Raw genomic sequence first — 125,373 nt, forward strand, 5'->3', positions numbered from 1 at the left:
TCAACTCGAAAAGTTAGTTCAAAATCGTAAGTCGTTGAATCGTAAGACGGAACGTAAATGTGACTCATAAAATATAAAATTATAAATTATAAAAAATCTGATAACACAAATTTACAAGTTAAAAGTCACAACTCATAACAAAGTTCAATCACAAATCAAAACACAAATTCACAACTCACATATTTAGACGACATAAAATAAAATTAAGTAATAAATAAAGTAATTAAATTACTGCAATGAATAACTAATTACGACATAAAAAATCTGCTACCTTTATTTGTGCATTACACCATATTTCAATCATCCTTCATAGAGTATCCGTTCATTTTGTAGCATAAGTATTTAATTTTTGAAAAACTATGTCCAATGCCATAATAATAAATTAACAATTCAAGTTTTCAGAAGTGAAGAACAGCTTTGTTGTGATTTGTGAACACAAATCACTAAAATAAACAATCACTGAACAGGGAAGGCAAACCAAATTTAAAACTTACCTAAAATCACTAAACAGGATAGACAAAGAGCGCAGTAGACGGCAACAACCAACCATGAACACCGGTAGTCAATGACACAGAGCATTCTAATGCAACACTAAATCAGCAACATTCTAATGCAGTCACAGTTGCAGTTAGGGAGAGCCAGAAAGACAGAGATACACTCTCAGGCGTCGTCGCGACAAGCCTTACGGGTCACGGTAACACAACTTTTCTTCTCCGATTTGGTGATTTCATAATTCAGAGGGAGTTCAGAGCTTAGAGGGAGGGAAAGTAATAGATTAAATGAGGTAAAAACTGAAAAAGACAGTCATAGATTGAGGAAAAATTGCTAGGATAAACAGTTCAAGAAGAATTTGTAGGGACATTTACCTTTTTCACTTCAGATTGGGCTTTAGGGTTTGAATTGGTTGCAATTTGGGCAAAAAAAAACTGCTTCTACAGTTTTCTTGAAACTAAAACGCAACCTTGCTAGAAACTCGCGATTCCAGCGTTTGAACGTGTTTCTTCGGCGATTCAGAATGGAGCTGCTTCCTAGAAGACGAAAAGCATAAATAAGACGGGAGGGAGAAACAAAATTGTAGAATCGTGCGATTCTACAAGTAGAGTTGCGATTTTAACTACTTTGTTTATTATTAAATATATTATAAAATTTATATATTTTTAATTCTTTATATATATATATATATATATATATATATATTAAAGATACTAACCAAACAAAGCTTATAGTATAATCATTTATTATTTGTCGCATGCAGGAAGAAAGAGGAACAACACTTCTTATAACATAGCTGTATAAAGTAATATACGCCATTGAATTGGCGCTAAAACAATCATAATCTCTTGTAGATTCACCTACCGCCTTCCCCTCCTCATTTATATCTTCAACCTACAAACTGAAGTTTTATTAATAAAAAGCTAAAAATTCAGATATAGTTATTTTTAAGTAAAATTAATAATTAAGAATAATTAAATAATTTAATTGATTTAACTAAATTTTTATTTAATAATTTTTAATTATAAATTTCACATCAAGTTAACTGAGTTTCTACCTAATAAAAAACAATTTGAATGTGCATCCTCAATACTAGTAGTGTACTACCAAAATAAAAGGAACTTGAATTAATTGCTCCCAATCTTTTTATGAATTCCTTCCACTCACTTAAAAACACACACAAAACAAAATGGAAGAAAGAAGTGATTCCTATGCCGAAGCCCCAAAATTAAGTCTATCTTGGTCTACGCAACTTTATATTTCTTTCTTGACTATTATAAATGACTTTGCATGCCGCCCTAACGGCTCCGTCAACCGCCGTTTCTACAACCTCTTCGACCGCAAGACCAAACCCAATGCCAACCCCGTTAACGGGGTCACCTCCAAAGACGTCATCGTTGACGCAGCAAAAGACGTTTGGTTCCGCCTATTCACCCCCTCCTCTATGTTGGGAATAATACACAATTTTTTTTTGAGAAAATACCTTTCACAGATAAATAAAATAGATACAATCACAACACAAAAATTTAACGTGAAAAACCTCAATTACTGGAGAAAAAAAAACCTCACAACACTTTCTAATCAAAGAGTATAGAGGAAAAGAAAAGTCAGATACAAGTTTTAAGTGTTTTCGACCGGTGCAAAAAATATGGAGAACTTAGTCTCATATTTATAGCCTAGGCCACCCACTCCATTTGCTATCTTAAGCAATGTGGGACTAATTCAACCAAATCCTAACAATCTCCACCTTGATTGAAATAGTCACACATCTTCAGCTTCCATAGTTAACACCGACAATTCTTTGCTGTCATTGTCTATACCGACAATCATAGTTCAGAGAACTATCATACTCCACCATGAAAGTATACTCACTTGGAATTAGACCACTCCAAGCATTTCGCCTTGGTACAGATCGAAACCTTGCTGAAAATTCATGGTGCAACTTCCAAATTGGCTTTTCCTGGAAGTTCTTCAGCCATCGACATAACTCCGCCACACACCTTGCATCTCAACGCCAACCAATGCCCGTGTGCAATTGTGGACCCGATTGCCACAACTTATCCTTATCCATAGCAGTGCGGCAATACCATGAGGATACTTCTTATCTTCTAGAGAACATCATCTTCCATACCAAAGATCTTCTCCTTCAACGCCTTGTACAAACCTGATTGTATCAACACATCTTTGACTTGTATTTGCCACAAGCCAAAATTAATTCTTCCATCAAATTTCTCTATTTCAAGCTTCACAGCACTTGAATATCCTGACATTGTTGCAACCGTATACTGGAATAGTATAACTCAACTGTAGACCGTGCACTAGGAAGGGTCTCTATGAAAGAGAGGTGGGTCACAATGGACACACTTAAATACCAAGTCTTTCCTTAGCCAGAACATTTCCAAACTGCACTCTCACAGTGTCACACTGCCTTCCAGCAACAACAACAGCAACCAAAGATCAACCTCAAGCCACAGGACAAAATTCTTTTCTGATGTAGAAGGTCAGACTAGGCTGCAATCACAGAGCATACTAAGAATAAATCCCACCGAACCAGGCTCTGATACCACATGTTGGGAATAATACACTATTCTCCTTTGAGAAAATACCTTTCACAGAGAAATAAAATAGACACAATCACAACACAAGAATTTAACGTGAAAAACTCCAATTACTGGAGAAAAAAAAACCACGGCCGTTGTCAAATGACAACCAAAGAATATCACTATGTGAAAATTGTTACAACATATAGACTTCTTTCTCTCTAATACCGGCACCCCAGTACACCCACACTCTCAAAGAAAATATTTAACTACACCTCATAACACTCTCTAATTAAAGAGTATAGAGAAAAAGAAAAGTCAGATACAAGCTTTAAGTGTTTCCGACTGGTGCAAAAAATATAGAGAATTTAGCCTCATATTTATAGCCTAAGCTACCCACTCCATTTGCTATCCTAAGCAATGTGGGACTAATTCAACCAAATCCTAACACTCTACCACCGCTCACGGTGTCACCCTCCCCGTTGTCATCTACTTCCATGGTGGCGGATTTGCATTCCTCTCCCTAGCTTCCGTCGTTTATGTCGCACTCTGCCGAAGATTTTGCCATCAACTCAATGCTATCGTTATCTCTGTCAACTACCGCCTTACGCCGGAGCACCGTTACCCTTGCCAGTACGACGACGGATTCGCCGCGATGAAATTCCTCGAAGAGAATCCCTCGGTGCTGCCGGAAAATGCTGACTTGGCAAAATGCTTCCTCGCCGGCGATAGTGCTGGCGCCAATTTGGCGCACCACGTGGCAATTCGGATTACGCAGTCGTTACTCCGAAAAGTCTAGGTCCTCGGTTTGCTCTCGATCCAGCCGTTCTTCGGAGGCGAGGAGCGGACCAAAGCGGAGATCCAACACGATCGGGTGCTGCTGGTGTCGGTGGCAAGGATTGATTGGATGTGGAAGGTGTTCTTACCAAACGGGTCGGACCACGGGTCATGTAACGTATCGGGTCCAAATTCTTTGGATATTTCAGGGCTTAATTACCCAAATACCCTTGTGTTTGTGGGCGGGTTTGATCCGTTAAAGGATTGGCAAAGAAGATACTATGAGTGGTTAAGGAAATCAGGTAAAGTGGCTCAGCTAATTGAGTATCCAACTATGTTCCATGCCTTTTATGTATTCCCTAATTTGCCTGAATCTTCTCAATTGATCTCACAAGTCAAAGATTTCATCGCCAATAGGGTGTCTAATTCCAAAGAATCATTAGTATCATTATTAAGTTGACTTTCTTCACAATATGCTTAAAGTTTATTAGTTTTCTCTACTAGAGACAATACTTGATACCTGTCATATGGTATTAAAATTAAGACTAGGATTAAAATTAAAGTCTGTAAGTTTGTAGATGAATTATTATCAGTGAATCACGTGATGATGCAAAATTTAATAAATATAAAATTAATACTAGATAATACTTAAATATTAGTTTTGATTTTTTTATATATTTTAATTGACGATAATCAAGTTTGAACTCTGAGTCTTTAAACACTTAAACAAGGTACAATCCGGAGCATGGGCAATTAACATAATATGTGGTAATCAATGCACAAATCAGCCAAAGGTCAAAACCTAACCCCACCTGCCCTATCAACACATTGTGTGGGTGGCGTTGTCCCCTAGTCTCAACCACATCATTCCTTTATTTGCATGTACGAAAAACAATGAATAAATTACCATTCTAATCTTTTTCAAATGTCAAACGAGACAATCTAATTCAATATTCTAATAGATTAATTCGATAAAATTATCTAACAAATTATTCATGTTACATAGTTTTATCGAACATGAACAATTTTTACATATTGACTTAGTTATATTTTTATAGTTAAAAATGATAATTTATTAAAAAATAATAATCTCTTTTTTCAACAAATTTGGATCTCTCGGACCTTATTAACTCCTTTTCATCTATATTATATATACTAGTATATGATTAGTCCATCATTTTATTTTTTAAGCATGTATACTAATAACACAAATGGAATTAATTAAAATAGTTAAAATGACTAAAAGTTTTTGGGTTCAAACCTTAAAAATTGAAAAATATTTAACATTTACTTTTTAAAATGAGGAGTGTTAGGAGACTAGCAATTTTTGTGTTTTGTAATCATCAATAATCTTTTTAATAGTGTGAAATTACATCTAATAATAAGAGATCACTCACTTTTTTTTTTATGGTTAAGTACTAACCACAAAACACAAAAGTTGCTGGCTCTAGACTTTTCCTTCGAAATATAGAGAGTGAATCTGTTACTCTTATTTCAATGGAAAATTTTTTTACAAAAATATAAAGATAAAGGATAATTTTGAAAATCATGCCCTACGAAAAGAGATATAGCGTCTTCTTCATATAAACCAAATTTTTAATTTTAAACTTTTCCAAAATTAAACACAAAATGTTAGACTTTTTAATTTTTTTTGGAAAAGTATAGGTAACAAACAAGATTTTTGAACAATGTGTAAATAATGTGAATTAATAGAGTTAAAAGAGTAAATTTAATCAGTAGCATTAAATTAAGATGTTGTATATTTTCATTTGATTGGTGATTGTTCATGTTGTTCAAAATTTTCATTGTTCCCCTAGGACTCCCCATTTTTTTTATCCCTTTTTTCTTTACCTCTTATATTATTTATTCAAAACTACTGATCAAATTTACTCTATGAATAAGAGTGTTTACTTCATGGAAAATGAAAGAAATTAAAGCCTCACCTTTACAATTCTTCTAACACATAATCTCAGCGTAAACCCAACACAAGTCTTGTATATCACAATTTACCGATCATCTCCTCCACATTTGTTTATATAAACTAATCATAGCAAAACTATATAAAGAAATCTTCACTATATCTAAATTTAACGTCTATTCTATTTTATCATCGTTTTATGATTATCTCAATCACTTTTCATTCACTTTCAACAAACATAGATACATAACTCAAAATATGACAACAGAAGGTGATTCTCAATTACCAAAACTATCCCTTGCTTGGCATACACGGTTCTCCCTTTCTTTGTTCGCTGCTCTAAACGACATTGCATGCCGCCAAGACGGAACCGTTAACCGCCGTTTCACCAAAATTATCGACCGTAAGACCAAACCCAATGCCACTCCCATTAAAGGTGTCATCTCCAAAGACGTCACCGTTGACGTTACAAAAACCGTTTGGTTTCGCCTTTACAGTCCCTCGGCTACTACTGTTGACGGCGACGCCACCCTCCCTGTCCTCGTCTTCTTCCACGGCGGCGGATTCGCGTTCTTCGCCCCATCCTCTTTCAGTTACGACGCAGTTTGCCGTAGATTCGTTAGGCAACTCAATGTCATTGTTGTTTCCATCAATTACCGCCTAACGCCGGAGAACCGCTACCCCAGCCAATACGACGACGGATTCGCCGTCGTGAAATTCCTAGACGAGAACCCCTCAGTCTTGCCGGAAAATGCTGACGTATCAAAATGTTTTGTGGCTGGTGACAGCGCGGGTGCCAATTTGGCACATCACGTGGCAGTTCGGGTTGCACGGTCGGAGCTCCAAAAAATCCGGGTAATCGGGTTAGTATCAATACAACCATTCTTCGGTGGCGAGGAGCGAACCGAGGCAGAAATTCGGCTTGGGGATGGTGCACCGTTGGTGTCTATGCCAAGGACCGATTGGCTATGGAAGGTTTTCTTGCCGGATGGGTCGAATCGAGACCACGAGGCGGTCAATGTGTCGGGTCCCAATGCCATGGATATTTCGGGTTTGAATTACCCGAGTACCCTTGTGTTTGTGGGCGGGTTTGACCCGTTACAAGATTGGCAAAGAAGGTACTTCGATTGGTTAAAGAAATCAGGAAAAGAGGCTCAGTTAATTGAGTATCCAAGCATGTTCCATGCATTTTACTTGTTCCCTAATTTGCCCGAGGCCTTTCAGTTGATCTCACAAGTTAAGGATTTCATCACCAAGGAAGTCTCCAACTCCAAATAATCTGTTGAATTATTATGATTGAGTCATGTAACATTAACAATGCAACAATTAACCAAGTTCTATTTGAATGGTATTTTAAATATGTAAATATATAGAGATAGAAAAACAATAAAAATATGGATTTAAAATAGAAACTAGTCTATGTTTCTGTGTTTTCATAGGATAATACATAAAATTATATAAAATTTTTATTAAAAATTAAACAAAAAGTATATATAATAATTATTATAATAAATATTTTATAACTTAAAAATATTTAAAAAAAAAGTATTTATCTTAACTAATTTAGATTAGTTGAGTGATCTTCTCACTAGTTTGTTTACATACGTATTAGGAGTTTGAATTTCGCTTTGTGTATAGCAATCTATTAACTAACGGTAGACCTGTAACAAATAGAGGATTAATACGCGGTGAGTTAACAAATACCGTAAAAAAAATATTTGTCTTCAATGTAGCACGATTTCTCATTTATAGTAATACTTATAAAAATTTGTCTTTTTTTAAATTTACCGAGGACAATTTTATTTATTAGTATTGTATTCATTTTTGAAGTAAAAATAATATAATCAATATTGTTACGTCTAAAATCTTCACATTTTATGACATAATTTTTAAGTTTCCAAACTTATAGACTTACAATCATTACAAAAACTATTAAATTGATTAATATTTCTTGATAACATTACTGGAATACCATCATTGAGTATTAATTAATGTGAAGGGAAATCAATAATAAATTTTGTTATTCAATATAACATTTGTTCTATTAGAAAATAAATTAGTATCTCTAAATTGGTAAATATATCTTCTTTCAATTTTTTACATTATTTTATCTAACAATATTTGTCATTGAAAAATAACAAATAACCACATTATCCTATAATATGATGTACAAAATAATATTTTATCTTAAAATGAATTATGATTAAAATTTATTTTTTTTTAATTTTCATACTCAAATTTAAATTTGAATTCAGAATTGATTAACAACTCATTCTTTTTTAATTTTAATAACAAAAATAAAATTAATTAGATGTAAAATATTTAACATTTAATAATTTCAATCATTCAAATTTTAATTACTAAAAACTGAATTAAAAATTAATTACAACTCAATAATCAATAATAATAAATATTAATAATAATAATATTAATAATAATAAATAGTAAAAGAAAAAACATTTGATATTTTTTTCAAAAAAAGAAAAGGGGTTAGAAAAAGCCAAAAAGGAACCAATTTTCTTCCACGTAATCTCTATGATTTACACACACACACAGTCTCAACTACTTCCAGTAATGTAGACGAAAAAGGAAGCTTGGTTAGGTGGTTAAATCCAACTATAAATGTTGATTTTCTTTTCACCGTCTTTTACTCTCTTTAGGACTCTGTGTAAAGAACTAAAGTAACGTCTCGTCAAAAGAAATCAGAAAATAATACACAGAATGGCAGCTGAAGGCAACTCCGAAACCCCAAAACTATCACTTGCATGGCACATGCGATTTTCCATCTCTTTGTTCGCAGCTGTAAACGACGTCGCATGCCGCTCTGACGGTACAATCAACCGCCGTCTCCTCAAATTCCTCGACCACAAGACCAAACCCAGTCCCCTCCCAAGTAACGGCGTTACTTCCGAAGACGTCACAGTCGACGCCGCAAAAGACGTCTGGTTCCGACTCTTCACTCCCTCAACCCCCGTCGCAGGCGCTACACTCCCCGTCCTCATCTTCTTCCACGGAGGCGGATTCGCGTTTCTTTCCCCGGCCTCCTTCGGCTACAACGCAGTCTGCCGGAGATTGTGCCGGAGACTCAACGCCATCGTTGTCTCCGTGAACTACCGCCCAACGCCGGAGCACCGCTACCCCTGCCAGTACGATGACGGATTCGCTGCCGTGAAATTCCTCGAAGAGAATCCCTCTGTCCTGCCGAAAAATGCTGATTTGGCAAAATGCTTCCTCGCCGGCGACAGTGCCGGCGCCAATCTCGCACACCACGTGGCAATTCGGATCGCACAGTCGGAGCTTCAGAAAGTCCGGGTCCTCGGGTTGGTATCGATCCAACCGTTCTTCGGCGGCGAGGAGCGGACCGAGGCAGAGATCCGGCTCGGGAACAACGCCCCGCTTGTTTCAGTGGCGAGGACCGATTGGCTGTGGAAGGTGTTCTTACCAAACGGGTCGGATCGGAACCACGGGTCTGCGAACGTGTCGGGTCCAAATGCATTGGACATATCGGGTCTGAATTACCCAAATACCCTTGTGTTTGTGAGCGGGTTTGACCCGTTACAGGATTGGCAAAGAAGATATTATGAGTGGTTAAGGAAATCAGGTAAAGTGGCTCAGCTAATTGAGTATCCAACTATGTTCCATGCCTTTTATTTGTTCCCTAATGTGCCTGAATCTTCCCAATTGATCTCACAAGTCAAGGATTTCATCACCAAGGAAATCTCCAATTCTGAATAATGATCATTGTTATAATACAGATATGAATTTAGTTTTTAAGGTTAATGGTCAAGATAATCACTTCAAGATCACATGTGTCAATTTGGTTATTTAAAGATATAATATGGATTTAAATTGGTCCATTTCTGTGCGTTAGATTATAATGTGTTACAAAATGATTTATATATCAATCTAACTCCCGGATGTATCTTTCATGACCAATTTGAGGCGTATGATCATTTCAGCAACTATTTTGACTATTAACCCTTAGCTTTTATCTTTGTTGATAAATCATGAAATCTTATTAGTTACTATTCTGTAGATTAGTATGGTATTTTCTATCTGTTAGTAAATGTCAATGTTATTTGATCTTATTTGTGAGAAATTCAGTTGATAGAAATTAGTAAATATGTTGTTTTATGGAGCAATGCAGTAGTTACTTTTTTATGCCTTCTGTGAAGTGTGGCTCGATGTTTTTCTTTGTTATCAAATTGAGATTCTGCGTTTGCAAAAGCCGTTGATAACTAAGTTGTGTTGTGTTGTGTGCCAAGCATTAATCTGTAGAGCCGAAAGTTTTGGTGGGTTAATGTCAATTGTCTTTGATCAACAAGTTGGTGACAATAATTGAGTTGGAACTGTTTGATGAAGGACAGCTGCGATTGTCTAGCATTATCAAGGGCCTAGTGATACATATTTATAGTAGCATGTGCTCATTTTATGACCAGATATTGCTTGATAAGGAAATAGAGTAATTTGTCTTATTTAAGATATTAGAATATCTTTGACTCTGCTATTTTTGCTTTGCGGTTCTAGCTACATTTGCAGTTAGTTTCTTGGAAACATGCTATAGTGAGATATGGTTTTACATTTGCCACAGTCAATAAGTAAATAACTAAATATTTAGAGAAGTTTTCACTTTTCAATAAGTAGGTAATGATACGAGATACAACATTACAATGAGTTGAGTAAATTCCCAACGAGTTTGGCTGTATATAAGAAAATAATATTAAATTTTCCCTGTAGAGTTAAAAATTTTACTTTTGAATGCAAAAGTATTAAAATCTCTTCACTATTATCGTTGGGAATTAGACTGATAAACTCCTTTAAGATGTGACTGAATGAAAGGGGAAGCAAAGTTTGTAGTATATGGAGAACCATGGTCCATCTTTCTAGGGCCTACTATGCCTATTTGCTACTATGTTGTTGATGGTTAATGTCCATTTTAGGCACGTCTTATTCCTGCATTTGAAACACAGTTTAGCGGCCAACGACATGTGTGCCAAGTTGACAAATTTTATCTATTAATAACAACTATACATTCTTATAGTTATTATATGTATCTTCCAGTACATATATCTATGTATATTATCTATAGATATAATTTTCTGAACAGAAAAAGATTGTTGTATAAACTGAACTATATCACAGACTAGAGATAGATAGTTAATATATTATCTCACTTTTAATATAATTGTTAAAGACGAAAATTTACATGTAACTACTGTCTTCATGTAAAATTAATAGATAAAAACAATTACATGATTTAACATGTTTGACTAAATTATCATTTAATAATTCTTAACTATTAACTTTAAATAAAACAATTACATGTGAATTTTCAGTGGTATTAAAATTAATTGCATTACGAAAAAACGTTTTCAAGAAACAACAATCTTGAAAAGTACAATATTTTCGCCTTCTTTGGTAAAATAAGTAAATAACAGTAAAAAATCTAAAACATCACTCATCAAGAGAAATCCAATTTGACAGTAACCAGTTTTGCGTTGTCTACAAGGAATTCTTTGGTTACATGAAGCTATGAGAATTACCCTAAAAACATTTACAATTTCTTGAAGACTAGTCCAATCCAAGAATATGAAAAGATGAATGCCTAAATAGAGCTCTTACTTTCCACGGCTTGTTTAAGCTTTCTGCCTAATGCAAATGCCAAAGGAGGAGGAACAGCATTACCAATCTGTCTGTGCTTGTGTATGATGTTACCAGAAAATTGATAGCAATCAGGAAAACCCTGCATTCATAGATAAAGAGAACATTAAGCAGATGATATTTTCACTAATAAATCAACAAAATTAATTTCCATTCTCTTAGGATTCCATTACTTCTCATATCATCGGTTATCATGATAGTTAACCTAACTAAATTTGAAGACTTACTTGTGATCGAGCACATTCGCGAACAGTAAGAATCCTATCCTGGTCTGGATGGAAGCACATTCCAACCTTCCCCATTGGTTGAGGGTCTGTGATAGAAGTTGGGAAGTTTCCTTCCCAATCCAACCTACCAAACAGTCCCTTCCATTGATTATGGCGCTTAGCTGTGTTTGGCAAACACCATGGTATCAAATCAACAACTTGTCCAGTAGACAATTTTACCTGCATTTCATCGTAGATCACAAATTAGACAAACAGAATAAATTAGCAAGTTGTTTTAGGACATTCAATAATTAAACTTCAACCTTTTCATCTGGAAGGTCACGCCAATCAGCACCTGGTCTCTTAGGAATTTTCTGACATCTAATCAAGTTCAACTCATTCATCTCCTTTGATATATGATCAGTCAAGACAGCCATATCCCCGCGAATCTTCTTTTGAAACCATGAGACAGGCTCTTGTTTATACTGTCCAACACAAATACAAGCAACTCATACGTATAGGAGAACTATAAAAGGATATCTAGCAGGCAATGCTACAGTTTTACATACCTCCATGTTTGCTTTAGAGGCTCCATTCGCCACAGCCGGGAGTTCACCAATAGTATCCCGAACAGTTATTGCACGCAATGGTGCACCATTTGCGGTACTGCGGACAGCAGCATACTGAACACCTTCTGATAATGTGATTTTCAACTCGGGTGCAGCAAAGACATGCATTGGCTCTGGCCACTCAGGAAGCACATCATCTGGGGAGGCTGCCCATATAAATGCACGTTTTCTTGACTGTGAAACTCCAAAAGCTCCAGCTTCAAGGATACCAAACCTCACCTTTTGGAAAAGCAAAGCAGCATTAGTAAGTTCTTTGAGACTCTAAAGTGCAATCAATTGGATAAATAAATATGCACTCATGTAAATTTACCTGATAACCCATCTCAAGAAGTGAAGCCAAGGTTAAACGGAATGTCTGCCCCTTATTGAAGGACACAAAATTCCTCACATTCTCTAACAAGAAATACCTTGGCCGGAAATAATCGGCAAAGGATAAGAATGCTAATATCATCTCGCACTGGACTTTGCTCCAAGTACTTTGGTTGAATCTGTTCATACCCGAGAAACCCTGCAAAAATATACAATTCAATTACTACAAGAGTATTATTATCAGTATAAGTGAATTACTGAAACTAAGTTAGCAGCTTTACAGACCTGGCATGGAGGACCCCCATTAATGAAATCAACTTGGCCAGGCATTGGTAAGCTACTCAGTTCTTTCTCATCAAGTTTTGCAGCTAACTCTGTAGCCTCAGTTGTTGAGATACAATCATCTGTGTCCCCACACTTCTCCATAATAGCCCTATATTGCAACACAATTGTAAGTTACTTTAAAATGGTTTCCACTCTGTTGAACCTTGGGGACTGGAATATTTATATTGTAAATCAGATGATAATTACCTAAGAATAACATTGCAATTGTTAACAAACACCAATGCTTCAGGATGATTGGCTCTAAATGCATCCCCAGCAGGTTCTTCATACTCAATGGCCCATTTAGTTAATGTAATCCCTGAAACAATTAAGTGTTAACACACAAGTGCAAGCCATATGTATTTGATAACAAACATGGTTATATTTCTAGCTATAATAATGTAGTAAGAATTACCTGACTGTTGTAACCCCTGCGATAAACCACCACAGCCAGCAAATATGTCCAATGTTGATAAACGTTTTTCATCCAATGTTCCTTCTTTTGCACGCTCTGAAGTGACTTCTCCCTCCTTACACTTTCCTTTTCTCTTCCTAGCTCCAGGATCACCAGAGCTTCCACTTGAATATTTTATTTTGATATGAGCTGGCAACTGCAAAGCAAATAAAAAAGATTGTCAAGTATTGGAAATCATTCAATTCAACCAATTGATGGTTTACAAGAACATAATATACATCCATGAGAATGCCAACAGTAAAATACCTGCTTGAGCGATCCAGTTGCAGGATCATACAAGTGCTCACAGAAAAATACATTTTGTAACACTCCAATGGCACTGCTTTCAGTGATATCATTCTTCCTTCTGAGTTCACATTTTCCCTCTATGGATTCTACTGATATTGTGCAGGTTTCATCACTGTAATATACCTAATTTTATAAATCACAAAATCTAAGTCAATAGAAGAAATTACACACAGAAAGGACATAAATGGAGCTAATACCCAAAAGAATATCACTATATCATTTTAAAAGATTATGTTCACCATTCACCAAACAATGTTTTTCTAATATTTTGAAGAATATTGCAATATGTTTGTGTTTGTGGTGCCTTTTTAGCTTCAAAGTAGCTTTTACCTCTTGAAGATCTGAGCAGTATGCCTTCGCACTTGATATATCTTCTGGTCGGTAAAACCTTCTGACTTTAACCTCTGTGGATTTAATTTCAGCTTGTTTCACGTCCTTTTTAGTAATGATCTCCAGCAGTTGGCACACAACATAAGGTTTAAGCCCTACATTCCTCCCACTTTTGTGAGTTGCCTGCTCTGTCCTTTCATCTAAGTCAAAAGGACTTGCATAAACATAATCACTAACAGAATACTGAGTCCCTCTGAGTACAAAACCAGATTTAGATGAAACTACTTTGAAAGTATCTCTCTCCTTTTCATCTTCATTTAATTTGCAAGAGTGACAAATGCCAGACCCCAGGCCTAAAGAATCAAATGGAATGCTGAAGAAGGCACCTCTTTCAGGCCAATACAAACTTTTGCAATAATATTCAATAGGCAACCCTTTTTTCTTCCTGTCTTCTGCTCTAGCCCTATCATTTTTATCCGCAATAATGTTTTGTTTTCGATGCTGACATCCCCAAGGCCTTTTCCGAATATCTACCGTAGCAGGCTGCATTATATCCGCCAGTTTCAAGTCCCTACACTCATTAGTGAGAAACACCTCTCTCTCATTTGCAGTGTTGCCAAGAACAGTTTCACAACCACGCTGCATTAGCCTTCCATGAAACATTTTTCCTCCATTTCTTGTTTCAAACATATATTCAACAAAATAAATATCCGGAAGTACATCTGATTCATCAACTTCCACTAACACAGATCCTCCTACAGCAACCACTTCCCCATGAATAACAGCCTGTTTATAAAGAAGATATCCAGAACTCATCTTACCCTGAGGATCACCATCCCATCGTATTTCTCTTTCTGAAGAAAATGTTTTGGGCTGTTTTGAAACTGAATGTGACTTTGGGCTTTCCTCCAAACATGTCTCCTGCTCAGGATCTTCATCTTCATTTTCATCCTGCTCCTCAACTTCATCCTCATCCTTTGGCTCAGTTGCTGCTCCCTCTTTTGAATCCTCTGGCAAGTGGTTTGAGTAATACTCTCCCCATATTCTATTGATCAGCTTTGTTGTAGTAGCTTGCATAGCTTTTCTCTTGGACACAATAGAAGCTACTGCAGCTCTAGGATTTAGATTTGGTTCACTTTTAGGTACGATTTTATTCTTCTTTACTAACCATTTAGTATGGTGCCGTGCTTCCATTTTGCTCATTAGTCCAGTCACAAAAGGAGACTTTCTGATCTTATCGTCAGGAAATTCTGCAAACAGTTGCAGAATGATCTGTCCATGGACAACAACATATCTCTCAACAGCAGCTGGATCAGAAGAAATATAGGAGCGATGGTCATGGGCAAACTCGGCAGCTTTCTTTATAACATCTCCAAAGGAAAGTCGGGACACTCGGCTCTGCTCTTTCAGCATAGTGATAATATTGATAGCAAGCCTTGCAGTTTTCAATACTGTGTTATACCAAGGAGCATACTGCTTTGATGGCTTGCCAAGTCTATACCTGAAAGGAATTAGGATCAATTCATTGAGCCTATAAATATTGACAGATACAAAATTAAAATATTTCAATAGGAACTATGACAGATATAATAACAAAATAATTCTATTAAATATGTGCTTAAAATATATGAATGCTTCACTACATGACCAATAGATTTGTGGCAGATAATGTGATTTATTTGCATTAGTTATGCTTGCAAATAATTCAGACTTCAATACACAAGTCAAAAATGGATTTTCTAATTTTATATCACAAACTAATCTCTCAAGTATAAAAACAACAATCAGTATTCAAAGTATGCATCAAGATACAAAAACAAATGGCACCTTATTGAGAAATGCAAAATAAAAAATAATAAAATCAAAATTTTGAAAAGTAATAAAGGTATTTAGTTTAGACAAAGGCAAGTACCAGGCAAGATCAGTCCGGATTAATATGAAAATCATGGATGAGCCAAATTCAATCATCCATTCCTTTATGGCACTCAGATAAATTGGCATTCCATCAACCTGTGCTCCTGAAGTAGTTGAAGATTGGCCATCATCAGTATCCAAATGAAAACCACTACCATCATCTTCAGTCATCAAACCTGATCCGAAGATAGTAACATCAATATCTGAACAAGGTTTCATTGGAAGAAGCTCCAATGAAATCAATCTTGCCTCAGAGTTGTATAAAGACCAGTTGTGCAGCATGCTTCGTGGAAGGTCTTCAGGGTCATACACATCATAGTCATTATCGAAAACTAAAAACTCATCAGTTTCTTGAAGGGAGGTCTTATAATATGCTGGAAGCGGATAGTCATTGGCAATCTCATCTTCATTAATTTTGATGTAGTACTTGTTAGAGGAAGAAGCAAATCTGGAGTTTTTCTTAGCTTTCATGGATTTCCAATCTATTTCTTCCTGCAATAGCCTTGCCAACTTTGCATCTTCATCTTCCTCAGCTTCACAAGTCATTGAATCCGTGTGTTTCTTGTTCTCTGCATCTCCAATTCTTAAACTCCCATTTGAAGGTATTACTTGTGCATGTGCATAGTTTGCTTGTTTCTTACTCTCATCTCTAAGAGCAACAAGAGCAGGAATATCTGCAAACAACCTGTCATTTGCCTTGGATGTAATGTCCAAGCCCACGAGCTGCTTATAAATAAATTCACCCTGACTGATAATAAAGTCTTTTATAGATGCAGTTCCAGAAAAGCACTTGCTACCACTCATCAACCGAGCCATGCCAGCAAGTAACTCATCAAGACTTATATCAGGGTCCCCACCAGAAGACTTTGCAAGTCTTTTGTACACTTCAATGCATGTGCGAGCCTTCTCATAAAAATGATCATAAGTTGTTTTGTAACTAGCAGCTGGCTTCAAGCAGTCATAATCAGCAATTTCAGTAGACAGCCATATCACTGGAGAGCCATCTTCATAACCAGAGATGTCCCATGTTTCAATTCTACCAAAGCCTTCACATCGGACTCCTTTCTCCTTTTTCTTGTCAGTACTTTCTTCAAGGGGCAATATAAGGCCCGAGATATACAAATCATTAACCTCCAGCATCTCCAGAGGCTGTGCATTACCATTTTCATCATGAAGAATAAAGTCAGTAATTCTTCTGTTTGGACGACCATCATCTTGTCCAGCTGTCAAGCCAACAGCCACAATTTCTTCATCTACAGTCTGATCTTTCTTCATTTCAATGAGAGAAGATTTCTCGGATATGGAAAAGGATTTCTCCTTCAAACTTTTACATGCTGCAGCTCGCTTGGGCATTTTGCGGGTACCAGAAGGCTGTTCACTTCTCGCCGATGCTGTCCGCTTCTTCTGTTTATTTGCACCCATAACTTCCTCTTTGGTTTTGGAAGCTACAGATTTCTTCTTACTCTTACCTTTTTTAACACCTACAAAACAAATGGATCAAAGAGTAGCATTATCATTTTTATTTTAAAAGACTACAAGGTGAGTAATGCAAAGCTCACAGAAAAAGACAGGCATAGCATATTTAGAGGCATTATAAACATCCATTGCACCTGTAAGGCTGTAATATAGAATAATAAAACAGGTAAGAAACCGGGACTCGCAAAAACAAGCAACCAATAAAGATTACAAAGCACATAGAAGGAAGCAACTACAGGAAAAAAGTAAAAATAAAAAATAAAATGCAATAACGGACATAGTCTTAAATGAGCATAAAATCTAATTGAGAATCATGCAGCCAATATCGGTTACTTAGATTGCACCATAACAATAGAGCTCCAAAATAATTTACAAAGAGACATAAACACTAAAATAAGATAATTTACAAAGATCTAAGGGTATTTACCATGATGGATTTAGGGAAATAAATTCATCAAGGGAAAGAGACATAAACACTAAAATCATGTAATTAAACCTAGTAGTATTGTATGTATGAGCACTGATTAGTCATTACATCCATTATCTATCATTGCTGGAAAACTTGATTCTGAAAAATTAGAGTCATTAAAAGCAGAATAATTAACAAGTTATTCAACCAATGAGTTTGGTGCCCAATGCCTACAAGTTCTACCAGTAAAAGTGTGTATGCATGTTGGAATCTTGGACGAGAAGAAAGGAAGGGGAACAACTTGATGAGCAAAGTAAAGTCCATTTTGTTCTTCACATTCTTCCATTCTCTCATTTTCCTTTCAAGATCCCCATTCACAAACATACCACAAAAAAGCACAACAATCAAATCATGCAACACAGGTACAACAATCATAAAACCATGAGACCGAAAGTATTGCACACAAGTATATATAACACACCATTCCACTATAGCATCATGCATAAGATTGCTAATGACCATTATATCAAAGGATCATACCAAAGTTATAGATTCCGTTGAGGTTAAACTAACATCAAAATATTGTGGAGAAAGCTTTTGAAAGAATATAATAAAAGACAAAGTTTAATTTCACAATTAATCCAAAAGAAACATATAGAAGAAAACAAATGCCTGAAAGCTATCCAATATAACACTAAGCCAGAACCCCGGTAATAACAGATCAATTCAATCAGGAAAAAAAATCCTCAAGAACAGATCTTTAACACGAAAAATCACGAGAAAACACAAAATGCTATTTCAAAATAAAACAAAAAAATCATTCATCCAACACCACACTGATAAAAAAGATTAAAAAAAAGAACCATGGAATAAGAAAAGCATATCATTCTTGTATCGCTCATGCAAAACCACACTAAAATACCTTACTACAAGTAACCTAAAATTGCATGCGAATAGAAACCGGAGAAATGAACGGATTTGTGCTTATATACCTGAATCTGATGTCTGAGAAGGTTCAGATTCACTTGGAACAGATGAATCTAGGAGCGCAGCGGAACCCATTTCTTTTCAAATCCCTTATTTTTCTGCAGAGAAAAGAAAAATGAATGTGGATTTCTGTTTGCAAGTGTAGTTGGTGTGCCTCTTGATGTTATCATTGACAAAGATTTTTTTTTTTCAGCGTTGGCGGGTACACTAAATTTTGGGAGGGAGGGTTTATTTGGCGCCCATTGGAAGAAGCTGCTTTTTATTTGTCTTTTAAGTTTTCAGTGTGTCTCACATGGCAATGTTATTGCAACATTTTGGGTTTCATTTTCCCACCTTTGAGCAATTTGAATATGAACCTATACATTACAATATAATAATATAGATATTTTTACTATATAGATATTTAATTCATTAATTTTGTGTTATAAAATTATTAATTTTATTTGAAGTCTATGATAGCTACTTTAAAAAATATAACGTTATTATTAATGGACTTATTTTATGCTTCCAATATTTAAAAAAAAAAAAAACTTTTTTGAGTAGCTTATTAAAGTTTTATGTTATTATTCTTTAGACAATGCAATTAGTTGTTGAAAAATAACGTTTTCTACTTAATATAGAACAATTTTTGCTTTCAATTTTCATTTTTCTTTTAATGTCTATGCATTGGTCATATTTAGTATTAGATGTATAACTTGTATTATACGAAAAGATAAATGTTAATTGTTTCTAATAAATGTTTACCATGTCAAAATTTGACAAAGTGAGTTTAACCAAAGCGTCAATTGTTGGTTGTCTGTATAATTAACAATTTGATTAACTATATATGGAAAAAATGCTTAGTTGCATTGTAAAAGGAATAAATCACATTTTTATGGTAATTTTTCCAAAAGGAAACATTGGATTCTTTTGATTGAAAGTGCATTCTTTTTCAACACCAGCTTTTAAACTTTGGTGGATACTACCATAAAGATTTTATTATTGTCTTCATATGAAGATGCTTCTTTTTTACCATTAGATGATGAAATGTATGGTTTGATTTTGATGTGTTATAAAAGTGTTATTTTTTTTAAAGTGTGGCTAAACAAACAAAGTACACTTTTAACACAAGAATCTTCATAAAAAGATGTTTTTAGCATCTTCATTTGAGTAGTTGCCTTAAACTTTTTCATATAGTGTTGTTTTCTTGATTTAGGAACGAATCATCTCAAAATTCTCTCTATTAGTGTCATATGTAATCTCTTATCAACAACAAAAATTGAGAAAAGTTTTTGGTTCTAGTCTTTGTTACCACACCATTGACCCTCTTTCATGTGTTTTCCTCCTCCTTCATGTTCTTCACCCATGATAGAATGGAAAGCAATCTTCTTCCATGTAGGAACCAACACAACACAGAGAACCAGGAAACAAAAAATCTTATCATATCACAATTTTGTCCCTTGCTTCCCAAGATACAATTTGAGAGTCAAAGGATGCCTTGCCTGCTTATCGCCAATAGGTAGGCCGTAGGCATTGCCATGCATTGACCCAATCGGACGAAAGGGCAGTGCTGGATCCCTACACTACAAAGCTAGTTGTCGACACCAGCCGTTGCGACACCACCACTGCTGTGTTTTTCATTGCATCCCTTCAGAATTTGACCCTACTAAGTAGATATTATGAGCTATTTAACCTTAATTAACATGTTTCTTGGCTATTACACTTGGTGATTAAGGCCTAATGACCCTTTAGTTATCTTCTTAAGTATTCAATTCTGATGTATAATTAACAATACATCAGGAAGACTGATCATTGGTACATTTTTTATCAAAATATCTACAAGCAGCATGAACAAGACAATTTTATTTAATATTAACATATTTGCTAAAATTGATCCAAATTTACCAACTTAAGTTAATGATCTAATAATGTCTACAGCAGCTTAATGTAAAAGCGAGAACCTCATTTCACTGGGGTCATTCCGTCCCTTAATGAGGATTCATGTTAGAATGAAGTCCCAAAACATGCTCCGGCATAAAATCATGGCGAGTTAGAATCCCAACAACTGGTGGTCTCTGCAATATTTATAGAGATTGTTAACATATTTTACACTTGCAGCATGGGTAAGCTATATAAGTTGTATAAAACTGCATTACAGATGTAAATTGCAACCTTTTACATGCCTGGAGAATGCAAGAGGAAACTTTTGATTATAAATAGTTTTGAGACCTAAATAAGTTAATTGTAGTGCAAGGTAAAGGTATCATACCAGTTGGCTCTTCGGAACAAGACACATGTGCCTGAGTCCGAGTGTGCGGAAAAGAACAGCAGCTTTGGCAAGTGACATTGTCTCAAGCACTGTGTATGGTGATGCATTACTGATAGGATGCAAGTCCACATACATATCCTGCTCTTCCTCCGTGATATCTAGATCTTCTAGTTTTACACCCTTCCCTAGTCCCGGCTTTCCGAAATCCAATGCAGAAATTCTTTGGAAGGTGTCATGGCTCACAAGCACCCTTTCCTTCGAAAAAATCTTCGCCTTCAGCAACACTAGCAAATGGGACCTCAGCACAAGTCCACAGAGCTCCGGTGTATCCGTGAAAGGCGGTTCATTGATGACAGGAAAACCATTGTGCCCTGTATTTTCCAGAGCATGCAGTATATTTCCCACCTTTTCTATACCTGAAAAGGTGATTAGTAGGCCAGAGACGACGTCACGTGCAACCAAATTCTGCATGTAAGGTTCTGCATGAGCCTCCAAATAAGGAATCCCTTTGATCTTCAGTATTTGGTCATAGACACCCTTGTTGAAGGAATCACCCACAGTTTTTGAGATTAGTAATACTATCATCACAAGTGGGAGTAACAAGAGATCATTTGTGAGTTCAAGCAATATGACACAAATTGAGACTGTCATTCTCATGGTGCCACCTAGGAGGGATGCAGATCCAAGGAGAGCAAAGAGTCCCGTGTCAAGAGTGGCGATCGGTTTGAATAGTGTCCCTATAAACCGGCCATACGCAGCGCCGGCAAGGATAACTGGAATGAAAAGCCCGGATGGAATAGCAATGCCATAAGTGACTATCCCAAGAAAGTAGATAGTGGCAAAGTAGATGCCCAAGCTGGAAATATGAAACTCCTTGGTTAACCTCGAGCTGTAGAGATTACGAATAGCATCATCATTGGTGTTTAGAAAGAGTGAAGCAAGATCATTGTAGTAGCCTGGTTTGCACTGAAACCTTTTGTATTCTCCAGACTCATTGACCGAGGGACAGATTTCTGTTTTATCAGTTGGGCAGGGTGCACAGGTTGAAATCCATGGTAGGAAATAATAACAACATGATGTCAAAAGAGAAATTGCAACAACAAGCATGATTTTGAACACTGCACCTTTTCTGCCAAACCAAGATTAAACTAAGGGATTATTGGCTGTGCATGTTAATACATTAGGACTACAACAAATAATGGTGAATAGAAAAGTCATACAAGTAAATGCCTAAATTTATTTAACTTGAATGTGAGAACATACTCATTGATGATGCTATATGTACGAACAACCTTATCAACAAGGTAGTTATACAAACTTCCAAGAAGGCCTCCAATGATTCCCAATAGTATGGTTGCTACTAAGTCACTGGCGCTATATGTTCCCGTGAATGAATTGACATCATAAAGTATCAGACCACCTTCCCCAAATAACCCGCATTTTCCTGTCGAGCAAAACTGAATTGCAACTCTGAAAAAAATAGCAACCACTGCTGTTGTGAAAAATGTTCTCCACAGAAGAGCACTCCGCCACCTAAAGGAATACACCATTCACGAAGTTATGGCCACAATTTATAAATACACATCCAACAATAAAGTAAGCTTGTTAGTATTTTTACCACTTGGTGAAATTACATTTTCAAATTTACAAATTTACAATTACATGAAATTCAGAGAGAAAAAATGAGTAGTCTAAGTAGATAAAGATACCATGAAGCTGCCTCTTCAAGGGCAAAGAGGACACCACCTACTGGAGCACGAAAGGCAGCAGCAACACCAGCAGCCGCACCACAAGTTATCAGGTCTCGCCGATCACGGTCATTTTTGAAATATCTAAGCCAAGACCAAGTCAAGCCATACTTGCGAGATCCACCCTGCCCCAACAAAGAAGCCAAGCATGCACCTGTATGTACCATAGGTCCTTCTTTGCCTACCACAAATCCAGAAGAAACTCCCAGGATAGAACCAATAATCTGTATATGTAGAACAAAAGGTTTCATAAGAAGCTTACTATTTCCCAAGATTCAAAAGTAAAATATCTAAAAGATTGCTTATTATTTTTATCATTCTGCATGCAGTAAGTCCTAAAAAAACCAAGAGAATAGGCAGAAATATATTTACAACTTTAGTGTTATTCACCTTTACAAAAAGAGTGCTCGGAGCCAGTATAGAGTGTGAATCCACACCATTCAGATATGCTTTTACCTCTGGGATACCAGAGCCTGCTGCTGCTGGGGAAATAAAAGCACAAAGTGCACCAGCGGCTGCTGCTAAAACCACATTGATACCGGCATATACAACAAAAGCTTCAAGATATCTGCACCGACACTACCACTCTGTGAGAATGAATGAACAATAGACTAGACACATATAGTGCAGCTCCCTCTTAAATGTACCAACTCCATCTTTCCATATAAAGAAAGACTACATCAAAGGAAAATTCAGTGGAAAAAGAATAAATGCAATGTATTTATAATTTATTTTCAAAGGCCTCTTATATAATAGATCAATTTAAGTTTAAATTAATGGTAATTGGCTTCTAAACCAATAATATAGCATATTTCTCCAGTTAGGATGTAGACAGTTGATTAATAGAAGCGCAATCAAATGATGAAATAAGCACATCAAACACATTAATATCGTTAGAATAGGCTCACCTGTGTTCAGATATGAGACTGGTAGTCCTAAGCAGCTTGAAACCTGCTATGTTCTCAACTGAAATACTATTGAAGAGGCCAATAATTCCAGTACCTAATCCAATAAGAAGAGCAAATCCCCACTTAAGTATCAGATACTGGAATATCTGTACCTTCTTCCTAGACCTCCAGTCTTGCTTAAAAACCTCATTCTCAAAAATCCTGAAATTACAGAAAATAAGTAATCTCACATCATCCCTCTTCCATCAGTAATGGATATGTCAAAACATTAAGACAATGCTCGAGTTGTTGCTTCTTGTAATTTCAGCTAAGTCATAAATAATTACATGGCTATATATGCTGGGAAACTTGTGATAAAATTAACAAAACAAAAGGGATGACAAGTCGGAAAATGTGAAAGGTAAAACTTCAGTTTATCCTCCCCAAAGGTTCACAAATGATGCAGCATACTACAGCCAACAAGGCTCTCGTTACTTCCTTTCCTTACCTTTATTCTCCTTTTCCTTTCAAGTTTCAAGTACAAGGAAAATTAAAACTGTGTCCTCATATTACAAACCGAAAGATATTTACAATAATAATAATAATAATAATAATAATTAATAGAACGGTTGTCAACATTGTTGCCATGTCTCAAGTTGCATAACGGTCACGCTTGTTGGTGATGAACCATTGCATCATTTGGAAAATAAAGAAATGTCTTTTGATGAAAAGTCATAAACATTGAAGGGACATGTTTATGTACGTGGAACTGGGACTGAAGTGTAATTGTTTCATGCAAAACATGTAGATATAATCCCTTGTCTACTATTTCAAGTGCAACATTAACTAAATGTGTATTTTAAGATTTTAACTATTATAAGTTCTGAAATTTTTTTGTTCTCGAGAGTAGAGAATTTCTTAATATGGCTAAATAAGAAATTCATAGATTTTATTATATCCTAAAAGAATATTGTCATCAAATATTTCTCTAAAAAAAGCAATCTAATTGTGCCTTGAAACGATAAAAAATATAAATTTTTGTCATCTTCTACTCATAATTTAAAAAAAAAGTCTCATACAACTTGGTAAAATGATTGAAGCACATCATGTAAAGACAACAATACACAAAAATGGTTTACTAAAATAGAATGATATAAAAGAACCATGTTTGAATTGAATACTGGAAATTTTTATATGAAACACAAACTAGTTTAGTGCATCATAATCTTAAAAAATGGCCAACTAAAAATTGAAAATATGAGAACCATTCAATCAAAACCGGATTTTGTCTTTTCCCTCCTTGAAATGTACCTAGAAGAAAGATAAAAATTATCCCGAAAGAGGCGTAAGCTGCTTACTCGTAGTCAAGGCTTTCAACAGGGCAAAGGTTGGCACCAATTATAGCAGCCTGGGAAGTGGTGTTCCTCCTCTTCAATAGAAGTGGTTCAGAGTATGTCACATTCCTTTCGGAAAACACTGATTCATGCCTTTGCACTCCCTCCTTTGAATGTAGAAAACCTTCACTCTCTATGTCATGCATATCATCATCATCATGAACTACACCATTTTCTTTATACATCTTCTAAGCAACTCCACCTGTTGGTTCCACCTGCATCAGTTGGTGTCCAAAACCTGTTAGTAGATCCAATCTATACCTTACTTGCTAGCTAGTATAACATTGAAGAAAGAAAAAGTAATAAAATGCTCACAAAAAAGGAACCGTAGCAAAAAAGGTATCACAACAAGAATATGTTACACCAATCAATCCAAAGGTCATAGTTAATTTTCAGCTTAAAAAAAAAAACCAATAAATAAATAAATGCTGGCAATAAAAAACGCATGCTAAAAGCCGTGTAAGGTCTTTGTTGCTATGGCTTCTACATAACGCTAACCTAGACCACTAGAATTCCAATCAATAATAAATTGACCTAAACAACTTCCCCAAAATCAAAATTTTAATCCGAAAAATTAATAAATATATAAAAAATCATATATCCAAAGCATCATGCTACAAAAAAAAAAAAAAAAAATTTACAAGGCACGTACGAATTTGATATACCTGTCCCAAAAGAAGAGAAGCAAGCGAAAAAGAGAGGTATCCAGAATTGGGTAGGGAAAACAAAAGAGAAGAAACGGCGGTTGCAGAAATATATATGGATTGAGAAATTGGAAGAAGGTGTGAAGGATTATGGTAAAGGAAAAAGGGAGAATAATCCATTTAATTGTTTCCTTTTTGGTATAGTTATGTAATGATGGATAAGAACAAAGACGGAAGAACAAAAAATATGAGCTGAATCGGAATGAAACCGTTATTGTTAATGAGACTGTTTTCCATTCTGGGGCTTCAGAATTGGCGGGGATTCGGGAACGCTCCACTTTCGGATTCTTCTGGTCCCACCCAATTCACATTTTAGAGAGACAAAAAATTAAAATAAAAAACAGATATTTTTCTTTTTTTTAAATAAATAAAAAAACATATTAATTCTTATAATAATCTTTTTAATTTTTTACCGTTTTAAACATTGGCTATAGAGGGGTTGATTGCGAAATAACAAATAAGGTTAGAAACTATTGTCAGCACAATAAAATAATAGCGACATCCTGGTAATATGATAATGAATTCAATGCGAAATTAAAAAATAATATCTAAAATGATAAAAAAAATTTAAATTATAACTAAAAATATAAATATAATTTTTTTAAATTAATATTTTTTATAATTTTATCTTTTCTAAGCTAATATTTTTCTTTCTTTTATTTCTGATGGCATCTTCTAGCACGATGACAAATAAATAATTAATCCATAGCTTATGAAAATTTTAACCATGTTTTTATAAATATTTTTTTTATAATTTTATATTTAATTATTCTAATAATAGATTATTTTGCTAAAAATATATGTAAAATTATATATATAAATGTACATTATAACTGTTTTTCGGTATTCATAGAAATTTTTGGTAATATTTTTAGGAGTAGTTTGATGACTAGCTTCCAACAATTCTATTTTATTTTTTTCTTTTTACAGAAGAATGCTGAAAAATTCTTCTTTGTAAATAAATCTTATTTCTAAAATAATAATGTTATCATAATAAATATTATCTTGGTCAACATTCTTTTAATGATTTTTTCTGAATGAAATAATTTTACTTTAACTTATATATATATATATATATATTTTTTTTTATTAATTATCAGATTTTTCCCAATCAAATAGAACTTTCCACGTAATTTTAGAGGAAAAAACACATAGTTAACTAACATTTATTAGTACGCAAACATATTTTTTCTTTTTGTCACATTTGAATATTGCATGTCTGCTTGTGCGGCAAAGTTGCAAGTTAGTTAATAGATACCCTTGCCGTACACCTTCGTTAGATTCTTCCATATTACTATTACAATGCATAAAAAAAAAGAAAAAAAAAAGAAAACGTACAATAAAAAATTTTGAGTTAAAAATCAGCCTGCTGTATACTTTATTGGGAGCAATGTAACAGAAAACACAAATAATTTAATTATTATATTAGAGTTAAATTTTGATGTACTCACAATATAATGTTCTCTTAAAGCTGCGTTTGTTTTTAAGAATAGGACAAGACACTGAAAACAGGACAGATACAAAATTTTGTATTCTTGTATTCTGTTTAATGATAAATTATAATAAATTATGAAAATTTAATTTATTCTCATTTTTTTTCATTCAAAAAATTTGAGATAAAAAATATAACAATAAAAAATATAATTATGAAAAATTAACAAGAATAATAAAAAAAAATAAAAAATAAGTTGTATCTCTTGTTAGTATCTCTGTTCCTGTCAGGATGGATACAAAATACACTAATTCAGAGTGTCTCTGAACATATTGTCTTTATCTATGTCTCCTCTGCCAAACACAATTTTGTCTCTCAGCGTCCTGTTAAACAAACACAGCCTTAGATAACTATTCATACAGTTAATGTAAAATGTAATTATTTTTGCTATTTCAGCCTTATGTGAGTAAATATACGTATAAAACGATTTACACGGAGAATATATCAAAATTAAATTCATTATATTATGTTAAGATATACATGAATATAAAATACATGAAAATATATAAAATAACACACACACACACATACATATATATATATATATATATATATAGTCACTAATTTTTTGTGCGTACGCAATATTTTTTACAATATAATCCTAACTTGATAATAATAGTGATGACTTATGAACATGATACCCAGATTACACACAGAACATATTGATCAATTTTGATATTTTAATTTTTTTTAGAAAACAAAATCTAATTAGCAAAATGAACAATAGATCTTTATTAAATGTGTAGTACAAGACCAACAAAAGTTGGTTAATTTGTGTTGCAAAAATGTTCATCTGAAAGCATCAACCTTTTTGCTTCAAGGCTTATTTTCTTTGTATAAAATATTCCACTCTGAGCTAACTGTACATAAGAACTTTGATAATCCTGAAGCAAATGACTGCACCAGAAGCAGTACTTCAATGTAAACAAAAACAACTACTTTACTATGATCATTCAGTCCTCTTTGTGAGGATTGATTCCAGGGTATAGTCCCAAAATATGCTCCGGCATGAAGTCGTGGCGCGTTAGAATCCCAACAACCGGTGGTCTCTGCAATGTTTTATACAGAAACAGCATTAGAGAGCTTGAAGCCTTCAAGAATGCAAACATCAAATATCAATTTCATTAAGGAGTTAAGCCTTGCTTTTAGAACAGTTTGCTAACAAACTAGTCCTGAAAAATGTTTTAGTGACTAATTTAGCATTTTGATCTTTAAGGGACTAAATTAGTGGTTCAGGAACAGGATATTTAGAACGTAAAACAAGTGTAACATAATGCACGAGTTAAGTCTCAAAGTGGTTCCTCAGATTTGTCATGTGCACTAAATTAGTATCCACGATCTTGCACCAATTACATCCTTAAGATCGACAAAAAGTACACCACGTCAGTCCTTCATTCCTTTTCCATCAAGTGACTCATCTCATTGTTAAGGACTAACGTGGTGCACTTTTGCCAATCTTGGAACATAATTGATGCATTGGGATCTCAGGAACTATCTTAATACACGCGGCCAATCTCAGGAACTACTTTGGGACATAAAGCATAAATGCACATTGGAAGGAAAAGATATTCATATTCATACCCCTTGGCTCTTTGGGACAACACACATGTGCCTAAGTCCGAGTTGGCGGAAGAGAATGGCAGCTTTGGCAAGTGACATTGTCTCGAGCACTGTGTACGGTGATGCATTAGTTATGGGATGAAGATCAACATACATGTTCTTCTCTTCCTCATTGATATCAAGATCCTCTAGTTTCATTCCCTTCCCTGATCCAGCCTTTGCAAAATCCAATGCAGAAATTCGTTTCGAGATGCTACGGTCCATGAACAGTCTATCCTTTGTGAAGTTCTTCCCCTTAAGCAACACTAGCAAATGAGACCTCAGAACAAGTCCACACAACTCTGCTGCATCTGAGAAAGGTGGTTCATCAATCACAGGAAAACCATTGTGTCCTGTAGTTTCCAAAGCATGAAGTATATTCCCAACCTTTTCTATGCCGGAGAAGGTTACTAATGGACCTGAGACAACGTCTCTCGCAGCCAAAGTCCTCATATAAGGTTCTGCATGAGACTCCATATAAGGAAGTCCTTTGATCTTCAGAATTTGGTCATAGACACCCTTGTTGAAGCCATCGGCCACAGATTTCGATATCAATAAAACCAGCATCACAAGAGGAAGTAATAAGAGGTCATTTGTGAGCTCAAGCAATATGACACAAATGGACACAGTCATTCTCATTGTGCCACCAAGGAAGGATGCAGCTCCAAGCAGTGCAAATAGTCCTGTGTCAAGCTTAACGATCGGTTCGAATAGTCTCCCAACAAGCCGGCCGTATGCAGCCCCGGCTAGGATAACAGGAATGAAGAGGCCTGATGGAACAGCAATACCATAAGTGGCTATCCCAAGAAAGAAGATAGTGCCAAAGTAGATGAACAAGCTTGAAATATGAAACTCCTTGGTTATCCTAGAGCTGAAGAGATTTCTAATAGCATCATCATTGGTATTTAGGAAGAGTGAAGCAAGATCATTGTAGTAGCCTGGTTTGCACTGAAAGCTTTTGTATTCTCCGGACTCGTCTACTGAGGGACAGATCACCGATTCATTAGTAGGGCAGGGTTTGCAGGTTGCAATCCATGGTAGGAAATAAAAGCAACATGATGTCAAAAGAGCAATTGTGACAACGAGTATGATTTTGAAAACTGCACCTTTTCTGCCACATCAACATGATAAAAGGGGTTAGATAGATTAGTTGTATGTGTGTTTGGATCTGCTTTTGCAGAATTGATTTAGTTAGAACTGATTTCTCTTCCCCCAAAGTCAATCAATTATGGAAGTTATATCATCAACATGGTGTGATCATAAAGCTGCTATAGTAATTGCCAAAAATGAATTTGAACTTGAAAGTTAGTTAGGACATACTCATTGATGATGCTATATGTCCGAATAACCTTATCCACAAGGTAGTTATATACACTTCCAAGAACTCCTCCAATGACTCCCAATAGTATTGCTGCTAGTACGTCGCCGGCGCTGTATGTTACCTTTGAAGAACCAACATCATACATTATCAGACCACCTTCTCCGAATAAGCCGCATTTCCCGGTGGCGCAAAGCTGAATTGCAGCTCTTAAAACAATAGCAACTACTGCTGTGGTGAAAAATGTCCTCCACAAAAGAGCACTCCTCCACCTAAAGAAAAAGAAAGAAAATGATGAGTTTTCAGGCTATGCTATGTAACATATTTGTTTGTTACTCTTTTTACACATTGATGATCAAAGCAACATAAACTCTTGCATCTAGTTAACATCTTATAGAGAATGTTAGAAAAATTGGATTGGTAAGTTTTTCTTTCACTCAATATCCAATTTACAAGCTAAAGATAGTATGAGATTGAGAGTAAGAATGAATAGTCTAAGCAGAAATAGATAGATACCATGAAGCTGCCTCTTCAAGGGCAAAGAGGACACCACCTACTGGTGCGCGAAAGGCAGCAGCAACACCAGCAGCCGCGCCACAAGTAATCATGTCTCGCCGGTCCCTGTCATTCTTGAAATATCTAAGCCAATTCCAAGTTAAGCCGTACTTGCGAGATCCTCCTTGCCCCAATAAATTAGCTATGCATGCACCTGTATGTACCATAGGTCCTTCTTTGCCTACCACAAATCCAGCAGAAACTCCAAGGATGGAACCAAAAATCTGTTACAGTTAAAATCGTAGGTTCCATAAGATGCTTAACATTTCACAAGTTTTAAAATGCAAAAAATGTAAAAGACTAGGAGTGAATCATCACTAAATTTTGCAAAGATGAGAATATCCACTGAATTCCTTTCTAAGAGGACTACTCAGAAGATAATGGTTCAATCTTCATTGGAATTCTTTCATCAGAAGTAATCTTTTATGATCTTTGTGTTCATGCAGGGATTCCAAAGAATGTGAGAGGAAGTCCCAAAAGTAAATAAAGAAAGAATGAGAAATAGGAGGAGGACTTGCTTCTATACTTTTAGGATTATTCACCTTTACAAAAAGAGTGCTCGGAGCGAGTATAGAATGCGCATCCACGCCGTTCAAATATGCTTTCACCTCCGGAATACCAGAGCCTGCTGCTGCTGGAGCAATGAAAGCACAAAGTGCAGCAGCTGCTGCTGCTAAAACTACATTGATACCGGCATATGCTACAAAAGCCTCAAGATATCTGTACTTAAACTACTACTCTGTGAGAATAAAAATACACACAAGATAAAGATGGTAACAGTAAAGAAGTTAAGAACTGCATATAATTGTTTTGTGATTCAAATGTGCCTTTTAACTTGTTAATGCAAATAGAAAACACAATAGAGTAATTTAACTACACTGATTTTTTATTTTGAAAGGGCTGTTATAGATCCATTTATGTTGGAAAATTAATGGTCGATGGCTTTCAAACTGATAATCTGTCATAAAACATTTTCTAGATTTTTAAACATTTTTCAGATTGGATCAGGAATAGACACCATAAAATATGACATATTTTCATTTTCTGTTAATGAAGTGGAGACTTAGATTAACAGATTTATCAATCAAATGATGAAATAACTCAATGGTCATGTTATAAGCACATCGTGCTTATCTTTAAGGCTCTGTTTGGGAATTGTATTAGGATACAAAATACAGAGATACTGAGACAGTAGAAATGGAAAATATTTGCCCCTAATGTCCCCATATTTTAGCTGCATAGAAAATATAGAGAAAATTTGTCCGAAGGTTCGTATCCTCCAATATCTCTGTATTTCTATCCTGAGATAGTCTCGAACCGCAGCCTAAAGTATGTCGTATGGCAGCACAACTGGTATCTACCAAAAGACAAAGCTAACCTGTGTTGAGTCATGAGAGTGGTTGTCATAAGCAACTTGAAACCTGCAATGTTCTCAACTGAAATATTATTGAAGAGGCCAACTAGTCCAGTGCCTAATCCAATAATAAGAGCAAATCCCCACTTAAGTATCACATACTGGATTATCTGAATTTTCTTCCTGGACCTCCAATCCTGATTAAAAATTTCATTCTCAAAAATCCTGAAATTTACAGCATAAGTATTTCCTGTTATCACGCTAACGATCTATTGGTAATGGATATGTCAGTAAGATGAGGAACTTTACTTAGAAACATTTCCCAGAATAGAACTAATTATAGTAGCAAGTAGAAATGATGAGCATTCGCATAATTTCAGAACACAACAACATTGCTTGATCCATATAATAGGCTATGTTTAGTTGCAGCATAAAAACATACTCGAAAATTTCGCAGACGAATTTCATGTGTAAAAATTTGCATGGAACTCATCCAGGAGAACAGATAACATGGGGAACCATAAGATCAAAAACTCATAAAATTAACCAAAAAGAAGTGAAATTTCCAATTGGGCTTACTCATAATCAAGGCTTTCAATGGGGCTGAGGTTGGCACCAATTATAGCAATCTGGGAGGTTGTGTTAGTCCTTTTAACAAGCAGTGGCTCTGCATATGACATGTTCCTTTCCGAAAACTCCGACCAATTCCTCCGAATTTCGCCCTTCCCATCCAACAATACACCTTCATTTTCAATGTCATGTAGCCCATCACCATCACCATTGCTTACACCATCTTGTTTGTTCTCCATCTCCTAAAGTCTTAGCAAAAACTACTTCACTTTTGGGTGAGTGCCACAAAGTTGTATTAATCAGAACCTGCAATTAAATTACCAACTTCACACTAAGCACGTGATCTTATATCATATAGCAAATTCACAACACAAAATGTGGACATTTTTTTTTTTTTCTGGATCAAGAAACAGTTGGCAAAACATGTGACAGATATTATTTTGAAAGGTACAGCTCATAACAGTATAACACACAAGTTCTCAAATTTAAACCACAGTAATCAACAGTGTATAATCCAAGATACTATGGATAAGTGTTGGATCAACAAACAAATCCAAAATGAGAAGAAGAACATGAAAAGCAAGTTCCTTGATTTCATGCATGCAGCAAAATCTATAAAGGGTATGAGTAGAAACCAGAAACTATGTGATCAAGTGAAGTATATATCCACTGTCAGTAACCCATCTTTTAGATCCAATCAAAACTTGAACTTTGCTGGTTTTGCCTAAAAAAAATTGGCAATCAAATCCAGGAAGTACTTTTAAAAATAAAATAAAAAAGATAAGAAAGGTGGAGCCTTTTTTTGGGCTAGTTTTATTCTCTAGCTGAAATTGAACAAAAAAACAAACAAACAAACAAACAAAAAGAAAAAGAAGAAACAAGAGAGGTTGAGAGGTTCTTACAGTAATCAATAGTAGTACTGTAGTTTACTATGAATCAACACAGTATCTTTTAAGTTCCAACTTCCAATATCATGAACTGAAGGATCAACTCTATTTGCTGATAACCACTTTGCAAGGTCAAACAAATAACTTGAAAATTCAGGGAACTATCACTGTAAGTCTGTAACATGTGTCAGATACACAATAATTTAATTACAGCGCATATAATAAAGACAACACCTTTTTTTTTTCTCTCTATATCTCTCTGATGAGTGTTTCAGGGAACATCAACCACTATAAAAGTAGTTGGAAAATTACACATCATATTTCGTTATTTAAATAAAAAAATAAACCAATTCAACATCACACAAAAATGGAATAGTTTGATTTGAAAAATAATAAATAAAAATTTGTTTGTTGTGACTTGTGAGTGATAGTGATACATATATGACATAAGAAAGGAGTAATTGGGACCACCTTCACAATTGGTTATTTATTTTATGTTTATTTTTTTTAAGTTAAAAGTGTGGTTGGAATTCGAAATTCCTAAATGAAAATGAAGAAATTATTTATTTAAACTATAATTCGATGGTTATTTTATGCCTACCTCATCCTTTGGTTAGGAACATATTGGTAACCAAGAAATATAAACATTAAAGTATTAAACTGACCAACCTCGTGACAACAACGTTGGCAAGTAGCAACATCAATATTTTAATACACATAAACATTAAATATATCTGAGTCATTATTATTTTGAGATGATATATCATATCTTGCGTGAAGTCTCGGACTACTTAGGACGAAACTTAACTGATTAAGTTTTTTTATAATTCACATCCATTGAAAATAATAGTCTAAGCGTTAGATTTAAAGTTACACCATAATAATAATAATAATAATAATAATAATAATAATAATAATAATAATAATAATAATATGTATCATATACAACGAGTGGTACTCCTATGTATAGACACACACAAATATAATCTAGTTATAATAACGTCCTAATATCAAGGTAAATCAACATCAAATTTAGAAATGGCAAAACGGGTACGGTTGATAAATACATATGTATAGCTGTATATATTAAATAACAATGAATATTATTGTTATGAACATATTTTCATATAAAGATAATTATTGTGAATTATTAGATTATTTAATATATTTGATTGAATATATTTAATTAAATGATCTAACGGTTTATAATACTATTTTTATACGAAAATATTTTTATGAAAACATTCACCTTAAATAACATAATATATAAATACAAAATGTGTATAATTGTATATTTTCTTTAGTATATGTGTAATATTTTACAATAAATTGATTATAACTTACAGTTTAGGTAATATTGAAAATAACTATAATAAAAATTAAATTATTTTAATATATAATTATATATAAATAAGTTATTCTATCGTAAAGTCTTATAAAAAAAATATCTTATCAAATGAAAATGACATTATATGGCTTTATTTTTCTCTGATTGAATCCAACACGCGAAGCCATCCTAAATTCTTGATAGTAATTAATGTATCGATCGAATGCATGTGAGTATGACATCATATATATACATACATACATACATACACATATATATAGAGAAAGAGAGAGAATGTTGGTAGTGCTAAATTGCTAATATAATAGCCCTAGCGATCTTTAATAGAAGTATTATGCTATTTATTGTAATGCTTAGATTTTTAAATAGTTCAATAATAATTTAATTTTAACTTCGAAAATTATTATTTTATTTTTAATATTAATATATATTAATATGTAATAAAATCTATATGATACCAAATATATCATGTATGGAGTGGGAAAAATAAATAAGAATAAGGATGAGGCGTAGAAAAGTTACAAAATTCATATAATCAAGGAATCCAAAAGAAATTAATTAAATGACTTGTATTCAATGAGAATAAAAAATTGCAATTTACATACATTTATTGTACTAAGTACTAGATTGGACATTGAATCATTGAGATCATTACCCTTAGTACTATATACAAGATCCAATGTGTAGAGAATCCAATAAAGGATATTTTATTAGCATATAATAAGGTTCCTTTTATAGAGCATCCAGGGAAAGATATCCAATATAATTATAAATAATATCATGTAATATAAAAAGTTAAAATTTTAACCAAATTTCTATAATTTGAAATTTTATATTTTCTAATATCATATAAGAATTATAAGATTTTACAGTTTAAATTAAACATTTTTAATCAAATTTTTATCCGTAAAAACTTTTTTCAATTTTGTTTCTTTTTAGTTCAAAAGTTATGTATAATAAAACCTATATACATGAGCAAATAACCTTTATGTTGCATCTATACATAAGAATTATAAGATTTTTATCCGTAAAATCTTATATGTTGCATCTACACTTCTACATTTACCAAATTTGTTTTGGGCCTATTCAAGATATAAAGATTAAAGACTCTATTTCACTATTAAGAGGCCCAATTAAGAGGCCCAATAATATGACAAAAAACCAAAAAAATGGTCAAGATCCGAAAAGAAAAATTGATAACAAATTGAAAAAGAAATTAAAAAAATCAAATCAAATACCCTAACAAGCCTCGCGCTGTCTTCTTCCCCGCCTCTCTTCCCTCCATACCGCGCTTTCCAGCTCAGGCAGCTTCTCCTCCGGCGCCGCCGTTAGTTCCGTCGTGATCACCTCAAAGGATTCGCCAAGGTATTCTCTTCATTAATTGCAGAACCAACCCTGTTTTGTTGTGGTTTGTACATGAAAGCAATTTGCACCCTATATTCTGGCTATAGATTATTTAGGAATTTGAGGTTCCGATTTTGGTGTAAAGTTATAATCTTTTCTCTGCTACTAGAATTTCCCGAGTTGTGATTGCATTGTTTGGCTGAAATTATAACATGAGATTTCACTAGCAGATATTATTTATATGCATTATCATATTTGAGGGGCTGAGGGGCTCCTAGGAGCTGTTAGTTTTGAGGGTTATCATAATCAAAATTACTAATGCTAAGAGTAGCTGGAGGTGTTCTTCAATGTTTCAACATTGAAGTTGATGAAATATGCAGTGGGAATTGTTTTCACATTTTAAGTTAAGAAACCTGTGGATTTTTAAAATAAAGGAAATTCTATGGTGAATATGTTAGTTTCTTTTTTCTGTTCTAATTTGGTGGAAAGTAGTTCCACTTGCTCAATACTACTACCTGTATCAAAATTTTTGTTATTTCGACCAAATTGGTACATCCTGAAATCCAAGGCTAAACCCTCCAAACTATATAGCTTGATTATGCATGATCAGGTAGAAGCTAAGTTGGGGATATGTATCCCACATATTGAGTATATGAGGTTTGTTATGTATCTATTTGAGCATAATTTTAATATACGGAACATGGTTGCTTTATGTTGTTGTCCTGACTCGCATTCTTTCACTACAGATCTTCAATCTGCTTATTTGGGTCAAAGATCTCTGTTATTCTCAATCATGGCAACTAGTAAGCGATCATATATGCCTTCCCTATTTTCGTCTTCCTTACCTGAACTCGTTTTTGCTTTTTTGAGATAAGATATTAAATGTATATTGTTTCCTTGCAGGACTACAGTTTGAGAATAATTGTGAAGTTGGAGTGTTTTCTAAACTTACTAATGCCTATTGTTTGGTTGCCATAGGAGGATCTGAAAACTTCTACAGGTTTTCATTCTTTTTGGATTAGTGATGAATTTAACTTTAGCTTATTTAAAATTGTCTTCAAATGGTTTGAAATTGTTATGATGTCTTTCTGAATGAAAAAATTAGCCTGTTGGTTTGTACAGTGTATTTGAATCTGAGTTAGCAGACGTCATCCCAGTAGTCAAAACATCCATTGGTGGAACTCGAATTATTGGTCGCCTTTGTGCAGGTAAAGATTTTCATATCCTTTGCTTATTCTCTTGGCTTCTCAAGGAGTACCAAAGAAAGAATAAAGCAGCATCAGTTTCTTCTATTTATTCAGTATCATTTTACCGGACCTAATTAGGTTGTTTACCTTTCTGTCGGTTTCCAGGAAACAAAAATGGGCTTCTGCTGCCCCATACAACTACAGACCAAGGTGATTACTGTTTTGCTTATGTTTGTTTTGATTCCTTGTACTAGATGATGCTATTTAATATCATGTGCTATGAGTTCCCAAATCCCAAAACATCTTTGTAATTTCCTTTCACCAAATGAAATTCACCATATTGACTTTCTCAAATCTCAATAAAATATGTGAACTGTTGCTCTTTATTTGACTGATGCGGTTAGCATATGTGAGGTCATGTGAATTGTGATGAAGTATTGTGCATTTGGACCATATCCATATGTTATGAAGAAATATTTTTTAAAAATGGTATTACCAAATTATACATGGAGTGGCATGCGGCGTATTCAATCAAATGAAGTTGAAAAACATTCTGAAACCTAATTGTATTTTATGCTTTGCTTTTCTGGTGGTGTTGCCATATAATTACAATATAGTAGTGATATTATTATCCTGACTTTAGTTACCTGATCTTATTGGCATTCTGAAGAACTTCAACATTTGAGAAACTGTCTGCCCGATCAAGTAGTCGTTCAGAGAATAGAAGAAAGATTATCTGCTCTTGGAAATTGCATAGCTTGTAATGACCATGTGGCTCTCACTCACACCGATCTTGACAGGGTATAGTTTTATGCTAGATTATAATGTTTATGCTAATCTAGTCATGTTTAGGATAAAAAATTGATTTGAATATCACTTGTGTTTTATCTCGACCATAGATATTTAATTAGGACATTAAAAAATTATCACCTGCACATTACTAGTATTTTGGAATTTGATCACCTTTAATTTTGATAACAGGACGTGAACTTTATACGTAATATCCTGAAAACAAACAAATTTTACACTGCAAGTTTGTATAAAATCTACACCTATTTGACCTGTAGGATTTAATGGATTCACGTTTTTGCGCATTACATATTAACGATAATCCCGTTGCTTCTCAAATCCATGGCTGTTATTCCCATTTATCTTCTGAATTCGATATATAATATGTGTTGCTTTATTTTTGTTCAGGAGACGGAGGAAATGATTGCAGATGTTCTTGGAGTAGAAGTTTTCAGGCAGACCATTGCCGGCAATATTCTTGTCGGTAGCTACTGTGCCTTCTCCAACAGAGGGGGCTTGGTGAGTAAAATGAATTTCTCTTCAACTTTGCAATCTTAAAAAAAAAAAGTTCTTGAGTCTTAGCCATTCATTTGATGCAGGTCCACCCTCATACTTCCATAGAAGATTTGGATGAGCTTTCTACACTTCTTCAGGTTCCTTTGGTGGCTGGGACGGTGAACCGTGGCAGTGAAGTGATAGCTGCTGGAATGACAGTGAATGACTGGACAGCATTTTGCGGCTCGGACACCACAGCGACAGAGCTGTCTGTGATTGAGAGCGTTTTCAAACTGAGGGAGGCACAGCCTAGTGCCATTGTGGATGAGATGAGAAAATCTCTCATTGATAGCTATGTCTAAATTGTGGTTAATATTGTGATTGTATTATCTTATCTAAGATATTGCTCTTTTAATTGTTAAATGATCTTTTCAAGTTTTGGTGATAGTGACTCGTGCACTGTGAAGTGTGAACATATATGTTTTTTTTTTGGGTGAACTGAACATATATATGTTTTTTTTTTTTGGTGACTGAACATATATATGTTTGAATCATAAATTGTAATTTTACACATTTTCGTTCAATTTTTTTATTTCCTTTTTCAGCTTTATTTTTGGGGGAAGAGGGGGGGGGGGTTCTTTTTGGGATCCTTTGGGATTTTTTTTTTCCTCTGGTACACAGATTTGAGGGCCCAAACATATATGTTAGTGCACACTAAAAATACTAAAAATAAAAAAGGTAAATGCACCCAATCTCATAATTGGCCAGAGGAACACGAATTAATTAAGAAGAAAATTCTGTTTTCTTTTATCATCAAAGAAGTTTATAAATCACAATTGCTCTTGCAGAGTGCAAACAATGTAAGGTACAAACTAAAACATAGCTCAATCAATAAAAAGTTAAAAAAAGCACATCTACTCTACATCATGTCAAAAAGCAGTGTCAGTTGAACTGTATTGCTCAGTCAGGAAGGATTTGCTCACTGTCAGCGTCTGCCTCAGTCTCAACCTTGGGCTTTGTAGGGGCCTGGCCTGCTCCAGGTGCCTGCTTCTTCTTGATCCCACTAACTATATCATCAATTCTCAGGAGCATGCAAGCAGCTTCAATGGCCGTCTTAAATGTTTGCGCTTTCACATTGTATGCGTCCCAAATCTAACAACAACAACAACATATCCTCAGACTCGGTTCATTCGCTGAGGTACGTGCTTATCAAGAATTCAGATACCTAAGCATATATATCCACATAAAATCCAAACAAATATTCATCCTGTTGGGAGTAACTGAAAAAAGCGAAGTGTACCTTGCGCTCTTTCATATCGGCGATGGCACCCGAATTTCCATCTATGCCAATCCATGCATTTTCTCCATTCGCGTGCTATAATTTTCAAGTAAACAATGTTAAACAAAGTAACAGAAAGTATCACATGTAATAGGTACTAGCAAACTATTTCTACCTTTCCTTGTAGTGCAGTCATAGTCCGGATGACATTAACTCCACAATTTTGTGCCAAAGTACGTGGGATAGCCTCAAAAGCAATGGCAGCAGCTTCATAAGGCCACTGTTGATCAATGCGAATATTATGCGAAAGTGAGAACCAGGGTAATATACTGCTGTTTATCTACTTGTTCATTTAAAAAGCGACAATAAACTCACCTTCTCTATGCCTTCGATTGACGAACTCTTCTGTTTCAAAGCAGCTGATACAGTCAACTCTGTAGCACCACCTCCAGGAACAAGTTTTGGATTTTTTATTATATTCCTTGCAACAGACATGGCATCCTGTCATGGAACAATGTTCAGGAAGAAGTATGACCAAATCTACATGATCTAGAAGTTCAAATTAACAGCTTACCTGCAGATTTCTTTCAACTTCATTCAGGAGATCTTTACTAGCACCTCTTAACAGTACGGTACAGGCCTTAGGGTCTTTGCAGTTCACAATAAATGCAAAATACTCATCTCCAATTTTCTTTACTTCAAATAAGCCAGCACCAGTACCGACATCAGACTCCTGCAGTTCATCAGGTCTGTTCACAATGACAGCACCACATGCCTTTGCAATTCTGTTGTTATCGGTTTTCCTCAGCCTCCTGATTGCGCTAACACCATGCTTACTTAAGTAATGGCATGCTAAATCACTGAGACCCTTCTCTGTAATTACTAAGTCTGGTTTAAACCTCAATATCTGCATACAGAGCTCCTCAATGTATTCTTCTTCCATCTTCAATAGGAGGCTCCAATCTTCTTCTTTGAGCAATTCAGCATTTGTTTGGTTTTCACCTTTTTTATACTCAAGGGGGCAATCGAGAAGAATAATACGAGGGTTAATAATCTTTCTCTTCATTTTGCCAGGGGCAACCACATCTTTGTTTATCATGACTCCCTTCAGAACTTTTGAGTCCTCAAGCTGCCCACCAGGGACCTTCTCAACTTTAATATAGTTTTTTATATCTACATCTCTAAGACCGTTGCCAATTTCGACACCTACTGTTGTAGTAGCATCAATAGCTAAATCCTGGAAGTTAATTAAGGTAATATGATGCATAAGTCAACAGATAGAGAATTAACCTGGAAGTTAATCAAGGTAATATGGTACATAAGTCAACAGACAGAGGATAATATGAAAATGCAGATGGCCTGTTAATAATCCTACTAACATATAAACATCCAAACTGTTTATTGAAACATAGATTGTGGTAAAAACACCAAGCAGATTAAAATTTTCAACTTTACTACACTTGGCTGTGAGCTACCCTCCTCATGCATAACATTACATGGATTAAAATCAGGATTGGAAGAATATCATTATGCAAGAATAGACATATCAAGACCAAAATCTCTTGAATATAAAGATGACCAATTTGGCAATCTAGCTCGAAGAAGATGAGGACACTCACAGCAATCAAGTCTCCGAATTGGCCTGTAAATTTGGTACCTATGCAACTTTTTACAAGTCCGAGCATTGTAGTTCCTGCAGTTAATTCATCAATAATTGAGACAAAACACGGAAGTCAACTTATGTTGAAAGAAGAAACCAATGTCATTTACTATGATATTAAAGTGATGTCAAAATTATTGTGCAACAAATATTATTATACTTGTATTTTGTAGGACTAAGGGTTTTAGCCTATACCATAAATTACCACACCATTTTTCTACAAGCTGCATTCCAATATGGCTCTCGGAAGATAAGATAAAAACAAAAGAAATAATATCCCAACACCCAAACTATTGAAAAAGCCTCCCAGGTTATTATTCCACAGACTGTTGGAATATGTAATTGAAAAGATTCAGCTCAATACAATAGACTTACGATCTTGGGCATCAATGGACAATGCAATTTTGTCAAGAACAGCAACTGCATCCTCTAGAGCTTTGTTATAAGCTGCAGATTACAAGATTGAAGCATCCATTATATATAAGTGTACACCATTCTAGGAAAGAACCCCATTTGTTATTATTACTATTAACTTTTGTTGGATTAAGAATAACATTATAGAGAAGATAAAAATACATAAGGCGTACTAATAAATTACCTCGGCAAATAACTGTGGGATGATAATTTTTGTCAATGAATGCTTCAGCAACATGAAGCATCTCACCAGCTGCCAAAAATACACAACAAAAAAATTTTGGAAATAGGAAAATAAAATAGGCTGCAATATAAACCCAATCCTTCACTGGTTATACAAATACAATACCATATATGTAAAATCATACCAAGAATGATGACGGATGTTGTCCCATCTCCAACTTCTTCATCTTGGGTGCGACTTAATTCAATCATAGACTGTAGCAATCTCAATGAGAGAAGTATTAGAAAGTTTCCAGCAAAAGAAAACTAATATCAATGAGAACAAGCACGAAAGAAAAATACCTTAGCAGCTGGATGAGCAAGATCTAGTTCACGTAAGATAGCATTTCCATCATTAGTCACCACAATTCCTGCAAATTACAAAGAAAAAGAATGACCAGTGGGTAAATACTTGAGAATACAAACCAGACATCTGATCAAATATGACAAATACTAATAAAAGGGCAGTCTCTAACTAACCCAGAACCCAAGCTTAAAGAAAATCCCACACCATGAAGAAGAAGAAAACTCAAATGATTCCAAAAACGATTCAGGCATTGAGGCTGCAAAACATGAAACATTTGCCCCTCTGCAATCTAACATTGTATAGGGTGTAATCCACAAGCTGCAACAGAATTGGAGAATGAAAACACTAACCTCCTGCTGCATCAAGTAGCATTTTTAGCATGGACCTAGGTCCCAACGTAGTACGTATTATGTCAGCAACAGCCTGGCAACCATCAGATACATCAAATTATACATCCAATGAGTTTTAAGGAACATTACCATGGAAGTTTAGATACTATGTAATATGTTACCTTAGACGCTTGAATATTGGCATGGTGCACCTTGGTTCCAGACTCACGTTTCAAAGAGTCCTCTGCAGATTTTCAGTATGCATTTGATGGGTATGTAGAAAAACATGTTTAACATTTTGAGGTTGCAACAGCAATCTTAGCACAATATGATCAAATATTGGGTACCGAAAAACAACACAAAGTGCACGAAAAAGAAAAAACTACAACAACCAGAAAATTTAAAAAAAAGAAACTGAAAACAAACCGTTTTCGAAAATGAAACTGAAGTAATTTAAACCAGAAGCGTAATCAAAAGGAAGGGGAAAAATTCGACGCCACTTGGAGCAGAAAAGGCAGCAAGAAAAAACTTACTGAGAACTAGAACCGGAGCATTCATAATTTCTCCTCGCTTTTACAATCCAAATTCCGAGCTTTCTGCAAGCACAAAAACTTTAACTCTTTAGCAGAGGAAGTGCTTATAAACTTGAATGAGCTTGTGAAATTGAACGTTCACACCACAGTTTTCGAACTCAAAATCCACAACACAGTTGAGTGAACACAACGTAGTAGATTCAAGCTTTATCCGAAGATATAAAAACCCTAAAATCGTACTGTTCAGGGCGGAACGGTCTGAAAGGAAAAATGTGAGGTGCGTGAACTTGAACGGAGAATGTTGGAGCAGGGAAGGAGGTAGCGGTGGCTGGCGGCGGCGGAAGGAGTCGCTAAGACAGAGAGAGACGATCAAGTTTGTACTTTGTACCTTAAAATTGTAAACAGAGTCGTTACAGAGTCAATAGTGGCATTTCAACAAAGGTAAAGGTCAATTCTATAAAAATTGGTATTTTTTTATTCTTTTATACTTATCTCATTTTTACTTGGAAATTTAATTATTTTAATTAAATTATTTATCCAATATAAAAAGGTAAAAACTCAAGGTGCAAATTCATGTAAACTTGATATCTGAGAGTCGTTTGATAATTTGACTAAATTTTCATTTAACGATTCTCATATATCAATTTTACGTAAAGTCGATTTCACCTGAATTTTTACCTATAAAAATTAACGATAAATTTTTAAATTAAAAAAATCTAATTAAAAAATTAATAAAATTATAAAGATTAATAATCTAGATTATTTAACTTTTCTTTCCATGGATTCATTTGACTTAAGTTTAATAATTTTGCATAAGTTGAAATTATTCCATCGGAATTTTTCAATCATCTATACTTTTTAAAAAATATATATTTTTAAGAGTGAAAATTCTAAAAGGCTTAAAAAAATATATATTTTTAAAAATGAAAATTCTAAAAGACTTAAAAAATGGAAATTGAATCTATTGTCTTCTTTAATTTTGATTAAGTTAGACTTAAAACTTAAAATAATTACTTTGCTTTTGTTTAGTTTGCGTAACAGATTATGCAAGAAATAATTTTATCTTATCTCATAAAACCAGAAAAACAGAATTGAGTAGAGAAAAAGAGAATGACAGTCATATATCCTAGTCTAGTTACCTTGTGTAATACAATCTACATCCAGTCTTTACTACAACGTTTGTGGAATTCCCACTATCAATCCAAGTATTATATACACCAATTTTCTAGGACTCAACGTAATTCTATCTGGACACACAAGTTTTAACATAAACTTGACTTGGCTATGCAATTATCTAAACTCATCACACTAATTGCTTATCCAACTTAATAAGGGATACCTCTCAAGCATATGACACAAAATAGAAAATACAACTAAAAAAAATCTGAAATCTCTCTTGATTTTTCTCTCAAGTGATTAGACATATGACACAAATGAAAATTATTTATCTTTAACCTCTAAACTAACTTAACATACTTTTTTATTAGCTTGATTGGACATTACTTTCTTGATTATCTTTCCCTTTCTTTCTTCTTTGGTATTTTAAGTCCGAAAGTGAAGCTCTCTTTCTTTCTTGTGTTTACCCGATGAGAACAATGCTGAGACTCAGCTTTGGAAAAGCATTTCTTTTGGTTGTACGCTGATGGACTTGGTTAATGGATCCATGTTCTCTCAGCAGCTTTGAATGCCTTTTTGGTTTCATTTGTTTGGGCCGTAACAAAATCAAGTTTTGAGCTTGCACACTAAAATACTTTATTAAAGTCCACTTGGGTTATTAACCCAATCTATTTATAGTTGTCATCATCAATATGTTAATTATTTTTTTAACTCAACAATCTCTTCCTTGATGATAAACATAATTTCAAAGGATAGAATCAAAGGAATTAAATTAGATAAGAATAAGGTACTCCCTTTAATGATATCAAGCAGTTTTGATGTGCTTTCCCTTTTTTTTTTCCCTAAAGATTGCTCCCCTGAATGTGTGTTCTTCTTTAATTTTCTGTTCATATATATACATATTGAGAATACCAAACGTAAATAAACAAAGTTTGAAAACTAAATTGTTCCATGAGACAAAGAGTCATAAAACAAAAACCAGTAAGTAGAGACATCCTCAAGCATCCAAGCCATCCTCCTCAAAATCAAGATGTTCCTCTTGGTCCGTGGCCATGGTGTCGTCCTCATTAATGTTGTCTACATACTTCAGAAGGACAGTCACTCTATCTCTTGACTTTCTGAGGACATTCTCATTTCTGACCGCAAGCTTCCTTTCTTGTTGGCTTGTAGAAATTAGATGGTTGGATAGATTCACAAACTCCTACAGAACATCTTTGACAACTCCATAAAGGAGTGATTTGTGACCAGTTAAAGCTGAAGTTCCAGAAGTTGAAGGAGGAAGAATGTCATCTAGCTCATCATCATCATCATCAATGACAACCTTCTCAGTTCTTGTTGGCCTTTTCTTTTGCTGTTTCACTGAACCACCTCCTTTTAGATAAAAGTGTCTATTTTCATATGATGCATTGGAAAGGTCAACACTAAATTGTTCAAAAATGTAGGTTAAAAACATGCCATAAGGTAGAGACACATTTTTATCACTCCTTATGCAATCAAACATATGCCTCATCATTAGATATGTAAAAGAGATTTCAGTTTGAGTGATGATGGCATACAAAACCAATGTATCACAAAAAGACACCCTCTGGTAGGAGCCACTTTGAGGTAAAATGATATGGTTCATAATACGGTGAAGTTGAGCACGAAGAGAGTCAAGAGCTTTATGATTAGGAGTGAGGCCATCGATGAAAGAAATATTTTCACATACATGAGCCAATGCATCTTGATAAGACACACCCAATCTCTCATCCCATTTACCCGAGGTATAAGCATAAGCACCAACATTCGTATACTCAAGGGAGTCACTTATAGATTCACTATTCAGCATGCCCTTTCACATACGAAGGAATGGTTCCTTCATAGTAGGTCATATTGGCATAAAATTCACGAACCAAATAAGGATAAACATGATTTTTTATTTTAAAAATATAATTCCAGTCCAGAAACTCAATATTTTCAACAAAGACAAAATCTTTCTTTTTCAGATTTGGTAAGTCAGACAGAACAGTAAGGCACAAAGGACGGTGAACAATAACACCATGGTAAAAATCATGGTTCATGGATGAGCAAAAATGGTGAGGGTTGTAGTTAGAATGAGAGTTCATAAAATGAGATTTGTATTCAAAAGGGTCTACATTTTGAGGTTCCTTCATAGATCGAAGAGGGGTGTGAGGTTTACCTTGTTGTGGATGCTGAGAAATTGGTCTTGGCTTCAGCCTTAAGGGATCTAGAGGATGCTCCTTTGTAGCAGGATGCTTTCCTTTTGAAGCACTGGAACGTGATGGAGCACTAGAAGGACCCGCAGCTTGAGATGAATAAGGGTATCTTGGAGTGGTCTTCGTTCTTGCCATTGGTTCAGTGCACAGAGGAGAATGTGACAGCGTAGGAGAGGGAGTGAAGGTTGGGTCCTTAGAACGTGAAGAGGCTATAGGTTTTTCAGGGATTCTGGGAAGTTGGGTGAGAGAATCTCTTCAAGTGGCAATTTTCTTTCTCATCTTAATGTGATACAAGCATTTTGTAATTATCAAAAACAGTTATGGTAGTAAGAGAAACCGAAGAGGTTATGCAAGAAGTTATAAGGAGAGAAGTTTGAAAACTGCTATAAGTAAAAGGTTTCTTAAAAATATGTATAGAATCTATTACACCCTCTTGAAAATACATGTCATCAAGTTAAAAAAGAGTTTTTATTAAAAATAAAAGAAATTTAAAAATTATAACCAATTAAAAATTATTTTAACAAAGGATAAATTATAAAAGCCCACAAAATAAATGTAACTCTCATCTAGTCCAAAAGGAGGTTGTGTTTAAGGAAACACATTAGACCACAAGAAATCTGAACAGAAAGAATGGCCCAGATGATTCAGAACTTGAAACTCAGTACTAGATTTCATGTTCTAGGAAGATGGCTTTTCACTTGTCCAAAATTGTCTCCTCCTGACTTGAGAGACAAAAACTTCAAATAACAAAATTAGAAATGTTAAAACAAGAAATCATAACTAAGAATGCCTAAGCAAGTTCTCAATTTGCAGAATCTGTCCTTAGCCAGAGGTTTAGTGAATATATCAGCTAATTGGTCCTCTGATTTAACAAATTGAATGCGAATATTGTCCTTTTGAACATGTTCCCTTATTGAGTGAAATCTCACTTCAATATGTTTAGTTCTTGGGTGTAAAACTGAATTTTTGGAAATATTAATGGCACTCATGTTGTCACACAACAAAGAAATATTATCGACATTCAATTTATAATCAGCAAGTTGAGTTTTCAACTAAAGCAACTGAGAACAACAAGAAGAAGCAGCAGTATATTTAGCTTCAGCAGTGGAAAGAGCCACTGTGGACTACTTCTTGCTTGACCATACATTCAAAGATCTCTCCAAAAAATAGCATATGCCAGATGTACTTCTTCTATCAACTCTGGCTCTAGCAAAATCTGCATCACAGTAACCAACTGCAGAAAAATTATCAGTTCTAGGATACCATAAACCAAAGTTGGATGTGCCATGAACATATTTAATGATCTTTTTAACTGTAGACATATGTGATTCTTTTGGTTATGATTGGAATCTTGAACAAATTTTAACACTTTGCACAATATCAGGTCTAGAGGATGTTAAGTACATAAGAGAACCAATCATTCCTCTATACCTAGTCTCATCAACATCTTTCTCAGTTTCACCCTTGTCTAACTTATAGTTAGGGTGCATAGGTGTTCCCATGAGTTTGTCATTCTCCATACCAAACTTCTTAACTAATTCCTTGGTATACTTCTCTTGGTGAATAAATGTTCCATTTTCAGTTTGTTTAATTTGAAGTCCAAGAAAGAAATTAAGTTCACCCATCATACTCATGTCAAACTCACTTGTCATGAGTTTTCCAAATTCAGAACAGAGTGATTCATTTTCTGATCCAAATATTATATCATCAATATAAATTTAGACTATAATGAAAGAATCATTAGAGTTCTTAATGAATAAAGTAGTGTCTGTGGTGTCTCTTTGAAAATTATTTTTCAAAAGGAAAGAATTAAGTCTTTTATATCAAGCTCTTGGAGCTTGTCTTAATCCATAAAGAGCTTTTGAAAGTTTGGAATTATAAGTGTTAGAATGATATAATATCTTGTAAAAACTTAGGCTAGACGACTTAGGATAAGTTGAATTATAAGTGTTGGAATTTATTTGATGGTTTAGTTGGCATTGCATGTTTGGTTTTTTGAGAAATGATAAATTGTTAGTCTTATGGTATGAATATAGTTGATGTGGTAAGGAGGCTAATGAATGATAACTTTGATGGTGGTAAAAGTAATTGTTAATTGTGGATATGTTAATGATTATGATTTTGATGCTATTATTGAAAATGTTAGAAGAAAATGTATATAAGGTTGAGGTATGCTTGGTTTTGATAGAATGTAGGGTTATGATGTTGAATTGAAAGGTTGTGGTGCTGTTTATATGTTTAGAGTGTTAGTATTGAATTGAGTTGGTGATAATAGAGGTTTTAGTAATTTTTTAGGATTCAGATAATTTTGTCGTAGAAAGTCGATCTTTCATGGGTACAAACTTTAATTTTATTGTTTCATAGTCGGTTTTGTCAGCGTTTGAATCTTTTATGGCAAAAAATAACTATTTACTCTAATTTTAAAGTATAATACTCACAATTGATTTTGTTCAGATGGCTCATTTACATAAATATCTCAATAATAATACAATATAACTTCAATATAAGTTTTTGTCAATAATAATATAACAAGAGCAACATGGTAGCAATAAGATATAACTCTACTCTCAATTATACTTTCTTAATAGAGAACTTCGGGTTGGTCGAATTATCAACTTACTTGTCTACTTAAGTAAGTCTTGGGTTCAAATTCCGCCTATGCATGCACTAACTCATTAACGAGCTGTATATCCTTAAATGGAGTTCAGATTCATGACGGATTATTACACATGATGCCTATTTATAGACTTGAATATGTTGATTTTCTTAATCAGAGTCACTAAGTCATTGCTAATCAACTACAATTAATATCTCTACAAAGTTCTTTTTTTAATGGAGAATCAAAAAAATAGTCAAACAACACTTACAAATTACACATTACTTCTGAAATCAAGTAAGAAAATAGATAAACTCTATGTTAGACTATGATCTGAGAGAAGGCATAAAGTTCGATTACAAAGAATTTTATAAGACAAAAAACAGAGATAAATCACAATCTCCAAATAAGTCTAAAGGCTTTTCGAATTTGAAAATATTTTCATAGACGAACAATTTTCTTGTTGAATCTTCATCTCAGATTTATAAAATTATATCCAAAATCTACCAAAAGGACCAATACACCACAAAAAATTATTTTAGATTTAAATTTGGATCTCAAATATAAAAATAAATAAAAATAAGCAAACACAAATAAGAGAATGATAAATGGTTAAGAAGGAGAAAGAAAAGAAAAATAGAAGAACTAGAAGGAGGTTTTAAGGGGGAGGGGGCGAAGGAGAAGAGCCGAGAAGCAGAGGAGGGTCACCGCAATCCAAAACTGAGGCGGAGGCGGCTCTCAGGATGTTTTGTTTTTGTTTTCCTTCCCGGGGAGAGAGAGTGCTTTTGTTAACAATATATATCTGCAAAGTTCTAGTATAGCACATTGGCAACCTATAATTTTACTACTTGATAAGGATGTCACCACGTGATAACATAATTGTGATAAATTCTAGCCACAAACTTTAACTTAAAACAATGAGTTATACTTGATAAGTTTCATGTAGGGCCCGACCCGACCCGAAGATCCGGCTCGGTTTCGAACATTTTAAGGGTTAATTTAGTGTGATTTTACCGGGTCTATGATCGGATAAGTGTCTCAAAAATAGACCCGGTCATTATTTCGGGTCGGGTCTGGGCCATAGTTCGGGTCACCCGAACTCGGTCCGGTAGCCCAGTTATCATACACAATTAATATTTTTTGTTATTAGTGATGGATGATAACTATTCTTATATGGAATTTAAGTATTGTAAACCTTAATATTTTGTGTTATTAGTTATAATAAGATTATAAGTTAATGTTTTATGTTTAAAATGCATAAGATTTTAGACTAATGCATAATATTGTGTTATTTGTATTGATTAAATATTTAGTGTTATTAGATAATATTAGTATTGATTATGGTTATGCTTTAATTTCAGAGAAAAATTGGTTTTTATTATATTTTTCTAAGTGAATTTTACCATGTCAAATAATGGTTGGATTCTTGAAAGTTTGGATATTTTCACATGCTAGCTTATAAGAAGGTATCAAGGTAATGTAATGTTAACGGCCTGGTTTTCACCCAGTTTTTACCCGGTATAATCGTGGCCCAAAAGTGTATAGGTTTCATCGGGACTAGGGCTGGGTTCGAGTCTAATAAATAGGCCCGGTATATATTTCGGGTCGAGTATGGATCACATCAAATCCGGTTTCACCCGACCCATGCACACTCCTAGTTTCATGTAATTTTTTACTCTTTTTGACTATCAACTTATTTAATAAACATCACTGATTTCTTTCTTAAAACTTCTATGTTTTACCAATATTTACCATCTTAAATAAGTAATCTTTTAATTTATGAAACTTCTATCAATTTCTAAAAATTTTAATTCAATTTAAATTCTCCAACTTGATTATAAATTATTGATAAATTTAGTTTAATTTTCAACGATTTTGAATCAAGCTAAACCATTAGAAGAATTTAGCATGTTTATTTTTGTTTAAATAATAGAAGTTGCTGTTAACTAAGCTATTCCTCCTTCTTAATAAAAAAAACATAAGTTATTCATTTCTTTATAATTGATTAGTACATTTAAAATCAATAGTTATTTTCATGTCACATCTCACATGAAAATAATATTACAAATTATTAAATAATTTAACATATTTAATTAAATACATTTAAATAAATTATCTAACGATTTACAATATTATTTTATATAAAAGTATTTTCATAAAATATCTCTTTTAAAATAAAAAAATAGTCATCTTTTCTATCTAAACTTTGACTTGAACTTTTAGTTAGGATTTTTCTTTCAATAATTTTGTTTGATTTTTTAAAATTGCTTTTAACGCAATGGGGAATAATGAGGGTCGAAGCTTGTTGCTTTGCCTCTTCGAAACACGAAATGTAACATGATGTGTATATAATAAAAGATCAACTAATAAATTAATTATTATATATTTATACATAAATTTTAATTATTTAATTTATTTTATATTTTTTTGATGGTTGCATCACTAATTATTAATGCACCGTTTATGGTATGGGCATAAATGTCACGTATAATATAAGCGACAAGCGGTGTTACACCTTATAATTAGGGAATAAGCATGAAAAGTTTCTGGTTACCTGTGGTTGTGGACAAGTACTAGCCTTCAAAAATAAATGCGTAATAGTGGAGATGGTGCAATTTCCCATATATAACTAAGAGCCAAATCTACATTTAACGACATACCCATAACCATACGGCCATATCCTCCTCGCAGCATCAGCCACATGTCATTGCCTACATCTTCATGTTTGATCAGGAAGGTGCTAGTCAATTGCTTTAGCTTGTTTAATCGTATATTTTTAGTTAGTTAATATTAGTGATGATGTCCATACATTCAACATTGGTAAGGTAATGAATAATATAATCCTTGTCCTTACTATTTCGCTACGAAGAGTGCATATCTCTTTGTAACTTTGTATACAATGTAACTAACACTAATTAACTAATAATCATAATTAAACTCGAGAAATGTAACATGATGTGTATATAATAAAAGATCAACTAATAAATTAATTATTATATATTTATACATAAATTTTAATTATTTAATTTATTTTATATTTTTTTGATGGTTGCATCACTAATTATTAATGCACCGTTTATGGTATGGGCATAAATGTCACGTATAATATAAGCGGCAAGCGGTGTTACACCTTATAATTAGGGAATAAGCATGAAAAGTTTCTGGTTATCTGTGGTTGTGGACAAGTACTAGCCTTCAAAAATAAACGCGTAATAGTGGAGATGCTGCAATTTCCCATATATAACTAAGAGCCAAATCTACATTTAACGACATACCCATGACCATACGGCCATATCCTCCTCGCAGCATCAGCCACATGTCATTGCCTACATCTTCATGTTTGATCAAGAAGGTGCTAGTCAATTGCTTTAGCTTGTTTAATCGTATATTTTTAGTTAGTTAATATTAGTGATGATGTCCATACATTCAACATTAGTAAGGTAATGAATAATATAATCCTTGTCCTTACTATTTCGCTACGAAGAGTGCATATCTCTTTGTAACTTTGTATACAACGTAACTAACACTAATTAATTAATAATCATAATTAAACTCGAGAAATGTAACATGATGTGTATATAATAAAAGATCAACTAATAAATTAATTATTATATATTTATACATAAATTTTAATTATTTAATTTATTTTATATTTTTTTGATGGTTGCATCACTAATTATTAATGCACCGTTTATGGTATGGGCATAAATGTCACGTATAATATAAGCGGCAAGCGGTGTTACACCTTATAATTAGGGAATAAGCATGAAAAGTTTCTGGTTATCTGTGGTTGTGGATAAGTACTAGCCTTCAAAAATAAACGCTTAATAGTGGAGATGGTGCAATTTCCCATATATAACTAAGAGCCAAATCTACATTTAACGACATACCCATGACCAGACCATACGGCCATATCCTCCTAGCAGCATCAGCCACATGTCATTGCCTACATCTTCATGTTTGATCAGGAAGGTGCTAGTCAATTGCTTTAGCTTGTTTAATCGTATATTTTTAGTTAGTTAATATTAGTGATGATGTCCATACATTCAACATTGGTAAGGTAATGAATAATATAATCCTTGTCCTTACTATTTCGCTATGAAGAGTGCATATCTCTTTGTAACTTTATATACAATGTAACTAACACTAATTAACTAATAATCATAATTAAACTCGAGAGAGGTCTGGAGAATATTATACAGCAGTTTGAGACCTCCCGATAAGGATAAAGCTTAAGAGCTAGTAAAGTGAAAACAAAGAAAGTGAAGAGCATTAAACGGTATGGCAGGAAAGTGTTAATTTTGTTTGATGATTGGTTGGAGCATTGGTCAAGAAGTTCCGTTGAAACCTTTGATTTTGTTTGATGATTGTTGATCTCTATTTGCTGTCCCTTGTGGTGGCTATGGGCTATGGCAGTCAGAGTGCTGGTTCATCTAAGTTGATGATATCATCTAAGTTGATCTCTGCATAATAATCCACTTCATCCACCTACATGTTATCACAATCTCATTCAATTCCATCACACTTTCTAACCACACATCACAACATATAAAGTAATTTCTCTGTTTTTCTCATTCAATTGTTCAAGTTACCTTAGAGTGATTGGAAGAAGCTTTGGGATTGGCTTCATTGGCAACTCTATCACTGGATTCATTGGAAGAAGCTTTGGGATTGACTTCATTAGCAACTCTATTACTGGATTCAATTTGGACAGTAATAGAAGGAGAACTATTACTATTGTTACTCCTCTTGGAACTACACCCAACCTCTTTATCTTGAATAGGCACACAAGTGCTCCTTTGAACTGTAACCCCCTTCTGAGACTCCACAACCACTCTCGCGTGAAGCTTTGTTAGAATCATCATTTGTATGAAATTTTGTGTTCTTCTTGAGCCGACAAACCACCAAAGAATCCTGATTCTACATAAAGTGTCACTTACTGGTTACTGGACTTACATAAATATCAGATTTATGCATGTAAAAGTATTGTTTTTATGAAAATATATGCTAAATGCTATGTACTCCCAAGAATGAACAAAGCTAGTTACAAGGAGAATTGACGCATGCAAAGTGCTATGTACTCCCAAGAATTAAACCAAGATTCACTCTAACGAACTAATTCAAAGCTACCTAAATAGAATCTTGATAATACATGTACTCTCTTACACAATCAGTGGAAGGAGAAAATGTGAATCAATTAACCTGAAATTTGTCATTGATGCAGTACTCATGAATAATCCATTCAGTTCTTTCGCCTTTAGGAACTCGACCGACATGGAATACCAAAGTGCGTCTGGTACCAATCACATTCTGACCGGACTCTATCTGTCGCTCCTTTCCTGTGACCTTCCAATACCCACTTTTAGTTGCCCTTTTGTTTTGTGAACTATTCGGATACTTTCTCCCCCGTCGCGAGAAAAAAAACCACTCATCGTTTGATTTAATGAAAGATTTTTCTGTTTTCAAACATTCTTATAATAAATATTTATGTGGCTCAAGAAACAAACAACAACATCATTCAAAAAAGAAAGAATAAGGCTGACCAGGCAAATCCCAAGGCTCAAAGGTGCAAAGCTCAAGCTCCGAAATGATCTGAACACTGTCCTCGTCACCGTCCAATTTTTTTCTGAGGTAATAAGAGATTAATTCACCGTCAGTGGGACAAAACTTGAAGCCAGGGAACATGGAAGAAGCGGCTATTGACATGTGTGCTTCACTTGAATCCCTATCCACCATGATTCTAAGGTGAAAGTAAAAGGGTTTGGTGTTAGAGAGAGTTATGTTGTTCTGTTCTTTGTTTGTTGGTGAGTGACAACAATTTAGTATGGCAATTTAGGCGTTTGGTCTTTGAGTGGAATAGGGTCGGCGAGGGAACCAAGCATGTTTGATGCCATTATTTTTCTTTTAACGTGTCATTAGCAAGTACTTCGATCGCAACTAGTCCGTGCTTCCGCTTTTATCTTCATCCCCACTCTCACACCTCTCACACTGTTTCCTTAACTTCTGCATCCCAATTTTTTTTATTTCCTTGTCTTAATCCATCTAAATTTGTCTTGTTAGCATCACCTTGGAACTTATTTTTTATCTTTTTATAGAATTTCAAATACATCAGATTTTAGTCAAATTTTTAACAATAAAATAACATGTTAATATTTAATATATAGTAAAGAAAAAGATGATCATCTCTTTTATGATTGAGTCACAAAAAAAAATCTCTTTCATAAATTATCTAGTATAATATTTGCCTCTTCTTTCTTGTTTTCAGTTCTCATAAATACACACAATTTTGACTTAAAATGTTGCTCATTATTGTAAGAGAATATGATAAGCATGAACCTGAATAAAATTCAAATTCATTCAGCTCCTGTACAGTTTGTTAATGATTTGTTATGCTTAGTTTGTTATGCCTAGAGTTAGGAAACTCTATTGCTATGCTATTTTTTAGTGTGCCAAATAATTAAAGGATATGTGCACGTTTTAAAAATGTAACAGTAAGAAAACAAATTAGGGCATGTTTGGATAGGTTTATAAGTGATTTTTTTTTAACTTATGAAAAGATGTAGTATTAATGTCTAGTACAATTTTCAAAATAAAAATGCAACTTTCTAAAAAGTTATTTGTGTGCTTAAGGAGAAGTTAAAAAAAATAACTTCTCTCATAATAAAATTTTTTTATCACTTTTCTCTTAAAATAAGTACTTTTAGAACTAAAAAATCGAACACAAAATAACTTATTCATAAGCTACTTTTAATATAAGCATTTATTATTTAAGCTATTTCTTCAAAAGTAACTTAATTAAGTTGTTTATCCAAATTGGGCCTTAGTCACGCTTCAAAAGCGTGCCTGTTTTTCTTCATAGTCACGTTATTTAAGTGTGGCAAAAAAAGTGTGATCAAATCACTAATCAATCGTCCTCCTCATAAAAGCGTGACGATTGACCTCTTTCGGCCACACTTTTAAAGCATGGCACGGAAAACTATGACCAAATCTCTAATCAATCTCACTCTTATAAAAGCGTGGCCGTTGATCCTCTTTTGGCCACACTTTTAAAGCACAATAATAAAAAAATTGTAGCAGTAGGCTTTTTTTTCTTACAGTGAGCTAACCTAGTTTCTAGTTGGTTTGTTATTTTATCTAACTATTTAATCATTGTACATAAAATACTGATAACGTCAGTGATTCTTTTATGATGAATATTTCAAAATTCATATATCATTAGTTCTCTATTTCTGTTCTTTTCTTTCACTCTCGTTCTCTTTCATCCTCTTCCACTTGTTATCAATTGTTCTTTTGCACATCAGATTGCAGATTCTGCTGGTGTCTCTCCTACTTTATCAATTTATTGCATTAGGAAATGGATACTATTTTACAATTATGATGTTTAATTTGTAGCACTGCATTATGTTTGTTTGAGTGCATGTGTGGATGACCACTTGGCAGGGAATATTTTTTTTTATAATAATAATACATTTCTCTTCATTGACCAATAATACAAACTTTTTACGTAACTTTCCATGCACACAAAAACTCTAAGTAAAAAACAAGTAGAACTTAGGAATAATATTAGAATACCTTAGCTTATTAGTTTCAATTTAACTAGAGGTGCAGTTAACATGCTTGGATTTGATTTTGGATGATTTTTAACGGATTATTTAGTTGCACTGATTTTATTTTATCAAACTTAATATCTTAATTGAATTGTTATTTTATATTACTTTAAAAAGTCAATTAATTAACATGGTCATTTTTTTTTTGTTAAATTATACAGTTGATCTTTACACTTTCAATGAAATTGTAAATTAGTCCTTATACTTTTAAAATTTGTAATTTGATCCCTAAAGAGAATTAAAATGTGTAATTTAGTCCCTTCGTTCAAAAACTATTTAATTTCTATTGACCCTACAACATAAGAGGTGACCGCGTACTTATAAATTTTAGAGAAGGTTAACCCCCATTTAGCAATTATAATTAAATGAGAAAAAGCTATGCATAAACTCTTGGGGATGCGCGTCGGGGGACAGTCCAGGATTTAGCAGCCGGACTTGTTGGGTTGGCTTGATAACCGACAGATGAGACTCATTAGCCATAGGGTATGCATGCATCATATGCATATTGTTTGAATTGCTTGCTTGTGCATTATTTGGGATTGCCTAAGTGATTATAATATGCTACTTGTTATATTTGTTATCTGTATTACTTGTATTCTACCTGTGTTTGCCATTGTCTGCTTGTCTGTCTGTGCAATTTCATCGGAGTTGGAGGAATGGAGGAAAGGCGAAGAGATTGAGGGTTTTAGTTCGGATTTGGTTTAAGTTAGAACCTTAGAGGACCACCTGTTTATGGTTTTTGTTTTAGCTCTTTAAGTTTTATAATTTGAGTGTCGGTGTTCTAAGATTGTCTCTAGCATTTCCAGGGCCTTATGTCTTGTGTACGTGGCACCTTTAGCATGCTAAGAACCTCCGGTTCTCATCCTATACTATTTTATTATTTTTCAGATGTAGGTCGAGAGGTACCTTGCTAGGCGTCTGGAGTTCTGCAGCGAAGTAGATTTTGGGGCCTTATTTTGATGTATAGTTTATATATGATCATATGTATAGAACTCTCCTAACAACTTGTATTTTTTTGCACCTCTTAGAGGTTTATGGAGAACCATGATTTATTATATATGTATTTCGGGTTTTGGGGTTAAGTATATATATATATATGTAAATATTCTTCGGCCAGCCTTAGCTTCGCAGGCTGAGTTAGGAGCTTGTTATTTTATACTCTTGACCCTCTACTCTTGTTATATATATATATATATATATATATGTTAGTAAACCTTAGTTTTTTTCGTTTGCAAGTTACGTTATTTATGAGCGTTGTGCTTTTAATTTTGCGATTTTGCTTTACCTATTCTTCAAGACTCTTCGTATATTATATTCTTTTTATTATCATATGTATATATATTTCATTTTAGAGGTCGTAATACCATACCACCTCTATTTTACGACTTAAGCATAAAGCTCTGTGTGGTAGGGTGTTACAAAGAAGGTTGACCTTCCCGTCATGTACTTGGAGCATCCGCTATCCAAGTACCACATGTCTTTTTTCTTCTTAGATGCTAGGCAAATCTACACACACTCTTAAGTAACCTTAGGCAAATCCTATTGTAGAGATGTAATTTTTTGAAAGCAACCTCATTTTTGGAAAAGTAGCTCAAACTTGAATTGTTTAAAATGGGTTCGATTCTTGAGGAGGATGCAATTTCATCAAAAAAATGGCTTTTCAAAGGCAGCCTCATTGTTGGAATCACATCCAAGGCTAGATTTATTAAAAGTGGGTTTAGGTTTTGAATAAGAAGCCATGACTTTTGCAATTGGATTTTAAAAAATTGCATCCTCTTTTGTCACATATCCCAAACCCGATTTTTCAAACAATGGTCTTTGATTTGCAAGTAATTTGTCCAAGTTACTCGAACTATGAGCAAATTTTGCTAAATCACTATTCAACATTTTAATCATTTTCAGCAACAAGTTCTTAAGAAGAATCAACGATGTGCTTTCCTTTAAGTTTTTCAATTTCAGATTTTCAAAACCTATTTTCTTCGATAAGATCAATAGCACACTCGGTCTCCTTCACTTTTTCTTTCAAGAAATCATTTTCATATTTGTATTTGTTATATTTATTCAGCAATTTGTCAGAATGGTGGGTGAGATAATCAATAAGAACATGTAAATCATACATAGACAAGTCATAGTAATTTACTTCATCTAATTTATCTTCACCAGCCATAAAAAAAACTTAAGCTTCATATTCGAAGTCTTCTTCCTCATCCGAATCATATTCTAAATCCTCTCAAGAAGCCATGAGCACTTTTTTCTTTTCCTTCTTCGCCTTGTCCTTTTTTTTTTTTTTTATCTTAGGGCAGTTGAACTTGAAATGTCCAGCTTTTTTTGCAGTTGCGACATATTACCTTGCTCAAATCCTTCTTATACTCCTTTAAGCTTGATCCTTTGTGCCTTCCCTTGTTCCTCATTAGCCTCCTTAGTCTCTTAGCAAAAAATACAAATTTGTCATCTGAAAAACTGTCACTTGACTCACTTTCCTCAGGTTCTATTTTTTATTTTAAGGCTATTCCTTTTTTCTTTGTGTCTTGGCTTGTGTGTGTGGTTTCATAAGCTAGAAATTTCCTCTCAACTCATCATAGGTTAGTGGACTGAGATTGTTACTCTCGGCTAGGACAGTTACTTTTGTTTCCCACTCTTTTTCCAGTCTTCTAAGGACTTTTCTCACTAGAGTTTATTCAGTGTGTGTTAAACCCATAGCATTAATGCTGTTGATGATGATTAAGAATCTCTCAAACATCTCATCAATACTTTCACCGTCCTTCATGGTAAACATCTCATACTCTTTTCGCAGCATATTAATCTTTGTTTCTTTGACTTGTTTGGTGTCTTTGTGTGTGACTTGGAGTTTCTCCCAGATTTCTTTTGCCGTCTTGCATCTAGACAACTTTCGGTATTCCTCGAAGCTGATAGCACAGTGTAACAAGTTGATAGCTTTTGAATTTATCTCTACCTTCTTTTGTCATCATCATTCCATTCGGCTTCCTCCTTTGAAGTCATCACTCCATCAACACTAGTTTTTGTTGGAATTTTGGGACCACTCACAACTATCCTCCATATGTTGTAATCAAGTGATTGAATGAAGATCCGCATCCTTTCTTTCCAGTAAGCGTAATTCTTTCCATTGAAGAAGGGAGGCATGTTATTTGACTGACCCTTTGTTAGCGTGTAGGCCACTATGGTTGTGCTCAAGTTGTTCGCCATTGGACATTTGCTCCAAGTTGTTAAGCTTAATTCTTGAGACCTTAGCTCTTGATACCAATTGAAGGTTCTAGAAGACTTAGAAAAGGGGGGTTGAATCTATGGTCTTCTTTAACTTTGATTACGTAAGACTTAAAACCTGAAATAATTACTTTGCTTCTGTTTAGTCTGCACAGCGGATTATGCAGGAGATAATTCTATTTTGTCTCATAAAATCAGAAAAAAGAGTTGAGCAGAGAAGAAGAGAATGACACAATCATATATCATGGTTCAGTTGCCTTGTGCAATGCAACCTACATCCAGTCTCCACCACAACGTTAGTGAAATTTCCACTATCAATCCAAATATTTCACACACCAATTTTCTAGGACTCAACGTAATCTTATCGGGTCACACAATCTTCAACATAAACTTGACTTGGCTATGCAATTACCTAGACTCATCACACTAAGTGCTTACCCAACTTAACAAGAGAGATACCTCTTAGGCATATGACACAAAACAAAAAATACAAGCAAAAAAATCTGAAATCACTATTGACTTTTCTCTCAAGTGTTTTTCTCAGCCTTTTTCTCTCTATGGATTTTTTTCAATGCCTCTCTTTCTTGCCTTTTACCTCTCAAAGAAAACTAGGAAAGATATACATTGAAACTGAAATAGAAAACAGTAAAACATGAAGGAGATGATAATTCACAGCCTTGACTCTATGTACTGAACTCCGCATCTGAACTCATAACCTTGTTCTTCATCTTAGTGGAGTGCTCCTTTTAGTGTAGGTGCAATACTTCCAAGACTTCAAACTCAGTAGTGAGGATTCACTTTTTACTCTCTTTCCTTGAGCTCTAATGAGAATCATTTTTCTTTTTGTATCTTGATTAGAGCCTCAATTAGAGTTTCCTCAAGGTTAACTTCTTGGACCTTGGGCTAGCAGAGATAATCCCTTCTCTTTCTTCAATCAACCCCCAAAATTAGGGATTTCAAATCTAGTTCTTGTTTGACCGAGGAATGCAAAGCTGCAGAAATTTGTTTGCTTAGTGACAATCCCAAATCCAAACCCTTGAAATTATGCTTTCGCTCCAAGTAACAATTTGAGCCATTGATTTACAGCAGAGATAATCAACCACCATTTTCTTCATCTTTCCTAAAATGCCATTGCAGAGAGCAGGAAAAGATGTGAAGAAATCAACTTACATGCAAATAAAAATTATTTACCTTTAATCTCTGAACTAGTTTAACATGCTTTTTGATTAGCTTGATTAGACATTGCTTTCTTAATTAGCTTTCTCTTTCTTCCTTCTCTAATGCTTAAGTCCGAAAGTGAAACTCTCTCTATCTTTCTTGTGTTTACCCGATGAGAACAATGCTGAGACTCAGCTTTGGAAAAGCATTTCTTTTGGTTGAACGCTGATGAACTTGGTTAGTGGATCCATGTTCTCTCAGCAACTCTGAATGCCTTTTGGTTTCATTTGTTTGGGCTGTAACAAAAACAAGTTTTGGGCCTGCACACTAAAATACTTTATTAAATCCCACTTGGGTTATCAACCCAATTTACTCATGTTTGTCATCACCAATATGTTAATTGTTTTCTTAACTCAACAAAGAGTAAATAACCATTTTTAACTAAAAATTCGAATGCTGACAAAATTAATTATGAAACAACAAAATTAAAGTTATACATATAAAAGATTGACTTCCTTAAAAAATTACCCAAAACCTCCAAATTACCTTTTCCTCACCCATCATCATCATCACATTACTCTCTCTCTCCCTCCTCTCTCAGCACAGGCTTGTCACTCCAATCCTCTTTCATCCCCTTCTATTCACCACTGCTATTTTTGGGTCTTTCTCCGCATGTCTTCGGAGACGATAAGCAATAGATTCCATTTTTTTCGAATAGAACTCTTCCCACAACCTCCAACCGCTCTGAATCCATAAAAATCCCATCAAACCTCCCGAGCTAACGCAAACCAGGCCAGTCTGACCGAAGAAAACCGCATAAACGCATAAATAGAACATAAAGAAAATGAAGACGAGAAAAGTGAGAATGCCGTGGTTATGGTCGAAGAGGCCCATTCTTGTGAAGGTGGAGAGGAGGTTTCGGTAGTCTTTGGAAGCTTCGGAGACGTTGTGATTGGCGAGGTAGGAGCCAGTGAAGAGATGTTCGAGGCGGTTGAAGGCGTGATTGGGGTGGAAGCAAGAAATGAGTATGTTACATCTTGACCGGCGAGGTCGAGCAATAGGGAGGCGCACCTGGATGTTGTTGGATCCAGTTGGTGACGTTGTAGACTTTGCCGTGAATGGACATCCATAGATATTGGGGGTTTGTTCTACTTGCTGAGTTTTTCTTGTGAAATGTAGTTTGTTGCTTGTGGTTCCACCATTGATGAATGTAACTGAAGTGAAAGAGTGTGTGTGGTGGTGGTGTTGTACTTGTAGTAGTAGGTGCAACTGGTGGTGGTGGTGGTGGTGGTGAATGAAAGGGAATGAAGGGGGATTGGAGCAGCAAGCCTGTGCTGGGAGAGGAAGGAGAGAGAAAAAGTAATGTGATGATGATGGTTGAGAGAAGAATAATTTAGAGGTTTTGGTAATTTTTTAGGATTCAGATAATTTTGTCCTATAAAGTCGATCTTTTATGGGTATAAACTTTAATTTTATTGTTTCATAGTCAATTTTGTCAGCATTCAAATCTTTTATGATAAAAAATAACTATTTATTCGAATTTTAAAGTATAATAGTATAATACTCACAATTGATTTTGTTTAGATGGCTCATTTACATTAATATCTCAATAATAATACAATATAGCTTTAATATAAGTTTTTGTCAATAATAATATAACAACATATTAGAGAAAAAGAGCAACATGATAGCAATAAGATATAACTCTACTCTCAATTATACTTTCTTAATAGAGAACTTGGGGTTGGTCGAATTATCAACTTACTCGTCTACCTAAGTAAGTTTTGGATTTGAATTCTACCTATACATGCACCAATCCATTAACGAGCAGGCATACCTTTAAATGGAGTTCAGATCCATGACGGACTATTACACATGATGCCTATTTTATAGATTTAAATATGTTGATTTTCTTAATCACTAAGTCACTAAGTCATTGCTAATCAACTACAATTAATATCTCTACAAAGTTCCTTTTTTTTATTGCAGAATAAAAAAAATAGTCAAACAACACTTACAAATTATACATTAATTCTAAAATCAAGTAAGAAAATAGATAAATTCGATGTTAAACTATGGTCTGAGAGGAGGTATAAAGTTTGATTACAAAGAATTTTATAAGATAAAAAACAGAGATAAATCATGTAAACCCCGCTAAAATCGGAAAATAATTAGTCAATAAATCGAATTTTAAATAAGAAAATTAAAAATACAAAACTAGTATCAAAATAGGATAGAGCTCGTCAAAACGAGAATTTTGATACCAATTTCGAAAATTTGGCCCAAAATCGGACCGGAAGGACCGAATCGGTTGAACCGGGGCACAAACCGAGCCCGTGGGTCCAACCGGACCCATAATATAAAGGAAACAGCAGCCTTCTTCTTCCTCATTAGTTGCTGCAACGCCAAAACAGAATTGGAGGAAAGGGAGAGAAGCTTTCAAACCCTAACCCTTTGATCCACCATAACTCCTCCGTCTGGGCTCCGATCGCCGCACTGTTCGCGGCCACACGCTCAGCGCGTCGAGCTCTACCTTTCTATCCGAACAATTTCACTGGTAAGCCTCCTATTAAGTTCAGAATCCCTATCCCTCTTTCTTTGGTAAACTTGGAAACCTATGGTGAATCTTGTCCAATTTCTATGTTCTAGGTTCAAGTTAGCTTCCGGAACTTGTGGGCTCAAGCTATTGAGCATATGGGTATGATAAGAACACCCTAACCCTAGCTCAATCTTGTTTTTGGTAATAGAAAACTGAATTGGAACATATATATGTGTATTAGGTGTAGTTTAAGAGGGTGTTTATGCATTGGACTTGAATTTGGATTACTTGGAGCTTTGTTGGTGACAAGGCTTACTTTGGGGCTATTTTATTGAGCTTGGAGGGGCTGTGATTTTGAGTTGTGAGACTGCCTTGGGTGAACTAAGTGATCGGCCAAGGTATGGTTCAAGTTTCGCACGTTTAATATTTACGGTGTTGTGAAAACTTAGGTTAGAGGAACCATAGGATAAGTTGAATTGTTTGTTCTATTTAATGATTAGCCTTGTAATGTTGTTGGAATAGATTTGTTGGTGGCTATATATATTGGAATTATGAGGTGTGGAAGTTATTAATGGTGTGCTCTTATATTTATTTATGATGGATTAGGATTGGTGTTTGTTAATAAGGGTGTAGAGTTGTGTTGTGGTGGTATTGCATTTGCTGTAACTAATTATGTAATGATCAGAATTGCATGAGACTAAGTCTGGGATAAACTTGGGAATATAAGGAACTAAACTGGAAAATTTGGGACCTTTTTGTTAAATATACAATTTATGGCAAATTTTTAAAGTTAGGTTGTTAAATCTGTCCTGTAGCAGAAAAGGTTAAACAGAACAGCAACTTGTTTGTCTTGCTGCGACTTCTACGAGTTGAGTTTTGGAGCAAAATTAATTTTGTTATAAAATTTTATTAACTTGCTTCATTTCTCTAAAACTTCAGAATTTTAAGAGTTGAGGATTGGGAGTTGTGAATTTTTTAATATTGGTGGTCAAAACTGAAAAGAAACAGATTTCAGCAAGCTATGCATCAACTTCCAATACTTGTAACTCTTAGAATTGAATAGAAATTGGGTTGCAACCAAGACACAGTTGTTTCTGGATGAGCTAGGAGTTTCCAAATCAAAATTTAGCTTAATTGGAGTTTTGTAATAAAAGTTATTCAAATTGAAAGGTACTAGGCTTGTTGGTTTCAAAAACAGATTTTGACTCATTTTTACTTAACTTCCAGGTAATGTAACTTCTTTATTAAAAATGATATTAACTCAGAACCAATTGAGAAAGAAACCTGGATGAGTGAAGTGTAACTACATTAATTTTTAAAGTCATTGGATTTAACTTGAATTTTATATTGAATTTTGAATATCACATGCTGTTGCTGTTTTTCTGGTTTTATGCACTGCAGAACAGTCACTATTTTTCCTTTATTCCTAAGGCTAGAAAAATCAGAAAATTATGATCTTTGGTTTGTTAGAAATCTTATTTCAAGATGAACGCCTGGACATAAAGTTTGCGCAATTCCGAGTTCATTTGTTATATTAAAAACAGAAAAGGAAATAGAGTGTCGAGGATGTCTTAGTGATAGTCATGGGTTCGAGAAGTTAAAGTTTAACCTTCGTGTGATGTGACTGAATTAATGTTAGAGTTGGGTTGATTTTAAGATTATTCGATAATAAGAAGGTTGAGAAGAGTTTGATAAATAGTTTGGTCAGGACGCAGAAAGGATAATTAAGATGAATTATAAGGGAATGATGATGAAAAATGTGAAAGGGAGGTTGTTTATAAAAGGAGTTAACATGCCATGGCTTGATGAATGATTAAATAATGATTATGATTATGAAATGGCTTATGAATGATGATATCTGAGATACGATTTTCCCTGGGTAAAAACCGTGGCTCGCCACCACGTGTTCCAGGTCGATTCTCGATACTCTGTTAACCCTACGTCGTAAGGGTGACCGGGCACGTATAAATTCCCGGGTATGGATAACCCCCATTGAGTGATTTATATGATGATTGAATGTAAACTCTATGCATAGACTCTTGGGGATGCGCGACGGGGGACAGTCTAAGGTTTTCGGACTTGTCGGGTTGGCTGGATAACCGACATATGGGCCCCATCAGCCATAGGACAGGCATGCATCATATGCATTTGTTTGTTTTGATTGCTATGCATTTCCTGGGTTTGCCTAATTGATATATATCACCTGCTATCTGTTATACTTGCTATTTGTACTATCTGCTCATTACTTGTGCGTGACCTTGTTTGGTTGCTTGTTTCTGTTGCATTGTGAATGATGGAGGGATGGAGGAAAAGGAGAAATGGTTTGGTGTTAGATTAGGATTGAAATTGAGTAAGTTAGGTAGATTTAGAATACCTACCCCTGTTATAGCTTCTGTTTAGTAATTAAGTTGGATAATTGTATAACGGAGTTCTAGGATTGCCTATGGCATTCTCAGGACCGTATTTCTTATGCGCGTGGCACTTTTACCATGCTGAGAACCTCCGGTTCTCATTCCATATTGTATTGTTGTTTTTCAGATGCAGGTCGAGAGGCTCCTCGCTAGGCGTCTGGATCCTGGAAAGCGAAGTAGTCCTTGGGTGTATTTTGGTTTTCTATTTGTATATATGTATATATGTATTTAGCTTACTCTCCAAGAAACTTATGTATGCTGCTCCTCTTAGAGGTTGAGGGAGAGATAGGAGTTTATTTTGGTATTTTGGTATATTTTGGAGATACCTATGTATGTTCATATGTATATATATATATATATATATATATATATATATATATATATATATATATATATCCTCTGGCCAGCCTTAGCTTCGCAGGCTAAGTCAGGGGCTAGTTATGCTGTTTCCTTGGCTTTCCTTTATTCTTTTGCTTAACTTTATCATGTTCCTATTAGGTTTCTTAGCACGCAAGTAATCCTTTCCTGAGCGTTGCGCTTTTTGTTTTGCGATTTTGTTTTACCCGTTTTTCAAGGCTCCTAGTTAAGTATCTTTTCTCTATTATTATATATATATTACTATTCTTAGAGGTCGTAATACCTTACTAACTCAGTCTTATGACTTAAGCATAAGATTAAGTATGGTAGGGTGTTACATTATGGTATCAGAGCAGTTCGTTCCTATAGAGCCTGAGGAACGGACTGATTATGCCTCTGGGCATACTCTAGGTGTCTATACATGCTATTTAGGGTATCTAACTGATATATGAGGCATGAATGCTCATGAGCATGCATTTGGGACTTTGAAATACTAAACTAGAGATATTGAGACTGATCACCTTGATATCACTTATTTGGTGTGAACAGGAACCAAATGGCATCTCGTGGGCGCGGTCGTGAGCGTAATCGAGGTCAAAGACGGAGGGCTAATGAGGTAACCATACCAATAGATAGTTTGACCGATATTGTGACCGCAATGACGAGTGTTGCTGCTGCCATTGGTACTGTTGCTGCCGTGACCATCCGAGTAATGGATGGGATGCAACCACAAGCTGGAACTGGCAACAATGATGATAATGAATATGAAGGTGGACATAATGCTCCGAATACAAGGGTACCACTGAGTTATCTGGAGCAGGTTAACGTGGGTCAGGCAACGGGAGAAAGCTCAAGGAGGGCTGAGGTAGCAAGAAGTGATCACCGAGAACCCTTCACAAAGAAAAAGGGAAAGATTACACCGAGGAGCCAAACTTTCAAAAAGAATCGCTTTGTCGCTTCACATTCTCAGCGCTGGAGCAATGACCGAAGGAACGATAACCGTCTGGATCCGAATGCTGAAGGGAAAACTAGTACTCAACTGGATAATTTAAGGTGCCCAAGGTGCAAGGAGTACCATCCAAACAGACCGTGCAGGGCCGGATTAGGCGTATGTTACAAGTGCGGGAGACCAGGGCATATGTCTTGGAATTGTCCATACAAAGAAAATCGGGATGCAATTGAATTTAATTCTCATAGCCGAGGTAATTTTAAACCATCAGGTAAATTTCTAATTTCCTTGCATACGGTTAATATGTAATACTCGTTCGTGATGTATGACAAGTTTCAGTAATCATGAGGTCCAAGTCGATAATTAGTCAAAAACTATTGGTTATTGAGACGGAGTGACACTTAGCTACCTTAGAGGGGTGGTTAGACTTTTGAAGGTTAAGGATTAAGTAACGTAGTGGAAGCAGGTTGGACCATATCTAAGAAATTAGGAGTGTTGAAGGTTACGCAGAGTTATTGTTTGGAATTTAGTGACGGTGAAACTTTGAGGAAGAGGAGTAGAGCGAACACAGCCTTTAGATGTTAATTGTTAAGAGGTAAGTGGAGATGAAATCAAACCTCTATACGAGAGAGTTTCTAAGACAATTCTTGAAGGTGTGTCAGAACTTCCATTTCAGATAGAAAGCGAGTTTGTGATAGACTTAGTGCCGGAAGCCAGATTAACTTCAATCGCACCACAAGCAAAGACATCATTATAATCGGTAGAATTTAGGATTGAGTGGAAGGGAGTACTAGAAGAGGGAATCACCTAACCAACTATTTCTTTGTGGGAAGCGTCGGTTATGCCGGAGAAGAAGGAAGAGAACGGTAGGAAACCTTATGCAGAGAGAGTGTGCTAACGAATCTTCGCGATTTGATCTAATCCTTCTTTTGAAACCTACATTGACATTCGATCCGGAGCTCTTCCTAAATAGCTTGACTACCTTTCTAACTTTACTCCTTATGCGCATGAATATTGTTTCTTCCAGGATGAGTCTGAGCTTGTCTTGGTATAAGCGCGTAATCCTTGAATCTTGTATGCTCGCTATGACAAGAGTTGCCCCTATTCGCAAACCATGTTCTTCAGAATCAGCTGAGACTTTGTTGACTCTGTACGCTCTGTTCTTCCTACAAAAGGTCTCTAATTTGAACTCTTTTCTTGAGATGCACCCAAGTTCCTCTCCTTGTGTATTCCATCATTTCGGTATAATCCTGATTAACCGTGTACAAGATTTCCTTTCTGACTCATTACGAACACCGTTTGTATTGCTCATTCATTTTTCGAGCTTAATGTCCTTTTGAAAATTAACTCGAGCCTATATTAGTATCACGTATAGAATATAGTTGTGACTGTGGAAATGTTGATTCCTTAAGAGCATGACTTTTGGATACAAAAGATAAAGCAGGTAAGCATGCGCCGTCAAAAAGAGTTTTGGAGCTTTAAATTCTTGTCGAACACAAAGCCTATGATTAGTTTAATGCGCTAGAAATACACCGGTTACATAGATACCCGAATATGAAGAGAGCTTTCAAACTCCAAGAGAATGATTAACCCCAAATCCAGTAATTAGAATACCCGAACTTATTTAACAACTCAGAATTAGTGCGATACATTACCAGAGGGGTTTAGGATACGTGTAAATACAACATCGTGAAGTGGTAACGGACGCCCTGAGTAAGAAGTTTTTGGGGAAATGCTTGGATATAAATTTCGGAGAAAGGAAGGCTAGATAAGTTGGAACTTTAAATTGGATATTAAGGGAATAGCTAAAGGAGTCAAACTAAATCTATTGCAGTTTTAACACATAGCAAAGACGAAATGCAGGAAGCGTGAGGGGACGATAAAGACCTACCGAGGATGTCGAAGTCTGGCAAACGAAAGGGAACTAAGAAAGATTTATATGTTTAATGTCGAAATAGAGATTATAAAGTCAAAGACTTAAGGAGTGCAATAACGGTGATAAGGGGCTACTAAGAGTACCGAAGCCGGTTGAATCCAGAAGACACCAAGAGAGGGTTATGTGTTGAGGTCGGAAGTTGAAATAAGAAACTGTTGTTAGAAGCTTACAAGAGAAATTTTTGAAGTTACCTTGAGATTTCTAAAACCTACCACGAATCAAAGAAGATATTTTGAGCAGACAGAAATGAAGAACGAGGTGGAAATCTATGTGATTACAAGTTTGACGTATGAGAAAGAAATGAGAGACCACCAGAAACCATTCGAAATGCCACAGTCGTCGAAGGTTCTACATTAAAGGTAAAAGGGAATAGCTATCGATTTCGTAATAGATTGCCAAGGTCTAAGACAAAAGGTGATACTGTTAGGGAATCGTGGATCAAGTGATCAAGTCCGTTTTGCCCATCGGAGCAAATTACTTATTAGGAAAACCAACAAGACTATACATCAGGGAGAAGGTGAGACTCTACAGTATGCTAAACAGCCTTTGAATTAATTGGAAACTGGAACATCGAATGTCTTAATTCCTGAATTTGATAGCCGAGACAACAGAGGAAAAGTTACGCAAATTTGAGTAAAGATTCTCATTATGGGAGCCGACAAAAGAGTAAGGCAGATCTAAGAAGTTAAATCCCGCCAAGTTAGCCTATTTCAAATTTTGGAGAGTATTGATGGTCAGTGGCGTGCCAAATAGTTTTTGTCATACCTTTCGAACCTATTCCAACATACTCCGTATGTCGTAACTTCTGAAGCACGCCTTTAAATCAAATTCATGTCTTACAACCTAAGCCAGCTTAAATGAAAGGAGATGGACGTATCGAGTGACGAAGTCGGTTTCAAGAAACTCTGAATATGCCAAAGGACTACCCACACCTCTTTTCAGATAATTGAATCTGAATTTTGAGGGCAAAATTCCTAATTTGGTGGGTAGAATGTAAACCCCGCTAAAATCGGAAAATAATTAGTCAATAAATCGAATTTTAAATAGGAAAATTAAAAATACAAAACTAGTATCAAAATAGGATAGAGCTCGTCAAAACGAGAATTTTGATACCAATTTCGAAAATTTGGCCCAAAATCGGACCGGAAGGACCGAATCGGTTGAACCGGGGCACAAACCGAGCCCGTGGGTCCAACCGGACCCATAATATAAAGGAAACAGCAGCCTTCTTCTTCCTCATTAGTTGCTGCAACGCCAAAACAGAATTGGAGGAAAGGGAGAGAAGCTCTCAAACCCTAACCCTTTGATCCACCATAACTCCTCCGTCCGGGCTCCGATCGCCGCACTGTTCGCGGCCACACGCTCAGCGCGTCGAGCTCTACTTTTCTATCCGAACAATTTCACTGGTAAGCCTCCTATTAAGTTCAGAATCCCTATCCCTCTTTCTTTGGTAAACTTGGAAACCTATGGTGAATCTTGTCCAATTTCTATGTTCTAGGTTCAAGTTAGCTTCCGGAACTTGTGGGCTCAAGCTATTGAGCATATGGGTATGGTAAGAACACCCTAACCCTAGCTCAATCTTGTTTTTGGTAATAGAAAACTGAATTGGAACATATATATGTGTATTAGGTGTAGTTTAAGAGGGTGTTTATGCATTGGACTTGAATTTGGATTACTTGGAGCTTTGTTGGTGACAAGGCTTACTTTGGGGCTATTTGATTGAGCTTGGAGGGGCTGTGATTTTGAGTTGTGAGGCTGCCTTGGGTGAACTAAGTGATCGGCCAAGGTATGGTTCAAGTTTCGCACGTTTAATATTTACGGTGTTGTGAAAACTTAGGTTAGAGGAACCATAGGATAAGTTGAATTGTTTGTTCTATTTAATGATTAGCCTTGTAATGTTGTTGGAATAGATTTGTTGGTGGCTATATATATTGGAATTATGAGGTGTGGAAGTTATTAATGGTGTGCTCTTATATTTATTTATGATGGATTAGGATTGGTGTTTGTTAATAAGGGTGTAGAGTTGTGTTGTGGTGGTATTGCATTTGCTGTAACTAATTATGTAATGATCAGAATGGCATGAGACTAAGTCTGGGATAAACTTGGGAATATAAAGAACTAAACTGGAAAATTTGGGACCTTTTTGTTAAATATACAATTTATGGCAAATTTTTAAAGTTAGGTTGTTAAATCTGTCCTGCAGCAGAAAAGGTTAAACAGGACAGCAACTTGTTTGTCTTGCTGCGACTTCTACGAGTTGAGTTTTGGAGCAAAACTAATTTTGTTATAAAATTTGATTAACTTGCTTCATTGCTCTAAAACTTCAGAATTTTAAGGGTTGAGGATTGGGAGTTGTGAATTTTTTAATATTGGTAGTCAAAACTGAAAAGAAACAGATTTCAGCAAGCTATGCATCAACTTCCAATACTTGTAACTCTTAGAATTGAATAGCAATTGGGTTGCAACCAAGACACAGTTGTTTCTGAATGAGCTAGGAGTTTCCAAATCAAAATTTAGCTTAATTGGAGTTTTGTAATAAAAGTTATTCAAATTGAAAGGTACTAGGCTTGTTGGTTTCAAAAACAGATTTTGACTCATTTTTACTTAACTTCCAGGTAATGTAACTTCTTTATTAAAAATGATATTAACTCAGAACCAATTGAGAAAGAAACCTGGATGAGTGAAGTGTAACTACATTAATTTTTAAAGTCATTGGATTTAACTTGAATTTTATATTGAATTTTGAATATCACATGCTGTTGCTGTTTTTCTGGTTTTATGCACTGCAGAACAGTCACTGTTTTTCCTTTATTCCTAAAGCTAGAAAAATCAGAAAATTATGATCTTTAATTTGTTAGAAATCTTATTTCAAGATGAATGCCTGGACATAAAGTTTGCGCAATTCCGAGTTCATTTGTTATATTAAAAACAGAAAAGGAAATAGAGTGTCGAGGATGTCTTAGTGATAGTCATGGGTTCGAGAAGTTAAAGTTTAACCTTCGTGTGATGTGACTGATTTAATGTTAGAGTTGGGTTGATTTTAAGATTATTCGATAATAAGAAGGTTGAGAAGGGTTTGATAAATAGTTTGGTCAGGATGCAGAAAGGATAATTAAGATGAATTATAAGGGAATGATGATGAAAAATGTGAAAGGGAGGTTGTTTATAAAAGGAGTTAACATGCCATGGCTTTGATGAATGATTAAATAATGATTATGATTATGAAATGGCTTATGAATGATGATATCTGAGATACGAGTTTTCCTGGGTAAAAACCGTGGCTCGCCACCACGTGTTCTAGGTCGATTCTCGATACTCTGTTAACCCTACGTCGTAAGGGTGACCGGGCACGTATAAATTCCCGGGTATGGATAACCCCCATTGAGTGATTTATATGATGATTGAATGTAAACTCTATGCATAGACTCTTAGGGATGCGCGACGGGAGACAGTCTAAGGTTTTTGGACTTGTCGGGTTGGCTGGATAACCGACAGATGGGCCCCATCAGCCATAGGACAGGCATGCATCATATGCATTTGTTTGTTTTGATTGCTATGCATTTCCTGGGTTTGCCTAATTGATATATATCACCTGCTATCTGTTATACTTGCTATTTGTACTATCTGCTCATTACTTGTGCGTGACCTTGTTTGGTTGCTTGTTTCTGTTGCATTGTGAATGATGGAGGGATGGAGGAAAAGGAGAAATGGTTTGGTGTTAGATTAGGATTGAAATTGAGTAAGTTAGGTAGATTTAGAATACCTACCCCTGTTATAGCTTCTGTTTAGTAATTAAGTTGGATAATTGTATAACGGAGTTCTAGGATTGCCTATGGCATTCTCAGGACCGTATTTCTTATGCGCGTGGCACTTTTACCATGCTGAGAACCTCCGGTTCTCATTCCATATTGTATTGTTGTTTTTCAGATGCAGGTCGAGAGGCTCCTCGCTAGGCGTCTGGATCCTGGAAAGCGAAGTAGTCCTTGGGTGTATTTTGGTTTTCTATTTGTATATATGTATATATGTATTTAGCTTACTCTCCAAGAAACTTATATATGCTGCTCCTCTTAGAGGTTGAGGGAGAGATAGGAGTTTATTTTGGTATTTTGGTATATTTTGGAGATACCTATGTATATTCATATGTATATATATATATCCTCTGGCCAGCCTTAGCTTCGCAGGCTAAGTCAGGGGTTAGTTATGCTGTTTCCTTGGCTTTCCTTTATTCTTTTGCTTAACTTTATCATGTTCCTATTAGGTTTCTTAGCACGCAAGTAATCCTTTCCTGAGCGTTGCGCTTTTTGTTTTGCGATTTTATTTTACCCGTTTTTCAAGGCTCCTAGTTAAGTATCTTTTCTCTATTATTATATATATATTACTATTCTTAGAGGTCGTAATACCTTACTAACTCAGTCTTATGACTTAAGCATAAGATTAAGTATGGTAGGGTGTTACAAATCACAATCTCCAAATAAGTCTAAAGATTTTTCGAATTTGAAAATATTTTTATAGATGAATAGTTTTTTCGTTGAATTTTCATCCAAATTTATAAAATTATATCCAAAACCTACAAAAAGACCAATACACCACAAAAAAAAATTATTTTAGATTTAAATTTAGATTTCAAATATAAAAAAGAAAAAAAGAAAAAACAGAAAAAAGAACAAGTAAGCATACACAAATAAATAGAGAAACTAAAAAAGAGAATACGGAGGAGGAGAGTGTGGAGAAAAGAAGAGCAGTAGTGGAACAATGTGAACGACTAAGGAGAGAAAGGCGGCCCTCAGGGTGCTTTGTTTAGTGCTTTAATTTTGTTAACAATATATATCTGCAAAGTTCTAGTATAGCAAATTGGCAACCTATTTAATTTTAGAGTAAAATATATTTTTTGTTCTCTAAGTTTAGTAAAAGTTTTAAAAATATTCTTAAATTTTATTTTGTTTTAATTTTGTCCCAAAAATTTTCGATTTGCATCAAATATACCCTCAACGGCTAAATTTTTAAAAAAATTAAGACCAATTTAACAATAATGCATGAAAAGTATGCTTGATTTGCTTTTGTTAAGAGTTATTCTTATGAAATTGTTGTTGAATTAATCTTAAATTTTTTGAAAAATTAGTCGTCAGGGATATATTTGATGCAAATCAAAAATTTTTTGGATAAAATTGAAACAAAATAAAACTTAGAGAAATATTTTTAAAATTTTTATCAAATTTTAGAAACAAAAATATACTTTACCCTTAATTTTACTACTTGATAAGGATGTCACCACATGATAATATAATTGTGATAAATTCTAATCTCAAACTTTAACTTAAAACGCCAATGAGTAATAGCTCAAATGATATAGTCTCCCCAGAGGTTGCGGGTTCGAGTCTCCTATCTTTGGTAAAAAAAAAAATACTTTAACTTAAAACAATGAGTTATACTTGATAAGCTTCATGTAATTTTTTACTCTTTTTGACTATCAACTTATTTAATAAACATCACTGTTTTCTTTCTTAAAACTTCTCTGTTTTACCAATATTTACCATCTTAAATAAGTAATCTTTTAATTTATGAAACTTCTATCAATTTCTAAAAATTTTAATTCAATTTAAATTCTCCAACTTGATTATAAATTATTGATAAATTTAGTTTAATTTTCAACCATTTTGAATCAAGCTAAACAATTAGAAGAATTTAGCATGTTTATTTTTGTTTAAATAATAGAAGTTGCTATTAACTAAGCTATTCCTCCTTCTTAATAAAAAAACATAAGTTATTCATTTATTTATAATTGATTAGTACATTTAAAATCAATAGTTATTTTCATGTCACATCTCACATGAAAATAATATTACAAATTATTAAATAATTTAATATATTTAATTAAATAAATTATCTAACGATTTAAAATATTATTTTATATAAAAGTATTTTCATAAAATATCTCTTTTAAAATAAAAGAAAATAGTCATATTTTCTATCTAAACTTTGACTTAAACTTTTAGTTAGGATTTTTCTTTCAACAATTTTGTTTGATTTTTAAAAATTGCTTCTAACGCAATGGGGAATAATGAGGATCGAAGCTTGTTGTTTTGCCTCTTCGAAACACGAAATGTAACATGATGTGTATATAATAAAAGATCAACTAATAAATTAAGTATTATATATTTATATATAAATATTTATTATTTAATTTATTTTATATTTTAATATATATTTTATATTTGATGGTTGCATCACTAATTATTAATGCACCGTTTATAGTATGGGCATAAATGTCACGTATAATATAAGCGGCAAACTGTGTTACACCTTATAATTAGGGAATAAGTACGAAAAGTTTCTAGTTATCTGTGATTGTGGACAAGTACTAGTCTTCAAAAATAAACGCGTAATAGTGGAGATGGTGCAATTTCCCATATATAACTAAGAGTCAAATCTACATTTAACGACATATCCATGACCATGCGGCCATATCCTCCTCGCAGCATCAGCCACATGTCATTGCCTACATCTTCATGTTTGATCAGAAAGGTGCTAGTCAATTGCTTTAGCTTGCTTAATCATATATTTTTAGCTAGTTAATATTAGTGATGATGTCCATACATTCAACATTGGTAAGGTAATGAATAATATAATCCTTGTCCTTACTATTTCGCTATGAAGAGTACATATCTCTTTGTAACTTTGTATACAATGTAACTAACACTAATTAACTAAACTATTCCTCCTTCTTAATAAAAAAAACATAAGTTATTCATTTCTTTATAATTGATTAGTACATTTAAAATCAATAGTTGTTTTCATGTCACATCTCACATGAAAATAATATTATAAATTATTAAATAATTTAATATATTTAATTAAATAAATTTAAATAAATTATCGAACGATTTATAATATTATTTTATATAAAAGTATTTTCATAAAATATCTCTTTTAAAATAAAAAAATAGTCATCTTTTCTATCTAAACTTTGACTTGAACTTTTAGTTAAGATTTTTCTTTCAACAATTTTGTTTGATTTTTTAAAAGGAGGCCACTTACATAAAGATATAAAAAATATCTTTTTTTAAAGATGTGTATACGTGCCATAATATGATTGGACATCCTTATTAAACCGGTTAATAAACTATTTTTTATTAAATTAGAATAAAATCGATTTATTATAGCAAAAATAATAAACCTAATTGTTGGTATTATAATTATTAGATCCGATTTGTTCCGATCGATTTACACAATATAAACCGAATTATATTTAAATTTTTTGATAAAAAATAAATATATTCTTAATTTTTTATTTTACAGACATTTAAGTCCCTAATAATTTAAAAATACAATTAAATTTCTAAAAAAAATTCTAACTCTAATCCCTTATCCTTCCCCAAGCCCAAATCCAAGCCTAATCTCTCCCTAATCTATCAAGGTAACTCGAAAATTAAAAAAATCTAGCCCTAACGTCTCGTTCCTCTGCCTTTTCTTACTGAAGCTCGAGCTCTCATCTCTTTGCTCACCGGCTCAATCTTAAGCTCACTTTCCTTCCAGGATTCGGAGCCACTTCGCACTTTCATCTACCTGTTTGGTACGTTCCGTTTCTCTTTCTTATTTTTTTTAATATTTTTTATATGTAATTTTTTGTTTTCGTTTTTCTTTATTGTTAATTAGATTGTTAATTCCTTGTCTTCTAGTTGCCAATTTGTTGTTTTGTTTCTATTTTTTGAAGCATGATCTGAATTGGTGCGACTTAAGAGGAACGAACGAGAAACAGTTGTTGGATGGATAGGTTGATTGATTCATTGTTCAAGCAATAGCATTACTAGTTAAAATAAATGGTTATGGTTATGCCTTTCTGGTTTAATTAAGAGGTGATTTGAATTCTGATCAATAAATACACTATGCAGTATCAACAGAGATAATGTAGTTTGATATGCTAGAATCTAACTTAAAAAGTATACACCTAACCTAATCTAATGTACTATTATCTAAGCTGGAGCCTTGAAGTTCTGCTTATTCTTGTGCTTTCGCCGATAAATTCTGTTTGATAGTTCCCTAAGATAGCTAATTGCTCAATCTTTCTTTGATTTTAGAATATCCGACTGTACTATATTTAAAACTAACACCTTTCCCTTCAGTTTAAGGATTGCAGCATTGATTTGTAAATAATCAGTGGGGTTGCTGTTGGTTGTTGAACCCATGGTTATCAAAAACTTTTCAAACAGCATGTTTTGTGTAGAAGTTTGCTCATACAAGAGTGGTTTTCAAGTAAAGGTCTAATGTAATTTCGCTACATTAGCTTCATGAAGAGCTGAGAAAATGAGTTACATGAAAGACCAACCACGTTCCTCAGTAAAACACCAAAAATCAGAAAGCAATAGCACCTATAATACTGGAGAATCCAACCCTGGAAATAACCTTTGGACAGATGGGCTTATTTGCGCTTTTGAATTTGTTCAAGGACGAAAAAAACCAATTAAACATAAGTCCCCATTGAAGATCTCAGACAAACTAAATTTGGATGTTTATCAGTGCAAGAGGTCTGGCACTTGAGAAGGTTTAACACATGCTGCTTCTGGCAGGCCAGATAAAGATAATCTCTCACATCATTCATCTGTAAATTCCTTGAGGGACAGTTCGCTTGGTGCCTCCGATGATGACAAAGAGAGCCAGGTTTCTCAGGGTGGCCAATTTAATGCTGCATGAAAATACGAGGGTGGTCACTGGGTACCGATTGGATGGAAAAGAATTGTACAACTTGTATAAACAGTTCAGTTCCATGAATTGGGTTGCTGGCTTGCTGGTTGCTAGGTTCCAATGGTGGCAGACTCTGGCACTTGTAGAGCCATAGCTAACCAACCCTTTCTCTCTCTCATGTATTATATAATGTATATATAGAAATGAATAGATGTATACTAGATCCAAGGAAAGGTCATTAGGGTAGAAACATGCTGTTATTTGTGATTTGTACATAGACTTATTCATTTTCATTGTGAAATAAATTGAGAAACTTTTGAGAAAGGACAATGGGGGGTTCATGGCTGTTACCTGAGCTTTAATTTAGAAGAGAATACCCTGTTAATTTTCATTTCCAATTCTTAATTATGGTGCAGTTACATTTGGCTCTTTGATATTTTATCTACTTCACTTTGATCAATTGTCAAATTTTAAACCAATTAAACATGAATAAAAGTTATTAATAGTTTATCATTGACTAACAAAATATTAATTGTTATCATTTTATAAATCTCAAACCATGTATATTTATTGATCTTGTTACAACGATAAGATTTGCTTGACTTCAAAGATCACAGACACAAATATTACAGTCTCTTAATTTCTACGGATAAATGAGTACACATCTGTTATAGTGGTATGAGAAGTTATTCATTGGATTAGAAATTCCTAGTTGAAAAAATGAAAATAAATTGACAAATGATCATTCCAAGAGGCACTAATTTTGAGATGCATGTTTTAGGAGTCACTGACAAGCTGAAGAGTGGGCATGGAGGTTCCAGCTATTGAGGCTTTGAAGAGTGAAAGAGCAAGTTTTGGTCTATGCAAAGGAACTTCATGTCCTGCTCCCCTTACTGCCACAAAGGTGAGTTCATCATATTCTTGTGTCCACCCTCCAACCTGTTTTTTTTTTATATCAGATTCACACTCCACTCAACAAAGCCAGTATCTGCCTATGAATTGCAAGACTTAAAAAACTCGACTGCACTTACCTGCCCTTCGTCGTACCATGGACGCCAAGGGCCAACTGTCGGAAGCTTAAGAGCATCTATACTAAACCGAGTGGATGGAAAAGAATTTTAAGACGAAATTGAGATAAATTTCACACAAATTAGAGACAAAATTTTTGTTTCGAATAAAATTGAGACAAATTTTTTTTGTTCCAAATTTTTTTTTCACACATTTTCTACAAATTTAATATAATATTTCAAACAATTTTTATACAAAATAATTTGCTATTTAATATATAAATATTTTAAAAAATAAAGTATATACGATCTACTCTCTATATTAAGACCATTATAATAAACAAAATTTTCATATTACATCGTTGAAATTATAAACACATAATAAAGTCATAAAAAAGTTAATTACAATTAAAAACTTTGTTGGCATTATCCATTGAAGCTGTACTCTCTGGTTTTTTACAATGAAGCAAAGCTACAGATCTGTACTTGATTGATTCTCCTATACATATCTCTGAATGTATTTACAAAGCATGACTCAAAACCACGACGAAACAAAGCCTCCTTCTAAGCAATGGGTTTGTCAAAAAGCTTAACATCCATGTTCACATTCTAATACTTCTTTCCTCCTATTTGCTATCATAAACCAGGTTCATGAGCCCAAAAAGCATCTGGATCTGGACAAAAGAGAGAAAAATCTTGGATTTCTCTATTTGCTATGTGCCAATTGACAAAGCGAGCTTGTATCAACTTGAACAGAAAAAGGATGACCGGAAAAAGCCAACATTTATCATCTTTCCTGCAAGACCATATCCAAACTTGAAAACAAGGACCAACATAAAATATACTAGAAGCAAAGCAGAAAGCCCATCTAAAAGCAGTTTCTCATAGGAATAAAAAAATGGAGTTATTAAAATTTTTCTTTTTTCATCACAAAGACAGTGCTTTATCTGTGATAACTCAAAACTCTAGGAAAAAAAAATTATGAGGGGCATCCAGCAGTTATTGCCAAGTGGTGGGCTACTGGAAAGAAATAGATAGAAGCTACAGACCCAAATTACAGTGGATGGGACCTTGGAAATTTGGCATCTCAAATATTGCTCTATGTTAAAATGTCTATAGTGGACAAATGAAGATGGCACCAATTTACTCAGACCATGCTTACATCATTTCTGCCATAAGGTTTAATGATCATTGGTCGTCATGCCAGTGCCTAAAGGTTTATCTCAGGATTATACTTTATCTAATATAACATGTTATTCATTGGAACCTATATAAATTTTGAAATACCATCCTTCTTTTCCAGAACAAAAATAAAACATACTCAAAGTTGTTAGCTATTTTCATTTTTTTAGTAGTTAACATTCTCTCGGTGAAGGTTCTTTACTTGTAGAAAACAACAAATTAAATGCACACAAATTGAGGATTCACCCAAAATTTAAGAATTATGAACATAGTAATCATATAGGTGTTGACAAAACAAAACAAAATCAATGTGCTAATGAATTGTAAGTTGAACAAGCATCAAAATATAGCCAAAAGTGCCTCTTCTAAGAACAATGAGCCTAACAAAAATCAATTTAATCTTTATAGTAGCTACAACATATAAATCAAATGCAAAGCATCACATAGGCATTCAATCAAACATGTTGTGTGCAATGTAGAAATTCCGCATAATCAAGCAATTTTCAGCAGCATTCAATCCATAACAGCCATAATCCAATACTTACAACTTAACAAAGATCTAATGAACTAATCCTAACCTATCTTAACCGCTTAAATCCACTAAAAACATGCAAATTCTAACTAACTAACTAACTAATTAAAGAAAATAGACTGGAAAGCAGAGCAAAGAGAGAACCTGAGGTGATGACTAGGGTTCTTGAAGCAGAGAAAGGGGAAAAGAATGCAGTGGTAATATGTTATTGCCACTGCTGGAGGTGCGGTGACAATGACGCCAAAGAGGAGGAGCTGGGCTGAGCTCCGAGTTGGAAAGGGAGAAGACGTGTCGCTGAAAGAGGGTGAGAAAAGAGAGAGGGAAAAAAAGAAGAAGGAAGTTGCGGTGGGAGAAGGAGATCAAGAAGTAACCATCTATGTGCTAATTTATTCAGCACAAGACCGAGAATTTATTCCCTGTTCATGACCTACATACCTAAGGTTTTCAATTCAACATAATGTCATAAATTTCAGTGTTGCTAGTTCACTTCAATCTCCACGAATACCATTTCACTAAGCAACTTGACTACTTAAAAGTTAAAACTACCTTCTTTTTTTTCTTCTTTCTTCTTTTTGGGGAGTTGTTGGATACTTAACTACATTTATATTGCTAAAGTTTTTAAAGGGGGGAAATGAAATCCACAGCTAAAAACTACTCACTAATCTTTGGCTATATTATATGTAGATGTAGTAATTCTCAGTCAAAATAACAGAACTTAAAATATGACATTCCACAACTTTCTCCCATTGATCATTTTGTGACATACAAATCTTGATCAACAACCAAAACAACTAACAACCTATTTTCTAGGACTGATTCCAAACTTCTTCCTCTCAACTTCACAATTGCTTAAAATAATATACATCATTAAGGAAAACCTTGAACAAAAACTACTAGAAACTAGATGTATAACATAGCATGATACAACAATAGCATGGCAATTAGGCAACGAAAAAACTCAGCTAAATTAATAACAGAAGCAAAATTAATACTACCAACAGCATTCAGCATTAAGCAAGAAAAATTATCCTTCAGCAACAAACAACACTTGATTTGATTTCCATTTTTAGCATTCAGCAACAATCGTTACAAAACAGTAACAAGTAATCCCTAATCACACTAAACCTGAAATCAATAAAGCTAAACAAAAATTTCAATAATGATTTGATTTCTATTTTTAGCAGCATCAAGAAAATTTCAACAAAAATTTCAGGAATTAAAAAAAGAGCAACAGCACAAAATCAATTATTTGATTTTCCATTAACCCATTCATAGTTTCACATTCAAAAATCAACAACAGGGCATAAAAGGAAGAGAAGAACTGAAGAAGTGAAGGCAGTACCGCTAACCTTCGACGGCGACATGGACGGCGCCCGGCGAGACGACAGCAAGTGGCGACACAGCGGCGAGTGGCGACACAGCGGCGAGCTGCTCCAAGTTCGAGAGAATCCAGGGAGGACGGGGACAGGGGGAAGGAGGACGCCGAACTACAAGAGAGAAAGCAGAGGCGCCGACAGCACGGACGGCGGCGGCACCGCGGCAGATTCGTTGCAGGGAGAACTTAGGGTTTTGGTAGGATGAGTTTGGAAGGTGCTATGGGTTCAGAGTTCCGGAGATAGTGATATGGATTCACGAATTGGGGGGTGGGGTGGGTGATAGGGGGAATGGGTGGGTGCTAGGGGAAGGGGTGGGTTTGGAAAGTTGACCGGACCATTTTTCACGCCAGTTTTCGGTTGAACCGGTTAGACCAGTCAGTTCGACTGATTTTTAGAATATTTATTGTTATAAAAGATGGTTTTATTTTGATTAGTTAAAAATTTAAAAAAATTGGTTCACTTAAAACGTCCAATAATATGACGACATGTGGGCGTCTTTACAAAAAGACATTTTCTGCAATTTTATAGGAGCATTCCCCTTTTTAAAATTGCTTTTAACGCAATAATGGGGAATAATGAGGGTCGAAGCTTGTCGCTTTGCCTCTTCGAAACACGAAATGTAACATGATGCGTATATAATAAAAGATCAACTAATAAATTAATTATTATATATTTATACATAAATATTTATGATTTAATTTATTTTATATTTTAATATATATTCTATATTTGATAGTTCCATCACTAATTATTAATGCACTGTTTATGGTATGGGCATAAATGTGATGCATAATATAAGCGGCAAACGGTGTTACACCTTATAATTAGGGAATAAGCATGAAAAGTTTCTAGTTATCTGTGCTTGTGGACAAGTACTAGCCTTCAAAAATAAACGCGTAATAGTGGAGATGGTGCAATTTCCCAGTATAACTTAGAGAATGCTTTAGTATAGAATAAGATGTTAGTTTAAATCAATGATCTATGTCTAAAGTTCATTTTAAGTTAGACAATGTCCATAAAAAGGTAATCCAACACTTAAAGTTGGTTAGAGATCTTATCTCGCTCTCTGAGTATCGATTGGTTACTATCTGAGAGGAACTTCAATAAAAGAAAAAACTAGACAGAAAACTAAAAATTGGTCATTGCAATAAAAGTTTAGAATCACAAACTTACACTTAAAAATTCCAATCCATCAACAACGAAAAAAATTTAGAGTTACAGCAAATTTCAACAACCTTTCAATTTATTCAACAATAAAACTCAGAAAATTTAGAATCACAAACTTACACTTACACTTAAAAATTTCAATCCATCATGATCCTGTTTAATTCCAGAAAAATAGAAAACTTAATATTGAACAACACTCTCATTTCTGTTTAATACAAGGTATACTCTTATCATGATCCTCTGCAATATTCAATTCACAATCAAAAGAGGAAAGATAAGCAAATGGCTAAAAACAAAAACAATATAGAAGAATCAAATACGTAAACCACATTAAAATAAAGGAAATCTGTCATATGACTTGTAAACAATAGAAATCTGTCAATAATCAAATATCAAATACTTTATTATACCTTAAATTAACAATCGCGATTCAATTACGATGGCATTATATAAAGGATGTGCAGCACATGAAATAACTCCTCTAGATAAAGGAATAAATCTCTTTTGATGATTTTAACTCCTATTCATCTTGAAAACATTATCAGTATCTTCTTTGTAATGCATAATATATAAAAACTAAAAAGTAATAACTAAGCATCATTTACTAGCTTACTTCTTAATGGATGAGAAACTCACTTCTCCTTTCTATTCATTGATCCTATTCAGACCTTCAAAATGTTACTCCTTCTTGATGGGTTACTTTGTGATTGTTCCATCTGTAACATACAAATTTACAAACAAATAAATTTAGCAACCAAAATAACCTCAGAAAACGGCAAATTATGAATCCAAAATAACCTCAGAAAATCATGAATTCAGCAACCAAAATCATGAAGTCCAACAAACAAATAAATCATGAACAAATAACCTCAGAAAATCAACAATCAAAATCATGAATCCAGAAAATCAAAATCAAAATTAGAAAACCATGAACAAATAAATTAGAAAATCATGCACATAAAATCAGAAGGCAGCGACGAGGAATAAGTGAATAACAGAGTATTACTTACCGGCGACGAGTAACGGCGACGAAAGAGGAGGCGATCTCGGCGACGAAAGAGGACGCGGTGGTGGCTGCGGTGGTTAAACTCGTCACTGCTGTGGATGCGGGATGCGGTGGCGATGGCGGAGGGCTGCTCAATTAGTGGTGGTGGCTATACGACTGCGAAGAGAGGAGAGATGAGTTGCTGTGGCCTGTGGGTGCTAAACTGCTGATTCCTCTTCTGGGTGATTAGGGTTCAACTTCGTTTACGTTTAGCTTTAGCCTTTCTTTTCTTTTTTTTTAGAGACAAAACGACGCCGTTTAGGGATGTTACTTTCAAACCAAAAACCTACTAAAAACTGGACGGTTCTACCGGTTCACCGGTTAACTGTCGGTTTGACCGGTTTTTTACCGATTTTTTATCAAGCGGTTTTTTACCTTATCTGGACTGGCTAAGTGACCGGTTCCCAATTAATCCAGTTAAATCGATTGGTCCGGTTCGATTTTCAGAACCATGCTATTTATAGACATGAATATGTTGATTTTCTTAATCACTAAGTCACTAAGTCATTGCTAATCAACTACAATTAATATCTCTACAAAGTTCCTTTTTTTATTGGAGAATAAAAAAAATAGTCAAACAACACTTACAAATTATACATTAGTTCTAAAATCAAGTAAGAAAATAGATAAACTTTATGTTAAATTACGGTCTGAGAGGAGGCATAAAATTTAATTACAAAAAATTTTATAAGATAAAAAAACAGAAATAAATCACAATTTTCAAATAAGTCTAAAGATTTTTCGAATTTGAAAATATTTCCACAAATGAACAGTTTTCTTGTTCTCATTCCAGATTTATAAAATCATATCCAAAAACTTATGAAAAAGACCAATACACCACAAAAAATTATTTTAAATCTAAATTTAGATCTCAAATATAAATAAAAAAAACAGAAAAAAGAACAAGTAAGCAGACACAAATAAACAAAGAAACTGAAAAAGAGAATACGGAGGAGGAGAGAAAAGCGGGTGAAGAAAAGAAGAGCAGTAGTGGAACAATGTGAACGACTGAGGAGAGAAAGGCGGCCCTCAGGGTGCTTTATTTTTGTTTTCCTTCGCGGGGAGAGAGAGTGCTTTAATTTTGTTAACAATATATATCTGCAAAGTTCTAGTATAGCAAATTGGCAACCTATACTTTTCCTTAATTTTATTACTTGATAAGGATGTCACCACATGATAACATAATTGTGATACAATTCCATTAGGTTACCAACAATATTTCTACTAACTTCTACTAATTCTTGCTTATAATTGTGTTTAATGGAAGTGTCTTTGCGAATGTGTCTAATAGAACTGTCTTTATATATGTATTTTCTGGATGTGTCTTTTTATACATGTGCTTAAAATATAATAATTAATTATTATTGGTAATAAGTTGGCAGATAATATGTTGGTACCTATATTTTTTTATTGTGATAAATTCTAGCCACAAACTTTAACTTAAGGGGGATATTCCCATAAAGACGAAAAAAACGTCTTTTTTTAAAGATATTTTTTAATAATTAAAATTTAACATATATAATCACTTAAATTATATTATTTTTGTTAAAATTAGATCAGACAAATTAATTTCGAAAAATAGTGAATCAAATTTTGAATCCGTCTAAATTAATATTATTTTTTATAAAAAATGACTACAATATCTCTATTATATAAAATGACTAAAATATTCTTATTATATATATTAATTTTGAGAATCCTAAATTCTAGCTCTTTTCTTCTCTATCGTTATAGGGTTAGAATTTAAAGTTTTCAAAATGAATATATATATATATATATATATATATATATATATATATGGATATTTTAGATTTTTAGTTTTGTTTTATAATAGGAATATTATAATAATTTTTTATAAAAAATATTAATTTATACCGATTCAAAATTTAATTTATTAATTTTTTTGCTAAATTGATTTGTCCGGTCTAATTTTAATAAAAATAATATAATTTATTTTATTTTATGTGTTAAATTTTAATTTTTAAAAAATATCTTTAAAAAAATATATTTTTAACATATTTATTTAAGTGGCTCCCTTAACTTAAAACAATGAGTTATACTTGATAAGCTTCATGTAATTTTTGACTCTTTTTTACTATCAACTTATTTAATAAACATCACTGATTTCTTTCTTAAAACTTCTATGTTTTACCAATATTTACCATCTTAAATAAGTAATCTTTTAATTTATGAAACTTTCTATTAATTTCTAAAAAATTTAATTCAATTTAAATTCTCCAACTTGATTATAAATTATTGATAAATTTAGTTTAATTTTCAACCATTTTGAATCAAGCTAAACAATTAGAAGAATTTAGCATGTTTATTTTTGTTTAAATAATAGAAGTTGCTATTAACTAAGCTATTCCTCCTTCTTAATTAAAAAACATAAGTTATTCATTTATTTATAATTGATTAGTACATTTAAAATCAATAGTTATTTTCATGTCACATCTCACATGAAAATAATATTACAAATTATTAAATAATTTAACATATTTAATTAAATAAATTTAAATAAATTATCTAACGATTTAAAATATTATTTTATATAAAAGTATTTTCATAAAATATCTCTTTTAAAATCAAAGAAAATAGTCATCTTTTCTATCTAAACTTTGACTTGAACTTTTAGTTAGGATTTTTCTTTCAACAATTTTGTTTGATTTTTTAAAATTGCTTCTAACGCAATGGAGAATAATGAGGGTCGAAGCTTGTTGCTTTTCCTCTTCGAAACACGAAATGTAACATGATGTGTATATAATAAAAGATCAACTAATAAATTAATTATTATATATTTATATATAAATATTTATTATTTAATTTATTTTATATTTTAATATATATTTTATATTTGATGGTTGCATCACTAATTATTAATGCACCGTTTATAGTATGGGCATAAATGTCACGTATAATATAAGCGGCAAACGGTGTTACACCTTATAATTAGGGAATAAGCATGAAAAGTTTCTAGTTATCTGTGATTGTGGACAAGTACTAACCTTCAAAAATAAACGCGTAATAGTGGAGATGGTGCAATTTCCCATATATAACTAAGAGCCAAATCTACATTTAACGACGTACCCATGACCATGCGGCCATATCCTCCTCGCAGCATCAGCCACATGTCATTGCCTACATCTTCATGTTTGATAAGGAAGGTGCTAGTCAATTGCTTTAGCTTGCTTAATCATATATTTTTAGCTAGTTAATATTAGTGATGATGTCCATGCATTCAACATTGGTAAGGTAATGAATAATATAATCCTTGTCCTTACTATTTCGCTATGAAGAGTACATATCTCTTTGTAACTTTGTATACAATGTAACTAACACTAATTAACTAATAATCATAATTAAACTCGAGTCTGGAGAATATTATACAGCAGTTTGAGACCTCCCGATAAGGAAAAACCTTAGGAGCTAGTAAAGTGAAAACAAAGAAAGTGAAGAGCACCAAACGGTATGGCAGGAAAGTGTTTATTTTGTTTGATGGTTGTTGATTCTCTATTTGCTGTCCCTTGTGGTGGGCTATGGGCTATGGCCGTTAGAGTGCTGGTTCATCTAAGTTGATGATATCATCTAAGTTGATCTCTGCATAATAATCCACTTCATCCACCTGCATGTTATCACAATCTCATTCAATTCCATCACACTTTTTAACCACACATCACAACATATAAAGTAATTTCTCTGTTTTCCTCATGCAATTGTTCAAGTTACCTTAGAGTGATTGGAAGAAGCTTTGGGATTGGCTTCGTTGGCAACTCTATCACTGGATTCATTGGAAGAAGCTTTGGGATTGGCTTCATTGGCAACTCTATCTTTGGGATTGGCTTCATTGGCAACTCTATCACTGGATTCATTGGAAGAAGCTTTGGGATTGTCTTCATTGGCAACTCTATCACTGGATTTAATTTGGACAGTAATAGAAGGAGAACTATTACTATTGTTACTCCTCTTGGAACTACACCCAACCTCTTTATCTTGAATAGGCACACAAGTGCTCATTTGAACTGTAACCCCTTCTGAGACTCCACAACCACTCTCGCGTGAAGTTCTGTTAGAATCATCATTTGCACGAAATTTTGTGTTCCTCTTGAGCCGACAAACCACCAAAGAATCCTGATTCGACACAAAGTGTTACTTACTAGTTACTGGACTTACATAAATATCATATTTATGCCATGTAAAGGTATTGTTTTTATGAAAATATATGCTAAATGCTATGTACTCCCAAGAATGAACAAAGCTAGTTATAAGGAGAATTGACACATGCAAAGTGCTATGTACTCCCAAGAATTAAACCAAGATTCACTCTAACGAACTAATTCAAAGCTACCTAAATAGATTTTGACTTAGTTTAAATCTTGATAATACATGTACTCTCTTACACAATCAGTGGAAGGAGAATATGTGAATCAATTAACCTGAAATTTGTCATTGATACAGTATTCATGAATAATCCATTCAGTTCTTTCGCCTTTGGGAGCTCGACCGACATGGAATACCAAAGTACGTTTGGTACCAATCACATTCTGACCAGACTCTATCTGTCGCTCATTTCCTGTGACCTTCCAATAACCACTTTTAGTTGCCCTTTTATTCTGTGAACCATTGGGATACCTTCTCCACCGTCGCGAGAAGAAAAACCACTCATCATTTGATTTAATGAACGATTTTTCTGTTTTCAAACATTTTTATAATAAATATTTATGTGGCTCAAGAAACAAAGCAACAACATCATTCAAAAAAGAAAGAATAAAGCTGACCAGGCAAATCCCAAGGCTCAAAGGTGCAAAGCTCAAGCTCCGAAATAATCTGAACACTGTCCTCGTCACCGTCCAATTTTTTTCTGAGGTAATAAGAGATTAATTCACCGTCCGTGGGACAGAACCTGAAGCCAGGGAACATGGAAGAAGCGGCTATTGACATGTGTGCTTCACTTGAATCCCTATCCACCATGATTTTAAGGTGAAAGTAAAAGGGTTTGGTGTTAGAGAGGGTTATGTTGTTCTGTTCTTTGTTTGTTGGTGAGTGACAACAATTTAGTATGGCAATTTAGGCCTTTGGACTTTCAGTGAAACAGGGTCGGCGAGGGAACCAAGCATGTTTGATGCCATTATTTTTCTTTTAACGTGTCATTAGCATGTACACTTCGATGGCAACTAGTCCGTGCTTCCGCTTTTATATTCATCCTCACTCTCACACCTCTCCTACTGTTTCCTTAACTTCAGCATCCCATTTTTTTTTTATTTCCTTATCTTAATCCATCTAAATTTGTCTTGTTAGCATCATCTTGGAACTTATTTTTTATCTTTTTATAGAATTTCAAATACATTATATTTTAGTCAAATTTTTATCAATAAAATAACATGTTAATAGTTAATATATAGTAAAGAAAAAGATGATCATCTCTTTTATAACTGAGTCACACAAAAAAATCTCTTTCATAAATTATCTAGTATAATATTTGCTTCTTCTTTCTTGTTTTCAGTTCTCATAAATACACACAATTTTGACTTAAAATGTTGCTCATTATTGTAATAGAATATGATAAGCATGAACATGAATAAAATTCAAATTCATTCAGCTCCTGTACATTTTGTTAATGATTTGTTATGTTTAATTTGTTATGCCTAGAGTTAAGAAACTCTCTATTGCTACGCTTTTTTTAGAGTGCCAAATAATTAAAGGATATGGGCACGTTTTAAAAATGTGACAGTAAGGAAACAAATTAGTCACGCTTCAAAAGTGTACCTGTTTTTCTTTATAGTCACGTTATTTAAGTGTGACAAAAAAAGTGTGATCAAATCACTAATTAATCGTCCTCCTCATAAAAGCGTAGCGATTGACCTCTTTCGGCCACACTTTTAAAACATGACACGGAAAAATATAACCAAATCTCTAATCAATCTCGCTCTTATAAAAGTGTGGCCGTTGATCCTCTTTTGACCACACTTTTAAAGCGCGATAAAAAGAAAATGTAGCAGCAGGCTTTTTTTTTCTTAGAGTGAGCTAACCTAGTTTCTAGTTGGTTTGTTATTTTATCTAACTATTTAATCGTTGTACATAAAATACTGATAAGGTAAGTGATTCTTTTATGATGAATAATTCAAAATTCATGTTCTTTTCTTTCACTCTCGTTCTCTTTCATCCTCTTCCACTTGTTATCAATTGTTCTTTCGCACATTAGATTGCAGATTCTGCTGGTATCTCTCCTACTTTATCAATTTATTGCATTAGAAAATGGATACTATTTTACCATTATGATGTTTAATTTGTAGCACTGCATTATGTTAGTTTGAGTGCATGTGTGGATGACCACTTAACAGTGAATATTTTTTTTTTATAATAATAATGCATTTCTCTTCACTGACCAATAATACAAACTTTTTACGTAACTTTCCATGCACACAAAAACTTTAAGCAAAAAACAAGTAGAACTTAGGAATAATACTAGAATATCTTAGCTTATTCATTTCAATTTAATTGGAGGTGCAGTTAACATACTTGGATTTGATTTTGGATAATTTTTAACGGATATTTAGTTGCACGGATTTTATTTTATCAAACTTGATATCTTAATTGAATCGTTATTTTATATTACTTTAAAAAGTCAATTAATTAACATGGTCGTTTTCTTTTAGTTAAATTATACAGTTGATCTCTACACTTTCAGTGAAATTGTAAATTGTACCTTACACTTTTAAAATTTGTAATTTGATCCCTAAAAATAATTAAAATGTGTAATTTAGTCCCTTCGTTTAAAAAATATTTGATTTAACAGAATATTCTCAATATATTTTCTATTTTAACAGAATATTTTCAGCATATTCTAATAATATTCAGTTAAATTAACACTTTTTGAACAGCGAGAGACTAATTATAAATTTTAATTCTCTTCAGAGACCCAATTACAAACTTTTAAATTATAAGGACCAATTTACAATTCACTAAAAATGTAGAAACCAACCGTATAATTTAACTTTTTTTTAAGTAAACTTCTTCCTTTCCTCCAATTGAAAATTTTCTATGTCTATTAATACTAATCAGAGAGAGTTATGAACTAGTTATGAACATTGGTTTGTTTTGTTTCATTTATGATATAGACAAAGAACTTATACAATATGAAAATGATCATTATATATATATATATATATATATATTCTTGTTTTTTATAGATTAAAAAAAATCAATTTTGATATCAATGAAAGTAAGTCAACCTTTTTTTTTTGTTTTTGGTCTTGAACTGTATATCTATATCTTTGTGTGGAAGATGGGTATTTCTATTAGGGCATTTTTTTTTTGCAATCCTAGGCTAGTACTCTTCTTTAGTATTTTCTTTTTTTGTCATCATTTTTCAATATTCTTCTTTAGTATTTTTTGTTTTAATTTGACATTTTAATAAAATTAATAATTTATATTATAAAAAAGAACAATAGTAAATAAAGTACATACTTATTCAAAAACACATAATAAAAATTATACAAAGTTAAAGAAAAAATAATAAAGTTACATAAAAAAAATATACATTAATAAAAATAATTAAAAAAATTATATGAATAATTAGTAGTTGAGTACTAAAAATTTCATTATAAAAATACAACAACATGCATTAGAGAACATCAAAGAAAAAAATTCTAAACAAAAACATTCATATTATAAATAAGAAAAATAAATGAAAAATTAATAAAAAAATCAAAACTTAAAAAAGAGTACTAAGCATAATAATATAAAAAATATTTATTTACAAAGTATAACCATAAAAAAATAAATACAAAAATTTTAATGATTGAATGGCAAATGAAAAAAATAAGATTAAATAGCAAAATCTAACAGAAAAGAAATAAATTTTTTTAATGGAAGGCACAAAAGCTATAATTTGTTTTCGGTGAATGAAAACTAAAATACAGAATCATATTTACATTCAGACAAAAAAAATCAAATAAAATATTTTAAAATTAAGATAATTGAACATGTTTTAAAAGTTAAACCAAATACACCCTTAAAAAATTAAAATTGAACGTGTTTTAAAATTGACAGTGTTTTTTGGTCAACTTTCTTGTTTCTAATTGACCATTTTCAATGTCCATTAACATTTTCTTTGACTAATGTCTATTCATATTAATCACCAAGAGTTGTGAACATTTGTTCTTTTTCTTTGTTTCATTTATGATATAGATGAAGAACTCTTACGATGTGAAAAAGGCCATATATATATAAAAGTTAATAGTTAATTGTCTCTGAAAGATGAGTATTTTTTAAATTTATTTTTAAAAGATTTTATCAATTAAATTAATTTTTTAAAAATTATCAATTAATCATATTTGTCTTTTAGTTGTTCAATCAACAATTTCTGTTAACGATTGATAACGTGAACTGTTAATTAATAATATATATGAATATGACACCTAAATCTAATTGGACTCTTATCAAATATGTTTTGGAAATCTATCAATTTAGTTGCTAGATCTCAATTGGAAATAGGGTTTATGTAATTGGAAAAAATAAATAAATTAATAGATTTTCATAAATATATTTGGTCAATATTCAATTAGATATGTCAAGTATCATGTGTGTTGTCAATTAATGCATGACATTATTTGTTGACAGAAATTATTAATGGAGTGATTGAAGGACAAATCTATTATATATCTCTAATTTTATAAGATTTTATCAATTAAATTAGTCTTTTAAAAATGATCAATTAATCATATTTGTCCTTCATTTACTCAATCAATAATTTCTGTCAATGATTGATAATGTGAACTGTTAATTGATAATATATATGAAACCTAACATATTTAATTGGACGATGATCAAATACGTTTTGAAAATCTATCAATTTAGTCGCTAGATCTCAATTGGGAATAAGGTTTATATAATTGGAAAAAATAACTAAATTAATAGATTTTCATAAATATATTTGGTCAATATTCAATTAGACATATCAAATATCATGTGTGTTGTCAATTAATGCACAACATCATTTGTTGACTGAAATTATTAATGGAGGGATTGAAGGACAAATCTATTATATTTATATATTATATCTATTCTTCTATTATATCTATTATATATCTCTAATTTTACAACCAAAATATACCGCATGTCACTTTCTCATTGCAATTGGAATCAAATCTTTTCTTCCAAAATTAAGGAATTCTCCTCTCCTCCTTACTAATTTTACAACCAAAATGTGCCACATGTCACTTTCTCATTATAATTGAAATTAAATCTTTCTCTCCAAAATTAAAGAATTCTTCCCTCCTCCTTACTAATTTTACAACCAAAATGCGTCACATGACACTCCCTCGTTGCAATTAAAATCAAATCTTTTCCTCCAAAATTAAAGAGTTCTTCCCTCCTCGCTCTTCCTTTCTCTATTTCTCTCATCCCTTCAACCACTCTATCTATTTTATATATCATTATCAATATCAATGACTAATTACTAATTTGATAATCAAAATGTGCAACATGACATTCTTTAATTGCATTAAAATTAAATTAAAATATTAAAATTGAAATTGAAATATACCTATATTATGCATCATATATTACTATCTAATTTAATAATCAAATGTATCACATGACACTCTCTTATTAAAATTGAGAGAAAATATTTTTTTCAAAATTAATAAACTCCTTTACTAAATTCTCTCATCTATCTCTCTCCATTTTTCTATTTCTCTCTACTATTTTTTCTCTATATATAATTTATATTTTATATTAGTAATTTGACAAATCAAAATATGTCATCCGATATTTTTTTACAATTAAAATAAAATTTTTTCTTCCAAAATTAACAAACTCTCACTCTCATTCTTCATCTTTATATTTCTTTCTCTTTTCTCTCATTCTCTATTTTTCTATCTTTCTCATCTACAAGAAAACAAAATTAACAAAATAATATAATTTAAATAAATAATAATAATATTATTATTACATAGTTTTTTATTTAGTTTTAAATTTTTACTGCTTATTTTTTTAATCTATATTTTTATTTCTCTTCTTTTAAATATTTATTAAATATAATTTAGAGAGAATACTAATGTTATAATTAAAAGTTAGAATCAAGATTCAATTATTTTAAACAAATTAATTTTGAGTTAATTTTATAACTATCGGTATAATTTTTTTATGCTAATATCTAATTATATTTTTATATACATAGAAAGAAAAAATATTACTTTTAAATATTAAGTATAAAAATTAATTATTTTTATTTGTGCAACAGACTTAGTTAACACCTAATTAAATGTAAAAGTATACACGTTAAATTATTTTAAATGTTAGATAACGAATGTTAAAATTAATTATTAATAAAAAATTAGACTTTTTCATATAAAAATAATAACTAAAAATCTTATTATTTAATTTTTTATCTATAGATATATACCTTATACTTCTTAATTAGAGACTTTTGTCAATCTATGATTTTTTTTTTGTAAAAGTAGTTTGATTTTTATAAATCTTTTATTCAATGCATAATCTATACTGTCAGAACAAAATGGACCGTAGTTTTAAAAAATTTATATTCTCGTAATGTTATTACGGGTAAAAGTACTAATATGATTAATTTTTAATCTTTGATGGACCAATTTAATTGAAAAAATATTTCAAAAACAAATTTAAAGATATCTTATCTTTCGGAGACTAATTTAATTATTATGTATGGATCACGATTCTATCACGTGAAGAAATTGGTAAAGTGGTAAAATGAAAAGTTAATCACTCAACTTAAGATAGTGGGTACATATTTTATGGAAATTATAAAATTAATGGTAATTTTTTTTTTAACGAAAAAGTAACAATAGAACAAACAAGAAAGAAAAAACAAAGAATAAGGATCTGCTTTGCCATCTTTGACATCTTTATCATTATGTCTGCCACTTTATTTGCATCTCTTAAAATCAATCAGAAGTTAATAGTCATTTTCAAGACATGATGTCCCAAATTTTTAGCACTAAAAGATCAACAAAACCAGAATCATCCTAAAAATTATTGACAAGAGTAAAGACATCCACACAATCTTTTTCACAAATAACATCTCTTTGTCCCAAGTCCCAAGCTAAAAGATATCATCTCCAAATAGCAAACAACTCTCCTTGCAGAATATTACGATTCTCAATCGTTTCAAACAGCCTCATTGTCAACTTACATTTCAATTTTTGCTAACACAGATAAAACCAACACGATCACCAATACCAGGATATCTTGCATTACAATTAATCTTAAAGTAGCCATTGAGGGAGAATCCATGAGCCACTAATAGTAAAGGAGATAGAAACTTGTTACAACTCAAAAACATTCCAAGCTCCTTTTCCAAGGAGAAAGCCATACTAGTCACCTTATTTAGGGGCCAAGACTCGTATGGACGAAAGATCTCATTATTCTTGGAACGCCAAATCCACTATAGACCAGAAAAATCTAAAAGGGCGCTCTTTACTATAAAGCAAGAACCACTTCATCAAATCCAGAGGTTGATCAGAAATCTCCAAAGCCTGTCAAACTAGCTGAGTTTTTGGACGATCTCGAATATAATGAACAATCGATTTCTGAAAAAAAAAAATCGTGGACCATTGTCTGTCAGTGAGATGTCCCTCTTGAAATGGAAAGTAGCAGTGGGCAGAGCCTCCCTAAGACAAAGTCAGGCCAAGAATTTATGTTTTTTCAGAACAAACTGACGCCAAAACCAAAGCCAATTCTCCTGGTCCTCTCAACCAAACTTCTTCTTACTGAACCACAAGTAACCACTACGAGAGTCATAAACTTTTGACGTTGCACTATACCAAAACCATCCTACCATTGAACCAACTTGCACATTCGGATTATAGGAAAGAATGTTGCCTTGCAAAAATTGGTTTAGAGAATAATAGATATTCTAAAGGTGTCACTGTCCAAATGACCAAAAATCCAAGATCCGGAGATCCAAGTCAGAAATGTGAACTTAATCTATCTCATAACAAAGATGTCCCTCTTTTCTCCAATTAGAAAATAAAAAGTTCTGGTTTAGATTCCCAATGCACAAACAAAACCATCCTTCAAGAGATCCCAAGTTTTACATATACTCTTCCAAACATAAGAGCTCGTATCTCAAGACCGACTAAAATAGTTTTTAGGAGAGGAACAGTATTTTTCGCCAACAATTGAACCCATAACTTGTTTGGATAATGAAAAAATTGTCAAACTAGTTTCACAAGAAGAGCAACATTAGCACAAAACGGATCTCGAATTTTCAATATTAGCACAAAAAAGATCTCGAATTCCTAAGCTACCAAATTTGTTAAGGGTGACCAACACCTTCCAACTAACCAGATTCATGTCTCTACTATCAGTTTGACCTTTCTAAAAAAATTTGGCATCATAAATTTTATCTTATTGGATATCCCTTTAAGGAAGAAGATACTTGCATGCAGTAAGAAGGAATCACAACCACTATTTAACAAGGCAGAAAAATCAATGATAATTAACTTTTTATTTTATTACTTTACCAACTTTATATATATATTCTTTTTCTTGTTTTTTTATGATTAAAAAGAAAAGAAAATTAATTTTCATATCAATAGCATTATCTTTTTTTTTTTCCAACGAACCATTTTGGTTCATCTTCAGTAATAACTGTATATATCTGTTTCTGTGTGGGAAATGGATGTTTCTATTAGGATATTCCTTTTTTGTGCAATACTAGGCCAGTTATATATCCATTACCGTAACTAGACTAATGGGCCTCGTTGAACCCGTTTGGGCATTGTTTGGCATCACCATAGAAATAACATAAACCTTGGCCTCTGTAAAAGTGAAAATGTATTTTACCCTACAAAATGGTTGATCCACGATAAGATGACACCCACTACTTCACTTGTCTTCTCACTTCTCACACTACTTTGCTCTTTTCTCATTTTGATTATTAAATTATTCGCCTCAAAAATGCTAGTATTTCGATTTCAGTCAGGGCTATAGTGAAGATGATAAATTTTGTCAGCATGAGAGGAAAAGAGGTAGACGTCCTCTGATGAATACACGTGTAACATGTTAGAGTTGTCTTAATTAGAAGAGACAAGTCCTGTTAGAAGTTCAGTTAGTGCAGGTATTATAGGTCAGATTGATGTTTACTAATAGGAATGTCAAAAATTTTTAGAAGACGGGGATCCCCACGGGGACCACTTCGAATGGGATTTGGATAGTAAAATTTTTTTCCCTTGGAGATAGGGATGGAGAGAAAAATTCTCCCGAAACAGGCGCGGGGACTCGAGCGGGATCCCCGCTCCATCCCCGATAATTTTTCGAATTGTTAAACTTACTTAAATACCCTTACTTTATTTCTAACATAGGGGGTATTTTAGTAATTTCACCCATTAAAAAACCTAACCCTATCTTCCCTTCTCACCTTTGTTGCTGCGTCGTCTCTAACTCTCTATTCCTATCCAAGCCCCAACTCTCCAGACTCCAGTCACTCACTCACTCTCCATTTTGTTCAAACTTCAAAACCCTCACAGCTCGCCACCGTCCACTTTTGCGTTGTCACCCTGGCAACTTCACCGCATCGTTCTCTCTCTTCAGGCGCGGCGTCCTTCCCCTCTCCACTTCTGTGTCTGCGTGTTTGCTTCCATTCTCATTACTGTATGTTAACATATTTATGTCTCTGTTATTTTAACAAAGAACATGGAGATGTTTGTTGGAAGTTGTATACTAACAATGAAAGAATATTTGATATTAAAGACTTTATTTTGTTACTTTCTTTATAATGAAAGTTATATTTTAAGATTTTATTTATGGACTATAATTTGCTATGTTGTATTTCTGGACTTATAATCTCAGATAAGATATGTTTGTGTGTTTGTAATAATATTTTTTAGTTTATTTTTTGTTTTTTTTTATATTTTTTACTATAGTTTTCATGTGAATGTTAAATATAAGGAGATGGGGAATGGGGCCCCGCGAGAAACGGGGATGGAGACAATTATCCCCCCATGACCGGAAATGGGGCGGGGACGGAGATTAATTCTGGGGGCGGGAACAGGGAGTAGGGAGGCATCCCCCGCCCCCGCCCTGCCTCATTAACATCCCTATTTATTGATGCAAGATTAGGTTAGCATTAATGGTGAAGTGGTGATAATTAAGTTATTAGATTTTTGGGTGTTAAAAACAATGTTTTTGTTAAGTGATAGACTTATGTTGTTACTGAATGTAACATAATAAAAAGGGTTGGAGAGATAATAAAAAATACGTAAAATGGATAAGGACTTGTGTTATTTGACACAAAATGGATAAAGACTTGTGTTATTTGACACAGGAGAATAATAATAATATTAATCAGATAAGTATTATTTTGTGTTAATAATTATGATTAAATTTTTAGGTTTTTTATTTTGGGCTCAATAATATTTTTTGCAATTGGATTATTTTTGCAAAATAAATAGATTGAAATAGTGTTATAATTCTTTTCTCTCTGTACTTAGTCTCCGTTTAATAATAATAATAATAATAATAACTATGTGAAAAGAAGTGTTGAAAGAGTTAGAGTAACTCAGATTTTCTATCGATGTTAGGAGGACGAAGGCATATGGCAGAAAATGCTGAAAGGCCTGAAAAATCGAAGGATATGAAGAGGAAGCAACGGGAGCAAAATCGATTAGTTTCGGTACCACTAAACCAACTAAAAATGATGAAAAAGTATCTAACAGAAATATAAAAACCCAATTCACTGGCTTCATACCCTAGCATGCACTTACTTCTGGTGTTTTTTTGTTATTGTTATTATTATTCTTTAGGTTCATATCATATTTTTTTCTTGCTCCATAATGTTATTAGCATTATATCGTATGGATCACACAATATTTAGACCAGACCAAAAAACTAAACCCAAGCACCACAGACCAAAAATATTATCCGGGTCAGTAGACAAAAAGTCCAGCAGATTAATCATGGAATTACCTATTACTAATCCAGTAACACTACCGATAACTCTTCCGACAGTTTCTGCGAGTGCTGCGAATGCAGCAGCAATTTGCAGGATTTTTTGCAGCGTCACAGTACGCGTCAACCCCTTAATATAGCCACATTATTTCAGCAGCTGAGAAAAAAATTTTCATTCAGCACAGTAGCACGACCCTTAGGTAGCGTTTGTTTGCAGAGACTGGAACTGAGACTGGAAGACAGAGACTCAATATTATGTTTGTTGAGTCATAGACTAATACTTAAATTTTTGTCTCTATCTTCAAAATTTCAGTATTTTAGTACCTCCAAAAAGTAGGAACATTGAAGACTGAAAATTTTAAAGACGGAGACTGAAACTTTAATAACATTTTTTTACCTAAAATACCCCCAATCAAAACTTAAAAATTCAACTATACCCATTTGGCTTCTCCTTTCTCTGTACACTCAACCAACTCTCTTCTCCCACCGCTCGTCCCTGCATTGCTGCCGCCGTTCATCCTTGCACCTTCACCACCGATCATCCTGCGCTGTCGCCGTCAGGGACGGACATAAGGGGGGCGAGTGGCGGCCTCGGCCCCCCAACTTTTTTTAATAGTAATAAGTTATTATGTATAATTTAATTTTTTTTTAAAATATTTAGTATTTAGTCTAATATAAATAAAAGTTCAGTCTAATTTAAATATTAATAATTTTTAATATCTAAAAAATAAGTAACAATATTAAAAAAATCTGAAAAAGATATTATTACTACTATTTTTTAATTAAATAAAAAATTTTAAATCTCATAAAGTGAATTCTTTTTCTTTTTGTGGCCGTTTTTTTTATTCGTTTGGTATTAATTCTCTCTATTTCAACTGCTACAATTAAGAGATCTTTTTCAACTATGAATATTGTGAAAAATAACTTAGAAACAAAATAAAAGATAAATTTCTTACTAATTGTCTTTTAATTATATTGAAAAAAAATTGTTGAAAATTTTGACACAAATTCTATTATCGGTGAATTTTATGATACGAAAAATCGACCACTTCGTTAGTAAAAAGTATACACATATTTTTTTTACTTTAAAATATATTCTCTATCCGTATAATTTTATAACACATCTTATATTATATAATTTTTTTATATAATTTTTAATATTATATGTGTTATTGGCCCTCCATAATATCATTTCTGGATCCGTCGCCGTCGATCATCCCTGTGCATTAGCCACGCCCATCCCTGCGGATTCGCCCACGCCCGTCACTGCTTGTGGACCAATGACCAATGATTAATGTGGTGGCTTCAAAAAATTTCCAGCAGAATAGCGGAGATAAACTCTAATGAAAGGAAGAAGGTTCTTAGCTAATGAAATGACCAATCTGTTTTAGGAAGTGTTGCAAATGAAAGTTGGATTATATTCGTTCTTGCTGTGATTATGTTTTTTATCATGTATGTTTGGAATTATGGAAGCAAGTGCAAGTATGAAACTAAAGTCAAACAAAAGCTATCAATTGATTTAATGCGAAAATTAGGTAGCAATCTAGGCACAATACAAACTTCTGGAATTGGTCTTTTCTATAATGAGTTAGTCAAAGGAAGTGGGGATTAGGGATTTTAGGTTTTATAATTTGGAGATTTTGTGATGCTTTAATTTTAAAGCAGGAGTAATTTGGTCATTAGCTTTATTTTAGTTTTTGTATTTATTTCAAATCAAATAGGATACTGAGACATCATTTAATTTTGTATTCTTTTATACTAAATACAATACTAAGATTTATTTTTGTTTTTGTCTCTTAATTTCAGTCTCTATCTCTCAATCTTAATCTCTCCCCTAAACGTTACCTAGTAGACTTGCAGTTAATAGTCAATACTATTGCTAGTGTGTAAAAAGAAAAAACCTTCTACACTTGTAGAAGCCAGGTGTCATTTCCTTAGTTAAAGTTTCTGTAAAAGACAAGTACCCTGAAGGAGACATTTGCGACAGTGGTTCAAAAGTTAGCAGTATGAATTAGTGCTATAGGCATATAGCCATGGTTAATTAATATCTTATTTTAGTGTTTAATATAATCAATACAAATTTGATATTTTTATAATATATATGTGGGTCGCATTTAATATGACGGACGGGTGTTGGTTTTTTGTGAATTGAGTCCAATATAAATATGTGTCTTGAAAAAAAAAATTAAAAAGTACTAGTGGCTTTAAGACAACACTATAATATAATTTAATGATTTTTTTTATAAAATATTAGAATAAAAGTTAATCCTATTAACGTTTAAAATTGTATGAATAAAAAATTATTATTAAATAAATAAACATATTAAAGTTATTTAGAATTAGCTGTATATATTAACTAATTATTTACATTTAGATGTCAAAAGTAACTATTTATACTATTATTCAATATCTTGTAGTTTATTGTAAATTCAATATTGTAAAACTCATGTCGACTCCCTTTAGAATTTTTTGATGAATAATACTACATATTTAATTTTTTTGTTAATTAAATTTAATTAAATTGATTTAACATAACAAAAATTAGTTATAATTAATATTATTTTAAATTTTATTATTTAACTTAATTGAATTTGACTTATAAAAAAATTTGGATGTGTAGCATTATTTTTTTTAATATTCTAAAGCCATCATAGTATTTTCTTATTAGATCAATATTATTTTTTCGGGTAAAAGTTACACTAATATTATTATAAATATTATATATCACATGCAACCCTTCTATATATGTTAGGAAAATTTTTATGTGTTTAGTCTTTTTATTGATATATTGGTATGACAAGTACGGTTTGATTGCCAATTAAAAGTTTGTCATGTTTAGTATTGTGTAATGAGAAAAAGGACCATGAAAGAACGTCCAAAAGACAGCTAAAGGTAGTCAAAGAAAGCGAGAATAAATTCTCTCAGTTGTTAAAAAAATTTGAGAAAATAAAGTGTAATTTTTAATTTTTTATTATTTTTTTTATATTTTTTTGTCACACTTAAAAAATTAATAGTGAGAGATTACACTTTATTCTCTCAATTGTTAAAAAAAATTGAAAAGATCCATTCTTAAGAAAAAAATTTGTTTGGTAAGATAACTGAATTAGAGTAAACTGATAGCGGCTCTTGGCTAAAAACTTTGTGCATATAGGCCAAGTTTTTTTTTTTTTTTTTGAACAACTTAGTTTGATTAATGATTGGAAATTTGTAGTCTAAATTGTATAATGGATTTCAAAAAGAAAACACTTATGAAATAAAAGAGTAATAACTAATAAAATTTGTAATTTTTCTATATGTGCCTCTTGAATCTTGATCCCCTCCACCATATATATAGGGTAAATTATTGAAGTGTTTGGAATTTAATAAAAAAATAAGTAAAAATAAAAAGTAATATCTTATTTTTTAATATTTATTTTATATTTTTATTTTTTAATAATTTTTAAGCTTTTAAGATTTTATAAAAAAAAAAGAAAAAGAAATGCTAACTGCAATGATCAATTAAATAGCATGTTTATTATCTACTATTTCTAATTGATCATTGTAGTTAGAGATGCACATAATTCGACCCGATTCGAAGATTTAGTCTGGACTGAAATACTTTAGGGATAATTTGGTGTGATTTTATCGGGTTTAGATCCGGATAAGGATCTCAAATATAGGCCTGATTATTATTTAGGGTTGGATCTGGATCAAGGTGAATCTGGCTTCATCCAGCACATGTGTACTTTAAGGGACTAAAAAAGGTATATATATTTTAAATTAATTTTAATATTATATTATATTATTATAAGTTTATTGTTTTGTTTTTAATCATATTTGTTGAATTAGGAAATAGATCAAAAAGCATGAAATTAGAATTTATGGACACATTCAAATTCAAGTATAGTTACCAACTTCTTTGTAATAAGTATTTTTTTTTTCTTCTTTATAAATGGGTGTATCATAATTTTTTGACATAAAATTTATCATGATCCGGGCTTCACCCAGTGAGACCCGATTTTAATGTGGCCCAAAAGTAATGTGATTTTACTGGATTTAGGGTTGAATAAGAATCTAAAAAATAGACCCAATCATTATTTAGAGTCGGATCTGAGTCAAGGCGAACCCGGTTTCAGCCGGCCCCATGTGCACTTAGCAAGACCACCCATCCCCTACCAGGAACCCTAACTCCTTGAGCCCTCTCTCAGTCTCTCTAGCGCTGTGTCTCAACATCGAACCTCCTCCTTCTTCTCCGCCATCGACGCTGCCGGACAGCACCATCGCGGCGGTGATGTCCTTTCCTCCCCCTCTCCCTCTCCCTTCCTTGTAGGCTCATAGCACTCCTCTTTATCCTTCATCCTCAACGGCTCCACACACCACCTCTCCAGCAACCGTCTCCTCCACGAACCAACAGCCGCTGTCGTCCTCGACGAACCGCAGCAGCACACACCAGACGCAGTCGAAGCTGCCGCCATTCGTCACCTGTCTCTCATTCGTCGCCTGTCTTTCGTTCGTCGTTGAAGCCGTATCGCTGTCCAGTCTCTTCTTCTCCGTCATTGAAGCAGTGTTGTCCTTCCATTTCTAGTTTTTGGCTCATCGCCGCCACCGTCTCACCATCATGCACCTCCGTCGTCCTCTATAACGGAGCCTAAGTCTCAGGTTGTTGTTTTTTGTTCTGATTTTATTTATTTTTTTAATTCTGGTTTAGTCTTCTTATGGATTCAGATTTTGTTTTTTAATTCTGAACTTTTTGTTCTGTTTTTATTTAGGATAATTCTGGTTTAGGGTTGGTTTTGAATTTTTGTTTATTCAATGTTAATGCAGGAAAGGGGAAGGTGAAAGAGGAAGAATTTGTGGAATTAGTGCACCACATGAAAATTGTGGAATTAATTTGGTTGTATTTTTGATTCAGTTTGGTTCTATATCTTGATTCAGTTTGGAATTGGTAAGAGCAGTGGCTTGCCACCACATGTTCCAAGTTGAGACTCGATACTCTGTTAACCCTACGTCACAAGAGGTGATCAGGCACTTTAACGCCCCGTGAATGTCCCCCCAATGAGCAAAATTTATTTATGAATGAGAAAAAGCTATGCATAGACTCTTAGGGATGCGCGTACGAGGGATTATCCAGGGTTTAGCAACCGGACATGTCGGATTGGCTTTATAACCGACAAATAAGACTCATCAGCCATAGGATAGACATACATCATATGCATATGTTTGATTTTCTTGTTTGTGTATTACTTGGGAGTGCCTATGTGAATTAATATGCCTAATTGTTATACTTGTTACTTGCATTATTTGTACTCTAATTATGATTGTCTTGGTTTGTTTGTTTGTGTAGTACCACCGGAGTTTGGAGGATTGGAAGAAGGCGGATGATTGAGGGTTTTGGTTAGAGTTTGGTTAAGTTTAGGAACTTTAGAGAATTACCCCTATTTATGGTTTCTGTTTTAAATTTTTAAGTTTTACAATCTGAGTGTCGGAGTTCTAAGATTGCTTCTGGCTTTTCCAGGGCCTTATATCTTATGTATGCGGCACCATTACCATGCTGAGAACCTCCGATTCTCATTCTATACGGATATTTGTGTTTTCAGATACAGGTCGAGAGGCACCTCACTAGGTGTCTGGAGTTCTTTAATTTGCAGCGAAGTGGGACTTTTGGGATATTATATTTCGTTCTGTTAGACCTATCTATATGTATAGAACTCTCCTTATATATATGTTTTACTTTTGCACTTCATAAAGGTTATATGGAGAACTATATTTTCTTTTTGGGTATTTTGGGACTTTGGATTTATATGTATGTATGTAAATATTTTTCGGCCACTCTTAATTTCGCAGACTAGGTTCGGAGCTTGAATATTTTATATCATTGAGTCTCTACTCTCATTATATATATATATATATATATATATATACCTAATCTTTTTTTGTACACAAATAAATGTTATTTTTGAGCTTTGTGTTTTTAGTTTCACGTTTTTGCTTTAACTATCATTTAAAGTTCTTTGAATATTATATTTTTTCAATTATTATACGTATTTATATTTTATTTTAGAGATCGTAATATCATATCACCTCTATTTTATGACTTAAATATAAAGTTTTGTGTGATAAAATATTACATTTAAAACTAAAAAATCAAATACAAAATAATTTATTTATAAATTATTTTTAATATAAACTCTACGACGATCCAATAACCTTAACGCATCAGGTTTATAATTCCTCAATATGCTCCATCTTTATTTAATTCATTTTTAATTGATGTGGGCATTCATTAAATTCACAATAAAATTAACATCTAATGAGATAGTTTCAGCAAAAACTTAAAAAGTAATCATTGTTGCGTACGTTATCTAATTCCTGAAATTAACTGTACGTTTAAACAAACTTTCATAAACAAAAAATTTAAAAAAGACTAATCTAAAGAGTCAAACTTTATATACGCTTCTTAACTATTTAGATATAATCATTGTTTTCGTAGTTATTTTTCATATAAATAATACATGAAATACGCCAAAACAATAATAGAGTATGTTCTTTGTAATTCTACTCGACTTTTTTTATATAGCTCGTTCTTTTAAAATATCGTTAAGATCTTCAAATAGGATGAGTTAGTTTGGGTTGTAAAAGAACACGAGGCGTAGGTAGGTTACTTGACGCTCAAGTTAGTATATAAAAAAAAATTTTAAGGTTAAGATAATGGATTTTGAACATACTTACTATCTTTTTTCAATGCTAATTTATAGATTAAATGTATTTCGTAACCTGTTCATCAGTTTTGATTCAATGATAAATGACAATGAAATATTTTTATGAATTTAATTTTAATATACTGTCAGTATAAAATAATTTTATACGTGTATTTAATTACGTAATATCATATCAGTGAAAATTGATGGTTATCAGTGGCTAAGAGAAGATGGTTGAATCTTAACCCCTTTTTTTTTCACTTGACAACACTTGCTGGACTTTGAAACCTCTTCTGGAAATTTTTTGTCTTTTTATCCCGTACCCAACCATAAAACTTTTTCTTTTGTCTCGTACCCATCTACGAGATTTTTCTTTTTGTCTCGTCAGTCAGCACGAGATATTTTTGGTTTTATCCTGTGCAGCAGAAACAGAAATAGAGTAGAAGAGAGAATATTACACCCAGATATATCCTGGTTCAGCTGCTAAGTGCAATGCAGCCTACATCCAGTCTCTATCACAACAATGATGGAATTTCACTATAATCTTTCTTGATTACAAACACCAATTATCCCTAGGAATTACCCTTTCTATCTGGGACAAGTCCAGAATCTAAACCCAAACTGAACTTGACTTGGTCACTGCCAAGCTTTCAACTGTAAAGTGCTAACCCAACTTACAAGGGGATTCCCACAGAATCATGAAACACAACACATATGTACAAAGGAACTCTAAGGACATCTATGGCTTTTTCTTTTAATTTTGCACTCTCTACCTTTTTCCGCTCTATGGCTTTTTCATACAAACCTCACTGTTTGTCTTTTTCCATGAGACTCAAGACATGACAAAATTAAACAGAAAAATATAAAATGAAGAACATTGAAGGAGAAGAAATCTGTTAGCTTGGGGAGATATAGAAAATCTATGCTCACTCTTTTTCTTTTCCTTGAATCAACCCTAACTGTTCACCCTTACTTATAAAGAGAAGCCTTCAAGGTTGAAACCAAACAAACCAAGCCAATCTTCTTCTTCTTCAACTAGAACCGGTTCGGCCAGAGAGAGAAGAGATAACTCATGCAAAATCCAACATGCAATTACCTCTAGTCCTTCCTTGGTCACCAATCTTCATCAATCCGAGCTCTTCATCCTTGCCTTGCTCTCCAAGATGAACTTCTGGCCCTTGATGCTTCATGATGATGATAGCTTCATCTACTTCAATCTCTGCCTCTTCCATCACGTAGCCACTGTAGCTACCTCCTATGATGGTTGAACAGAATCAGAGACAAGCCATCCTCTCCAAGATTTTTCTCTTCTGACCGAGATCTTCTCTTCCATTTTTGGTATGGAGGAGCCAAGATCTCTTCACAAAATCTTACCACAAGTGAAAGAGGATCTTAGCCACAGCATACTTTATGTTTTCTTTTTCTTGCCATAATTGTGATGGTCTTGTTGCTTGCGCTATCTTCTTTTCGGTGGCTAGGTGTAGCTTCCATGGTTGCTGGGTAATGACCGAAAGAGAAGAAAGAAAGATGAGAGAGAAAATGGAGTTAGAAGAAAAGCAATTAATTGAAATAGAACAAATTAATTAAAATGGAGTTGCTTTTACTTCCCTTGCTGAGTAGCGTGTTGCATTAAACCAATCAATCATGTCAATCATACTTTTTCTCTCTTATTTATATTTCCAATGCTAGCAAATTAAATTTTGAAATCCATCCCTCGATAAGAAATGGAATCCATTGGAAGCATGAAACCAATTTGCTTTCTTTCAATGGGTTTCGGACCAAGTATTGGATCTTTTTCCATCAAAGTTGATTTGGGCTAATTAGGATCAATTCTGGCACAGTAACAAGAATAATAATTCAGCCACAATAAACAAAGCATTTTTGCATCAATGCTAAATGTATTTATAAAACACTTGGGCTTGTAACATTTTCTTTTATTTTCGGCCCAAATCAGAACCTGCATAGCAAAAATAATTTTCATCACCATATATGAATTAATATTTTTGCATTTAATTAGATTAATAATGTTTAGTCATTACAAATGTTATTTTAGAGTTTTTCAAACTCATAAAAAATAATTATCTTTTAGCCTCTTATTTCTATTTGTTCCATTTCAGTGTATTGAGCTCTTTTGTTAAAAAAAATTACCTTTTAGTCTTTCATATTAATCACGTGAATAATAGTCATCTAAAATAACGAATGTAATTGTACTAACTGTAAAAATGCTTTACATTATTAGTATATCAAAATTAAACTCTACTTTTATTAACTTGTATATATTTTGATATTTGAGTTTGTTGTAACAAACTTAAACGTATACTTTGGTTTATAATGCTTAACCGAGTTATAACACACAGTCGAATTATAATGGACAAATCAGAATATATGACGCGTGTTAAAAACAAAATCCAGATTTATAATTGTTAGGAACAAGAGATTAAATTGAAGAAATAATTTGTATATTATTAAGTGTATTTAAGTTGTTTAGAATGATATAATATAGAAGAGTATTTATAGGTGTTAAGAGAATCGAAATAATAAAGACATAATATTCTATAATAAATATTCAGATATACTAAATAATGCTAATTGATCATAATTATATTCTAACATCCCTCCTCAAACTCAAGTGACAACTTGAGTTTGAAACTTATTGAAAACAAAAAAAAAATTTGCATAAATTGATAGAACGGATGCAGACGAAATTGCTAGAAAAAAGCGTAGATGGAACTACCGCTATTTGAAGGAGCGCAGACGAAACTGTCTGAAAGAAGCGCAGACGGAACTATCGCTGTCTGAAGAGTGACAAAGTGCGAAGAGATGCAAACATTGACAAAAAGAGGAAAAAATAGCACGGAAGAATAATATAGTGATGATTTCACTAGAAGAAAAACAATCTATCCTCCTCAAGGAGGATACCATGGTTCTGATACCATGTTAAAAATAAGAGATTAAATTGGAGAAATAATTTGTGTATTATTAAATGTATTCAAGTTGTCTAAAATGATACAATATAAAAGGGTATTTAATTTATAGATGCTAAGAGAGTCGAGATAATAAAAACATAATATCTTATAATAAATATTCAGATATACTAAATAATGCTAATTGATTCTAATTATATTCTTAAAAATAATTATTTCACAAAACTATCAATTTTTTTTTTTAATTAGAAACTTTCATAGATCTTATCAGTTTTATGTTCTGATAACTAAGATCCTCTTTAAGAAGCAAGTTTAGAACAAACTTATAAAATTTCAATAACTAACCAAAAAATAAATCGTAATAAAAAAAAATCAAGATTTTAAAACGCTAGTGATATATAAAGAGATATCTGATTTTCCCTTTTAATTTCCTTGCTAAATGATCAAACTAAATTGATTGATGATAACAAAGGCAATAGCTCAAAATAATGAAATCCACCTAGTTTTCAACTAAAGCTTTTATTTAAATAAAAGAGAAAAAGATAAATAGGTCCTTAATTTTTTGTTCCATGAACATTTTTGTCCCTGACCATTGAAAAATACTTTTAAGTCCCTGACCTTCACAAAACTTGGACGAATTAGTCCCTCCGTCCAAATGCCTCCGTCAGGGGCTGATCCGTCCAAGTTTTGTGAAGGTCAGGGACTTAAAAGTATTTTTCAATGGTCCTTTTATTAATTGTTGCGCACTAACATACAATAATAGCAAACAAAGAAACCAAAATAATGCTCCCAAAATATGTGATATCTTTTTTCCTCTTTAATTTAAACCAACAGAACTCTCGTCAATTGCAATAACCTTTTGTGTGAGAAAGACATAAACTCAATTAATCTTGATCGACTTTAATTTAGATTCTTTTTTTGACCATGAATGTTACATTTAATTTAATTATTCTCGCAAACAATTTGGAACGATATGGTAAGATAAAGTAGGATAGGATGATAGGGTCTTCATGATATATTGCATGAAAAGCAAGTCATATTATCATATCCTCCAGCCTGTTTTTCATCTGAATTATTATTATTTTTTTTTTTGTACCTTTTTCATCTAAATTATTCTAACTCAATATATATAGTATGCATATTTTTTTTTTCAAAAAAAAAAAAAAAAAAGAGAGAGAAAAATTCAAAGCTTGGTTTGAGTAGTTAGGACTTAGGATATATAGCTCGCTATGGTTGTGAACTATTAATAAACCAAGCCTTGGTACTATTACTCAAATATTAATTCATCTAAGCTTTATTATAGTCTTTTTTTTTTTTTTTGGCTTTTACCTTTTAATTTATTTGTAAGGTTTAATACTAATTATTTTTTATTTTTTGAAAATATATTATAATTTGGTTTTAGGATTCGAAAACTATTATTTTAAAGGATTTAAACTGAACAATATAATTTCGTATGAACTTAAAATGATGAATACATTAATTATTTCATATATAGAGACTTTAAAAAAAAATAAAACCAAATATAATAATGATAAGGGCCTAACCCCCCCTGTTTTTAAAAAAAAAGTTGACCAAAACTAAAACTAACAATAATAATAATAATATTATTATTATTAGATAAGACAAGTGGAAAATAGTTAACTTTTTTAAAAGAAAATGCATAATTTTTCAAACTATATTTAGATATTATATCTGAGATAGAAATATAAAGATAAGGAGTAACGAAAAAAAAAATGAAAATGCCCGTTTTATTTCTTTTAAAAATTACAGAAAATACATGCTTTTTTTTTTATTTTTCTCAAACAAAAAGATTTTGTGTCACTACTTTTGTGGTTTATCATAAAATCACTTTTTCTAAAAGTTTTTGTAACTTCTTTTATTGTATAAATTTGTGCATAAACTTTTTTTTATTAACCTTATATGTTAATTTTTTTTATGTCAATAAGAATTAAATTCTAAATTTTTAAGTCATAAAAAATCTAATATCATATCATAAAATTACTTATTTCAAAAACTTAATTAATAGAATAAAATACATAAATAGATATATCTTTAACCTCAAAATAAAAACAAAATTGCTTATCTCTTATTTCCATATATTTTTATTTCAGAGACAAAAGCAAAAGGGAACCTATTATACATACACTAGGTTTAGTCTCATCATTTTGAAACCACACGAAACAATAACCAAAAGACAAAGAAGAAAAATTAAAGAAAGGAAACCTAGTTGTGTTTAAAGTGATACAGATGGGCACAAATTATATGTCTCTATATGTATACTTTATAAAATGTATTGAAGGCAATTGCGTTACGGATTTTGCAAACAAAGAACACTTGTAAAGTAATAAAAAATCATTATATAATTATACATTTCATTTTCTCATACTTTTAATTAATAATGCAAATAAAGTTGCATGTTTTTATTAAGATAGTAAGATTTACAAGTTTTTAATGCTATTAAATTTAAAATTTAAAGCCATTATTTTATATAGATTATAAAAAATATTATATTTACATAAAAAATTAGTTATTAAATTAATTATTTATATTTTATATAAAAATATATATTATTTAATTTATTTTTAATGTGTATTTATATTTTAATATATATTTTATATAAATAATTAATTTTAGCATCATTAAAATTCAAAATAATTTAAATTTATTGAGCTAGCTCGTTCACCTGTTTAAAAAGGGTTATTATTTTTTTTCTAAATTAAACCCTTTAAATTTTGGATTAAATGAAATGAATTTGATTAATCCAAAAAAATAACGAATTAAATAGATTATTCCACTAAAAAAATTTGTTTATTTAACATTTTTTGCAAAAGTGGCAGCTTGTATAACCTGTGGCTTTAAACGGACTGTCTCATTTGACAATTTTAATTAATTTGATGCTTAATTTTTTTTTTTTAACATTTGCATAGTTAATATAGTATTTAAAAAAAACCTCTCGCAGTAGCACTCGTTATTCTAAGAAGGAAAAAAAATAAAAGAAAAGCTTTAAAATAAATTTAAATTATACTATATATGTTCATAATTTCTTAGCTATCTACTTAAGCATTATTATCAGGTCTAAAAACCAGAATGTCTCCTTTAACTATACTTTTTTTTTTTTTATCAAAGACAGGAAGACTTGAATTTGCCACCTCTTAAGTGAGTATAGAAACACTATGCCATTTGAGTTATAACTCATTAGCATCTCGTTTAACTATTTGATGACAATTTTTTTTGGGTATATTTATATAGTTGATATATTATTTAAAGAAAATCTCTCGCAGTAGCTAGTACTCGTTATTCTAAGAAGAAGAAAAACTAAAATTGATCTAAACTATGTTTATAATTTCTTAGCTAGCTTCTCAAGCAATATTATTATTATTGCCTTTTTAAAATTAATGTCAACTATCTTTATTGTTTCTTAAGCATTGCCTTTCCCTAAAATATAAAAAAGAATTAAGTAATTCGTATCACGAACCATCATCATTTGTCGCTGTCCTTTGATTTTGGATAAAGATGACCACTCTCCAATCTCCAAGTATATATAGAAAGATAGGAGATAGAGAAGAGAGAATTGGAATTAGAATTAGAATAAAAAAAAAAAATGGAGTGGAGAAAATGTTATCTGGATTTAATGTTAGTGCCATTAGGAATTCTTATGAGTATTTGTTATCATATTTGGTTGTGGCATAAGACTCGCACACACCCTTTTTCCACCTCTATCGGAATCAATGCTAATGCTCGACGATTTTGGGTCCCTGCCATGTTGAAGGTACTATTATATATATATTCTCCTCAAAATTAATTTAATCAATATCACATAATTTGCACTCTTATTACTTTTCATATATGTTACATATTACACATATTACTATGCTTTGCTTTAATTATTATATATATAGTTCAAGAGGTTTTTTTTTTTCTCAAAAGAAAAAGAAAATTAAATAATATATAACTCTTCTGGATTTTTGCTTTGGAATGGTAGAAAAAGCATCTATAATGTATTAATGTATGTATATAGTTGAACTTTACCTAACTTTCAATTTGATTTTTATTTTACCATTTATAAACTAAACGAAAGAGCTACGTGTTTGAACTCTTTGAAATTAATATCTATCTAGCTATTATATAAAGAGAATATGAAATTAAAGTAATTTAATGTTTAATGTTTTAAAAAATATTTTTCATTATAAATGAAGATATGTTATTAATTTCAATAATTAAACTCATAACTAACCTTTTGATTTTAGTGAGACATATTTATTATTTTGACTAATTTCAAATATTTTATTATTATGATATATATTTATATAAAAAAAAATGCTGAATTAATAGGCATGTTAGTTAGCATCTCCTACTAATACACTAGTATATATAATGTCTATATTTTGATGAGAAATAATAGATTTGCTCTAAATTTTAAATTTTAAGAGTTTATTTTGTATTACACTTTATATAATTATCATAAAAAATGTTATTTGTATATTAAAATTAGTCACTAAAATCAGTTACCAATGTATTTGTGTATAAATACATGCGTGATTTAATTTATTTTCAATATATATTTGTATTTCAACATATATTTTATCAATCCTGCTATTTCTGCCAACTTCTGCCAACTTTTATTTATAACTGTGTTTAATGGAAGTGTCTTTGTGGATGTGTCTAATAAAAATATTTTTTTTATGGTTGTGTTTAATAGAAGTGTCTTTATAGATATATTTTCTGGATGTGTCTCTTTATATATGTGTTTAAAATATAATAATTAATTATTGTTGACAATAAGTTGGCAGATAATATGTTAGTACCCTATACTTTTCCTTATGCTAGTGACTGACTTTGGTGGTTGATTTTGGTGTACACGTAACATTAATGCTAAGTAGACAAAAAAAACAGTCAAAACTTGTCTTATTTAGCATTAATTAATTGTCACAACAATTAATAAATGCTAAATAAAGTAAGTTATGACTGTTTTTGGCTAATTTTCTTTGGTTACCGAATATTTCCTATTATTATATATGCTTAGAGCATGTAACGAAAAAAAGTAAAGAAAAAAAGTTGAAAATATTTTTGTCCATTTTTTTAGGACATTGAAAAGAAGAACATCTTAGTAGCTCAAAGTCTCCGAAACCTTATAATGGGATCAACTCTCATGGCCACCACCTCCATTCTTCTCTCGGCCGGCTTAGCGGCCGTGATAAGCAGCACTTACAGCGTAAAAAAACCTCTAGACGATATTACCTATGGCGCACACGGCGAATTTATGGTGGCGCTCAAATACGTGACGCTTCTTACCATATTCTTGTTCTCATTTTTCTGCCATAGCTTATCAATTATGTTCTTGAATGAATTGGCCATACTAATTTGCACACCACAAGAAGCACTCTCTAAGTCTATGGTAACACCGGAATATTTGAATGAGATTTTGGAGAAGGGAACTATTTTGAACACTGTGGGGAACAGGATCTTCTACTTGGCACTCCCTTTGTTGCTTTGGATCTTTGGCCCAATCCTTGTTTTGTTGTGCTTCATGGCTATGTTGCCGGTGTTTTACAATCTTGACTTTGTTGTTTGTTGGAGTTCTTCTAATCATGGGAAATCAAACATGATCATCATCAATGCCAAAAGTGATAATAATGACTATCTTTGAATACCTAATTATTAATTGGGTAATGTTAGGTAGACAAAAAAAAAAAAGAAGCCAGAATTTGCCTTATTTAGCATTAATTAATTGTCGCAACAACAAATTAATGTTAAATAAAGCAAGTTATGACTGTTTTTTACTGATTTTTTTTTGTTATCAAACATTTTCGTTATTAATTATGATCACTATAATTAACGGAAATGTTTGGTAACAAAAAAAATCAGCCAAAATCAGTCATAACTTGCCTTATTTAACATTTATTAATTGTTGTGATAATTAATTAATACTAAATAAGGCAAATTCTATTTTTTTTTTCTACCTAGCCATAATTAAAAACTTCTATATAGTTTTTTTTTTTTTGGACATGAATAACTTGGTGTTAATAAACTATGATATAGTTTGTTATGCTGCAGTTATTCATGAATAAAAAGAATATATGTACATATATTATTGTTGTGTATGCATCTTTTACAATGATGTAAGTTGTAAAAGTAAAGCACGTTTGTATAAGGCATGTATATTAGTGCAGAAGCGCTTTATTGAAATAATTGAAAAATAATAATTATCATTATTAATCTCTCTCTGTCTCTCTATTTTGGCGTTATTAGATCTTTTCCCTTGAGTAATCAAAAAAAAAAAAAAAAGGGATCTTTTTCCTTGATGATGCACTAACAATAGTGTCTTTCATTGTTTTGATGATGAATAAAAGGTTATAATATGTATGACATCTATGTGGATGACTTCTGATTCCTAATAAGTGAACTACCTTTTTTCATATTCCAGCAATAACGTTGTTTTAATGAAAAATAGACAATTGCAACAATTAAACTTTAAAATGCTTTAATTTACAAGAAATTCTTAGGTGCTCTTAAAGTAGATAAATATTCTTATTCAGTTATTCTGATTCATTAATTACTTCTATGTTATTATTATTATTATTATTATTATTATTATTATTATTATTATTATTAATTTAAAAATTTTAATAAAATAAAAATTAACTTAAACTGGTCTACATTATTGAAATAAAATAAATTAACGTTACAAAGCAAGAACATTAATTATTATTAGAGCACACAAGAAATTCTCTTAATTTACTATTATTTTTCTTTTGGCAACTAACCGCAATTGGTGCCATGTTGTTAGAGGCTTAGAGCATAATCAATATCTCCATCGGTTTGAGTTTTTTTTCTTTTATTATTATTATTATTATTATTATTATTATTATTATTATTATTATTATTATAGGTTAGCATTATTGCTTGTATTTTGGGTTGCCTTTTTCATAAATAGTAGACTCTTTGGGAGAGTTTGCAAATCCCAGTTGGACTCTGAATGTAATTAGTTTGTTTCCTTTGGGCTTAGGCAATAATGATAACATTAAAATTATCATACCGACAGGGGGAAAAAAAAAATCTTTTTCAATCTTTTTAGTATTTATAATTATTATATTTAATTGAAGAATGAACTAGTACTATATAGGGTTACGTATTACTATGATTTAATTCTTCTATTTGAAAGCAACAGCCACAAGATAAAGGATTATTATTCCTAATGGTATTTCGGCAAAGAAGTAAAAGTACAGTGAACATTAGGTAAGATATGAATAAAAATGTGTGTTTGAATGCTATCAAGTGATATAAAAAAAACTTTCTTTTTTTGAATTAGAAAAATATATTTTTTTAATTTAATGTATTTAGAAAATATTATAAGTAAAAATAAAAATATTTAAAAAAATACAATTATCATATTTTTTAAAAAGATTTTTTTTTTTACTTTTATAACAAAGGATATTTTAACATAATAAATAAACAAAAATACTTTTATGTTGTATGTTGTATCCAAACAAAATTAATAAATAAAAAATATTTTTCTATAAAATATTTAAATATTAAATTATTTTTATATTTTTAAAATTTTATTCTAAAAAGATAACTTAAAATTTTTTTTTTAGAAGTTCATCACCTAAACAAACTCTAAGTAATTAGTTGCTCGTTTTGTATTTTTACTAATAAAAACTTAAAGTAATATCCAAAAATTTTAGCTAAAAATATTTTAATTTGTCATTTTAATAAATTTTGATTCACTAAAAATTTTTGAAAAATATTCAGACCGGTCCATCCGCCTTTTCTAAAGAAAGCAAATTTATATTATAATAATATTTTTTTGAGAGCTAAATATCTTCTCTTATAATAAAATTTGTTAAAAATTTATTCGTCTAACATATATGTCAAAATTTATTTAAAGCGATGTAAGGACTAATATATCTAACGAAAGTAATAATTTTCAAAAACTTTTAAAAGATAAAAATTTATAAAGTTTAAATAAAATTGCAATCTAAAATTTATCTGGAGATTAATTTCAAATTCGAGTATTTCCTCTATTATTATTTTTGTCACTCTAGAACGTAGCCTGCGATGTAGATGATGTTTGCCAAAATTTCCTTTAGCATGTTGCATGCATGCATCGCCCATCTATCTCAAAAAATACATCAGCTAATAATAAAGTAATAGATCTTGTGAAAATTAAACTTAATTAGATCTTTAATTACTAATTAGTATTTTTTTTCGTTTATCCTGAAATGCGTGTGGGTTCACCGGCTATGAATTTCTGATGTATTGTTAGGACTTAGGAAGCATATTATTAATTTATTATTAAAAAAGTTATTATTATTGATGCATATTCTTGTCAACCTATGTCCTCTTTTTCTTTTTCTATCTTTTGGACACTATTTGAGAATGTTAATAATTAAGATCCACATTATATTCAATCATTCTTTCACCCTTTAACGAAAGATATATATTAAAGAATATAAGAGTTAGGAATGCATATAATTAGATTCATAGAATATTTAACTATATAGAATTCGAATATAAATTGGTTTAAACTTTTGTTCATATTGGAATGGGAGAATATTTTGTTCACGTAATATATAATACAATTCCAATTAGCTTAGGGGAACAAAATAATACTACATACTTTGTTCATTTAGAAGTTGACTACTTTTTTGTTGCCCACGTCCTAGATTTGATATCTATTTAAGGGTGTGTGATGTGTCGATGATCAATGAATTGTTACATGAACAATGTGAAATTTAAATTTTGAATACTTATTTATTAAGCGGACGAGTGAATTGATTATTCGATCAACCAAAGTTAATTATTAAAAATTGACTACTAACTAATTTATATATGTGATCCCCTGAAATTTTGCTCATTAATTAGACTATACTATATAACTTTTAATACTTTGATATGTAAATTAGATTGGTTATTTATCTAATTTACTGATTTTCTGATTCAATTAACTAATTTGATTATATTTATTTGGGATAAGTATTGTTTTGATTTCTAATATTTAGAGTCAAAATCGAAATCATTCTTAACCTTTTTTTTTTTTGTTTTAAAATCATCCTTAACGTTAAAATTATTTTTAAAATCATTCTTTTGACAAAATTATCCCTGTTAACACGTTTGGTTTTCTCTTACTCCAATTTCACCATCCAAACACTTACTCCAATTTCACCAACCAAACACCTTACTCCCACCACTTACTAGCCATCTTTTACTCCTCATATCAAATCAGTCCATTTCCTCGATTAACATTGCAATTATCTTCTTCTAGCTCCTTTCTTCCAGTTTCTTCTGCTCTATCCGCTCCTCACTGCACCTTGCCTCGCCACCCCGTCATCGCCGCACCTGACTGCCCCCATCGCCTCGCCTCGCCGCCCCTGGCCTGCCATCGCCGCCCCCTCGTCATTCGCCCGCCCCCTACCACCCCCTCGACACCCCCTACTATCACCTCGCTCCTCGCAGAATAGAAGCCTTGCATACTTTTCGGGTGAATCGATTTCAGTATGAAAATTTTTCTCTCTTCACTTTTTCTGCTGATATCTGATTTGTCTCTCTCATTGATAAATTTTTTTCAATTTTTTTTAAATTTGAATACTTTATTGTTGTTAGATTTGATGTTGTTGGATTTGTTATTGTTGTTGTCTCTGGTAATGATTCTTGTTTTTTTTTTTAATTTTTCTTCTTCAGTCTGCGTCCAAGTTTCGTCTTCCTATCCTGAGCCCGCAAATATATATAAAATTTTCCGACCATTTAATCTTATCTAGCATCACAAAATTAAAATACCATCGCTGCTGACTTGGAGAGTTTCACATCTTCTCCATCTTTCAATTTTTTTTCTTTTCAAAAATTTTCCAGTAATTGACATCTTATTTGGAGTGAGGATGAGATTTGGGATGGTTGAAAGTTTTTTTTAAATCTATTTTGATTAGGAGTAATTTGGTTCAAAATGATGATTTTAAAAATAATTTTAACTTTAATGACGATTTTAAAACAAAAAAAAGTTAGGAACAATTTCGATTTTGACCCTTAAGGACCAAAATAATACTTACCCCTATTTGTTTTTAAAGTAGTCAATGTTAGTCAATTTTTTTTTCATAAAATTAGTGAACTTATTTTAATAACTACCCTACAAAACACCCATTGTTTATATTTTTCAAGAGGCACTATTTACACTTCCAAAACCATATTAATTCAAGAAATCCAAGATCACCATCTCCAAAAAAATATCATATAAACCAAGAATCATTATCCAAAGGCATGAGTTATATCATAGATGACATATGTAGGAGTATGAAGGGGAAAAAACCTGGTGTCATAAAAATCTGAAAAAAAAAAAAAAAAAAACACACCGAAATTAATTTTAAAAAATTATAAAATATAAAGTAAAAAAATATATACATATCTAAATATGAAAACAACACATATGTATAAATTCATATAGAAAAATAAAGTTAAAAGGAATAAATAGATCTACCTAGCTACCAGGGGAGATTCAAGAGAAAAATAAGAACAAGAACAAGAAAAATGAATAGTATCGATTCAATTCCATATACTCTTTAGCATTAGTATCCATGGAGCGAAAGACATGTTATTATTTGGACATGGTGCTTGTGCCATTAGGGACTTAGGGTTTTTGATAAACCTTTCTTAACCATCTTTTTTGGAGTAGATTCCCATGGCCGTTGTTTGTGCTATGATTAAGGTATGTATGCCTCTTTAAGTTTCTTAAGTATATGTACATGTGGATAAGTGTGAAACACATTTCCGCATTTAAAATAATTTTTTTTTTTTGTTTATTTCTATATCTTTACTTTAAAAATAATTTTATAATTAATTAAATGATCATTGTTGATGTTCATAATTATTGAATTACAATCTTCATATTAGTTAGTATTTATATCATTATTAATTTTATATTCTATAACTCAATGAACGGTACGAAATAAAAAAGTTTAAAAGTTAAAACAAAGATAATGTATAGTTATTTGACTAGAGTATTTTAGACTAAATTATATTATTTGTGATATATATATTTTACTGACTATAAATACATGTGTTTTTTAACATTATTGTATACTAATATAATTTTAACAAAAAATTTTATAATAATTTCATGCTATTATTGTTTCTCATTTGAATAAAATTTTTCACATATTAGTTACTAAATAATTTAGTATATCTTAATATTAAATAAAAAATTAAAAATAAAACACAATTTTATATATATACTAATAATCATTGAATAATATATATTATTACAGGATAATATATAGGATATAGATAAGAAGAATATACTAGCTGTACAAAGTATTCGGAATATGATAATGGAATCAAACCTAATGGCCAACACATCCATGGACGGATCCACGCATGTAGGTGTGGGGCAAGTGCCCCACTACAATTTAGAATTTTATTGAGTAGTATACAATAATGATATTTATTTGTTCTTATTAAATTATTAAATTTGACCTCACAATAATTTTTAATTCAACTTTCGATACTTGATAGTCATATTGAGAACTTCATATTAAATGTCCATTATAATGATTAATTTTTAAATTTAAATAAGATTCGTGTTCTTTCTTAAAAATCGACTCGAAAGAATATTATCTATCCATTTGTGTTTCTTCTTTTAAAATTAGCTTTAATTTTTTTCATAATAACTATACTAATTGAATGAACTTTTTCAACTATAAATATCATCAAGAGCTAATTTGTATGAAAGTTGAGTTTTAAATGATTGTTTAACGACATATATAAAAAAAAAGACATTTTAATTATATTGTCAAGGTTTCAAAATATGAAATATAAAAAATTAAATTTTAAATTATATGTTATTATTTAAATTATATATTGCCAAGGTTTAATTATTCTGTTGGTCCCTATAATTTCGCGAAATTTTCAATTAGGTTCCTATACTTTTTTTCCTTTTAATTGGTCCCTGCACCAATTTTTTTTTCAATTGAAAAAAAATTTGGTGCATGGACCCAATTAAAAGAAAAAAAGTATAGGGATCTAATTGAAAATTTCGCGAAATTATAAGGACCAATAGAGTAATTAAACCTTATTTAAATTACTATTTTAGTATTTTAATTTGTAATTAGATATTTTGAAACCTAATCATATTTTACAATAACAAAATATAATTATAATAATAATTATGTTATGTATACATAAAATAATCACATGTACACTTAAAATATAAATTTAAAATACAAAATACATATTAAAAATAAGTTGAATAATATATATATTTATACACAAATTTATAATAGATAATTTGATAATTAATTTTTTATATAAACGTAATATTTTTATTATAAAAATTATTATAATATTATATTTTGCCCCACTATCAAAATTTTCTGGATCCGTCACTGAACACATGAATCCTCCTTTGTTGTGGTCTTGGAGCATTGATTAGTAGTAATTAGACTCTCAATAAGCCTCTCTCAACCAATTAAGCATCCTCATTTCTACACCATAACATGAAAATAATAATAATATTAATGTCACATTTGTTGTGACCATAGAGTACGTACTTGAATGAACTCATCATCATGGGAATGAAAGGCTAATATTTTGGGTATTTTGGGAAATGGGGTTTTCCATGTGGGGCTTCCCCTTTTGCTTTGGATATTTGGACCAGAAGGAAAGAAGAGATCAAGATGGGAATTGATTTGGAAAATAACGGTACAGTTTGATTTGAAAATTTATAATAGCCAGAATCATATATAGTTTATTAAAAATATTATTTGTATACTAAAATCAGCCATTAAAATTTTCTTTAATTATATATTTGTGTGGGTATATATATAGTAAAACTATATCAAAATTGACAGAAAAATTAAACTTTTAATAAATGATAAAGATCTTGTATCTAGGACTATCAAACAGGTTAGCTCGACTAATTTAGGCCCGGCTCACTAAGTCCACGGGTTAAATGGGCTAGCCTGTTTAAACCCACTTTATTCGCGGGATATAACTTTTTAGTCCGGACCGTTTATGGTCAGCTCAATGAGTTAAATGGGCCCGCCGTTTATTCTTTTATTTTATTTTTTGAAAAATATTTTGACAAAAAATATCACTTTTAGGTTAAAAACCTTTTAAAAAATTATTTTTTTTAGTTGATGGGTCGAATTTTCGGATCGGATCGAAAGAAATATCGACTAAAAGTGCAACTTTTTTTAGAAAAAAGTAAAAAACAATAAACGGGCCACCCGTTTAGCCTGCAGACTAGCCTGTTTAACCCGTTATTTTTTTTGGGTTAATTGGGCTCAGCCCATTTAGCCCAAAATTTAAACGGACTTAACTTAAAAAAAAAATTCTGCTTATTTAAATAGATAAATAGATTGATCCGATGAGTTTAGCCCATTTTAATAGTCCTACGTGTATCGAAACTAAAAATTAATCAAGCTATTGAGTATAGACTATATATAGGAGTTGCAATATGTTATGACGAACCAATTAAGACAAGGTACGTCTTCGGTCATCTATATATATGAAAATAATGATAATTTTCTTATTAAACGCATGCAGCCATGCACCCTCGTTCATTTTTATCAAGAAGCTAATTAAGGACACTAATTATATTATGGCATGTTGTGAGGCACTACTTTCACAGCCAGAAATAATATTTGTTTTTTTTTATAATTTGTAATGGTGTATCCTTGTCATTGATGAATTAAATTAAACAAGGATTTAGTATTTTTGAGCAACTCAAAGGGCGGTTAGGTAATATTTTACATCAAATGCATCTTTGGGACTTAATTAGTACAGCTAGACGCACATGTAACTATGTACTAACCATATATTAGTAGTAATAATTTAGTATATTATTATCCAAAAATGTTTATGTAACATATGAGATATCTAAGTCTCTAATTTCGTAAAACGCGGATGAATTTAGATATTTTACGTTTTAAAAAATAAGAGACGATTTTATATTTTAATTAGTCAATAATTTATTTATTTTTAAAATAAAAAATAAAAAATTTATTTATTTATTTATTTATTATTATTATTATTATTATTATTATTATTATTATCCCAATGAATGAATTAAAAAATTAACAAGATTATGAAAACCAAATCTCTTATAAAATTAATAAAATTAGATGTTCAAAAATTTAAGAGTTTAACTAAAGTTCAATAAAAAATAAATTGAATATAATAAAATAATATATTTATATAGAAAATATATATTTCTTTTAGAAAAAATATTTTTTATATTTTATTATTTTAAATCGATTAACCATCAAAAAATTATACCAGTTCAATAGGTTTAATCAAATTTTAACTATTTTTTTTAGTTTTTTTTATCAGTTTATCACTAATTTTTTTTTACTTTAACCGAATTAATTTGGTGACCGGCTTTTGATTAATCCAGTTGAATTAACCAGTTTGATCTAATTTTAAAATTGTGAAAATTAGTAGGATAATTTATCAAAATTCACTAAGTGAAAATTTACCTATAGTCAATTTTATATGGTGCTGTTTCTAGATTATTGACACATATTATTATTTGGTTTGATAAAAAAAAAATCAGTTTATTTTATACAAATTTTTTTTTTAAAAAATCAGTTTGAATAGATTAAATAACTATATTTAATTTTTTTTTTCAATTCTTTCTACATATTATCCCCAAATAATGAATTTAGTACGTTCTTCTTTTTCATTCTTCTTGACCAAATTTCTTTCTTCAAATTTATTTTTTATTTTTATTTATTTAATTCTCGTAAAATATATGTATACGAAATTATTTGAAAATGTAAAAATTGGTATTCTAAAAAAAAAAATCACATCTTTTTGTTTGTATAGAAATGACAAAAGAGAAAAAATGAGGAATCGGAATGGAAAGAAAAAAAATTAGGCTTCACATGGAAAGATGGAGAACCGAACTTACGATACAAACAAAAGGTCATAAATAGTATTATCTTTCTCTGTTTCGTCTTAAACATTGAATGGTGTGATGAGATGAACAGTTATATATTTATTAAATAATTTTCATTATTCATACTTTCATAGTGAATTGAATAAAAATAAAAATAAAAAAACACATTTGAAATAAGAAATTTGATTAAGAAATTAAATAAGAAGAACATATCTAATTAAAAGTTTGAGATTAGTTCTGTAAAATTAGAAGAGAACGAATTTTAAGAGCATAATAAAAAAGAAGAGAATAAAAAAATTATTTAGTCTAAATTAAATTAGTTTTTTTAATTAAACCATTTGTATATAATAAGTTAATTATTTTTAAAACCAAATAATAACATGTATTAACAATTTAAAGACAATTTGATGTGAAGTTGACTGTAAGTTGATCATTCATTGGTAGGTAAGGACCCAAATAAAAGTAAGAGGGAGTATTTGTCCCCACAAAGATTTTAATAAAAAAATATAATTATATATAAATATTAATATTTATCTTTTTGTTATATTATGTTTATCTCTAAAATAAATAAATAAATGAATTAAAAAATAGTAATAATTAGCGTTATGAAAATATGTCTTAAAATATTAATAATTTATTTAAACAAGTGTCAAGAATTTAAATTTTACTTTATATATATAATAATTTATTGAACAATAATAAATTCTTAAATAAAATTTAAATCCACGACATATTAATTTTTTATCTATTATGTTAGAATATATTAAAAAAAATAAAATAAATTATTTATACATAAATTTTACTTTATATATTTTTGCCTCTATTATTAATTAATTTTTTTTGGGTTCATCCCTGTTCATTGGATGGCTTCAGTTGTTGAGACCCGGGAAGAAAAATGCGTGGTTTACACTTTACACTGCACCATAACAATAGTTCTTAATTAATTCTCATTTCATATTCCCTAATCGAGGATGTTTGTTTTCTTGTGTAACACTTTGTGTTTATAATTAAAGGATCTAGTTAACCTGTGTTCTTAAGTTCACGATAAATTTATTATCAATAAAAAATTTTAAATGTTTTTATTTAATAAATATAAAATAAATATATTAAAAATTTAAATTTATTATATTTTTAATAATTTTTTTAATTTGAAAATTTAATATGTACCTTTAGAATATAAAATAAATAAACCCTTATTATTATTGTCGTTACATACACTTTTAATGTTGTTGTGTCCAGTTGTACTAGAAAAACAATAAAAATAGTCAATAATCAGTCAAAAAAAACTTTGCACATCAAAAAATTAAAAACCACACATTCAAAATCCATTTTGGTTGATGTTTTATTGTTTTCCTAAAAATAGGTTAAAATGAAAAGACATTTCTCTTACTTTTTTAGTTATTGTTTTTTTTTCTCAAAAAACAATTCATGCAAATTAAATTGGATTCTGGATTTTTTTTTCTAATAAAA

The 125,373-nt window shown here is 32.3% G+C and overlaps 10 protein-coding genes, 2 long non-coding RNA genes and 2 pseudogenes across 19 annotated transcripts; 8 read left to right on the forward strand and 6 right to left on the reverse strand.

The window, feature by feature from the left end:
- Positions 1–1,681: 1,681 nt before the first annotated feature.
- Positions 1,682–4,307, forward strand: LOC107642195 (putative carboxylesterase 18; annotated as a pseudogene).
- Positions 4,308–5,985: 1,678 nt separating this feature from the next.
- Positions 5,986–7,005, forward strand: LOC107641468 (putative carboxylesterase 18). The gene has a single exon (XM_016344959.3). The coding sequence runs from the start codon at positions 5,986–5,988 to the stop codon at positions 7,003–7,005; it is 1,020 nt and encodes a 339-aa protein (XP_016200445.1).
- Positions 7,006–8,319: 1,314 nt separating this feature from the next.
- LOC107644683 (putative carboxylesterase 18 pseudogene) lies at positions 8,320–9,869 on the forward strand (annotated as a pseudogene). Its single transcript, XR_015883133.1, has one exon. The product of XR_015883133.1 is annotated as a putative carboxylesterase 18 pseudogene (transcript).
- Positions 9,870–11,052: 1,183 nt separating this feature from the next.
- Positions 11,053–19,003, reverse strand: LOC107644685 (DNA (cytosine-5)-methyltransferase 1). The gene is made up of 12 exons (XM_016348609.3): positions 18,741–19,003; positions 15,862–17,344; positions 13,950–15,450; positions 13,578–13,742; positions 13,272–13,467; positions 13,064–13,175; positions 12,818–12,965; positions 12,534–12,731; positions 12,164–12,442; positions 11,918–12,079; positions 11,616–11,834; positions 11,053–11,470 (listed from the first exon to the last, which is right to left on the reverse strand). The coding sequence occupies exons 1-12, from the start codon at positions 18,808–18,810 to the stop codon at positions 11,333–11,335; spliced, it is 4,671 nt and encodes a 1,556-aa protein (XP_016204095.1). The 5' UTR covers positions 18,811–19,003; the 3' UTR covers positions 11,053–11,332.
- A 1,408-nt stretch (positions 19,004–20,411) lies between these two features.
- Positions 20,412–25,915, reverse strand: LOC107644687 (chloride channel protein CLC-c-like). Of its 2 annotated transcripts, none has more exons than XM_088488220.1 (8): positions 25,678–25,915; positions 24,977–25,227; positions 23,640–23,840; positions 23,122–23,299; positions 22,693–22,955; positions 22,247–22,516; positions 20,984–22,112; positions 20,412–20,789 (listed from the first exon to the last, which is right to left on the reverse strand). In XM_088488220.1, the coding sequence occupies exons 2-8, from the start codon at positions 25,195–25,197 to the stop codon at positions 20,703–20,705; spliced, it is 2,349 nt and encodes a 782-aa protein (XP_088344346.1). In that variant the 5' UTR covers positions 25,198–25,227; positions 25,678–25,915; the 3' UTR covers positions 20,412–20,702. The 2 variants fall into 2 exon arrangements, with proteins under 2 accessions (XP_088344346.1, XP_088344347.1); XM_088488221.1 differs by having other exon boundaries at positions 20,984–21,872; positions 25,678–25,814.
- Positions 25,916–27,916: 2,001 nt separating this feature from the next.
- On the reverse strand, positions 27,917–33,813 carry LOC107644686 (chloride channel protein CLC-c). 2 transcript variants are annotated; one of them, XM_016348610.3, is made up of 8 exons: positions 33,507–33,813; positions 32,614–32,910; positions 32,059–32,259; positions 31,223–31,400; positions 30,642–30,904; positions 30,128–30,397; positions 28,790–29,918; positions 27,917–28,257 (listed from the first exon to the last, which is right to left on the reverse strand). In XM_016348610.3, the coding sequence occupies exons 2-8, from the start codon at positions 32,841–32,843 to the stop codon at positions 28,162–28,164; spliced, it is 2,367 nt and encodes a 788-aa protein (XP_016204096.1). In that variant the 5' UTR covers positions 32,844–32,910; positions 33,507–33,813; the 3' UTR covers positions 27,917–28,161. The 2 variants fall into 2 exon arrangements, with proteins under 2 accessions (XP_016204096.1, XP_016204097.1); XM_016348611.3 differs by lacking the exon at positions 33,507–33,813 and adding an exon at positions 33,240–33,483.
- A 2,218-nt stretch (positions 33,814–36,031) lies between these two features.
- LOC107644688 (eukaryotic translation initiation factor 6-2) lies at positions 36,032–39,235 on the forward strand. The gene is made up of 8 exons (XM_016348614.3): positions 36,032–36,201; positions 36,927–36,983; positions 37,084–37,180; positions 37,303–37,388; positions 37,533–37,577; positions 38,038–38,168; positions 38,565–38,675; positions 38,756–39,235. The coding sequence occupies exons 2-8, from the start codon at positions 36,974–36,976 to the stop codon at positions 39,011–39,013; spliced, it is 738 nt and encodes a 245-aa protein (XP_016204100.1). The 5' UTR covers positions 36,032–36,201; positions 36,927–36,973; the 3' UTR covers positions 39,014–39,235.
- Positions 39,236–39,433: 198 nt separating this feature from the next.
- On the reverse strand, positions 39,434–43,856 carry LOC107644689 (T-complex protein 1 subunit gamma). Of its 3 annotated transcripts, none has more exons than XM_016348615.3 (14): positions 43,543–43,856; positions 43,396–43,458; positions 43,045–43,106; positions 42,884–42,956; positions 42,530–42,597; positions 42,373–42,442; positions 42,189–42,257; positions 41,966–42,037; positions 41,550–41,623; positions 40,505–41,167; positions 40,306–40,431; positions 40,106–40,210; positions 39,952–40,026; positions 39,434–39,803 (listed from the first exon to the last, which is right to left on the reverse strand). In XM_016348615.3, the coding sequence occupies exons 2-14, from the start codon at positions 43,418–43,420 to the stop codon at positions 39,612–39,614; spliced, it is 1,674 nt and encodes a 557-aa protein (XP_016204101.1). In that variant the 5' UTR covers positions 43,421–43,458; positions 43,543–43,856; the 3' UTR covers positions 39,434–39,611. The 3 variants fall into 3 exon arrangements, with proteins under 3 accessions (XP_016204101.1, XP_016204103.1, XP_016204102.1); XM_016348617.3 differs by having other exon boundaries at positions 43,636–43,853; XM_016348616.3 differs by having other exon boundaries at positions 43,540–43,853.
- A 9,578-nt stretch (positions 43,857–53,434) lies between these two features.
- Positions 53,435–55,233, reverse strand: LOC107642197 (uncharacterized). Its single transcript, XM_016345499.3, has 4 exons — positions 54,867–55,233; positions 54,526–54,779; positions 53,916–54,243; positions 53,435–53,811 (listed from the first exon to the last, which is right to left on the reverse strand). The coding sequence occupies exons 2-4, from the start codon at positions 54,597–54,599 to the stop codon at positions 53,740–53,742; spliced, it is 474 nt and encodes a 157-aa protein (XP_016200985.3). The 5' UTR covers positions 54,600–54,779; positions 54,867–55,233; the 3' UTR covers positions 53,435–53,739.
- Positions 55,234–63,716: 8,483 nt separating this feature from the next.
- Positions 63,717–68,766, forward strand: LOC107644690 (uncharacterized). Of its 3 annotated transcripts, none has more exons than XR_015883249.1 (4): positions 63,717–63,867; positions 63,960–64,008; positions 64,091–64,247; positions 66,388–66,582. XR_015883249.1 is itself a non-coding variant. In XM_088486393.1 (4 exons), the coding sequence occupies exon 4, from the start codon at positions 67,174–67,176 to the stop codon at positions 67,873–67,875; it is 702 nt and encodes a 233-aa protein (XP_088342519.1). In that variant the 5' UTR covers positions 63,717–63,867; positions 63,960–64,008; positions 64,091–64,247; positions 67,167–67,173; the 3' UTR covers positions 67,876–68,766. The 3 variants fall into 3 exon arrangements, 2 of the variants coding, with proteins under 2 accessions (XP_088342519.1, XP_088342520.1); XM_088486393.1 differs by lacking the exon at positions 66,388–66,582 and adding an exon at positions 67,167–68,766; XM_088486394.1 differs by lacking the exon at positions 66,388–66,582 and adding an exon at positions 67,167–68,766 and having other exon boundaries at positions 64,097–64,247.
- Positions 68,767–70,759: 1,993 nt separating this feature from the next.
- LOC148566331 (uncharacterized) lies at positions 70,760–73,673 on the forward strand. The gene is made up of 4 exons (XR_015883250.1): positions 70,760–70,908; positions 71,001–71,054; positions 71,132–71,288; positions 73,430–73,673. It is a non-coding gene; the product is annotated as an uncharacterized LOC148566331 (long non-coding RNA).
- Positions 73,674–76,901: 3,228 nt separating this feature from the next.
- LOC107644691 (uncharacterized) lies at positions 76,902–78,505 on the forward strand. The gene is made up of 2 exons (XR_001621377.3): positions 76,902–77,072; positions 77,214–78,505. It is a non-coding gene; the product is annotated as an uncharacterized LOC107644691 (long non-coding RNA).
- Positions 78,506–88,040: 9,535 nt separating this feature from the next.
- Positions 88,041–89,458, reverse strand: LOC107641470 (NAC domain-containing protein 40-like). Its single transcript, XM_016344961.3, has 4 exons — positions 89,266–89,458; positions 88,924–89,177; positions 88,217–88,618; positions 88,041–88,112 (listed from the first exon to the last, which is right to left on the reverse strand). The coding sequence occupies exons 1-4, from the start codon at positions 89,456–89,458 to the stop codon at positions 88,041–88,043; spliced, it is 921 nt and encodes a 306-aa protein (XP_016200447.1).
- Positions 89,459–112,598: 23,140 nt separating this feature from the next.
- Positions 112,599–114,776, forward strand: LOC107642198 (uncharacterized). Its single transcript, XM_016345501.3, has 2 exons — positions 112,599–112,785; positions 114,100–114,776. Exons 1-2 carry the CDS (start codon positions 112,618–112,620, stop codon positions 114,661–114,663), a joined length of 732 nt encoding a protein of 243 aa, XP_016200987.1. The 5' UTR covers positions 112,599–112,617; the 3' UTR covers positions 114,664–114,776.
- Positions 114,777–125,373: the final 10,597 nt, after the last annotated feature.

The sequence above is a fragment of the Arachis ipaensis genome, chromosome B5 (assembly GCF_059453495.1).
Source record: "Arachis ipaensis isolate K30076 ecotype BB chromosome B5, ASM5945349v1, whole genome shotgun sequence".
Taxonomy (NCBI): Eukaryota; Viridiplantae; Streptophyta; class Magnoliopsida; order Fabales; family Fabaceae; genus Arachis; species Arachis ipaensis.

Coding starts and splice junctions, on each gene's coding strand:
- LOC107644687 (XM_088488220.1), bottom strand. CDS start 25,197: ATGTATAAAGAAAATGGTGTAGTTCATGATGATGATGATATGCATGAC. Junction 22,517..22,692: donor CTTGAAGAGGCAGCTTCATG/GTATCTTTATCT, acceptor GTATTCCTTTAG/GTGGCGGAGTGCTCTTCTGT. Junction 22,113..22,246: donor ACATATAGCATCATCAATGA/GTATGTTCTCAC, acceptor TTGGTTTGGCAG/AAAAGGTGCAGTGTTCAAAA.
- LOC107644690 (XM_088486393.1), top strand. CDS start 67,174: ATGGCATCTCGTGGGCGCGGTCGTGAGCGTAATCGAGGTCAAAGACGG.
- LOC107644689 (XM_016348615.3), bottom strand. CDS start 43,420: ATGAATGCTCCGGTTCTAGTTCTCA. Junction 42,957..43,044: donor CCAATATTCAAGCGTCTAAG/GTAACATATTAC, acceptor GATGGTTGCCAG/GCTGTTGCTGACATAATACG. Junction 41,624..41,965: donor GTCCATTGATGCCCAAGATC/GTAAGTCTATTG, acceptor AATTAACTGCAG/GAACTACAATGCTCGGACTT.
- LOC107641470 (XM_016344961.3), bottom strand. CDS start 89,458: ATGGTGGATAGGGATTCAAGTGAAGCACACATGTCAATAGCCGCTTCT. Junction 88,619..88,923: donor GTATCAATGACAAATTTCAG/GTTAATTGATTC, acceptor GTGTCGAATCAG/GATTCTTTGGTGGTTTGTCG. Junction 88,113..88,216: donor CTTCTTCCAATCACTCTAAG/GTAACTTGAACA, acceptor GATAACATGCAG/GTGGATGAAGTGGATTATTA.
- LOC107642197 (XM_016345499.3), bottom strand. CDS start 54,599: ATGTCGGTCGAGTTCCTAAAGGCGAAAGAACTGAATGGATTATTCATG. Junction 54,244..54,525: donor GCATCAATGACAAATTTCAG/GTTAATTGATTC, acceptor CACTTTATGTAG/AATCAGGATTCTTTGGTGGT. Junction 53,812..53,915: donor CTTCTTCCAATCACTCTAAG/GTAACTTGAACA, acceptor GATAACATGTAG/GTGGATGAAGTGGATTATTA.
- LOC107644686 (XM_016348610.3), bottom strand. CDS start 32,843: ATGGAGAACAAACAAGATGGTGTAAGCAATGGTGATGGTGATGGGCTA. Junction 31,401..32,058: donor ACTCTCATGACTCAACACAG/GTTAGCTTTGTC, acceptor GTTTAAGTACAG/ATATCTTGAGGCTTTTGTAG. Junction 28,258..28,789: donor TTGTCCCAAAGAGCCAAGGG/GTATGAATATGA, acceptor AAAACATTGCAG/AGACCACCGGTTGTTGGGAT.
- LOC107641468 (XM_016344959.3), top strand. CDS start 5,986: ATGACAACAGAAGGTGATTCTCAATTACCAAAACTATCCCTTGCTTGG.
- LOC107644685 (XM_016348609.3), bottom strand. CDS start 18,810: ATGGGTTCCGCTGCGCTCCTAGATTCATCTGTTCCAAGTGAATCTGAA. Junction 12,080..12,163: donor CCTCTAAAGCAAACATGGAG/GTATGTAAAACT, acceptor TGTGTTGGACAG/TATAAACAAGAGCCTGTCTC. Junction 11,471..11,615: donor GCGAATGTGCTCGATCACAA/GTAAGTCTTCAA, acceptor CTATGAATGCAG/GGTTTTCCTGATTGCTATCA.
- LOC107642198 (XM_016345501.3), top strand. CDS start 112,618: ATGGAGTGGAGAAAATGTTATCTGGATTTAATGTTAGTGCCATTAGGA. Junction 112,786..114,099: donor GGGTCCCTGCCATGTTGAAG/GTACTATTATAT, acceptor CCATTTTTTTAG/GACATTGAAAAGAAGAACAT.
- LOC107644688 (XM_016348614.3), top strand. Junction 37,181..37,302: donor GGATCTGAAAACTTCTACAG/GTTTTCATTCTT, acceptor TGGTTTGTACAG/TGTATTTGAATCTGAGTTAG. Junction 38,676..38,755: donor TCTCCAACAGAGGGGGCTTG/GTGAGTAAAATG, acceptor CATTTGATGCAG/GTCCACCCTCATACTTCCAT.